The following is a 122,030-nucleotide window of genomic DNA, read 5'->3' as shown; positions in this document are numbered from 1 at the left end:
CACTTCAAATACTTAGGAATTGATCCTAAAATATATATACAATTAGAATTCATCAGATTCGTACCTATACGCATATGAAGAATGGCTCGACTCTTACCTTAAGATTTTTGGGGTGTTACAATAGATATATTATAATGGTATTATGGAGGATTGAAGAGTGTCACATTGAAGAATTTGTTAGTATGTTTTGAGATGAAAAAACTCAGACAACTCGATCTTCTTCTTGACTTGGAGGTTGATCATAATGAAGAAAAAATTTGTTTGCATTAGCAAAAATATTCCAAAGATCTGTTGAAGAAGTTTGGGATAGTCAATTGAACCAATCTTAATAATGTTAAGGTCAAATGCTAAGATGTATACTAATGAAGGAAAAGTCTTGAGATATGCAATATTATATTAACAATTGCACTTCCACTTAAGGTCTTGAACAAGGTGATCCACTTTCTCCCTCCCTTTTTATTATTGGAGCGGAGGTTCTATCTAGGTCTTTCAATATCCTCAATTATAATGGACATTTTAGATCTTTCACAATGGATATGAGGGGGCCTATTATTAACCATCTTGCTTATGTTGACGATATAATTATATTTTGTGGAGGCAATAACAAATTCATCAAACTCATTAAGTATCAAATGAGTAGATATAACAAAGCTCCGGGGACAGAAAGTTATTGATAATAAAAGCTTTTTCATCGCAGCCCTTTAGACCTCATCTTACAAGATCAACAAATTGAGGAAGGTCTCTGGCTATATAGATAAAAAAAATCCTTTTTACCAACCTTGAATGTCCTATCTACTATAAGAGAAAAAATGGAGTCCTCTTTGACGGGATATTGGCCTATATTGTGAAGAAGCTGAATGGTTGGCATAGCAATATGCTCTCTTATGGTGGTAAATTGATTCGTATAAAACATGTTTTGCAATCTCTTTCGATTTACAACATGTCGACTATGAGACTGCCTTAGGGAGTTTTTGTAAGGTCCCAAGTGTTTTGAAGGTTGGAATCTATTATAATAAGGTAAAATAGGGGGGAAATGGCTTCGGAGAATTTTTCTAACTCATTTTTTCCAAGATCAATTTTTCAAGAATCTCCCAAAACAAAGAGGTCCGAGACCTAGGCACGTTGTGCCTCTGTTCCATGGTAATGCAATTTTTTCTAAACTCAAGCCAAGCTCAAATATGGGGAAAAATTGAACTTCGCAAAAAAATGACTTGTGAGGGAACGCCTCCGCGTCTCATACTTTTTCCCAGACAGTTCAATTTTTTGCGAAAATTTCTAGTTTTAAGTAAGGGTATCTTGGACAATTCCTTGAATGTATATAGTCGGGCTTGGATGTATTTTGGGGTTATTTTCCATTCTTTTGGCTACCCAAAACCCTAGATTTCATCCCCCTCTTTCTCAAAATCATCTCCAACAAAATTTCTCTCAAACTAAAGGGTTTCAAGGCTCCCCATTGAAGACCAAGCATCAAGATTACTTCAAGTTTCTCAGGACTTCTTCAATTTCTCTCCAAGATTTACAATAAGGTATGCGGGTCTTTATTAATGGGTTCTTCTACCCATGCAGTCCAAAACTCTTTCAAATAATCTCTTATTTTCAAGTAAGATTTCCATACGGGTCATTCAAATTTCTATTAATACCATGAATCATGATGAAGCTAATGATTACTAGTCTACTTTGATTCAAAATGATTACAAATGCATGGCTTGATAGTTTGCAATTATTTTCTCTACTTAGCTTCTTAAGGTTCTTGAAATTCATGGTGGGTTTTTTAAAGCATGATTTTAATTGATGAATTTCATAGTATATATGCATAATTTTATTTACATACATATTTCAAAGTTGAAATTACTTGAACCCACCTAGTTTTACTCTATTTTCACTAAAGCATGACTTGAAGGTTATGGGGCTCCAATTAAATATTTATGAAAGCTAATGACTATGATTATGGGAGTCTTTTCAATGAAATAATGAATGTTTGTGGAAATTTTTCTCATCTAAGCTAATGGATTTTCTATGAGATAAGGAAAATTCTTGCATATTTGAATTATCAAAGGTTTTCAGGAGCTATTCTATCGAATGATGATTTGAAATCTCAAAATTAGATGTATGTTTATGTTACTATGATATACTATTCTGTGGAATTTGATTTAGCACCGAATGGGGATAGAGGTGGGGTTCGATAAGGGAATCCTAGTAGCAACCTCCTACTTCATTAACTATGTGCCACCATAAGAGTCCTTGTAGACTAGGCTAGTATATCCACAAGTAGCCATTAAATATTAAATAAATAAATATTGATGGAGTTCTACCTTGAAAAGTAGTTCCCCCTTTCTAATGTAGGGGGTTGCGTTGGATTCCATATTATAGTTTACATGGTCTTATTGTCAATTATAATCATCTTCGCACATATGTATGATTTAAATGTTATCTACTTTATTACTTATGCATAAATCATTTATGTACTTTACCTTATAAATATCCTAAATGTTCTTTATTGTATTGCATGCCTACATACTTAGTACATTCAAAGTATTAATGCATACTCTTTTGCCTACATGATATCACCATGTAAGGACCGGTACTCCTCCTCGTTCTCCTTCATATGGATAGTTGGGATTGCTTGAAGACTACCTTTGGTGAATTCCTATGTTCCAGCAATAATACCTCTTTTCCTATCTAGCTTATGCTATGTTGAGACATTTAAACATCTATTATGGTACTTCATTATTACTTTATTTAAGGGTGAGCTCGGTACATGTCTTAGTCCCCATCAAGTCTAAGATTAGAAGTATTTTTGGACATATGTATGATGGTCCTTGACTAGTATGGTGCTTGTTTATGATGTTCTCCCCATAGTCCCTTTTCCCCCTTATTTCCGCTTGTTATTGATTGTCATTATTTATGAAAGGCTAAATGAATGCTAAGAGGCTTGTTTGAGGTATCTTCAGGTTGCTTATTCACCGTGTCACGTCTAGGTCTTAGGCTTAGATCGTGATAAACTTGGTATAAGAGACTGAGGTTTTGAATGATCCTTAGAGTCCAACATACCATATTAAATTAGATCTTCTTCATGGTTGTGAAGCGCACCATAATTATGAATAGGAGACTATGAGGCATTTAGGGAACTTTTCCTTCTTTTTATAATTCATGTCGTTCCTTAGAATTGTTCTAAGACTTTCTCTATCTAACGAATTGTTTCATATTTTCTAGATAATGCCTCCAAGAAGAGTACCTCCACCTAGAGAAATGGATGATGACGAGGACCAAGATCCTCTAATTCTTGAGGCTCCACATGATGAGGGAGTTACACATATGTAGTTTCAAAATCTTATCACTTTGTTAGCCCAAGCCGTAGCTAACCAAGATAATCAAGGTGCTACTCCTCCTCCACCTTAGGTGCCTACTCCGGCTACTAGGATTTGGGACTTCAAGAGAATGAATCCACCTGAATTTGATGGTTCTAAGGTAGATGAGTACCCAATGGAGTTTATTGAGAAATCTTATCGGATTGTGGCAATTATGGGAGTACCTCCAAATGAAAAGGCTGAGCTAGTGGCCTATCAACTCAAGGGCATAGCAATGATTTGGTATAAGCAATGAGTGGTTGAAAGGGGTGAAGGTATGGGACCCATAGAGTTAAAAGAGTTTAAGGGTGCCTTCTTAGATCGTTTTTTCCTTTAGAACTAAGGGAGGGAAAGATTCAAGAGTTCATCAATCTTCGCCAAGAGAGCATAAGTGTGAGGGAGTATACCCTCAAATTCACCAAATTTTCTAAGTATGATCCATTCATGGTTTCCGACCCAAGGGCAAAAATGAGCAAATTTATCTTAATATTTCTAGTTTGGTGTCCAAAGAATATAAGATGTCCATGTTGGTCAAAGAGATAAACATCTCCCAACTCATGACACATGCAGAACAAATCGAAGATGAAAATTTGAGAGAGAGATAAAGAGAGTTCAAAAAGTCTAGGGTTGATGGTGGAGGGTTCACTTACCAAAATACTGGTTATAGTGGTGGTGGAAAGGGCCAAGGTAGGCAAATATTCATGGGGAAAGGTCCCATCAATTCTCCTCCTCCAAGGTTCAATAAAGATAACGATGCCAATCTTATGGTTCCAAGGAATAATGTGGGTGCTCAATTTTTACCCGCTTGCAAGAAGTATAAGAGGACTCACAAAGGGGAATTCTTAGCCAGATCCAATGCATACTTCAATTGTGGTAAGATGGGTCACCAAGGTAGAGATAGTAGAAGTGGTGGTGGTAGGCCTCAAGTCCAAGTTTCTCATGGTGGACAAGCTCAAGGGAGTAGCTAATGCACCAACTAATTTTATGCTTTGCATGGAAGACAAGAAGTTGAGAAAGCACCCGATGTCGTCATTGATATGTTAAAGGTATTTGACTTTCATGTGTATGCATTATTAGATTCGGGTGCCAATTTGTCTTTTATCACTCTATTTCTTGCAGTAGGTTTGATGCATTTCCCGAAATGTTATTAGAACCCTTTTTGGTGTCTACCCCCGTTGGTGAGTTGGTTGTTACTAGAAAAGTCTGTAAGGGTTGTCCCGTGTCTATCTTACACAAAGTTATTCCTTGTGACCTTATTAAGCAGGACATGGTAGATTTTGATGTTATACTCGAGATGGATTGGTTGTATGCTTCATATGCTTCTATAGATTGTAGAACTCGTATAGTCAAGTTTTAATTCACAAATGAGCCTATTCTTGAGTGGAAAAGCCATGATTCGGTAGTTAAGGGTAGGTTCATTTCTTGTCTTAAGGCCCGAAGATTGATTTTTAAATGTTGCATTTATCATATTGTAAGGGTTAGGGATATCAACTTCAAAAGTCCTTCTCTTGAGTTAGTCCCCGTGGATAATGAGTTTTTTGATATCTTTCTCGATGACCTACCTGGTCTCCCTCATGAAAGAGAACTCAATTTTGGTATCGATCTTCTCTCCAATACCTAAGTCATTTCTATTCCTCCCTACCAAATGGCCCCGGTGGAATTAAATGAGTTAAAGGGGCAATTAAAGGACTTGTTGGAGAAGCGATTCATAAGGTCAAGTATTTCACCATGGGTTGCCACTGTGTTGTTTGTGAGAAAGAAGAATGGGTCGCTTTGAATGTGAATAGACTATCTCATTAATTGAACAAGGTGACCATTAAGAACAAGTATCCAATTTCTAGGATAGATGATTTATTTGACCAATTGCAAGGGACAAGTCATTTCTCAAAGATTGATCTCTGGTCCGACTATCATCAATTAAGAGTAAGAGAGTGTGACATTCCCAAGACGGCATTTCGAATAAGGTATGGCCACTTTGAGTTTTTAGTGATGTCGTTTGGATTAACAAATGCCCCAGCGGTATTTATAGATCTTATGAATAGGGTATTCAAGCCCTACCTTGATATGTTTATGGTGGTCTTCATAGACGATATCTTAATTTAATATTAAAGTAAGGAAGAACACATAGGCCATTTAAGAATTGTGATTCAAACCTTGAAGGATAGGCAATTGTTTGCCAAGTTTAGCAAGGGTGAATTTTGGTTGAAAGAGGTGGCATTTCTTGGTCATGTGGTGTCCGGTGAAAGAATCAAGGTTGATCCTAAGAAGATGGAGGCGGTAAGGAATTGTCCTAGACCATTGTCTCATTTGGACATTGGGAGCTTTTAGGGTCTAGCTAGGTATTATAGAAGGTTCGTCAAAGGGTTCTCTTCCATTTCATCTCTTTTGATGAAATTGACCCAAAAGAAGGCAAAATTCCTATGGATGGATGAGTGTGAAAGGAGTTTCCAAACCTTAAAATATTGACTTACCTCCGCTCCTAATTGGAAGGGTTTGTTGTATATTATGATGCTTCAAGGGTCGGTTTAGGTTGTGTCTTGATGCAAAATGGCAAACTTATAGCATATGCTTCTATGCAATTGAAGATGCACGTGTCTAACTACCCTACCGATGATCTTGAGTTAGCGGGCGTTGTGTTTGCTCTAAATATTTGCTAGCATTACCTTAATGGAGTACATGTACATGTATTTACCAATCACAAAAGTCTCTAATAAGTGTTCAATTAAAAAGATCTCAACCTAAGGCAAAAGAGGTGGCAAGAACTCCTCAAGGATTATGACATGGGTGTGCATTATCATCTTGGTAAGGCAAATATTATTGCCGATGCACTTGATAGGGTGTTTATGGGGAGTGTGACTTATGTTGATGAAGGGAAGAGGGAGTTGGTAAGGTATGCTCACCGATTGGCTAGATTGGGAGTGAAGTTGAGTGGTTTTGATGATGGTGGCGTGTTTGTGCAAAATGGGTCCAAACCGTCTTTGGTGGTGGATGTTAAGTCAAAACAATACCTTGATCCATTATTAATGCAGTTGAAGAAGTTGGTGGGAGAGAAGAAAGTAGAAGTCTTTTCCCAAGGGGGAGATGAGGTACTTCTTTACCAAGGCCGATTATGTGTTCTCGATGTGGATGGCCTAAGGGGTTTGATCTTGAAGAAGGCTTATAATTCTTCATATTCTATTCATCATGGTTTGACCAAAATGTATAGGGATTTTGAAGGAGGTATATTGGTGGGGTAGCATGAAAAGGGACTTAACAAGGTCCGTGGTCGAATGCCCAAATTGTCAACAAGTCAAGGCCGAACACCAAAGACCAGGTGACCTAGCCTAAGACATTGAGATCCCCACTTGGAAGTGGAAGGATGTGAGCATGGACTTTGTAGTAGGTTTGCCTCGTACTTGGAAACATCAAGATTAATTTGGGTGGTTGTTGATAAGATGACGAAGTCGGCTCACTTTCTACCGGTCAAGACTTCTTATAGTACCGAGGATTATGTTAAGTTGTATATTCAGGAGTTGGTAAAGTTGCATGGTGTGCCGTTGTCAATTATTTTGGATCGTGGTACCCAATTCACTTCTCGTTTCTTGAAAATTGTTTCAAAGAGGCGTTGGTACTAAAGTGAAGCTAAGTACCACGTTCTATCCTCAAACTGATGGGCAAGCCGAATGGATAATTCAAACACTAGAGGACATGTTGAGTGCTTGTGTATTGGAATTCAAGAAAAGTTAGAATGACTATCTACCTCTTATTGAGTTTGCTTACAACAATAGCTACCACTCAATTATCGAGATGGAATCATTTGAGGCTTTGTATGGGAGACAATGTAGGTCTCTGATGGCTTGGTTTGAAGTGGGTGAGATAGCCTAGTTGGGTCCCGACATGGTACTTGACGCTTTGGAGAAGGTGAGGATCATTAGAGAAAGGTTGAAGACAGCTCAAAGTCGCCAAAATTCCTATTTTGATACTAGGAGAAGGGACCTTGAATTTAGTGTGGATGATTGGGTATACTTGAAGGTTTCACCCATGAAGGGTGTATTTTGGTTTGGCAAAAAGGGAAAGTTGAGCCCTAGGTATGTAGGGCCTCATAGGATCTTGAGATGGGTTGGCAAGGTTGTTTATGAGTTGAAATTGCCATTGGAAATGGCTATGGTTCATTCGGTATTCCATGTGTCTATATTGAGGAAGTGTATAGGTGATCCAAGTTCCATTGTGCCTTTGAAAGTAGTGAATGTTAAAGAAAACTTTACCTATGAGGAGGTCCCGATTGAGATTTTGGACCGGCAAGTCAAGAGGCTGAGGAACAAGGAAGTTACATCCGTTAAAGTCCTTCGGAGGAATCAACAAGTCGAAAGTTCAACATGGGAAGCGGAAGCAGATATGATGAAGCTATACCCTCATCTTTTTCACTCTAGTCAAGCCTAAGGTATTAAGTGTTCCATGTTCCTTGCTCAATTACTTGAAATCCTTGCATTTTAATTTTTCTTGTCATATGCATGCATAATCATGAAATGTGTTTTGAACGATGTTTTAAATTGCACTAATGCATTCATGCTGGGTTATTGGTTTACACTCTACTCTACTCAAGCTAAGTCTTTTCTTATTCGAGGATGAATATTCCCAAGGGGGAGATATTGTAAGGTCTCGGGTGTTTTGAAGGTTGGAATGTGTTATAATAAGGTAAAATAGGGAGGAAATGGCTTGGGAGGATTTTTCGAACTCATTTTTTGCAAGATGAATTTTTCAAGAATTTCCCAAAACAGTGAGGTCCGTGACCTAGGAACGTCACACCTCTGTTCCCTGGCAATGAAAATTTGCCTGAACTCAAGACAAGCTCAAATCTGGGGAAAATTTGAACTTTGCAAAAAAATGACCTGACGGGGAACGCTTTCGCATCGCGGACTTATTCCCAAACAGTTCATTTTGTTGCAAAAATTTCCAGTTTTAAGTAAGGGTATCTTAGATAATTCTCTGAACGTATATAGTCAGGCTTGGACATACTTTGGGGTTACTTTCCACTATTTTAGCTACCTCAAACCCTAGATTTCATCCCCCTCTTTTCCAAATCATCTCCTATAAAATTTATGTCAAACTAAAGGGTTTCAAGGTTCCTCATTGAAGACCAAGCATCAAGATTACTTCAAGTTTCTCAGGACTTCTTCAATTTCTATTCAAGCTTTACTATAAGGTATGTGGGTCTTTATCCACGGGTTCTTTCAACCATGGAGTCCAAAACCCTTTTAAATAATATCTTATTTTCAAGTAATATTTCCTTATGGGTCATTCAAATTTCTACTTAATAGCATGAATCATAATGAAGCTAATGATTATTGGTCTACTTTGATTCAAAATGATTTCAAATGCATGGATTAATGGTTTGCACGTATTTTCTCTACTTAGCTTCTTGAAGGTTCTTGGAATTAATGGAGGGTTATTTAAAGTATGATTTTAATTGATGAATTTCATAGTGTTTATGCATAATTTCATTTACCTACATATTTGAAAGTTGAAGTTACTTGAATCCACCTAGTTTTACTCTATTTTCACTAAAGCATGACTTGAAGCTTATGGGCTCCAATTAAATATTTATGAAAGCTAATGACTATGATTATGAGAGACTTTTTAATGAAAGAAATATTGGTGTGAAGTTTTATCACCTAAGCTAATGGATTCTCTATGCGATAAGGAAAATTCTTGCATATTTGAATCACCAAATATTTTAAGGAGCTATTCTACCGAATGATGATTTGAAGTCTCAAAATATATGTATGGTTATGTTACTATGATATATTATTCTGTGGGATTTGACTTAGCATCGAATAGGGATTGAGGTGGGGTTCGGTAATAGAATTCTAGTAGCAACCGCCTACTTTATTAACTATGTGCCACCATAAGAGCCTTTGTAAGCTAGGCTAGTGGATCCACAAATGGACATTAAATGTTAAAGAAATGAATATTGACGGAGTTCTACCTTGGCAAGTAGTCTCTCATTTCCAATGTAGAGGGTTGTTTTGGATTCCATGTTATAGCTCACATGATCTTATTGTTGTTATAGTCATCTTTCCACATATGTATGATTTAAATACTATCTTCTTGATTACTAATACATGCACTCATTAGTGTACTTTACCTTATAAATGTCCTAAATATTTTACATTGTATTGCATGACTACATACTTAGTACATTCAAAGTACTAATGCATACTTTTTTTTCTTAATGATATTACCATGTAGGGACCGGTGCTCGTCATCGTACTCCTCCGCGTGGCTAGTTGGGGATGCTTGAAAACTACCTTTGGTGAGTTCCCATGTTTTGGGAATAATACCCCTCTTCCTATCTATCTTATGCTATGTTGAGACATTAAAACATCTATTATGGTACTTCATTATCACTTTATTTGAGGGTGAGCTAAGGACATGTCTTATTCCTCGTCAAGTCTAAGATTAAAGGTATTATTGGACATATGTATGATGATCCTTGACTAGTATGGTGCTTGTTTATGATGTTCTTCCCATAGTCCCTATTTCCCCTTATTTTCGCTTGTTATTGATTGTCATTACCTATGAAAGGCTAAATGAATGCTAAGAGACTTGTTTGAGGTTTTTTGGGTTCTTCATTCGCCGTGTCACGTCTAGGCCCTAGGCTTGGGTCGCGACAGTTTTGAACCTTATGAAAAAGTATTTTACAAACTTTCTTTGGGGATCTTCTAGAGGTAAGAATAAATACCATTGGATATCTTGGAAAACTGTGTTTACCTAAAGAAGAGGATGGTATATATATTCGAAAAATGAAAGAAATTTCTGATTCTCACATGGTGAAAAGATGGTGGAGTTTTAGAACACACCCTTCTCTCTGGGCTAAGTACTTTCAAAATAAATATTGTAAAAGAGCTCACTGTGTCACAAAAGTTCATATTTCGATTGACTCTCATACTTGGAAAAGTCTCATGAAAATTAGGAGTAAGATTGAGCATCATATCCTCTGAAAAGTTCAAGCGGGTAATTCTAATTTCTAGTGGGATAATTGGACATGTAAAGAAATTTTAGCCAAAATATTCTCCGGTACAGGAAGATCAGCTAAGCTCAATATTAGTGCTTTCTTTAATTATAATGATTGGAATTTTACTAAACTTCTCATTGTTCTTCCTTTACAGATGGCTCAATATATTGCTCAACTTGAAGTTGGTGATCAAAATGAACAAGACTTCTCAATTTGGCAACTCACAGATGATGGTGTTTACTCCAATAAAAGTGTCTAGGAAACAATTAGATCCTCTGAAATTAAAATTCCTTTCTTCAATAATCTTTGGCACAACAAAATTTCTTTTAATATTTTTTTTCTTAGTTGGAGAATTTTCAAGAAAATAGTCTCTTTTGATGACACAATCAGTAGAATTGGAACTGACAGAAGATCTATGTGTATTTGCTGCAGGAAAGCTACATATGAAACTATTTAATATTTTTTTGTTAAAAGTGAAACTACTCATCAAATATGGAATTATTTCAACAATGTCCCATGAATTCAAAATATTGATTATCTAATGCCTGAAATTTTCAGAAGATGATAAAAAGAGAAGTGCACTAATAATGTCCATAAACTTATTTTGCAGGTTACACCGATCATCATCTGTTGGGAGCTTTGGAGATAAAGATGCTTATGCAAATATAACAATCAAAGAAAGCTTTTTGTGGGGAGAATGTTATTGCAAGGAATTTGGACCATCATAGAGATAGTAAACAAACTTCAGCCTCAATTAGAGACATTGATTAGTAGACAACAATCTATAGCACTGTAGAGAGATTGTTATCTACTACAAAAAGAATACAAGTCAAATGGGAAAGGCCTCCCGTTGGAATGCTAAAAGTTAACATAAATGGAAATTACCTCGTTAATAGCGGCAAAGCAGAAATTAGAGGTATGTTGAGGGATCAGGGAGAATTAATCATTGCCTTTTTCATCTCAATTCAATGCAACAACAATAATAGCGCAAAGGCCCTTACAATCGAGTTTACGGTGAAATGTTATTATCACCAAGGATACACTGAATTCATCTTTGAACTCAACTCAATGGTGATTGTTAATATGATTACTAACCATGAATTCAACAATAGAAAGCTGAAACATATCATTGATAATATGTTAAAAATTAGGAATACGATAAACTTTGAAGTGAGCATTGCCACCGGGAGTACAATCAAGTAGCCGATAGCTTGACCAAACTAGCCTCGATCACGACTAAAATCAAGTTGTATATTCCTATTTTGATTTGCACAGAACCTCTAAAGTCCCCTTTCAACTTGATAAGTGGCAAAATTTCTTATATTTGATTCAAATTTGACAAGGCCAACTTCTATGTTAGTTAGATGGTATTTTTCTAGAAGCTTGGCTATTTTCAGCCTCTTCTAGCCTTTTCAATGGAGATGGCATTTCCATATAATGTGTTGTATTTTAATTCATACCTAGCCCTCCTCTGTATCTTTTTGCTTAATACAACACCATCCAGATATAAGATTAGGTAATTTATTTTTTAAAAAAAGATATATATATTAACAATTAGTGGGTAATTTGATCTACTTAATGAATCAACATATACGAAATTCAGATTAATCTCATTTGATATTTAACAATTTTATGATGTGTTAATGATACACTTGGATGTATTATATACAAGAAAGGTGGAGATTGTAAGTTAGTTGGTTATTGTAAAACTGACAATGCATAAGATCATGATATTACATGCTTACCTATTAGATATGTATTTATGCTTGCATCAGTAGTAGGCTAATGATATAGAAAAGTTATGTCTTTATCAACAAAAAAGGCAGAGTACTGAGCGACAACAATGACAACTCAAAAGAGAACACTTGGATAATGTAGTTACTAACAAATCTAAATCAACCACTGTGTTTTGGTTTTTCACTATATTGTGATTATTAGTCGACTCGACAATATATCTTATAGGTAATTTATTTTTTTATGCAAGAACAAAATACGTGAAGGTGCATGTAAGACCTCGAAGTTCAAAGATTGAAACAAGGAAAAATTTGGAAAAATTCTTGACTGAACCAGTTCCCATGAGTCGAAGGTTAATTCATAAAAGATTCTACAGATTGTAGGATGGGCTCGTAGGATCCGTATTTAAGGATGAAAGATTGATTGAGTCTGAAACTGAGTTTACGAGTCAAATTGATAACTCGTAGAGTTGATCTCTGATTTTGTAGAATTGACAAGTATCAGAACTTTTGAAATGACTCAACAGGGTGAGTCATAGAGTATTTGATGAATCATAAAATGGACTCTAGGATGAGTCCTGAGGCCTGATATTTTTGACCAAGTATTAGTGGTGGTTGATGAGTCATTTGTACGGCTCTTATGAGAGTCGACAACTCATAAGGATAAGTCATAAGAAGTCAAAGGTGACTTCTAGTAGTTACTATTTCATGCACTTGGGTTTGACAAATTGGTTCTACGACCGGTAGAGTTGGTGACAATTCATTGAGGATACTCGGAGGGTCCTCAGGCCAAGATTAATGAAGGATATTTTCATCTTTTTCCATTTTTGGTTCTATGTACCTAGATGTTTTGGGGGTATGATGCAAAGCTTATAACTACTTAGGTCCTTCAAATTATAACCATTCTCTCTTATTTTCTCAAAATCACTCTAAGGCTGCAAGGATTCTCTCCCAAAAGGTTCTTCTTCTTTATCAAGCTAAGGATTCTAGGGTTCCAAGCTTTTCTTCAAAATTGTAGGTTGATCTTTATCAAGGTATGTGGGACTTCATCAATGGGTACCTTTCACCCATGGAATCCTAAGTTTTTCTCTCCAAATTCTCTTATGATTTCTTATTCAAAAAGTCCTAATTTCATGATTTGTATTGGGTCTTCTTAATTATGATATATCTCAATGTTATTAGCCTAATTATGTATAATTCGCATCATATTGCATGATTTTAAGATGAATTTCAATAACACATTCTATATGCTAGTTTTCAAGATTATTTATGGATTATGATCATGATTTCCAAGTTAATTGATCATATGTTCGTATTTTCACTTTATTTTCAAGTATAACTCTTGATCATGAATTTCAAGGAATTTTCAATGAATGATTATGAATTTCTCATGAAAGGTTTTTAATGGTGTTCAATGATTTTTCAAGTAACATTAATGAAAGGGTGACTTAAGATCCTTAAGAGGAAGGTGACTTAAGAACCAAATGATATTTTATAAAAAAGGATTCATAATGATAGAATACCTATACCCACATTACATGAACCACATGAGAATAAACTATTCATATGACAAGATTATGAAGTATGATTATGAAAAGCTTATGACTTACGACAAGTATGAACCATGATTTATGACAAGCTTATGATATACTATGTATGATATTTCATTGAGAGTTTACTTAGAACTGAGTGGACTTTGGGATTGAGGCTCTCTCCCGTAGTTGAGGCAAGAGGGCCCGTATTAAGACTCTCATTGTCTCATAAGTACATGCCACAGTAGGATAAAGGATCACTCGTAGGAGAGGCTCGATTCTTTAAGAGTCACCCGTAGAAGAGGCTTGATCTTTCATTTAGCTTAGTGGATCTACTTAGACATGTAAAAGTCTACCTTGACAAGTAGTCTCCTCCTTCCTCTGATGTATGGGTAAACACTGGGACTCCATGTTATAGATCACATAGTTTATGTCGGTTAACAGTCACTCTCACAAAGTAAAGTATGTTCTATTACAAAGAATTATGGCTCTCAAAATGACTTTTATCTCCCACATATGTATGGTTCCTATGATGATGATATTTTGATGCATTGACCAATGAGTTGAATATTTTAATATTTTTCACAGTTTTACTCATGTTTTAAAGATATTGGTCTGGCATCCATGATTCATATTGACTATGTCCTATATTTATTGTTCATGCATCTTCTCACATACTTAGTATAATCCATGTACTAACGCATATTTTTGCCTACATTATATCATAATGTAGGGACCGACGATCATACCATGCATCCTATTCGTGGCTAGAGCTTGTTATTACTTCAAAGTTATTTGGTGAGTCCTCATGCTCTGAGGATGAGACTTTACTTTCATGACACTTATGACTTTTTCTTATGCTTCGGGTGAGCTAGGAACTTATCCTAAGCCCCATCAAGTCTAGTATGTAGAGGCATATTTAGACATAGAGTTGATGTAGTCCATTCTTGGACATATGATTTGAGTTTTTATTTTCATTGCTAGACTTCTATGATTGAGATTGTTCTTCCACTTTATTTCATTATATTTTACTTGACCTTATGAATGAAATATATACGAAAAGACTTGGTTGGAGTCCTTCAGAATTCTAATCACCATGTCACAACTTGACCCTACTTCGGATCGTGACAATGCATTATCATTTTATCAAAAAAAAGTTTTATAAAAGGAAATTAGACTAAAGTACATCAACACAAAGAATTAAATTGTAGATTTATTCAAGAATAACTTGAGCATCCACAAGTTTGAAAGGATTTATATGTAGCTTGATAAGTCAGAAATGAAAATTGATGTTAAGAGAGAGTGTTAAAAATATTATTAGTCATATTAGATCTTTGTATAGGATTGATCTTGGTCGTTTAGCTTTATCAAGTCGATAGCTTTTTGGTTATCTTTTAATTATTATTGTAGACTTGTGCAGCAAAAAGTGAAAAAATTATTGCTACTATGATGCTTATAAAAGGCATAAATAGAGCAAGTATTTGTTATAACTTTCTTTTTTACTTTTCTTAAAATATATTGAGTGTTCTCTTTTTTAAAAACAGAAAAGTGTTTTTTTTTCTTTCCCGTAAAAGCAGTAGAGACTGCTCATTATTTGTCTAATGAATTTTATGATGCAAGCTTCCTCCTTTTGTTTTAAGGTTATTATGTTGTATGGATTTTTTTCAACAATCCACCTCACCATAATATCAGTGCCACATAGAGTGTCATAATGGTTGAAATCTGAACAATACTCTAGAGTAGAAATGAATTGCTATCTCATCATAACTTCTTCTGAAAAATGCATCACCATTTGATTCACAAGACTTGATTTGGTACTTCTCCCTATCATCCCCCCTTAATTCAAGGACGACATTCCAAGTCGGCGGGCCTATTACATACCCTATCAACTCGGTGATAATATACACATGAATGCTTAACTTACCTAGATAAATTATATTTGGAGGATATTACCTTCATTCTATAATATTTCTTTTAGATATACCACTCTTAAGTTCTTCTAGCTTCTATAATCATCATATAACTTAAGATCTTAGGGGCCGTTTGGTTACATGTTAGAGTTATGTAGGTATTAGTTATGTAGGGTTTAGTTATGCAGGTATTAGTTATCTAAAGTTTAGTTATGCAGGTATTAGTTATGAAGGGTTTAGTTATGTAGAGTTTTAAAAAACTTTAGTGAGCTAATTCTTATTTCTTAATATCAAAATATTTAGTGAGCTAATATTTATTATACTTATTAAAATAAATAACTATCTAAATAACATATTAAAATTTAAATAAATACCAATAGCTAAAACAATAAAGTAAATAACAAAAAACTAAAAGCAATTGAGTATTTGTATTGAATAGGATTAAGCAATCAAGACAAAAAAGGGGTAAATATGTAATTTATTATTTTAATACATATATAACTAATATCCATAAAACTTATTTCACCTTCTATCCCGCATAACTTATACATAGATTCCCTCATAAGTTATGTAAGTATTAATTATGTAGGATTACAAAAAATGCAATCAAATATTGTATAAAAGTAATACGTGAATAAATTTTATCCTATTTACAAACCAAACATGGTATAAAATTAACACATGAATAATCAAAGTTATTCATGCATTAGCTTTGTGTTTATTCCATAACCAAACGGTCTCTTACTTGCAAACATAATCAATTCCTTACTAGCAAACATAATCAATTCTAGCACCTCATAATCTAATCATTCTTGTTATCCTACTGAAATCACACCTCTAAGTTCATATCAACATACTATACTTGGACTTCCCCATGCTGATATTCAAACATATTAATTAGGAACACATAACACTTAATAATCTTAGAATATCATGCAACCACATATTACCTTGAGTTCACTTTTATCTTTTTAATGCTTAAGGATCTCCTTTATCTATTAACTTACTCACGATTCATTGTCTCACCTACAGATCACATCTATATCATACTCACACCATCACACTTATTGAAAATTCATTAACTTTAATTTTTACCTATGCTATTTCAAGCCTACTGATCAATTTCATAAAACTAGTATCACTAATCCCAAACTATCATTTATTTTCACCTTGGTGATCATTCACATTTGAAACTTATCATCTAGCACCAATCATGCATAACAACCCAACTTCACATACTGTTTTGGCTTAGCAGCTACTAGATAAAAAGTGAGAAACACTAGTAAACTAAAACCTCATACTAATAATAGTCGATCTTAATCTTACAGTCTATCTAATTATAATATATTAGCATATCATTCTTTCACACATCACCAATACATATCCATTCATACGTCTAAACTATATTTATAGTTCTATAAGCATCAAGTCATTTCTTTTCATAATCACAAAGTAAAGCCTAGATTTAACAATCCTTAACCACTTTATACTTTCATTAATGACCTGCATCATAAACTCCCTTCCTAGTTCAATCATAATCTAAGTCATCTTAACCAATGACTTCTTATCTACCTTCTACCGTGAGATATACATCAACTTACTACCCCTTAGTTAACACCTGAAAAAATATCACTTCAATTCTAACTTAATGGATACATAACTTCTAAATATATTTATATATATACACAACACTTTGACAATTCATTATTCCTACCTTTTGGCTACTATAAATCTAGATTCACCCTCCTAATTTTGGGTCATCCTACTACTTATAAATCATAAAATCCCAAATCACATTATCTTTCATGTGTCAATATTATCTAAGAATCTAGATATATGATTTTTTTCTTTCATGGATATTCTATGTAATGAAGGATTATAGAAAATTTTGAATTCATATCATATTTTGGCTATAACAAAATGAATCACACAAATAAGAATGTAAAATTTTGAATTTAAGGGATAAAGCACATTAATAGGCTCCTGTCCAGCCCTTTGTGCGATCTTTGAATGCTAATAGTTCTATTTAAGAACATCTTATCAATAGGAATTAAACTTTACTATTTCTATCTCCTCCAAGATGAAGAATAGGTAGAGAAATTAGAACAACGCATGGATTTGCATATGTTTATGAAAGGGCAACTCTATTACATGATCTAGATATGAAAGAAAGAAAACGTATCTTAAATGTGCATAGTCCCTTATTTATAGAAATAGGGCCCCCACAATCATAAACAAGATCTGAGCAAAAGTTTGAAATAGAACTGAAACTATCAATATTTATGACTCATAATTGTGTCTATTGAAATCTCTAAAACAATTGAGATAGGTAAGTCTACTGGGATAAGACTCCGAGCTGCTTGAAATCTAACACAATAAAAGTAAATAAAATGTGTTGGATCATAAATGAAATTCTCTGAATGCAAGGAGAACTAACCACAAGCTGAAAGTGCAGAAACTTAGTGGAACGTTTGTCCCCAAATATGAATTAGAGCGCTGAAATATACATCATAAAACAATGTAGCGCAAGTAGCATCAATACATAGAATATATTGGTATGTATGGTAAGGACTGAAATCAACAATTATAAAATGACTGAAAGAACTATAAATTTGATCATGATTAATAGATAAACGATAACTGAAGTACTGTGAGTCAAAACAGTGACATGTGACATAATATTTCAGAAATGAAAATATATATCTGAGACCATAAATTCAAAATCATATCTGAAAGGATGTATATCTGAAAATCATGTTGTCTGAAATCATACTATCTAAAGGGATGCATATCTGAAAACTATGTTAATTGAAATCATACTATCTAAATGGATGCATATTTGAAATCATACTATCCAGAAGGATACCTATCTGAAAATCATGCAATCTGAAATTATATTATTTGAAAGGATGCATATCTTAAAATCATGTTCTCTGAAATCATACTATCTAAAATTCTATAATGATTATATCAAGAAAAATATATTTAAAAATGAAGTTGAATCTTTTAGGTCAGAGTTTCTCGTAATTGACATACACCATGTGAGCTCATAATGCACCAACTTACAATTTCAATTGGGAAAGGGTTGCTTTATACCCTACCAGGGTATAGAACCTATCTATCTAATGTGGATCCACCAAATTGTGCTTCTCAGGGACATATGGAGTTGTCTGACTAAGCAGTATACTCGAACCTAAGATGGCAGATAGTTATGAAGTTTGGATTTTCTAAACATGTATCCTCTCGGTGCTAAATAGTCCTCCCAAAAAATATACATATATATTATTGCTCATAAACATAAATGTGGCTATTTATTTGGACCATATATGAGATTAAACTCAAAGGTCATATCTAAAATAACATGTATTGAGGTTGAAATCCATATCATGATAGTTTTCATGCTTAAAAGTCATAAATTATAATGACTCTCAAGGTCATTTTCATCTTTTCCAATCTTTCAAGTGTTTAGAGCTTTTCTATAGTGACTGCAAGCCATTTATGACTTACTGGCACTGACAGTTCGATTGCATGATCGTTCATTTAGGTTTATGCTTGATTTTCTATTTTGGAGCTCTTGAAGTTTATATGGTTAATTCGATTAAAACTCTAGGAAAATGACTTGAGAATAAAATTTCGATGGTTCCATCAGCTTTGAAATGGTCATTTTAGGCTAGTAGCATGGTCGGCATGAGTATTGAGTCAATCAGTTTGAGTTTGAGGTCATTTGGCGCTTTAGTCTTTGAAATTTAGTCTAAGGTTGACTTTGGTCAACATTCTTGGTAAATGCGCATGAATTGAAATTTTGTCAGCGTGGTTATCTCCAAAATATCAAGTTTATTATAGAATGACCTTTTATTTATGTCCCGAGGCTTTTGGTGACATATCGAGCCTCCTTGTAGAATTAATAGAAATTATGCTGGGTGTGGGACTCATATTTAATCAAGACGACCTCGAATGAAAATTTCGATTGGGCTGTTGATTTTGGAGCATCGAATTTATTAGGGTACCATAGTTTGTTTGTGCGCACGGGATTTTGAATGAATCCCAAGCACCCCATCGTAGGCTTGACCTTTTCCAAAACTCAGCTGGTATGGCTGAGTTTGGTGCCATCGCTAAAGCGGCCCTTGGTCGCTAAAGCGATAGCTGGACCTTGGCGGTTGTTGCTTAAGCGACATGGCCTTCTCTAAAGTGACTTATCACTTTAGCAACATGGGTCTCACTTTACCAAAGCCCGCCTTTTGTGAGGCTTGCTTAAGCGACCTTCGGGTTCGCTTTTGTGATACTTGAGGATCATTTTAAGACCCGTTGTCAGCCTTGTTTCTCAAACTTAAAAACACGATTTTGGGAACTAGGGAACTCCAATTTGGGAGATTCTAAGTTCATTGAGTTCTTGGGAGTTGTGGCTACATGTTGGTAGGTTCGAGAAAGTGTGCAAGGCAATGATTTGAGGTAAATTCTATCCCAAAAGACCTACCCAAGCTTAGTTAGGGCTTTAATGGTGAAATTATTTGTTGGATTGTTTTGTCACATTTTGAGCATCGATTTGTACCCCATTTTGGATTACAAGCTCAATAAAACATTCAGAATATTTTTACGAAGTTGTTTTTGAAATTCCCATTGTGGGTTCCATAATTCCATTTTAGATCCAATTTTGGGCCTATCTTTGAAAAATGCAATTTTAGTGTCAAAAAATTTATATTGATGAGGTGATAAACATTTTGATAGCGGGGAGGCATTTGGAGTCATTTTTGGAGCAAAAAGCTATCGAGAATTGGACTTAAAACGCGCATATTCGGCTTCGAGGTAGGCTACGGTCTCTTTTTTTTTGATTGAGCTTCATGAGGTATTATTGAGAAGAAATTACTTATGGTTTGGATTATATGTGGCGGGTTAGTTTTATTCCTAGATTTTTGGTTCCTTGTCCCGGTGTGATCCTTAGGCTAGTTGCCTTTATGAGATTTCCAGTATAGTTGGTGAGATTGTTAATGATGCCTTAGTTTGGTCTTGATTAGCCTATTTGAGGTAACTTATTCGATGTTTATGATGGTTGGCGGAATTGTGTCGTAGACTTGAGATGTGGTTTGATTCTTAGTTATTGTAGCCATTGTTAGCGGGAACTTATGAGACTTAGTGTTCTTCATTATTGTAACACACTTATTTTGGAGCCCTGGTGTAGTGGTTTTCACCCAGTTAGGCTTGTAAATTACTTTCAGAACCCATTTCTGGATTTAGAGCTAAAATTTTCTATGCTTTCTTGTTGTCGTTTGGCGGGGCTAACTGTGGTTGTATTCTCTCGGATAAATTCCCAATTAGATCTAGAGGTTTTGATTGACTAGACTTGTTACCCAGTTAGGGTTGAGTTCCCTTTTGGGCTTTGTTGTTGAGTTAGAGGAGTAGATTTGAGCCATATGCCTTGGTTAGAGGTCGGTTGCATGTGCTAGTCCTGTTTCTATGCTTTAGAGGGTAAGGTGTTTGTGGCGTTCATTATTGTATGTGATTGTGCGTATTGTTTAGGTGATGGTGATGGCATGCATTGCATTAGTTTATTATTTTCTCACGGATGTAGTCAACTCTGGTGCATGTATTAGTTCTTGCATTGATTTGAGAAGACTGGGTTGCAATCCAAACTATTTTATACTGATTTTTGAATGGGGGGTCGTACTACCTTTATTAATACTATTTTTAGTCTAGAGGTATCGAGGATGCGCTCATTTTATTATATAGATTCAAGGCATCGAGGATGCGCTCATTTTTATGATATTGGCCCCATCGTTGATATTTTCGATCCTTTCTATACTGATTTGACTTTTATCTCTGATCATCGAGATGGACTGGACTTTGATAATCAGACATACAGATCAATATCTATATTGATATAAGACCTAAATCGAGACCAAGAAGGTATATAAGGGCATTTTCGAGCCCCCTATAGCGATCCTAGAAAGGCGCATGGGTCCCTACTTCCTAGTTGGGACCGGAAGTAGGTGTATATATATTGGTATGAGGCACTTGGCACATATGGTATTATTGGTTTTATTGTATGACTTTCATTCATATATGCATTACCAATCACCAACATAGTTATTTGTACATATAAGTAGTATAAGATGTCGTGCAGGTTTACCTGTTTGTGAGTGAACTTCCTGGGCACATAGTGGCTCGAAGGTATTATCTTACTAGTTGCGAACTTGTCGCAGTATAAAGGGTGGTCTCTTATTTGTAGGTAGTCACTGCCCTTGTTCTTATTTATCTAACTTTTGTGCAGGGATTTAGTTAATACGGTCCTTTGAGCCTTTATGTGATATCTATGTTTACTTCGGTTAGTAGGTTGTCACTTAGTGGTTCCCCTTTTGTAGTGTGTCATCATTTTTAGGTGTTGGGTTGGCGCCACCAGGTACGTTCTTGGTTTCATTGCTTGTTTCCTAACTCTCTCTTTCTTATATCTGATACTTCTTATTGTAGGCTTTCATATTATTCTTGTTAGTTACCTTTGATATATACTCCTTGCTTACATGTTCTTTATACTTGCTTTATCTTTGGAGCTCAATTAACCGATGCTTACCAAGTGCCACTTATTGGTACTCATACTATAATTTTGCACCCTACAGATCATAGTAAGGGTTTTCTTTGCTAATTTGGATATCGTGTGGAACAATTCTTGGATTTTGTAGACTTGGTGAGCTCTTGGCATTCGGAGTTGCCTATCTCCCTCTATTTCAGCTTGGACTAGTAATTACTTTGCACTCAGAGATAGTTATGCTATTATTGTCTCTATATAAACCTTGTACTCTTTTATTTAGCTTAGTGGCTCGACTACCGACTAATACCAGGTCTTTGTGGTTATCTTGTTGTATTGTTCTTATTCTTCTTTCCTTATTATTATTATTATTATTTGCCTCTTTCTTTCCACTTATAATAGTCTATTGCCTATGATTCCGAACTGTGGGGTTAGGCTTACCTACCGGTGGGATGATAGTAGGTGTCATCATAACTTGAGAAATTGGGTCTTAATAGAATGGTATCAGAGTTTAGGTTCGCTAGTACCATCGGTACAAGGGCAAGTTTCTAGCAGAGTCCTGCGAATCGGTGTAGAGACATCCACATCGTATTTTTGGAAGGCTATGGGGCGTTTTAGGAAAAAACTCTATTCTTAATTTTTTTATCGTATGAAATTTCTTTGATCAACCTCTAAATACTTTTTTGGAATTCATTCCTCCTTAGATTGAGAGTACAAACTTTTAGACGGGCGTGGTCAAACCATCAATATATATTACCTAGGCGTTGATAGTATCTATGACCACCTCAGTTCCTATGGGTCCAACATTGGAGATTCAGCAATTTGATAGGCATACACCATAGGAAAGAGTAGTTTTGGGTACGCTAAGTGGTTTACAGACTAGGGTTGGACTTATAGGTCCTTAGTAGGGTTTTTCGTTGGTCTCTGAGTATGTGATGGAGTCCTAGAATGGACAGGGCATGCTCTTATATTGTTTCCTATGGAGCGAGACATGACTTAGTGATTTATTGATGGGTTGATTTTGCCTCTCCGCCTAGCATCACAATACTTGATAGCTTTTAGGTCTACTTTTCCCCTGGTGTTCAGCTATGTAAGGTCTATGGAGTAGTCATGTATAGAGACTTACAGAGGTGGAGGTAGGAGATCTTATCGTCAGCATAGTAGAGGTAGCATCTTACCCTGAGGTAGGCATCATCCTAGTAAGGGTCAACTTCAGACTAGACCTACCAGACCTATGGCGGAGAACCTCAGATTCTAGGCGGTCTTATAACAGGGTATGGTACCACAGTGGATAAAGTTCATGACAGACTTCTCAGGGTTTGCAATCCGGGCATTTAGGTTTTGGGGCTCATACTAATTTGGCTTGTTTATCTCAGTGGGCTGTGTTTTGTGGAAAGTGTTATATGTGCAGTGAGTTTGTGCATCTGGTTAGAGAATGTCCTACAGTCACACACCATAGGTGACAAGCTCAATGGGATCGGGTTCGTAGGGCTCAGCGTCAGTTAGTTAGAGGTGGTACCCCAAGTATTGAAGTTAGTGGTATGGATGTTCAGTTCGAGGTCAGACGCATTTTATCCCATACTTCTACAAGTCAGACAGAAGATGAGATTCAAGGTATCGATCGTATTTATGTGAAATTGTTTCTAGGACCTTTCTTGCTTGTAGTGCTTGGGTGTTGGGGTCTTCATACCCACCGGTGATTACTTGGATTTTTAGATTCATCTTGTGATTCTAGTAATTATTTTACTTGGATTTATATGAGCGTACTTATTTAGCCTAATTACTTGCCTATTGTTTGCTATGACAGCTTTGCCTGAAACTATGTGTATATGTTTATCTCCCTTAGGTGATTTTTGTTAGTAGTGGATCATATTGGTGTTATTGTATGTGGCAGTAGTGGTAGAGTTATACCTTGTGGATGTTGAGCTTAGTTGATTGCTCTGGTGGGCTTTGTTTATCTATGCTAGAATTCTCTTAGGTTGTCCCTTTCCCCTTTTTAGTTTGTCCACTAGTCTGCTTAGATAATGTGAAGTTGTTGCCGAGAGAAGGGTGTGTTGGTAGTTGTCTCCCTTGTGGTCTACTATAGATCTTGTTCCTAATTTTTTGCTTGTTCGATTGGTGTTCTTAGTTCCTAAGGTGGCAAAGTTAAGGTTTGACCTTCAAATTTGGCTGGGTTGTCTTTTCATCATAAGTTTGATGGTTCAGTTATCAGTCCAACTGGTTGGGTGTTGTGGTGTCAGATGGCAATGTTGAGTTGGAAAGGCTGAAAATGAAATTTTTTCCTTGTTCATTCTAAGTATGGTAATGTTTTAGCTTGAAGCATCATGTAAAAAAGATTCTATCGGATTCATGGAAATGGTGATCTTCTTATGCTTGTGACTGACCAATAAGTAGTGGGAAATGATGATTATGGAGCGAGAGTGTTTATATTGATGAGCCGTGGCTTATCAGAATTGCCTTGGTATGCCCTTGTGACTATTGGACTTGTAGGTGGTTAATCACTATGTCTCAAAAATTTCAGTTACAGGCTTGCTTTACCTTACAACCTGGACTATCTTCAATCTCGATAATTTTATGTTGTGCCTTGGTTCTGCCGGTAAACTACAACGGGTGTGTCAATGGTCCAAAGAGTCATATAGTTGGTTTGGGTCTTCTGTAGTGGTGTACTTTGATTAATTCAGACCATGGCTTCCAAGGGCGAATGGAATTTCTTGAATGACTCTCCTTTAGGATGAAGTTAAAGTAATTCGTGGGATCATCTCTTGGTTTCTTATTTAGGGTGCGAGGTTCGCATGTGTCATTATGGTTAGCTGGCAGTGTTCTTTGTGGTATGCCTTGCCATGGTTCATCTTTTTTTGGGTCGCTTTTCATGGGTTGATCTATTTACTCACTACCTGCCGGCTTAGCTTTTCTTGAGTTTTGAGTGGTTAGCTCAGACTTGCACTACCGGATCAACTTGTGGTATTTGCTGCGATGGTGCGATTTTATTGGGTCACTTTTGGCAGGTTTAATATGCTAATAAATTGCTATTGGGTTAGTTTTTCTCCTGGATTGGTAGTTTACTCAGATTTGCACTCATGGAGTGGTATATGAACTCATGGCATTAGTTTCAATTGCTCTTGGGGTTAGATTCTCTTATTGGTTTAGTTTACTAGAAGTTTCGTTAGCAATAGAGCGATATTGGAGTTGATCTAAATGCGATATTTCTACCCGTGGATTGGTGGTCCCTTGGAGTAGCCATTTCAATTTTGAAAGATAGATTTCAGAATCAAGTTATTAGTTTTGGGAATTATTGGGTTAGAACTTTGGGCTTGTGCTCTCGGCTGAGTGCTTACTTTGATTTCTTACCGCTTTTTGATGTTCAGACGGTACTTGCATGTCTTTCATGGTTATTTTGACAAAGTTTAGATGGTGTTGGGAATTATTATTGTGGTTGGGATGGGTATGATACCCATGATGACTAAAGAGCCTTGAGTTTGGAGTATAAAGAAAAGAATTCGACTTGGGAGTTATTTAGAATCTTCTTTTGTCTGTTGGTCGCTTAATTCTGAGGTACCTCTATGAATTGGTTTATCTCGGGTGAGTCTGTTGCGCTCAGCTGAGTTTGTTTTTGTTGAGTGGAAGTCAGTATCAAAAAAGATAAATTAGAAGTTTTTTTGAGTCATGAAGAAGAAGAGTGAATTTGGGAGTTTTCCCTTAGCTTGAGTTCTGGGTTGGCATTGCCTTAACTGAGAAGGTACCTGTAGGTCTAGCGGAGCTTGTGGGCCTAGCTTTCTAATCTTTTGGTACCCTTGGATTCTTTTTTATCCTTTGACTTTTGAGTATAAAAGTCCTTTTAGTAGTTGATGTTGTAATGATCCTCAAGGGTCATTTTCATCTTTTTTGATCTTTTTAGTGTTTAAAACTTTCTTATAGCGACCCCAAGCCATTTATGACTTACTAGCACTCACAGTTCTGTTGCTTGGTCGTTCGTTTGGGTTTTATGCCTGATTCCCTATTTTGGAGCTCTTGGAGTTTAAATGGTTAAATTCGGTCAAAACTCTAGGAAGACGACCTTAGAATGACATTCTGATAGTTCCTTCAGCTCCGAAATGGTCATTTTAGGCTAGTAAAATAGTCGACACGAGTGTCGAGGCAATCAGTGCAAGTTTGAGGCCATTTAGTGTTTTGGCCTTTGAAATTAGCCTATGGTTCACTTTGGTCAACATTCTATGTAAACGAGCTGGAATTGAAATTTTGTCAGCGCGATTAGCTCCAAAATATCAAGTTTGGTCTAGAATGACCTTTCGTTCTTGTCCTGAGGCTTCCAGTCTCATTTCGAGCCTTCTTGTAGAATTTGCAAAAATTATGCTTGGTTGTAGGACTCACATTTTATCGAGATGACCTCATATGGAAATTTCAACTACATTGTTGAGTTTAGAACATCAAATTTGGTAGAGTAGCATAGTCTGTTATGAATCTTGAGCACCCCATCGGAGGGTTGGCCTTATCCAAAACTCAGCTGGTTTTGCTGAGTCTGGTGCCGTCTCTAAAGCGGCCCTTAGTCGCTAAAGCGACCAAGGCATCACTAAAGCAATGGCTGGCCCTAGGCGGTTGTCTCTTAAGCGACATGGCCTTCGCTAAAGCGACCTGTCGCTTTAGCAACATGGGTAATGCTTTAGCGAAGCCCGCCTTTTATGAGGCTCTCTTAAGCGACCTTCAGGTTCGCTTTTGCGATACCTGAGGGTCATTTTAAGACCCGTTTTTAGCCTTATTTCTCAAACTTTAAAACATGATTTTGGGATCTAGGGAACTTTGATTTGGTAGATTCCAAGTGCATTGAGTTTATGGGAGTAGTGTCTATGTGTTGGTAGGTTCGGAGAAGCGTGCAAGGCGATGATTTGAGGTAAAATTTTCCCCAAAAGGGCTACTCAAGCTTAGTTAGGTCTTTAATGGTGAAATTATTTGTTGGGTTGTTTTCTCACGTTTTGAGCATCGATTTGTGCCTCATTTTGGGGTACAAGCTCAATAATAGTTTAGAATATTTTCACGAAGTCATTTTTGATAATCCCATAGTGGGTCCCACAATCCCATTTTAGACCCAATTTTGGGTTCGTATCCAAAAAATATGATTTTAGTGTCAAATTAACATTTTGATAGTGAGGAGGCATTTGTAGTTGTTTTTGGAGCAAAAAGATATCGGAAAGCGGACTTGAAGCACGTGTGTTCGGCTTTGAGGTAGGTTACGGTCTCCTTTCTTTTGATTGAGCTTCATAAGGTATTATTGAGAAGAAATTACTTGTGGTTTGGATTGTATGAGGCAGGTTAGGTTTGATTCCTAGATTTTTTGTTCTTTGTCCTGGTGTGATCCTTAGACTAGGTTGCCTTTATGAGATTTCTAGTCTAGTTGGTAAGATTGTTGATGATGTCTTAGTTTGGCCTTGATTATCCTATTTAAGGTGACTTATTCGATGTTTATGATGGTTGGCGGATTTGTGCCTTAGACTTGAGATGTGCTCTGATCCTTAGTTGTTGTAGACATTATTGGTGGGAGCTTACGAGACTTAGTGTTCTTTATTATTGTAGCACACTTATGTTAGAGTCCTGGTGTAATGGTTTTCACCCAGTTATGCTTGTAAATTACTGTCGGAACCCATTTCTGAATTTAGAGCTAGAATTTTCTATGCTTTCTTGTTATAGTTTAGCGAGGTTAGATGTGGTTGTATTCCCAGTTCGATTTGAAGGTTTTGATTGACTAGCTGAGCACCGTTTCCTCACTTTCTTCCTCCTTTTTACCCAGTTAGGGTTGAGTTCCCTTTTGGTCCTTGTTGTTGAGTTAGAAGAGTATATTTGAGCCATAGGCCTTGGTTAGAGGCCGGTTGCATATACTAATCCTGTTTCTATGCTCTAGAGGGTAAGGTACTTGTGGCATCATTATTGTATGTGATTATACGTGTTGTTAGGGTGCTGGTGATGGCATTCATTGCATTGGATCATTGTTTTCTCACGGATATAGTCAATCGCTGTGCATGCATTGGTTCTTGACATTGATTTGAGAAGGTTAGGTTGTAACCTGAACTATTTTACACTGGTTTTCGAATAGAGGGTCGTACTACCTTTAATACTACTATTTTTAGTCTACTAAAGGTATCGAGGATGCGCTCATTTTATTATATAGATTCGAGGCATCGAGAATGCACTTATTTTTATGATATTGGCCCCATTATTGATATTTTTGATCCTTTCTATACTGATTTGACTTTTGTCTTCGAGCCCCCTATGGCGATCCCAGAGAGGCGTATGGGTCCTACTTCCTGGCTGGGACCGGAAGTAGGTGTATATATCTTGGTTTGAGGCACTTGGCACAGATGGTATTATTGGTTTTATTACATGACTTTATTCATATATGCATTACCAATCACCAGCATAGTTGTTTGTACATGTCGGTAGTATGGGATGTCGTGCAGGTTTACCTATTTATGAGTGAACTTCTTGAGTACATAAGAGCTCAGAAGGTATTGTCTTACTAGTTGCGAACTTGTCGCGGTATAAAGGGTGATTTTCCCAGCTCTCCTCTTAGCAATGATCTGTCTAGGGCTACTTTCAAAACTGCATTTCTTATTTGTAGGTAGTTACTGCCCTTGTTTTTATTTATCTAACTTTTGTGTAGGGATTTAGTTGACACGTTCCGTTGAGCCTTTATGTGATATCTGTGTTTACTTCGGTTAGTAGGTAGTCACTTAGTGGGTCCTCTTTTGTAGTATGTCGTCATTTTTAGGTGTTGGGCTGGCGCCACTAGGTACGTTCTTGGTTTCCTTACTTGTTTCCTAACTCTCTCTTTCTTATATCTGATCCTTCTTATTGTAGGCTTCCGTATTATTCTTGTTAGTTAATTTTGATATATACTCCTTGGTCACATATTCTTTATACTTGCTTTATCTTTGGAGCTTAGTCGGTCGATGCCTACTGAGTGTTACTTGTTGGTACTCATACAACAATTCTGCACTCTGCAAATCATAGTACGGGTTTTCTTTGCTGATTTGGATATCGTGCAGAGCATCTCTTGGATTTTGGAGACTGGGTGAGATCTTGGCGTTCGGAGTTGCCTATCCTTTATTTCAGCTTGGAGTAGTCTTTATTTTGCACTCGAAGACAGTTATGCTATTATTGTATCTGTATAAACCTTGTACTCCTTTATTTAGCTTAGTGGCTCAACTACCGACTGATACCAGGTCTCTCGGGTTATCTTGTTGTATTGTTCTTATTCTTCTTTTCTTCTTCTTCTTATTATTCTCTTCTTTCCTTCCACTTTTGATGGTCTGTTGCCTATGATTCCAAACTATGGGGTTAGACTTACATACTGGTGGGTTGATAGTAGGTGACATTATGACTTGAAAAATTGGGTCGTGACATAAATGTTCAAGAAACCACATAAATTATGCTAAATCAGTATAATGAATTTTTAAAACCAAAGTGAAACCATGAAAACATGAGTTAATGAAGAAAAATCATAATTTCATAAAAAGCACTAGTTTTGCTTCTAACAATCTTGTAGAATTCTTGAGAATCAAAATATTTTAGAAATGAGAGTGAAAAGATACTATCATTGAAGCCTTACATATCTTAGTGAAGGAGCTTGATGAAGAATCTTTGAACATGAACCCTACCCTTTGTATTTTCATGACGTTCTTGAGCGTAGAATTTAGGAGTGAATGAGATGATTTAATTATGAAAAAATTGATTTTCTATATATTTAAGGTCATTTAGATGACTCCCCAAATAGTTTTAGAAAAAAAATACCCTAAAAAAATCAGAGTTGGTAGACGAAATTTTATTCAAGTGGGTAGTGAGGTCTGTTTTCATTCTGGGTCGCGAAGTCATTGCGGAGCAATTTCCAGGTTAAAATATCTCTATTAAATCAGCCATAAATTTTTACTCCAAATTCAAATTGATGCAAACTTGATAACATTGAAAAGAAGACTCATAGACCTATAATTTGATAAGTCACGGGTCACCTAACTCCTCATATTCTAAGAGATATGGTCTTTTGAATTTTGACCCTTGTATGGACTCATGCAAAAGAATTTGGTTTGGTGTTAGAGATCCCTTATGGCCTTAAACCACATCTAATACACTTCAAATACTTAGAAATTGATCCTAACACATATAGACAATTAGAAGTCATTGAGTTCGAACTTATATCCATATGAGGAATGGCTCGAGTCATGGTTTAAATTTTTTTGGGGTATAACAACTTTTGAGGAAAAAAGAGTAAATTGTGTATTAACTCCCCCTAATGAGATTATCAATTCAAAGAATTGAATCTTCGCATTCCAAGATTATGCACCATCTTCTCGAAAGTTATAATTGATAGAGACTCGATGAATAAATCAACCATAATATCACACGAATGAATCTGTTGGATATTGATATCTCCATTCTTTGGAGCTCATGTATGTAAAAAAACTTTGGCATTCGTTCTATCTCCTTTAATAAATCTTCCCTTTAATGATATGGTACTTCAAACCAAAGAATTTTAGAGATTCCTCATTATAACTTCTTTAAGCAAATGATTTATTTTCTTTTGAAAATCCTTCAAGAGTTCAATTCGGGTTATTAGCTTGCATAACAATGCGAAAGATTCTTGATTGATTTTATCCATATGAGGACTATAAATAAGTTTTTCAAGAATTTGTATATGCTGCATGTATTTTGAATCCTTCAGATATTTTCATATCAATTTTGTCAGGTGACAATATCCTATATAAAATGCATGTCAGCTTTTAGTGTCTAGATTGCAAGTCAAATAAGTTTAATGCTTATCGGGATGCATTATTAGACTTTTCACTTGATAAACATTTTTACATCAGCATGCTTTAATAGACTGTGGAATTTAGATCCTCATAATCTTTTACAATATTGTGTTATATTGTATCAAAGATATCATCAATGGTATATCATTTGAATCGGTTCACAATGGGACATAACTTATTGAGATCTCATCACTTCATTATTTTCATGTACTTACCCCTCTCATGAGATTTCATAAAGTGTTATATCGTAGGCTCTTCAAGAGCACATTACCTTCTAATCATGATCATTTTAATTATTTGCTTCTCCCTCTTTTCAAGGATTATTTTATTTAGAATCAATTGGTCTATCATGCTTCATGCACATCGTAGACTTGTCCTTCAAGCACATTCAATATGAGCATTTGCAACTCCTAATTGCTTCTTATATCCCCCTTATGTTAGACAAACTAACATATATCCCAATCTATTTTGGAGAATCTATGTTTGTGTGAATCATGGTATATTCATTAATCATATACCGCATATTAAAATTATTAGATTGAAAATATGTGGTCCTTGACCCTAAACCAATCAAGAGGAAAATTGATCATAATTTTTAGTTTGATGCATACAAGTACTTTTGTATGCAGTATATCATATTTCAGATCAACACATCAAGCTTTGTTCTCATAAACAATGGTTCAGATATTTTTTGTGGCATTTAATATCGAACTAACTTATATATGGAAGTTGTGCTTTTAATTTAATTATTCTGCGCAAGTAATTTTGTTATAGTCAAACTACAGGTTCATAATAAACGCACATGTGATTATATTATAGATGCAACTATTTTACGTGCCACATTCACCTTTTATACTTTCCAGAATTTGGGGACTTAGTCCCAACATTAGTTGATCCATCAATATATCATCAGATCAATCAACAAACAAAATTCTTGAAGAATTTTTTAATATTTAATAAGCACATCTTCGGATGGTCAAATCATCATGTCAGCTGATAAATTATTTGTACTAGTAAACTCTAAATTTATCATGACATGTGCAATTTGCTTTAGTAAATTTCTAATTTACTATGATATGAACAAATTTCAGATTTACTATGATATGAACGAATTTCAGATTTACCATTTCGCTTTCAAGTTTATTTCTTCTCAATTACTCTACTTCTTCTGGAGGTGAGTCGTAATTTCATCATGATAAATGCACATACGTAATGATAAGCTTTATTTTACACCAACAAATTCACTTCAATATTGAAATTATTCAATCTCAATCGATAAACAATAATTATTAAATGCTTTGAATGAAAACAATTATCAAGGCGAATGGACTTAATCTGATTATCAAAAAATTATGCCCGTAATCATATTATTTGTGCAATCAATTTTGCAAACGCCAAGTTGCGAGATGAAAATAAGCATAAATGAGACCATCTAGAAGAACCATCTATTAAGACCATGAAGTATCTAAACAACCGGCTATGTGGGTGAATAGTTCCACATATATCCCCATGTATACATTTCAGGAACGCAGGAGACTCAATTTCAACTTTCATTGGTGATGGTCTCACAATTAACTTGTCTTGATAACAAGTAGTATAAGAAAATTCACCATTTAAAAAAATCTTTAGGTTCTGTAATGAATGTGCATTTGAATTTTCTATAACTTCTATCATTATCATAAGTCCTCATTCGTCATGAATGAAACACAATCATCTAAGTATATCAAATTATGATAACTTAGTGTGTCATTCCACATTCATGTGCATTATCCAATTACTTTTATTCTTTCAGATATATTATGCATTGCTATCACATTCATTTTTTTCCAGATACATTATGCATTGCTATCACATTCATTTTTTTCCAGATATATTATGCATTGCTATCACATTCACTCTTAGGGAATGAATATGTGGTTGTGACATTTATCAAAAGTTCTCATTCTTCATGAATGAAACATAATCGTGTCTCATTCCATGTTCATGTTCATTATTCAACAATTTATTTTCTTTCAAACATATTATGCACTGCTACTATATTCACTTAAGAGAATGGAGCAAATCAATTGAGTGAGTTTCATGGTTTCTCATCAAGAGCACATTATTTTTTTTTTGATAAATGAATAATTTATTACCAAAATGATAGTTACAAAACCAGGCAGAGCCAACCCCTCCATAGAATTAGAAGACTACATAATCATCCCTCCTACCATCTAAATAGCAAAAATAGAAAACAGGACTTATACAATACAATGTCAAAGAAACTAAACTACTATAGCTAGCTAAAAAACTGCAGATCAACATTGTTGTATATAATCACCTCCTAAGGCCATGATTGCAATTAAACTAGTACTGAATGCCACTTCTTCATCATTTGACCTCTGGTATGTACATGAATAGCAATCTCTTTAGTGAGTCTTTCCACACTACAGTGGCCAATCCGAAATCTGGTCATTTTCCTCTCCCTCCAAATGAGATAGACCGTTATAGCCAGCACACAACAAAGGATGACACTCCTACTGAACTTTTTCTTGCCCCACTCAGACATGCATTGGGATTCAGCTTGCCAGTCCCCCACTATTCTTTAGATACCCAACCAATTCAACATCCGTTGCCATAGGTCATTAATTTGCTCAATCATCAATATAGTGTATTAAGATTTGAACCTAATGTTTTACTTATATAAAAACATCTTAGGTCAAAAATCGATGAGATTTCAATCCAATATTTATCATTGTGATGCGTCAGGATTCAATCCCGATATTTTATCCTTTTAATAAGATGAAACTTAAATCTGTTATTTACCCTTAACCAATGAAGGCAATATGCCAAAGTACACCCAAATTCAACGCGATGCTTAACAAGTTAATCACACTAACAGTGGAAAAATATTATTAAAGATATGATTTATAAGCATAAAAGAAAGTATGACTTAATTAGAAATCAGCCATGATGGTCATATGTCATTGCCATAAATTTACTTATTGTATTATACTTATCTTGTGATAGTCCATCGTTTGTATGACCAACGTTCTTCTCTGCTTTGCTACTTTAATAACTAAATTGGTCTAATTTTAATAGCAACTAGATCGATGTCAAGCTTCAGATGGACAGAACTCTGAGACTTATCAATCAAACCACTTCGTAATATAGAAATTAATTATTAAACAAATATCACAAAATTGATTTGACACAGTGAATAATTTTTAATTGAAATACTTATGTTGTATTTGTGTCACTTATGGCAGAGATAACTAACATGTTAAGAAATTATATAAAATAATAAAAAGAATAAAGTAGAAAGAAGAAAAACACATTTTATTTTTTTCGAAACGATATTCAAAGATTGAGGATATTCATATTCCTTTATTTATTTATAGAAGAAAACTAATTTGATCTCTAAATAAATTCCTAACTTTTCTCATTTGGAATTTACTAATAAACATTCATTGAAATATGTAGATTAACAACTGTACCTAATCAAAATTATCACCTTTATTAATTTGAAGACTGTTTGATACCGTTTCCTCAATTTTCTCAAAAAACGAAAAGATAGAATTTTAATCATCCAAAATCTGGAAGAAAGAAGCTGAATAGGTCGTCTTTTGTGTCAACTCCGGAAAGAGTAGAAAAGACGGCAGTTGTTTGTGTGCGCTTGGATCGATTATCAACTGCTTCTTCTACAATCCTATAAAGTAGTATATGATGGTGTTGTCACAGCTTCACGGAGCATTCAAGGGTACCGTGGAGAGAATCACTAGTCCTCGTACCGTTTCCGCTTTCAAAGAAAAAGGCGTTCTCAGCGTCACCGAATTCGTCATAGCTGGTGATAATCTTGTCTCCAAATGCCCTACCTGGTCTTGGTAAATCTCTCTCACACAATTTTGCTTTTGCTCAAATTGCGATCTGATTTCAAAGAGCTAAATTGGATGTTTCTTAGATGGAATATTGATTTTTCCTAGGGTTTGGTTGTTGAACCAAGTCATATATTCCTCTCTCAGCATGAATCCTTAATATCTGTTCTGATCTTTCAGGACCTGTATGTTGAAGGTACAACTAGTAATAGTAACACTGGATTTTATATGTATACAGCCTAATTATTATGTTGTATTTCTTTCCGGATTGACATATGATCCAACTTGTTGGTCAATGATGCATTATCTCATATAATACATTAAGAGTTTGTTTTGATGCTAAACAGCTAAAGTGAAAATTGATTGATGGGACTAATGATTTGTCAAATTGTTGAAGTTTTACGCACTTTCGCTATTTGAGTTGTTGATCAATTTTGATTTTCTCTTGTTATTCTGTCATCTTGTGCAGCTATTTATTTTTCTTTGAAGATGAAAAATTTGTTAGCTGGAGCTCTTAGAACATGAAAAGAAAAAAGAGTTTGTTCTCCAGGATTTTATTTATGCAGTGGCCAACCTAATGTTATGTTTTTCATCTTCTTTTAAAGTTCTGATTAGATTTGTTGCTGTTGCATCTAATTCTTATGTCATGGTTCATTGTTCATTAACAGGGAATCAGGTGAGCCTAGCAAGAGGAAGTCTTATTTACCAGCCGACAAGCAATTCTTGATAACTAGAAATGGTACGTATCAACAACTATCATCGTGCTAGTAGTTTTCATAGAATTCAATGTGTTTGGGGCATATATGAGGTAGCCAAGTTATGTGTGCATGATGAATTCATTCTTTAACTTAATTGACGATAAATTTACACTTTTTATTAGAATAACTCGATTAATTTAAGCTAAACTAATATTGCAAGACTTAATTTAAGCTAAACTAATCTTGAAAATAAATAAAAAAACTAAGAAGTTCTGGTCAATAGTTGAATGTTGATAGTCTTAACACAGTTGATGTATCTATGTAACTTTTGGGGATGTTATCCCGATGTCAGAAATTCATCATCATCATCAGAATCCAGAACTGATAATCTGTAATACTAACTCGTTAAACCTCTCTATGCAATTTCAAGAGCCTACTGAGAAAGAGAGGTTTGATAATCTAATAGGAAGAACAATATTGATGCGTATGGATATAGCCATGAGGTAAGGGAACAAGACTCATAACTTTGTTGTCCAACTCATGATATGCTCAGTGTCTTTTTCTAGTGATATCATGATGACCTTGAGAAGTAACTATGAGGTTAGGAAATATTATTAAGAACTGTATTTTCTAAGATATGTTATGCACTGAATCTATGTGTTTCAATCTGCTCCTTGTACATCAATTTAAGCATCTTGCTAAGGATACTTTTGTTGCCTAGTGCTATATCCTCTTCCTCCCTAGCTCACTAACCTTCTCTTTGGACTTGGTAATTTTTATTTTATTTTGAGTTTTCCAATCTTCAACAACTTCTTAAGAATTTTAGCACCCAATACGACTGAAAGAACTTTTGTTGTCTCTTGACCATTCTTTCAGATATTTCTTTATTCATAGGTGTTCTCTACTTGTCTCATTAAAAAAAAGCAGCCCGGTGCACAAAGCATCCTCGTTAGCTGGATTGCACTCCAAGGGGTGTGATGTAGAAAGCCTACCCTATGCAAACATTAGTGGCTACTTCCACGACTCAAACCCGTGACCTATAGGTCCCACGGAGACAACTTTACCGTTGCTCCAACTCTTTTGTTATGCGCCAGTATAGGTCATGTGCCACTTTAACTTTGTACACAGTTCCTTGTCTGAGAAGAGCTACATCAATAGAGGAAGAATATGAGGCTGCTGGAGGTGAAGTTCTTCTGGATAATGAGGACAATGATGGTTGGTTGGCAACTCATGGCAAACCAAAAGGTATCTATTATATCAATACTTTCCAGTAGCAAATTGAGTTTTATCCATTTTGCCTTGTGACAATTTATCCCATTTATTTCTTAGAAAACCATGGTGTTGAGGATGATAACTTGCCATCTATAGATGCATCAGAAATCAACAAAAAGAACACTATCCAGTCGATCCCATCATACTTTGGAGGAGAGGAAGAGGAGGACATACCTGACATGGGAGAGTATGAGGAAGCTGACAATCTTATAGAAACAGATCCTGTAAGAACAGTCTCTGCATGCATTATTGTTTTAAATCTGTGTAATTCATGACTAATCTTAACAGCCTACTGTTTCACCTTGTATTTGATCTTAAAAGTCCTACCACAATGGTTTCGTGCAGAGTCATGATCCAATCTGTTGGCTACTTGTCTCTAGCGGTTCATGCTCATAATCTAACACTCCTGATGCTATTTCTTCATGATCTTTGATGATGATTTTCCTGGTGCTCTGATTGATAGTTTATATAAAAAAAAAATTCATTTCATTTGGTGAGTTGTTCCTACAAGTGTCACAATGAATACTTGTATAATCAACTTACCAACCAAATGGCTCTCCTTATATTGTCCATGATGTTTAAAGTTAAATGTGTATCTGTTCTACAAATAATGTATTTTCAAAAAAGAGCTGTTTAAAGCTGACCGGTTGGTATTGGATTTAAACAGCTAAGGGTAAATACTGAATAGTTTAGAAGTGTAATGACTGTTCACGCGATTCCTCATTAGTGAGAAATTGTTAGCATCTCATTGCCCGTACATGGACCTGAGCAGGTGCACAAGATTTTAAAATAAGTTTATGGCTTGAGGGATCCATTTTGGAATCTTTCTTGATAAACAAGAAAAAGAATCCTCATTTCTTGTCTTTTTTTGTACCCAATAGTTGCCTTCAATTTGACTTTTTCCTGGATAATTTATATTAGAAAATTCTATTTGATACTGTTATATGCAAGGAAACTCTTTTCAAAACTTTCTGGAAGCTGTCTTACAGTTCAACGACTACTGGTTACATGCACATTCTTTTCCAAAATAAAAGAGAAAGAATGCTGCTTTGATCTTTGTTTGGGCACAAAATTCAGTTCGTCGGATATTTGTAAATTATCAGCTTTGAGATTATTCCATGTAGTACCAAAATGGTTAACTTCTCGTGGTTTACTGCAGGCTACCCTTCAAACTACATATCTTGTGGCCAATGAGCCTGATGATGACAACATTCTAAGAACACGAACCTATGATGTCAGCATCACGTAAGTCTATTTCATTCATTAGATTTTGTAATGTTGGCGATTTCATACTTCCAATTAAAGAGAAGTGCTAATAACTGTTATGCCAACTGTCATCTGAACTTTTTTAGGTATGACAAATATTATCAAACACCTCGTGTGTGGCTCACTGGATATGATGAGGTCAGTCAAAATAAAACTTTTAATTGCCTTGAAGACTACATTTTTCACTTCTTTCTTATAATGGAAAGAGTTGCAAGATGGTCCGACACATTCATGAAATAAATAAGTTAGTAACCATACATTTGGAGAAATGGATGATACAATGAGAGCTCACCTGGATTTATGGGTGTCTTTTTTTTTTTGGGTTTGGCTGGGTGGGTGGGTGGGGGGGTAGTGGAAACTGTTTTTTTTCCTGTTACCTCAGGTGGATCTCTATCAGCTCGAATAACTTAGGAGTGCTATTTTATGTTTTCTTTCTGATATCACTTTCTTTATATGCTCAGTAAACATAGACCTTCTCATTATGCTATATTATACATTATTTGTTAAGTCTTATCCAAATATGAGAATGCAATATTTTGTCAACGGAAGTAAATGTGATACTTAACATGAGGTTATTTTTCTTCTTTATGTTGCACAATATAATTTGTGCTCATTTCTGCAGAATTTCTATGCAAAGCATGGTTCACTCTTCTTAGTCCTAATTCTATTTACACTATACAAGATCTGCACAAAGATGAAATTTTGTACCAATGTGGTTCTCCTTGTTGAAATTCACTGAAGTTTCTATTCCTAATATACTTGAAAATATCCTTGTACTATGTATTATATCCATTAAATGTTGCTTTCAGAAAAAGATCCTCTTTTGTTCAGACATGCATCATGGTCTTTTGGGGAACTTCATGTCTGATTGCATTACAGTGAACTATCAGTTTTTGCAACTGTGTGGGTGATCTTTTTCCGTAGTAATATTCATCATGTGTAGTAAGCACTATTCTTGATTTTATGTGACAGTCAAGGATGCTTTTGCAACCAGAGCTTGTACTTGAAGATGTCAGTCAAGACCATGCACGCAAGACGGTGAGATACATCTTTTAAGTCTTGATATATTTTGGGACAAGCTTAAATTGGTTTCTCCATGCTGTTGCTTGTTTCTTAATGAAATTGCAGTAGTTCGGTCCAAGCAATGTTAGAACATTGCTCTTCTTGAGAATTTGTAACCTAGATGGTCTTGTTGTTTGCTTAAATAAAATGATAAACCAAATTAGGAAGAGGGAAGAGAGAGCAAGTAAATAATCTATATGTTTTCTTCTCTTTTCTATGTTTTTACATTACTATCAATTCCCTTTTATAGGCATTAAGATTCGGAGTAATATGTCATCCATGACATCCATCACATAATGAGGTTATCCATGACACCCACCAAATATATTTACAACACTTCCCCTTGGATGTCCATATATATACAAAAATATATAAATAAAATGATAAACCAAATTAGGAAGAGGGAAGAGAGAGCAAGTGAGTAGTCTATATGTTTTCTTTCTCTTTTCTATGTTTTTACATTACTATCAATGCCCTTTTTTAGGCATTAAGACTTGGAGTTTGTCATCCATGACATCCACCACATAATAGGTGAGGTCATCCATGCCATCCACCAAATATATTTACAACACTCTCCCTTGGATGTCTATTTATACAAAAATATATAAATAGTTATTCGTAATACGCATTTGTTTGCCGAGGGTCTCTCGGAAACAGCCGTCCTACCTTGGTAGGAGTAAGGTCTGTGTACACTCTACCCTCTCCAGACCCCACGTTGTGGGAATTCACTGGGTTGTTGTTGTTGTTGTATTTGTTTGCTGCCTCATTAAAAACCTTACCAAAAAACCAAGTAGGACAAAACCTTGGTTAATGGAAAAAGAATGCAACGCGTATTTTTACTCCCCCTGATGAAGACGTTAGTTAATATCTCGAAGATGACACATTTCAATCTTGTATCTCAATTTCTCAAAAGTTGACGTTGGCAATGCTTTGGTGAACATATCTGCTAAATTGTCACTTGAACGAACTTGTTGAACATCTATTTCACTCTTCTTTTGAATATCATGGGTAAAAAAGAATTCTGGTGAAATATGTTTTGTTCTGTCTCCTTTGATGTATCCTTCCTTCAGTTGAGCTATACATGCAATATTGTCTTCAAACAATATTGTTGGAATGTCTTTTTTCAAAGAAAGACCACATGTTTCTTGAATGTGTTGAGTTATTGATCTTAACCAAATGCATTCTCGACTTTCTTCATGGATGACTATTATCTCTGCATAATTTGAAAAAGTTGCAACCATAGTTTGTTTTGTTGAACGACATGTTATAATTGTACCACCACATGTAAATAAGTAGCCTATCTGCGATCGACCTTTATGGGAATCAAACAAATATCCTGCATCTGCATAACCAATCAATTGTGATGTGAATTCATTTGAGTAAAACAATTCCATACTAATGGTCCCTCAGAGGTATCTGAATATATATTTAATTCCATTCCAGTGTCTTCATGTTGGAGAAGAACTAAATCTTGCTAACAAATTTACAGAGAAATCTATATCTGGTCTAGAATTGTTGGCAAGATACATTAATGCACAATTGCACTAAGATATGATATTTTAGCACCAACAAGTTCTTCATCATTTTCATGAGGTCGAAATAGATCTTTATTAATATCAAGAGATCTCACAACCATTGGGGTACTCAATGGATGTATTTTATCCATGTAGAATCTCTTTAAAATATTTTCAGTATATGTTGATTGATGGACAAATATTTCATTTGCGAAATGTTTAATTTGTAGACCAAGAGACAAAATTGTCTTTTCAAGATCTTTCATTTCAAATTCCTTTTTCAGACATTTTACTGTATTTGAAAGTTCTTCAGGGGTTTTAATGATATTCAAATCATCAACATATACAACTATTATGACAAATTCAAATTCAGACCTTTTCATAAAGACACAAGGGTAAATTGGATCATTTTTAAATCATTCTTTTAACAAATATTCCGCTAAGACGATTGTACCACATTCGCCCTGATTGTTTTAACCCGTATAATGATTTTTGAAGCTTTATTGAACAAGTTTCTTGAGAATTCTTGTATGCTTCAGGAACTTCAAATCCTTCGGAAATTTTCATAAAAATGCCGTGATACAATGAGCCATATAAATAGGCAGTGACCACGTCTATTAGGTGCATTTCAAGCTTTTCATGAACTGCCAAATTCATTAGATATTTGAAGGTAATTGCATCCACTACAAGGGAATATATTTCCATATAGTCAATGCTAGACCTTTGTGAAAATCCTTGGGATACAAGCCATGCTTTATATCTTACGATTTTATTTTTTTCATTTCGTCTAAGCACAAAAATCCATTTGTACTCCATTGGCTTGACACCTTCAGGTGTTCGGATTATTGATCCGAAAACTTCACGTTTTTCAAGTGAAGTTAACTCTGCTTGAATTGCATCCTTTCATTTTGGCCAATAATTTCTCTGTCTACATTCATCGACAGATTTTGGTTTAAGATCCTCATCTTGTTGCATTATTTCAATGGCAACATTATAAGCAAAAATATTATCGACTACAATATCATTTCGGTTTCACCTTTTTCCCGTCGATACATAACTTATTGAGATCTCTTCATTCTAATTATTTTTAGGTATCTGGACCTCTTTTGTAGTCTCGTGATTTGTTATGTCTCGAGGCTCTCTTTGAGCAATCTCTTTTGTATTATGATCATTTTCTCATTTTTTTTTCCGAGGACTTTTATCCTTAGAACCAATTGGTTTACCACGTTTTAGACGTGGTTTAGACTCATTTGCATTAAGCACTTGTTCTATTGGAGCATCAACTCAAATTGGAGCATTTACATATGGAACATGAGATTTAGTAACCCTTGGAAGGTTAGTAAATGCATCCGACAGTTGATTTGTAATATTTTGCAAATAAATCATCCTTTGAACCTCTTGTTCACATTGATTTGTTCGAGGATCTAAATGAGATAGTGATAATGCATTCCAATCTATCTCCATTTTCAACTGCTTATATTTTTCCCCTAATGTTGGGTATTCTGATTCATCAAAATGACAAATCAGCAAATCTTGCCGGAAATAAATCTCCAGTCATAGGCTTCAAATATTTTATAATAGAACATATATTTCCAACCTTCTTTGGGGACCCATCTTTGTGCAGTGCGGTGGAACAATTGGAACATATACCGCACACCCAAAAATTTTAAGATGGAAAATATTTGGCTCCTTCCCAAAAGCCAACTGTAAAAGGGAGAATTCATGAAAATTGGTTGACCTTATGCGCACAATTATTGCCGCATGCAAAATAGCATGTCCTATACCAAAAGAGGAAGCTTTGTCCTTATTAGTAATGGTCTAGCTATCAACTGGAGGTGTTTAATCAATGATTCTGTTAGATCATTTTGAGTATGAACATGAGCGATCGGATGCTCAACTTTTATTCCAACCGACATACAATAATCATTAAAGGACTGAGATGTAAATTCACCAGCATTATCAAGACGAATTGTCTTTATTGCATAATCTGAAAATTGTGCCCTTAATCTTATAATTTGAGCTAACAATCTCGCAAAAACCATATTGCGAGTTGATAATAAGCACACATGTGACCATCTTATAGATGCATCAACCAAAAACATAAAATATTTAAATGGTCCCACATGAAGGGTGAATTGACCCACACTGTATACGTTCAAGAAATGCAGGGGATTCAATCCCAACCTTCGTTGCTGATGGTTTAATAATCAGTTTTCCTTGGGAACAAGCAACACAAGACAAATCTTTAGATTGAAGAATTTTCTGATTCTTCAAAGTATGCCCATGTGAATTCTCAATAATTCTTCGCATCATATTATAATTGGGATGGCCCAACCGGTCATGCCAAATGATAAATTCATTATGGTCAATAATATTTTTTAACCATGGCATGTGATTCAACCACGTCAATATTTTGTGGTATAACCCAGAAGAAAGTGCGGGTAATTTTTCATGCACAAAACTTTTTCCCGCTTTTATTGTAGTAATATAAATGTACTAAACCTTTCCTTCATTAGCAGTCTCAATATGATAGCCATTTTGGCGAATATCCTTGAGACTTAATAAGTTTCTGTGAGACTTACTACAATACAAAGTATTATTAATGGTCAATATTGTTCCCCAGCTAGTGATAAGACTGCTCTTCCAAAACCCTCAATTATTTTTGCACTACTAGATATTATATTAACATTGACCCCTTTCATAACCAAATGAGAGAAATATTTCTTCTCTTAATATAGTGTGAGTTGTAGCACTATCCAAAAGACACATATCTCCATTACTCATCTTCGATCCAATTGAAAACTGAAAAATTATTTATCTTCATAACATTAGAGTACATTATAAGAGATAAGATAAGTAATAAAATTACAAGAAAACTTAAGTCCTTTTTTTTAATAGATAAAAGTAAAAAAAAATGATAATCTAAAGTACATAAAAACAACAACATAGTGTAAATCATAAAATAAAATTAAACATCAATTACGATCCCCAAAGAAGGCTTCAACCTCCAAATGAGTAATATCATTGAGGTCATTAAAATCGTCATCCTTCCAAGCCAAATTCGCTGTAATATTATCATTATATATTTGCGAAGGTCTTAACTCAACATTATTTTCAAACGTCAAGTATGACTCTATCCGGGCATTAGAAGAAGAGGCACCACTTTTATTTGCCTTTCTTTTGAAGCAATTTTGATAAAGCCTGACAAAATGCTCTAGCGTCCGGCATTCATTTTTTCAGTTGCCTTTTATGCCACAACAATGACAGTTACTTCTTGAAGGACTACTTTGAGAACTCATGTTATTCTCCCTTTTATGTTGACCACCACCACGACGATTTTATATTGTCTTCTGCCATTGCAACGTCCACGCACATTATTTTGGCCTCAATTTTTGTTTTGTCTTCTTTCAGACTGGTTATGTGCTTATACCACATTTGCTTCAGGTAATGGAGCAGTTTCAGTAGGCCGGGCTTCATGATTTCTCATTAAAAGAGCACTATGTTGTTCAGCCACAAGAAGACATGAGATCAATTCAGAGTATTTCTGAAAATCTTTTTCATGGTATTTTTGGTGTAATATCACATTAGAGACATGGAAAGTAGTTTGTGTCTTTTTCAACATGTCTTCATCATTTACAGCTTTTCCACATAATTTCAATTGGGAAGTTATTCTAAATACAACATAATTATACTCAATTACAGTTTTAAAATCTTGAAATCGTAAGTGCATCTACTCATAACGAGCCCTTGGCAATACCGTTACCCTAAGGTGGTCATACCTTCCTTTCAAACCTTTCCACAATTCAAGTGGATCTTTCACTGTCAAGTATTCAATTTTTAGGCTTTCATTCAGATGATGACAAAGAAAAATCATAGCATTCGCTTTATCTTGACTTGTTGTTTTATTTTTTTCGATTATAGCATCAACATAACCTTTAGCAGTAAGGTGAATTTCAGCATCAAGTACCCATGACAAATAATTTTTGCCAGCAATACCAAGTGCCACAAACTCTAATTTTGACAAGTTTGACATGATGAAAACCATCATACAAATATCTAAATTAGATTAAGCTAATAAAATTTTCACCATTGAAAATTAAGAACAACGTATACGGTATTTTAATAAGAAAATTTATTTTCATTAATTAATAAAGTCTACTACCACCTTATATTATTTAGATAACTTAAAAACTGCAAAATATTCAAATTTGTAGTTGTGTTTAAGATCTAAAAATAGAAACAATTATATCATTGAAACATGCCTTATAAGAGATTTCGTGTTGATAACGTGTTATAAATAAAATGATAAACCAAATTAGGAAGAGGGAAGAGAGAGCAAGTGAGTAATCTGTATGTTTTCTTTTCTTTTCTATGTTTTTACATTACTATCAATGCTCTTTTATAGGCATTAAGACTTGGAGTACTATGTCATCCATGACATCCACCACGTAATAGGTGAGGTCATCCATGACATCCACCAAATATATTTACAACACTTTCCCTTGGATGTGTCCATATATACAAAAATGTTATAAATAGTTATTCGTACTTGATGCTGAAATTCACCTTATCGCTAAATGTCTTGTTGATGCTATAATCGAAGAAAATAAAGCAACAAGTCAAGATAAAGCGAATGCTATGATTTTTCTTCGTCATCATTTGAATGAAAGCCTAAAGATTGAATACTTGACAGTGAAAGATCCACTTGAATTGTGGAAATGTTTGAAAGGAAGGTATGACCACCTTAGGGTAACGATATTGCCAAGGGCTCGTTATGAGTGGATGCACTTACGATTTTAAGATTTTAAAACTGTAATTGAGTATAATTATGTTGTATTTAGAATAACTTCCCAATTGAAATTATGTGGAAAAGCTGTAAATGATGAGGACATGTTGGAAAAGACACAAACTACTTTCCATGTCTCTAATGTGATATTACACCAAAAATACCGTGAATTTTTTTTCCAGAAATACTCTGAATTGATCTCATGTCTTCTTGTGGCTGAGCAACATAGTGCTCTTTTAATGAGAAATCATGAAGTCCTCCCCACTGGAACTGCTCCATTACCTGAAGCAAATGTGGTATAAGCACATGACCAGTCTGAAAGAAGACAAAACAAAAATTGAGGCCAAAACAATGTGCATGGACGTTGCAATGGCAGAAGACAATATAAAATTGTCGTGGTGGTGGTTAACATAAAAGGGGGAACAATATGAGTTCTCAAAGCAGTCCTTCAATGGTTAAAATTAATATATTTATGTATATATGGACATCCAATGGAGAGTTGTAAATATATTTGGTGGATGTCATGGATGACCTCACCTATTATGTGGTGGATGTTATGGATGACATATTACTCCAAGTCTTAATGCCTATAAAAGGGCATTGATAGTAATGTAAAAACATAGAAAAGAGAAGAAAACATATAGATTACTCACTTGCTCTCTCTTCTCTCTTCCTAATGGTGCGGCGAAGGTTTTTGGAAGTTATCCACGAACTATATGAAAAAGTGATGAGTATAATATCCTGCAAACTTATGTCAAACATCATCTAGTAGTTTGGTCATAGGTGGTTGGATTCTTTCTTGCTAATTGGCATCTGGAAATCAAGTCCAAGTGCATGCATTCAACTTATCAACTTTTCCCCTTGTTATTTTCTTTATACTTGTTGTTCTTTTATTTAAATTTACAATTTGAAGTGAAAACTAAATGTGGCATAGTTTGTCAAAAGTTTGTTGCTTATACCTTCACTTCCTTCCCCACTACAACCACTTGCCTCCTCTGATCTCAGATCATTGCCGTCTAATTGGATTGGCAATCAAACATTCCTACAGACACTCTCTATCCCTCCCTTCTCTCTCTCTTCTCTCCTTCAAGCTTCCAATTGAGCCATATTCTAAAAAATTCAACCAAATGAGGCAATTTTTTGTTTTACACATTTGACCACTATAACTCTTTTCAAGGCTCCCTTGTTCCTTATACATAATAGACCTTGAATGCTTGCTTTGAGTTGATATAGCTTATGTGTGAACAACATTCAGACTTCTGCTTGTGGTTTTCTAATCTGAACCGTAGCTTTTACTTGATTTATGAGAAATGCCAAATCTGATTTGCAAAACAGAAATTGCCACATCCATTCAGTCAAAACCAAACCCACCAAGGACTATTTTGGTTGACCACCAATATCCATTTTAGCTGACCAAAACTTTTGTTCATGAACCAAATTGTAGATGGCAACTAAGCAACTGAATGAACCATCACACTGATTATCAACTTCCTTTCCTTTATAGCCCTTTCTCTTATTTAACTACTACGACTTTTCTGTCGATGAATTCATTTTAATCTTTCGTTCTCAACATTGTTAACTCAGGTGACCATTGAAGACCATCCACATCTTCCTGGGAAACATGCTTCTGTGCATCCTTGCCGACACGGGGCTGTGATGAAGAAAATTATTGATGTTTTGATGTTGAGAGGAGTTGAACCCGAAGTTGACAAGTACACTCTAATTTCTTTTCTAGTATCCTTGTGTTTTCCATTAAGAATTATACATAATCGCACTTACATAAGACCCATATGATTTGGTTACGTGGGGATACTTGCAACTCGTAGATGTATGTATGTTTGATAAAGCATGGCTAGGGAACATTTAATTCTGTTAGTATGTTGCATTAAAAGAGCTATACTATAGAGCGACAAACCAGAGGGGAGGTTCTGTTCATTGTGGCATTTGTTTTTCAAGAAAGTTGATGCTTTGACATTCAAATTTTTAGGGATTCACTGGTGTCTCCCCTGATAGGTGTTTACCTACCTTGCATATTGTTCTTCACATCTGTCTACCATGAGAAGGTTTCCCGCAGCTGCAGGAGCATATTTTAGCAGTGGTAGACGTGGTAGCAGTATCAATAATAATGACTGAGGCATTATTTCAATCCTACCCTCCTCCATCTAGCTTTTACCAATGACCTCAAGTTATTAATTTTACTAATGGAGGAGTATACCTTTGGCATCAATAGAATATCTGGGAACAAGAATTTTTGTTGATACTTATACTCAAGTCAATTTAATTCCAGTACTAATTTTAAGACAAGTCAGGATTTCTCTAAAGCTAAGTTACCTCTGTGTGGTTAATTGATTCAATCTCAACTAGTTTGTAACTTTGTATCGCCTACATGGATACTTTGTTTTATTGCGTTATGTTTTTGTTAAGTCTTTATTGATGCAAAGTGATCTTTTATCTTTCTCTTCCCTTTTATGAGCTTAAATCATCATTTGTCACACCTACTAATGGTGCATTGGGAGGTTCACTTAGGACACGAGCAAACTATCTAAGCCGGACTCTCATTTTATCCTCTATGTTTGCTACTTGCATCATCTTTCTGATGTAATTATTTCAAATGCTGTCATATTTTGTATGGTCGTTGAGACATCCAATTTAATATTCACATTCTACAACAGTCATCTTATGGATCTATTGGGACTTGAAGGGCAAGTCTCCCATATAACATTACAGGTCTCACAAAAACTTTCTTTCCATCTTGTTAGGTATCTTTTTATAGTGTTACACTTTGTGACACTCCTATATCATTTTTTGATTATTGAGGATCTCCTTGTGGTTTAGATGGCCCAGCGACAGTTGGCTGTATAGGTTCGAAACTCAGGGGAGTATGGGCAGCTCCTCTATCATCCTCCCATTTAAATACCGGGCTTTGGTCCTCATGGGTTCAAATTTGTGATGTGTGTTTAACCACAACCCCTAATATACAGACTTCACTGTTGAGCCAAAGCCCTGGGGATGTAACTAGAGGTGTCAAAATGAGCTCAAATATAGATAACCCGTCCAACCCGCCCAAACTTTTATGGGTTGGGCTCAAGATAATTTGTATTGGGTTCAATCTCAACCCATTCAAGCCTTAACCCATTTTAAAAGAATCTTCAATTGAGCCCAACTTAATCTCCAATTTCAACCCGTTTTGAGCCTTTTTATTTTCATTGGTGTAATGTATATTCTCATATTAAAGGTATGAATTACTATCTATTTTATATCTTTTAAGATTAATCTATCCATTTGTAAATTTTTATTTTTATTTTCTTGATTTGAAATTCAAATTATGGTTATAAAAGATAAATAATAATATGTTATAATTAGGTGTGTTCATGGTCCGGTTTGACTCGGTTTTTGGCTAAAACTAAACCAAACCAATTAAGACGGTTTTTTTTAATATTCAAACCAAACCAAACCATTATAGAATATAAATTCTATCGGTTTCAGTTTTATCAATTTTGTCGGTTTTATCGGTTTGGTTCGTTTTTTACGGATTGAAATAATATATTTTATAATGCAAAAAAATTGACAAACTTATTTACTACCTTCATATTGCAAATCAATAGAATTTCAAAACAACTGTCATTAATCTTCAAAGATACCTGAACTCATTCAGAGATAGTGAGAAAAAAAGAAAAATATATAAGCTAAATAAATTACCATCTAAAGTCCAAGCTAGATATATAAGAGAGAAGCAAATATGGTTCCAATAATAACAAACTTGAATATGTCCTGACTGGAACTATGTCTGATGTTCTTGTAAAGTATATAAGCTAAAATGATAAGCTCTAAAAAGGGCAAAATATCAGCAACATAAATCCATAAGTTGGTGGATTGTTCAACTCCTACGGTCCATGAAGGAAATGACTTCAAAAATAAAGAATTGACAGCCTGGTTTGACTGTCCAAGTTCGATACCAAATCTGAGAAGAGTAACCACCAGAACAAAAAGAAGTCCTTCAAGAAGCATCATTTTTTTCACTATTGCATGAAGTAATTGAAGCATTCCAGCCATGGCCAATAGAAAACTTGCTACTTTACCTTTCTCCAAGATGAAACTATTTGAAAGAAAACTGAAAGCACGGATCAGCACAGCAGCATATACAAAAATAGCCTCGAAAGAAATTACAAAATTTTCACCACGAGGAAGGTATCAACTACTGCATAGTAGTACAACCTCCACAACAACAAAATTAAGAAGGCTAGCCCATAAAAGGTTAATTATATACATTACTTTTTCATTAATTAAGTGGAAAAAAATAACAAGGTCTTTAAACAGTCCTCCGAATGATCAACTTTCAACACAAAAGAACTATATACCCAACTGTCACCAGAGAAAAATCACTTAATTGCTTGCATAAAAGTGTGATTAAATACAAAAATAAGTCAATAGCATAATCCAAAAGTACTTCAGGTGAAGCAGCAGCAAAAACCTAAAAATTAACTACCAAAGAGCAAAACAATTGCACTACGAATTTCTATTGCAACATCCAAACTAATCAATGCTCAAGGTTGTGCCAACATATTCTGAAAAAAGAAAGAAGAAAGTTTAACAAAGTAGGTGTTAAAACTTTTTAAAACATAAAAGACATATTCATAAAGAGTTAAATGTGTAAATTTACCTTTTTCAACTATCTCAAGTTTCTGAATTTCTTCTAAAAGATCTTTAAGCTTGCATTCTTTGGAAGTTGATCTTAACCATTGTTGAGTGCAAATAAGAGCTTCTACTGTCTTTGGAGATAAAGAACTTCGATAAGAGTCAAGAATCCTACCACCAGTGCTAAAAGCTGATTCAGAAGCAACAGTAGAAATAGGAATAGAAAGAACATCTCTTGCCATCCTAGAAATAATTGGATATCTAGCCGAAGAAACTTTCCACCAAGCCAAAATATATCTCTTTGGTCTTTTCCAAATCATCTACCAAGTACTTCTCAAGTTCTGATTTATTTTCAGTATTGTCTTCATCTGCCAAATATTTCTCCCATTGTGATTGCCATATCTCGTCACTATGCATGGTATCAATTTCATCATTCAAGCTTGTTTGACCACCAATTTTATCGGTATGAGTCCCACAAAAAAGTACTCATGTAGTAATACAAGCGACTCAAATTATCCATCACCTTTTTTGATTTTTCGGCTCCCACCAAACAACCATAAGAGTTTTTTAAAAAATATTCCACATATTTCAACTTGTATCGAGGATCCAAAACAACAACAATGAATAATAACTTGTTCATACTTTCAAAAGTACCCCAGTATTTGTTAAATTTAAGCTCCATCTTTTTAGCCATGCCACTCAAAATAGAATCTTCACTACGAACATATTTGCAAATTATCTTTTGAAGATTAAAGATCTCATGGAAGAAAGAATTGGAAGTAACATATGAAGTTCCTGAGAATTTCAAAGTTACCTGGTAGAAAATCTCAAGGAACTTAAAGAAAACTTTAACATTCTTCCAATCATCTATCGATGGATGCCCTCCCACATTATTTGTTTCTAAACAATACTTGAGGTACTTGTGATCATCATCATACATTCTTGAAAATGCCCTTTCAAATTTTACAGCTATATCTAGCATCATATATGTGGAGTTCAACTTAGTCTCAATATCTAAAGTCAAAAGACCATGAGTGTCAATCTTAACCTTCTCGACAAATGACTTAAAGGAATCAAACCTTCCAGCTGAGGACTTAACATATTTGATAGCATTTCTTACCTGAGAAATAGACTCATTTTATTCACCGAGTCCTTCTTTCACGATCAAATTTAAAATATGAGCATTACATCTAACATGTAAGAAATCATTTCTAAGATGCCTCCTTTCCAATCCCCAATTCTTCTCTTCAAGTGTTTAATTGCAGAATCATTAGAGCATTATCTAAGGTCACCGTGAATATGTTATCACTTTCAAATAAGCATGCCTCAATCCTCTTAGCAATTGTTTCACCCTTATGATCTGATGTTTGGAAAAAGTTGAGAATTTTCTTTTTTAGATTCCACTCATCATCGATCCAATGAGCAGTGACAAACATATAAGTTAGATTTTGAAGTGATGTCCACGTATCACTAGTAACACATACACGTTGATTATGAATAAGCTTTTTAAGCTTTTCTTTCTCTTCTTGATATATTTTCAAACATTGTCTGACAATAGTCAAGCGAGAAGGTAATTGAAAATTAGGCAAAGCAACTGCCATTAATCTCCTAAAACCTTCCCCTTCAACAACTTTAAAAGGTGGTTTGTCAATAATGACAAACTCAGCAATGGCTCTCCTAATCTCATTGACGTTAATCACAACCTTTTCTACAGTACATGTACTATATGCTTGTTCCCCTTTTTTAACTACCTTGATTCTTGATTGATTTCTGTCAATAATTCTAAGAGGGGAAATAGGAAAAACCTCATTTAAATGTCTCCATAGCGTTGAGGTCCCATTCGTATTTTCAGAAGCAAAGTTACTAGTACAGTAGTTACATTTCGCCCTTTTCTTACCCCATTTATCAAGATATTAAGTATAGTGTTTCCAAGCGCCTAATGTTTTCATGTCACTACTCTCAAGGCTACGATCAGGGTCGCAAAGAGTTGTTTGTTTCCGCTTTTTAGCATGATTGGGAGTAATATCATGAGTTTTATCACCGTCAAGTTTAGGTTCCAGCAAAGTAGTTGGAGATACTTTGTTGGTTACCTCCACTGGCTCCACCTCTTTTTGGGTAGTTGTAGTTTTCATCTAAAAAAAAATATCCGAAAATCTAAATAAATAGAGAAATCCAAAATCATTAGATAAAAACTAAATCAACAGAAAAAACCCAAATCAGTGAAGAAAATCTAAAATATCAGAGAAATAAAATAAAAAACACATACAAGATGAAAGACTAGAGAAACAATTCATTCAAGTAAAACTTCAAAGACACAAAAATAATTACACAAACAAAGAGTAGGGAACATACAAAAAGTAACCAAAAAAGTAAAAGGAAGAAAAAGTTACAGATTTAAAGGGATTAAAGCTTCTTGCACTCAATTGTTATCGTGAGAGACTGAGAGCAGAATAGAGGTCTACAGGGTTTGGGAGGAAATAAGAGGAAACTGAAAATCTAACAAGGGAAAAAATTATTTATGCTAACTATTCAGTAAGGTTTTTTTTTTTTTACTTTAAACGTAAATGGGCTTGAGGAACATGGGCTAGACTTTTTTCTTGGAATGGTCCTAAATTATGAAGAAGTTAAAAAATAGATAAAGTTTAATAAACATAAAAAAAAAAAGGACAGCCCGGTGCACTAAAGCTCCCGCTATGCGCGGGGTCCGGGGAAGGGCCTGACCACAAGGGTCTATTGTACGCAGCCTTGCCTTGCATTTCTGTACATATTTATCGGTTCGGTTCCGTTTAGTTCGGTTTTCTTTATGGGTAACACCAAACCAAATCAAATGTTATCGGTTTTTAAAAATCTGAAACCAAACCGAGCCGGTTTTCGGTTTATTAAATCGGTTTGACTTGATTTATCGGTTTGGATCGGTTTTTCGGTCTCGTTCGAACACCCCTAGTTATAATTATTGTGATTAAGAGGGTCAAATTGGGTGGGTCATGACCCAACCCGAATTATAGTCCAATTGAGCCCAACACATTTGAGCCCAAAGTAAATTTGAGCGGGTCATGACCCAACCTGATTTATATTCTACCCATTTAATATTCTTAATTTCAACCCAACCCGCCCATTTGACACCCCTAGATGTAACACTCCTCTATTTGTGCTATCATGTTTTACTTATGTGTTACATTTTTATCTACCATATCATTCTGCTCTAAGATGAAGATATTACACATTATTAAAATTGGTTGGTTAAAATGGAGAAGTGCTCTGGGTATTATGTAATAGCTAACAATGTGATAGGTAAGTTCTATAAAAGTGGGAGATGGGAGAAAAACAAGTTTTGGGTAGATGTTTGGAACAATCAGAACCCACTGAAGGATACCTTTTCCTGACTTATTTGTCATATGCAACAATCCTGAAGCAACTGTCAAAGAATGTTGGACTGATCGTGGATGAGATCTTTCTTTTAGAAGATTATTGAATGATTGGGAGGTGGACAGGGTGGTCAACATGCTTCTTCTACTAGAGGACTTCTTAGGCACTACCTCAAATTCAGATTCTATGAGATGGAAGCACGAAAATGATGGAAAATTCTCTGTTAAGAGGGCTTATGAGATAAGTAATGCACATCAAAACAAAAGACAACAATTTTTGTGGAACAATGTCTGGAAAAACATAGCTCCAACTAAAGTAAAATGTTTTACCTGGTTGGTAGTAAGAAAGGCTTGACTAACACAGAGGTTTTGAAGAGAAAGAGGTGCATTATAGTCTCCAGATGCCAACTTTGTGGCGAAACAGAAGAGACAAATAATCACCTCTTTTTGCATTGTAAATTCACTGCACAGTTATGGGCCTTATTTCTTACCCTCACTAATACAAGATGGACCATGCCTGAACACACTGCAGATCTGCTGAGTTGTTGGGTTAGAAGAGGAGGGAGCAAAAGCTAGAAGAGATGGTGGAAAATCATCCCACACTGCATATGGTGGAATGTTTGGAAAGAGAGAAATAGCTGAAGCTTTGAAGATAGGTCCAATTCCATTCATAAAGTTAAATGGAATTGTATTGTATTTTTTTATTATTGGTGTAAAAAGATAGAAATAGATGAACTAGAACTAGTAGATTTGTTAGGTTCTCTGTAAGTAGCTTCCTCCTACTCTTTGTCTGCCTCTTTTTGAAGGTCTCCAGCATATCCTTAATGCTGAGGAATACAATGCTACCAATTTCAAAAAAAAAGAAGAAAGTAAGTTCTATAGAACTATTGTAAGACTAGCAATGTTGAGTGAATATTGGACTGTTCAACACATCCTCAAGATGAGTGTTGCAGAGATGCAAATGGTTAGATGGATGTGTGCAGTATATGAGATTAGAAAAGATAAAAAATGACTACATTGGCCTGAAGGTGCACGTACCACACATTGAGGGTAAAATGAGAGGTTGCTTGAGATGGTTTGGTCACGTCCTGAGTCGACCTCCAGATGCACGGTCTGTAGGTGTGAAGTCATGTAAAGTGAAGATGCTTGGGTAGATCTAAAATCACATGCAAGGAGGTTGTCTTGAAAGACTTACCATCTCTTGAAATCAATGCAGACTTAACAAAAAATAGATCATAAATAGAAGGAAAGGATTTCTATATGCAAATACTAATTAGATGAGAATATATTTTAGTCATATGCAAGTAGCACACATTTAGGTCTTATGCTTTCTTGGAGTCTCTTAGCACTATTAGAGATTATTATGCCAATAGGAAATATAGGAACTTATAGTATTTTTCATTTTTTTTTAAATTTCCGTATAATGTTGGTCTGAGATGAATTTAAATGGAAAATATGGTCGGTGAGAATTCATATAGCCAATGCGAACTTGTTTGGGACTAAAGTGTAGTGTTGTTGTATATCAAATCATTCTGTTAAAAACCCAAGTCTATATCTCTGATTATTGCAGTTAGGCACCGCAGTCCCTCTAATCTCTCTTTATTTTCATTATTATGGGAAGTACACTTGGAGTGATATGCTCAATTTTATTTCTACTTATTCTAAGAAGTAGATGCAGTGTTTCTCGACAGTTTCAAGTCCTGGTTGACTTTCCTGCTATAGTCATATGTTGTAGCCAATAAAAGAAAGAAAATAAGAGGGTTTGTACCCAATGGTAATGATTACAATGATTCTTACGGTAGCCACTGATTCTTTCACTATCATAAAGGTAATTCGAGAAGGTTTTTCCTGGAGTAAAATGTGCTTGTTTTAGACTTAAGATTTGAGACATGTGTCCCAACAACTGAAATGCACGAACTTCCTAAATTTGGATTTCCTTTTAGTTTCTCTACTTGCATCAGGTTTGTCTCCTCTTGAGTGTTGATCTCAATCACCATTTGCAGGTATCTTTTCCTGTTCTTGAAGTTTGTGGCTTCGGTCATTCCAACAATTGAATATGATTATACCATGGACTTTGATCTTGGTAGCAGTAGCACCTGATTTGCAGTCAACTTCCTTCGGTCAGTAACAATGGTGTTTAGTTTTTTTTCTTTTTTTACCCTAACTAGCAACATGATTAGTATGGACGTTGTATTTTTTTCCAGATAGATGCTGCACATAACATGTCAAGTCAGTCAAATACTCTGATGATGATGCCTATGTTGGTGTGACGAGCAATAATTGTACAGTGTTTATAGACGTTGTTCTAGAAATGTGAAGCATGCATGATGAATTATCAGCATGCCTTGTTTATTTTGTATATTAACAAGAATTTAGGTCATTCAAGTTAGCACGATCCACTTGAAGGCTGAAATTGTGTATTAATGAAAGTTAACCGGATGAAAGCTACAAAAATGATAAGTGATGGTGTTTTGTTTTCTGTATCAAATGTCTAGGGTTTGCACTAAATCTCCATTTTACTATTCCTCTTCATGTTTCAACAAGGTTGTTTTAATAAAATTAGTGTCTGAAATTAGATACTTAGGTGAAAGCCATTGCAAATTCTATATCAGTGTCCCTTTTAGTTTTATGTTGATTGGATGCCCCCTTCTTTTTTTTTCCTTCTAACAGAGTGCACAATATTTTGTTTCAACTGTCGCTAATTCAATTTAAGAATTGATACACCTAATAAAATGTTTGAAAGTATGCTTAGGGCTTTAAAATTTGAGAGAACAAAACTTGAATCAGTGGTAGGGGAGGCAATAACTCTCAATCTGTGAAAAGAAAATTATATTGGTAACGACTACTATAAGCTTATTATTTCTTACCTTCATTTTCCTCCAATCTAGGAAAAATAGCAAACTCTAGAAGATAGGACTTGCGTTTGGGAAGGTAGCCATTGAGCTGAGACGTGCATATTTAGCTTTTAAACCTAAAAGTGTTTTTTTTTGAAATTACGGCCTATTTATTTTATATTTATACATACAATGTCTTGTTCTTATAGTTCAACTGTATTTGATGATTAACGGACAAGGACATTGGCAACAGGGTATGATTCTCTTTTATAAAACCCACTTTAGTTTATGTTGCCATAATATTGTATTTGAAAGGTTTAGAATGATTTCTTCCTCGAAAAACTATGGGGCGTCTAGAATTAGTGACAATCAGAAGATATATTGATTTACATTTAATATTTAATTGCTTATTTACTTTTCAAATTGGTCATTTTTAAATTATTCCTTTTGATACCTTTTTCTTGCAACATCCTAGAGGTCAGTAAATACAGTAGTACACAAAAATATTGTACAACTTATCTTCTTCAATATGGCCTCTTAGGCTCCAATATGATCTTGAAATAATTTTGTTTTTGATGACTAATATAAGTTATATGCATATACTTGTGATTGTTATTTTTTGGTATACATTTATAATTATGGTTCATCACATTTTTTGATTGATTGCTAAATCAATGGCTAGCATTTTTTGCTGTTGAGTAACAAGATACTAATTTTTCCCAGCTTATGCATCCTTTGAGTGGTAAACAATGATGAATCATTGGAATAACATCATGTGCTAGACGAAGAGTTAAAACGTTGCTTAGTAAATTGTCCTCCCCCTTTTCTTGTTCAATTCTAATTAGTAGGAAGGTTGATATATATTCAATTGCTAATATCGGGTGTACATGGACCGGGTTGGTTCGGATTTTTTACAAACCAAACCAAACCATTTGTGTCAAGTTATTAAATCTATAAACCAAACCAAATCAATAAAAGTCGGATTTTTCGATATCAATTTTTCTCGGGTTTTCCGGGTTTCTCGAGTTTTTCATAGTATCTAATAAAAAACACAAATCAGTGCTTCTTAAAAAGAGTTCTAGTACAAAATATCAACATATAAGATGGAGGCAGAACACTGTTTGAAGTTTTAACTTTATAATATAACTTTATAAGATGAGCTTTTTTTGTATATTATTTAGATGGACTTTTCAAGTCCAAATCTAAAGGAAAAATTACTTGATTGAGTGCTTTTTAAAAATTAATTACTGATTTTAGCAATATTTTTTATTTATTACCATTTATAGCAATATATAGCAATATTATGATAAATCTACACTTGTATTAAAAGTGAATTATGCATACAATATAAATGTATTATAAGTGTTTTAAAATATATATTATATTTGTGTAGTAAGAAACTAACATAATGTATTATAAGTCTATTAAAATATGTGATAAATGTATTATTCATCTATAAAACTTGTATTATATATGTTTTATAAATAGTTCTCTGCAATATGTATTAAAACTGTATTATAAATGTATTATAAGTGTTCAGTAAAATTATTTTTTTATTGCTATAAATGGTAAATATTTTCTTAATATTGTATATTTATGTAAGTTTCTCAAATCTAAATGTAAGAAAGAAAACAAAAATTATGAAAAATTTTTAAAAAATATTTATAAATTACATTTTAATAAATATTTTTATGTATAATATAATTTTAAAGTAGTATATCTATAATCGGGTCGGTTTGGGTTCGATTTGACTTTTTTTAGTTAAAACCAAACCAACCCTATAGTGGTCGGTTTTTTTTTTCCAAACACCAAACCAAGTCAAACCAAACCACTAGTCGGGTTTTTTTTCCGATTTGGTTAGGTTTGTCGGTTTGGTGCGATTTATCGGTTTGTCCCGTACAACCCTAGCTAATAGGATAGGATAAAATTAGTTGTAATATTAAAGCTTAAATGCAATATTAAGTTTATGCATTCAATTGTGATAATTGTTTTACCCTAGCAAAATATACTATATAAACCATCAGCATATTGCGAACGCCAGCACGGACAATACCCATCTAGTATATATATATATATATACATATATATATATATATATATACACACATGTATGGGGGTATTTGGATGGACTTTTTTTTAAAGTTGCTTATAAGCTAAACGCTAAAGTCATAAGTTAGGGACAATCCAACTTTTATATTATCCAAACACTCACAAAATTTTTTAAAAAAAACTTAAAAGTCAAAAGTTACTTAAAATAAGTGAATCCAAACGCCCACTTAATGTAAACTTTAAAAATGTCTGATAATATAAAAGTTATTTATACTAATGATATATACTAACTTTATATTATATAGCATCTGAATTTCATGTACATATTATACATATTATGTTCAAATGATGGAAGAAGCATGGGAGGTAATTCCATATAGGTGAGGGCCTATGTCTCTCTCCATTTCATGTGCGTTTGTCTTGTCCTCAAGTAGAAAAACATCAATATTATTGCGTCTTTACATGCTCTTAATATTCCTCTATTTGCTACCAGACACTATGTTTCTCTCCCCACCGGCCACCACATTTGCCCTGAAATCCCAACACAAGTCCTAATTTTGCTTGCCGAAATGGCTACAATACCCTCTTGGACTTTGCTTTTTTGTATCGACGCGCAAAAATATTTCTCTAGAATCTCCGGTGCTTTTGGGTAGAGATGTCAAATTGACTAGTTGATTCAATTAATTGGGCGACTCCAAAGTGATCCGTCCAAAAGTCACTTGGGTTGAAGTTGGATTGAAATCAATTATAGTACATAAAATAACTCAATTCACTCAATTTTTATTAAGTTTTAATTAATTTATTTTTTCTTTTCTAATATTTTAATATGTCTAATAAAATTATTATTTTCTTTATTATGGTTATATAAAACATATAAAAAATTAAAAATATTTTGACAAGATTTTTCATTGATCGATTCAAAATACATATCAGCCCAATTTTCCGTAGATTGAAATAATCGAACTGACTCAAATATAAACGGGTTGAACAAGTTGTGTTTTCATAAACTACTTTTGTCACAACTGAATCTCATCAACTTGTTTGATTTAAAAAAAGGAGCACCAACATATGAATTGAGATAGAAAAAATAATATTTTTAAATCATATTTATATTATATGTATTATATTGAATCTACTCTGAGAAGCTTTTAACATTGTAACAAAATTGATTTTTGGTTCAAGAAATCCTTTAGATCCTAAGTTATATTCTACATGTAATTATTTTGTATATTTATTTTTTGGGATAATCTATCGGTGGCCCCTTAAAGTTGACACGAACTTTCACTTAGATATCTAAATCAGGATATGTTCATTTTAGACATCTTATGTAAGGGTCTGATGTGTCATGTTGACACTTTTTACACAGTTGGCACCTCGCGTGTTTTTCACCTATTTGAGGCGCGTAGAAGCTGTTTTTTAATATGATGTGGCAACACACTTGGCTTATAACGGTAATATCTCTCCCATCTATGTATTTATACCCTTTCTTCTTCAATTTTGCCCTAATTCTTAGCTTCTTTCTCTGATTTAAAAAAATCAGTTTTCTCTCTTCTTCTTTGTTTTTCTCTCTTTCATGTCAAGCTTCTCATACACTTCCATGACGAGCTTCTCCAACTCTTCCATGACCTCTTTGGATGAATGTGGATATTGTAAATGTGGTAATGAAGCATAATTAAAGACTTCTTGGACCCAACTAAATCTAGATCGTAGATTTTTTACTTGTAAACTTTCAAAGGTAAAGTAATTATTTATTTTTCTTAAAGTTAATTATATAGTTAATGGTGGGCTTCTAATTTATTTTTTCTGATTGATTTTGTAGAAAATGGGTGGCTATGATTTTTTTATTGGTATGAAGATCTACATCCTCCTCAAGCAAATAAGGTGATCTGGGGTTTGTTGAAGAAAGTCAAGGCTTTTGATGAAAAAATAAATCGAGCAAGAAATATATTTATTGTTGGTGTCATCGCTACTAGGTTGGTAATGTTTGGAATATGGACATTGAAGTCTAATTGTTAAAATGTGTTGTGTTGTTCAGGTATAGGTGGTGTTCTATCCTTAGGTATAGGTGGTGGTCTAGTATTATTTTGATGTTGTTGTTGCTGTAAAGTTATTTATGTTTTGGATGAAATGAAACTTCATGTTGTTGTTGTTGCTGTAAATTTCTAGCAAGGCTATATTTGTATGTATTTTGATGTTATTGTTGTATACAATTCACAATTCACATCTTGTTGAAGTGAATACATATTTCACTTATTAAAAATTCCTAACAAATTGTTTGGTTTATACATGAAAAGTTCAAAAATCCTACAAATTGTTGGATATTGTGATAGCTTTTCATTGCCTTCATCAATGGTATTCTGCAAGATATTTGAGAAACAAGGCGACAATTGCATTATGTGACATGACAATTTAATACCAAAAATATTTAACAATATCACAATGTAACTCAAAAACATAATCCACAATGAACTCAAAGTTAACATTATGCTAAATACCAAGATCAGTGAATCGGTTTAATAAGGTTACAATCCTCAAAAGTGTTTAATAGTACTAGAATAAAGCAAAAACAATAATTGTTTGGTTATTACGTTACATAGCAAAAAGTATTCAAAGCTGGTGCTGCTGTTACTTCTTCTTTTTGTTTGCCATTTGCTGCAATTGGGAGGTAGTGGCAGCATCTCTATTTTTCCATCTCAAGCCACTTGTTTACCTATGACCTCATACCTATAATGTCGACGCATTTAGCACCCATAACATAATACGAACAGGTATATACATCAATAGATCATAATCCACAAGTCTCAAGATCTCCTAACAACCCAACAATAGTCTACATTTAATCCTGAAAGGGTTATTGGCCTTCTAAACAGTTTTCACCATAATTAAATTCAAAGATTGGACCTTTATCACTAGTCAAATAATAATCATGACCCACATCATATATTTCCTCTCTAAACAATAATTGACAATCATTGCTTAATATAATGTAGATTAACGGGAGAATTCATGCCTAGGCCTTCAGATACGGAGTCTGGATGGTTAAGTCTCCTATCCTAAGTTTCTTTCTCTGCATGAATCAAGTTCTTCGACAAGATTTCCTTGCATTAGGAATCTCTTCTTCCCTTCTCTCCAAGCCTAGAGCAGCCTTTCGGGGGTTTCTAGGGTAATCCTCTTATATTTTGGCAGCTAAGGGAATAATGAGATAATAAAAATACGCCATCTTTTCATTCTATCCCTCAAATCCTGCCACATCGGCCTAATTCCCGCCACAACGGCCCACATAGGAAATGCTCAGTAAAATGGACATAACTTTTTACTCTGGACTCCAAATAAGGTAAATTCAGTGGCGTTGGAAAGAAGACTCATAGATCTTTAATTTTATAGGTCATGAGCCACCTAATTCATTATATACTGAGAGATATGGTTGTTTGAAATTGACCCTAGTTTAAACTCAAGTGTGAAACTAAATCGGAATGACACTTTCAACTTAACTTTGAGATAGGGACATTGTACGTCCTTAATTCACAACTAATGCACTCACATACCAAGGAATTGATCCTAGTCTTATAATGAATGGGATTCGTATACCCTTACCGCAAATATTTTAGTAACGACAGGCTAGGTCGTTACACATGCATTATGGTAAACTGATGAAAATTTTATCATTTAAACTTATATGAAGTGAAAGGATCTCTAGCTTTTGCTATGTGATGAATTTAAAATAACTTGTATATAATCTTAAAAGTGTAATATTTTTATTAGAAAGAACCTAAAGGTTAAATCCATGAAATTTAAATGTTGGATCCTCCTCTTCAGCTTGAATGTGAGGGCAATTGCTTAATCAATTTTTTTAGTGCATATATAACTCAAGCGTGGAGGTTACTTTTTACTAGGTGGATACTGAGAGTTTTTGTAGGCCTTTTCCTGGATTGGTGTCGTATATATGAGATATGACAAAGTGAACTTTCAAAACTTCGTATTGGAAGATCATTGCTTTTCCAAGTGTGATTCCATCTGTACTACTAGTTAGCAAACAGTTAGAAAATGAAAAAAGAAGAGTTTTACCATCAATGTACTTCATAAATCTTCTGTATATGCCCTTTTGATGTTTATTCTCTACTGAAAATTTTAGTAAAGAGTCGATTTTTAGTACTATGTCGTGTTGTTGAATGACTTAACTTCTCCTTTGAATTACTAATATAGTAGTTTTACATAATTGTGTTTACTTTTTTGTAGTATTCAACTTTTTTGTTTGGATGGTATCCGATCTTCTTATGCCCCCGACTTTTAATCTCAGGTGACCTCCCACAGATGATAGTTGCCCTTTGTTGAACAGTGGTGCTTGAGGATTATTTGTCAATATTTCATGCAGGAAGACTTTTAGATTTTGTTAATGGAGTCGTACTTTTAATCTGCTTAATTTTTCATTTTTCAGGGACTTATACTTCAATATGTTGTGAGTTCAGTCTTTAAAACTCCAGGAAAGTTGATCTACTTTTTTTCTAATTGTTAAAACAACAGTTTTGTAAGTTCACACTATATCATGACTCCTATACAATGATTGATTTCAACTCTATCGCAGGCCTATGAACCACAAGGGAGGATAATTTTACAAGCTGCATCTAAGATCCTTCAAGATCGAATGAACAATTTTATTACTCATTTTTTGGGTTATTTTGTTCCAATGAATGTATTCTTAAGGGTAAACTTTTATGCATTTATTTGGCATATTTGTACATCAATATATCTTTAGAGGCTTATATCTGTGTTGTTGTAACTGCATCATAAAAATACAAAATGTTGGGCCCGTGCTAAGCGCGGGCACTGCCTATCTAGTATATAGAAATGTGAAGAGGAGGACGACCAAAGATAGTTTGGTCATTTCATAGTCAGTTGATACAGCTAATAATTGTGTCGAGACCAACGATGCCAAGGTCTAAATCTCCAGCTACCAACTTCCGCACAACGTCTTTTTGCCGTTGAAACCACAATTCCAGATTGGGTATCTACAACAAGGAGAGAAATTTCTCATGTAACCCAAGTAAATCGTGGGTTTTCCTGAAATATAAGCTCTAGGTTCCAAAGAGTTAATCAGAAAAATCCAATGCTCAAATGCACAGAGAAGGCGTGCCCTACATTCTTCCTAATTACTAAGTGTAAAAATGTCAACAAAAATCATAATTAGAGGGGAAAAAACATTAATAATGCATGTCAAAGAAATGGAACCTGGATACGTTCTAAACTTGTAGTCACCAAAAAGCTTATGAGTTAAGAGTTCAACTAAAGACATATCTATTAGCTAATATATCTATGTACATAAGGAAGGCAGCACCTACATTCTTCCTAATAGCTAACCTATCCAAATAGCTAATTCAAAATCTACATTCTTCTCATTTAAAATTGAGAATTTGACAAAAAATAAGCAAAAGTCAAACCGATTTTTTATGGATGCTCTCAGTACATTTTCTTCATATATGGTAACTTTGTTTCTCAATTTGATCTTCATCAAGTTTTTCGACTTCGCTGCTGGTAGACAAAGTACTTATAATTTTTCTTTTCTTGATGATGTTGCTATTTCAAACTTGGGGAAGATTTTGCATGCGAATAGGATCATGTAGATGCTTAGATCTGCTCTCTTCACCCATTTTAACCGCAGAGCCTACATTTTTTAGGACTCCTTGAGTAATGCATAAATCAAAAGAGAAAAATTAATCGCTAAAAAGTTGATGATTATATGGGATACCTCTTGTACTCCTCTTTGACTCAAACATTAGAGTGGAATCTTTGAAGTTTTTCATAGCTAGAACTCAAACTGAAAATGGAGAAATTACTAATCAACTAAACACAAAGATAAAGAAAGATTCAAACAAATACAAAGAATGCAAAAACAATTTAATATAAATAGAAGAATACAACTACAAAATCCAAACTATAAATCAAATCCCTAAAAAGGAGATCAAATCGCAAAAGATACATATAAAAAATGTGATACCTAAATCAATGAGATTGTTGTATAAATCCTTTTAGAGATTATTTCAATTTCTAGAAAGAAAAGAAAACAAAATCTGAAATCCTTGATGAGAGAAAATCAGGATTGTTGAAGATTGAAGATTAAACAAGGAGAGAATTGAAGGAGAGAGAAATTTTTTTAAATTTGAAATATTTTAAAATTTGGAGAGAGAACGTATGTGAGAAAAACATGTCATTCATATGAGTTAATTTAGGACCTAAGAATACCATTAATTTGCTATATAAAAAATATTGTTCTTTTTTATAATTTTTTTTAACTGTTGTTGTTTTCAATAAATAAGTTACAAATTTTGTCTAGTTACATAATTTTCCCTATATTTATACTAGATATGATAAGGCCCGTTAACAGGTTCAACATTACAATCTTAATTTATGTTTATACGTGGTCAATTATATTTTTAAAAAATAAATTAATTTTAATAGTTTAGGTAAACACAGAGAATTAGAATTTACATAACACTTTGCAAGTAAGTTGTCTTTTTCTATTTCTATAAAATTAAGCAATATCTTATAACTTATTTATGTTACCACAACTAACATTAAAAACTTATGTAATTTAATCGCTACGGCAGACACAAATATTGAATTAAATAACGAACATATGTTAAATATAAAATATGCCACATTCTTTAATCATATGCATTAATCTCATATTAAAACTTCAGGCATGTTTCGAACTAGGTGGATGTGCATAATTATAAATTTTATTTAACACGCATAACCAATGTTACTGCTTAGTGATTCATACAAATTTAGTTAATAAAAAAAAAGTGAATGAAAAAATAAAATAAACGGTTGAATTGAAAATTAGGAAGAATTCTAGAATATATTTATACTCCACTGAAAAGATGAAAATAGTAGTTAAAGGTCACTATATGATGGCTTTTTTTTTAGGAAAAGAATGATTCTAGATCCTTTTTTTTTCCTTCTAAATTTATTAATAATAACTCCTATGAAGAGAGTCTGAAATTACAATTTGATCCTTCATTATCCTTTTCTATACTAATAGATAGATATGAAAAGACCTGTTTATGGACCCAATATTAATAAATTAAATTATGTTTATAATTTCTTAATTATTATTTTTTCATTAATATTTACATCTAAACATGACTGAAAATAATAATGAAGATCACATTTTACGATTAATCATCTTTTCTATTTCTAAATTGTATTAACATAAGCTTATTTTCTCTAAGTTATATATGAGCTAACATTTTTAAAATTCAAAGCTTATATGTATAAAAAAAAATTCTAATGCACATAATTAAGAATAATAATATGAATAGATCAAAGAAAGAGCAGACTAAACAATGTGTAATGATCCTCCGGGTCATTTTCTTCGTTTTTTGATTTTTCCAGCATTAGAGTTTTTCTGTAGCGACCCCAAGTCATTTATGACTTACTGCCTTATGCCCGTTTTTCTGTTTTTAAGCTCTTGGAGTTTGAACGGTTGACTTTGGTCAAAACTCCCGAAATACGATCTCGGAACGGAGTTTTGACTGTTCCATCAGCTTTGGAATGACCAAATTAGGCTAGTACCATGGTCGGCGCGAGTATCGTTTGGCGCGAGTTTGAGGTCGTTTAGCGCTTTAGCTTTTGAAATTTGACTCAAGGTTGACCTTGGTCAATATTCTTAGAAAGCGCGCTTGGATCAAAATTTTGTAAGTGCGGTTAGCTTCTGAATGTCGATTTGGGTCTAGAACGACCTTTCGTGCGGTTCCCCAGACTTCCGATCTCATTTCAAGCCTTCTTGTGGATTTTGGCTCAAAACGGTGTTGGATGTGGGACCCACTTTTTGTCGAGATGAACTCGGATGAAAATTCTGAGTGTTCCTTTGAGTCCGAAACGTCGAACTTAGTGGGTTAGCATATCTGATTTATTTTTATCGGGTTCTGAATGAATCTCAAGGGTCCGTTTAGAGACTTTAAAATATAGCAAAACTGAAATCTGGTGCAGCCCTTTTAGGGACCAGATTTTGAACTTTTAGTTACCAGATTTAGATTTTTTGCGACCAGATCCGTTTTTATTTAAAGCCAAAAATCAGCATTCAACCTTCACTTTCAAAACACGATTTTTTGAGCATTTGAAGTCCAAATTGAGAGATTCAAAAGCCCATTTCACGTGGAATTTCGAGGAGAACACCGTGGTAGTGTCAAAATTGATTGTGGATACTCCATTCGAGGTAAAGTTTGAGTTTTTGCTGCTGGTTCGAATGGTTTTTGAGATGATCTTTTTGAAAACTTAGGATGTTGATTACTAGGGCATTTCACGTCCGAATTGAGTGGTTCTTGAGTCTAAATTGTGGAAATTTTCGCGAGGAACGCGTTGTTAGGATCGAAAAGTGACTTATGAGCTTCGTTAGGGGTGGGTTTTTCAATTCTAGTTGTTGTATTGTCCATTTTCAGATTGGAATTTGAGGGATCTTTGGAAAATTATATCTTGGTCAATATAGGTCTGAATTGGGTGATTCAAAGCTCCAAACTGTGGGGGTTTTCGTGAGGATCGTCATTGTATAGTTGGTTTCAACTATAGGACCTTCATTTGAGGTAATTTCTCAGTTTTTAGCTGTTGTCCCTCTTTCCTGATTTTTTTCCTGTTATTGAAGAACTCTTTTGCATGCGCCAATTGCTTCCATTCCGAGCTTTGAATTGTGCCCCATTTTGGGGTACAAGTTTCTTGTTATGCTTATAACCTTTTTACGAAGTTAATTTCGGGATTCCCATCACGGGTCCCACAATCCCGTTTTAGATCCGATTTTGGGTCCATCTCTAAAAAATGTGATATTGGTGCCAAAACGTCCGTATTGATGAGGTGATCAATATTTTGTTAGCGTGGCGGCGATTGGAGGTGATTCGGAGGTCGAGAACTTCATTCTAGTGAATTCGGAGCGCTCGTGTTCGGCTTCGAGGTAGGCTACAGTCTCCCCCTTTTGACTGGACTTTGGTAGATATCGTTTAGCATTTTTACATGTGACTTAAGTGAGTATTTGCAGAGAATAGCATTTTCCTCATCCTATTCCATTTTCTTGTTTTCCGGGTGAGCTTTAGGCTAGAATAATCCCGTGAAATCCTTAGATTAGGCTATGGGCCTTGGTTGTGGTGTTGACTTAGCATTATTATCCTATTAGAATTGTTATTGATGGCCTTAGGCTAGGTTTGAGCCTTAGGTGCTTTAGCAGGTATTTTATTTCCCTTATCGCTAGGTGTAGCTTCCGATAGGGTTTGTTATGGATATCTTACCTTAGTGCTAGTGCTGGAGACCTCTGTGGATCGTTGTAGCCGTAGGTTTGACTTAGCTGTGCTCGTTGGGAGCTGAGATAGCATATTTTGGGGTAAGACGTCGATCCTAGAGATATTTCTCCCCCTATCTAATTTTGAGTCATGTCTCAATTGTTTCGCTTTTGTTTGGCGATAGGCTTATGATGCCTTCTTATCTATTATTCATTGTTGGGCCCGAAACCGTATTCGAGGAGCGATTGAACCCCAGGTTAGTTCCTTTGCCTTGTCCATGCTGTATAATGCATTAACACGTATATGACTTAGCTTAGACAATAGTCAATTGGTCCTAACCAATTTGTAATAATCACTGACAGTCATTGCCATTGTCTCCGCAATAAGCCTATCCCAACCTTCACCTCTAGATGACAGAACAAATACATTAGCAGCCTTATGAATCCTAGGCATATCGACTAGAGTTGTGTTCGTCGATTACATATACTCGAGTCCAACCATCTTTCTGTTCATCCAAATTCAATTTTTTCTCCACATATTGAAAATTATTGTTACCAAAAATCCCTATCAGAATGATACAGATTCATTAACAGATACAAACATCATCACCTCCAGAAAACTCCTTCCTATATTCCCACTTAAGAACATACTCAAGAACACAAACTTTTTACCCAGATTTAATCCATTTTTAAAAAGTAATAATAAAAAATTAATATCAACAGGCTAAACAATCTTGATAATTTTCAATGGATCAACCCCACTTTCAGTTAAAGTTATCACATGAGAATCAGTAGGAACCCAAACAAAATTCAAAAGATTACATTTTTCACATGTTCATCATTAACTCTCCATGACGTGGCGCTGATGTGGTGCTCACTTTGAACCATAAGACGTGTGATAGCTTCTTTCATTTGAGAGATTCTGTAGTCCTTACAAAAACCGGAGAAACCTCTACTATCAATACAAGTCAAATTTCGGTTAGTTTTTTCACCAACTCTTACGGCAAAGAAACTGTAATGTATTATGTACCTTATATGACAAGCTAATGTTATGCCAATAAAATATTTGTCTATACTTGAAGAGAATGAGTAGTTATCTTATTCAAGAACCATACTACTTAATAACTTCCATTATACTCTATAATGAAGAGTACTACATTCGAGGATTAAGTGATAAACTCGGATACTCATGCCAAACAAACGAAACGTTTGACTAATTTGAGATATATTGCAATAGACTAACTTTACAGGTAAGTGAGCAATAAGAAAACAAGGAATGTAGGAGATTAACAATTTTAGAAGAAGCTTACATGGAAATCTTGGTTCAATAAGCAGAATTCCTTCAACTTAATGGACAGATACGCCTCAAATAGCATTCCTGTTAAACAGTACAACATTTATGAGAAATTCATTGTTCCACAACAATAATTATTTTTCGATTATTATTGTTTTGCATAATGAGTTGTTAGGTTTAGGATGATTTGAATTTTATTTTTTTTATTAGAATTTGTTTAGTTTGTTTAGATATATTAGTTATCTTGAATTTCAAATTATGCAGATTATCGTTTTAAGTTGGCTACTTAAAAGACTTTCTATGCTTAATAATAATATAGAGAGACATTACTTTCAACCTTTTTGCTGCACATCATTTTAAAAAAAAACAAATAGTTTCACTTAATAATTGTTAGTAAACCCCATTATGAAGAGTAAAATGTTGACAGATTATGTTGTCTTTACTAAATTTCTTCAACAAAATAAATGTGGTGGTTGAACATAACCAACCCCGTTTAAACAGTAAAAGTTGTGTCATGAGAAAAAAAGGAGTGCAAAAATTCGTATCTCTAACAAGTTTAAATGAAAATTTACCTAGTGTAATTGCCAGCCGCTCATGGATTATGTAAGTCTTGAATTACGCTTCTACCTACTTTAATTCTTGGAATATGGGAAATGTTGGACCACTAGGAGTTTGGGCCACTCCGATTGGTGCAACTTTCTTCTAACTGTGGGCACCCTTTAATTTTTAGGTTCGATAATATTGTGAGGCGTCGCATGGCATCTCTGGATGGCAGATGCTCTAGTTTTTCACAGTTACATAAACTTAACTCTTTCAATGAAACAAGGTTGCCAAGCCCATCCAACAGAGCTTCTAACAATGGACAATCACTGATCTCCACATACCGTAATTTGGGCATGGCATCTGAGAAGTCCAGATGTTGTAGCCGTTTGCACCTCACTAGATGTAATGTTTCAAGAGAAGTAAGGTTGTCAAGTCTATGAGGAAGAGCCTCAATTCCGAAATCCGATATATGGATATGTGTTAGGGCAGATAGTTGCATAAACTGATAGGGCAGAGAATCCCAGTGCCCACGTCCGCTCACCCCCAGATTACGAAGGGACAACAGCTGCTGAATGCCATTAAAAATCAATTGAAATGCCTCAAAATCCATCTTCTCTGAGAAAGGACCAATTTCCAATGCCCTTAACCCGGTGAGACGGTGAAGGCCCCCTGCGGGTAAACTAATCAATTTGGGACATTTTAATAAACCCAAATACGAAAGTGAAGGCATTTCCCACACATGTAAAGGCAAGGAAACTAAGTTGTTACAGCAGATGACCATCAAAAATCTCAGAGACCAACAATGCTCTAGCATTACACTTGGTAAACTGTCCAATCCATCACAATTCCATAACGTAAGACTTTGGAGGGAAGTCAAATAATTCTCTCCACTGGGAACAGGAAAAGAACTGAAATTGGGGCAGTACTGTATTTCTAATCTCTTAAGAGAATGGAGATTGTACAAGCTTTGTGGCAATTCACAAAACTCTCTGCAGCCTGAGACCGATAGGTTTTGAAGAGAAACATTGTTGCGTAGCATCTCATCTGGAAAACAAGTGAGCTCTTTCACATCATCGACACTAAGCCCTACGAGAGATGTCAAGTTGCTGCACAAGTTCAACAATGGAATTTCACTGTCAACTCTTTCAATTTCTAATTCACGGAGGATTTCAAATTGATTTGGAGTACTTTTTAACAGTGGACACTCTTTAATCGTCAACTTCTCAAGCCTAGGAAACATTCTTACTCCAATTTCATCTCCCTTCCACTCAATAAGGCTAGACATATCCTCCAATACTAGTTCTTTCAATGACGGGAACACTTGGATATTGCGGCTTGATCCAATATTCTTACCATCAATACCATAAAATGTAGGTCCGATGCATTCCACCTTATGTAACTTTAACAGCTCAAGATGCCGAAGCAATTTCAGTTGGCCAAGCGATGGAATTTCTTTGCATCTTTTGCAACCACTTAATTTCAACATGACCAAATTTGGTAGCAAATCTTCACAGAACCATGAAGGAAATTTAGTCCCTAAATAGTCCACTATTGCTAAGGTTTTCAAGTTAGGATGGGGTTGAAGACCATCCAAGACATATTCATCATTGATCTCACTTCCTTCTAGTTCGTCATGGAACCACACATATGCCAGCTTGTAGATATTCGATTTCTCTTGTAAATGTGCTGTTCGAGCTTCTTCTCTATTACAGACCAATTGGAGACCATTGATCGTCAATTCACCTCTTAGGTTTTTCAAATGACCTAATTCTTCTATTTGACGACCTTTCTCTAAACCTACCTTGAAAAACTGTAGGGTTTGAAGACAAGTCAATTGTCGCATCTTAAGTGGCATCTGAAAATGTTTTTTATCACACTGAAAACTGTAATAAATGTGCCTCAAACTTATCATATTTCCCATCTCATGTGGAAGTTCCTCGAGTGAATGGCAGTCGTTGACTCTAATTGTTTGCAAATTATAGAGCTCGCAAATGGAGTTAGGCAAGGCTGTGATCTTAGTGTTGGAGAGATCAAGATATCTCAAGTATATTAGCTTCCTGATTTTGGCTGACAACTCCTTGATTCCTGAACTGGACAAATTTAAAACTCTTAAGAACTTAAAGCTCAACAGCATATCTTCCGATATATAATTGCTTCTCCAAAACAGTGTGCACAAACGTTCTGGATCATTTATCTTATCTATTTGATCCCTTGGTGACTCCCATCCAAAATAACGAACTTGAGAAAGTTTTTCTCCATCGTCGCTCTTCGGATCAAATAGTTTAGATTTTAAGATATCTCCAGCCAAATCGTGCACAAGATCGTGCATCTTACAGTGTGTTATACTGTTGTGCTCATCTAACTTAACATCTTGCAGCAAAGAATTTTGCAACAAGATTTGAAAAAACCTGTGCCCAACGTCTTCCATCATAGTGGTCTCTTGACATGGATGGAGAAAGCCTTCTGCCATCCAGAGTTGGACAAGTTGGTCCTTTTCAAACTCAAAATCTTTTGGAAACATTGCAAAGTAAGCAAAGCATTTTTTAAGTTGTGGAGATGGTAGATAACCATAGCTGAGTGTTAGGATTTTCTTTATGCTATTTTCCCCAGCATCATCTTTACGTGCAACAAGGGGGTTGCCATCAAGAATTGCTTGCCATTCATGTTTTTCCTTACTGCGTAGGAGGCCTCCCAACACACTTGCAGCCAACGGTAGACCTTGATACATTTTAACAATCTTGTTGCCCATGCTCGCTAATTCTTCTGGAACCCTCCCATCAACAAATGCTTTTTGTTTGAAAATAGCCCAACAATGATCTTCTGTTAATTTTCCCAACATATGAAGATTTGCTGCTACTATGGATGCCACCCGCTTCATACGAGTAGTCACGAGAATGCAATTTCCTCCGGATGTATTTATTCCTCTCAATGTGTCCACGAACTCATGCCACAATGTAGAGTCAACACGCCACAAATCATCCAGGACTAGCAAGTAGTTTTTTCCTCCCAATTCATCTTGTAACTTCTTGACTATTATATCTCTCCTTCGAACCTCAACTTTCCGTCAGCTCTTAATTTCTGACATCTCAGGTAGACACAACCAAGCTCTCTTTTCAAAGATTTGCTTGATGTGTTCATCATTGTAAATTATCTTAGCCACAGTAGTTTTCCCTAAACCCCCCATACCCACTATGGGAATGGTGCACAGAAGAGCATTCTCCTCTCTCAGGTTCAAAATCTTCTCCTTTATCTCAGCAACATCCAAGTCTCTACCAATAACATCTGAAGCAACCACTAAGGAATCTGTTTCTCTAATTGGTAATATTTGCCGAGAAGGAACCATTAGTGATTGGAGACCGAGGTCTTTGGCTAACTTATTGATATCAGTCAACTCTTTATTGCTGTTGTTGATTTTTCGAGACATTTTTCTCTTAAAAGCATTATGAGAAAAGAAACCACTGACCTTTTTCATTGGGCTGTTTCGGATCTTCATCAATTGTGCTTTGAGAGATTCATATCTGAATCGATCAAACACATTTTCAGCATTTTGAGCAACTCCCTCAAGCCTGTTGAGCCATTGTTCCACAGACTGTTGTTTCTCAATTTGTGGTCTTTCAACGTCATGAATGAAAGCTTGGATTAAGGATACATTTTGTGTAAGCATTTCCAGATCTTTGTTGAAATCCCTTGAGCTGTTGATCTCCTCAATTGTTAGAGAAAGCAGTTTCTCAAGCAAAACTTGAACAGTAGTACCAATTACAAGATCGGCCATTGTTGTGTTTGCTTCTTCACAAAATCTTCTTTCTCTGTAACACAGTCTTCTCAAAGTAATAAGTCTTCTATTGCTAGTTGTTTGCACGCCACTAAAAGGAAGACAATCATTCAAACAGTGATAAAAAATAAAAAAGGCTGCTAAATACCTGTGGATGAGAACCAAGTTTTGAGCGTGTCAAAATGGATCCTTTTTCCTCTTATATTCACTTGCTTGATGGTCGCATAGAGAGACTTAAATTGATTAATTTCGACTTAGACAATTAATAAAATAAACTAACAAAAAATATTGTTTTTTGATTGTGACAGACATAATATTATACTTCATTCGTCCATCTTTACTCGTCCATTATTAAGTTTACATAGTTTTTAAGAAATTATAAATAAAAGGTTAATTTTATCATATCACCCTTTGAATATAATAAATACAATGTCTTAAAAAATAATTATTAATTAATAATAAGAGTAAATTAGAAATTAAGTATAAATTATATCTTAATTTCATAAATTGAACAAATATTATTTTACATCTATTTTTAGTATCGTGGAAGGAATATTTACGTAACAAAAGTGTCAACGGAGGATACATTGGACACCAAAGTAGTACATGAAGCAGGAACATTAGTCAAGGAAGTTAAATAAATTGTTTCTACTATAATTATATTATATATAAATTGAATGTCACAAAATCGAATAGATCCTAAAAATTACCCAAGACAAATAAATTCCTAAGACATGGATGCCTGAATGTTATATTATCATGTATTTAATTTGTTTAATGTGCATTACAAAATTTTATAGCACTTGCTACATCAAATTAAAAAAAAACAAAAAAACTGAAGCTCTCAACAAAAATCACAAACAATCACCGTTTCTACGTGCTTAAACATTAGATATGCACGAAAGAAAGACAATAGCCTGATAAGGCTTCAAAGACCATTGGGGCATGGACTGATACCAATGACATGTGCTATTGGAGTTGAAAGTACACTTCTCTTGATATGACATATATTAGAAAAACCTCTTTTATATATCTTTTATTTTCTGAATCAAGACATTTCTTCTTCACATTCCTCATCATTATTTACTTACAACCTACATCAATAAACCAAAAAAATGAAAAACGTTTAGACTCATGTTGAGATAATTCAAGAAAGGATGTATTTATCTTGGTATAGTTCACAATGTTTTTTGCTCCATTACCCTCATGGCGTAAGGCATGATGAACACCACATGCAGGCTCAATGGCACTTGCCTTCCTGCAATTCCACTTGCCTTCCCGCAATTTATCCGATCTTAAATTTTTAACCACTGTATCCTATTTGCAAGGATAAAAATGCACAATCTGATTGTAGATAACCTTTGAGTGGACAAACTTTGAAAATATAAGTTCGAAAGTTGCTGAAAATATTGTATAGCATATTACTCAAAATTGAAAAAGACCAAACCCACATAAAAACAGAACAGTCATCAAAATGACAAATTAATGTATGGAACAAGATTATAACCCACATAGAAAACAAAACAGAAAGAATCAGCAGAAAATAACAAAATGAGACTAAGCTATCGGTTCTTGAAAACAATTTGATTAGTAAAAATAATTAAAATGCATAGTTGAAAATGAGAATGCACAATGGTTTCCAGATCAATCATCAAAATAATGTTTGGCAAAATAATTTACTAATTAGTACTTAGTGTCAATCATACCATTCATCTTGTGCAAAAATAACATGAGTTTTAGAATGTATGCTTCCACCAGAACAGTTGGGATCGGGTCCCTTATCAGAAATTAGTGCAGAAACTTAAAGAACAGAAAGATAAAAATAGACTTAAGATTTTACGTGGAAACTCCTTGCTCAAAGAAGAAAAACCACGACCTGTCCCACAGGATTTCAGCTCAAAACTTCACTATGAAAATTGAGCCAAAAATTCAGATTACAAGCTATTGCAATCTAGGAATTGTACTCACAATCCCTCTTTTCTCCTTGTAATAACTCTGTTACAGATTTGAAGCAATAACTCTACTGCTTCCTAAATCACTAAACTCCTAGTTGATATAGACTTCAGGTGGTCTCCATAACTAGCTCTAGTTACTTCGACAAGATGAACAATAGAAATGAAAACAATGAACTGGTCTAGCCTCCTTTACAGATTAGGAGTAGACCTTACAAGATTAAGACTAGGAAATTACAACTCTAAAACAAGAACAAAACAACTGATAACTTTATCAGATCCTTGATCTTCTTCAAGAGCAAATTCCAGATTCTTGAGAGCATGAGCTTCAATGGATATTTCCTTTTTAGTGATTCCAAAAAGCCAAGAGAGACTTGGTTGTAAAGAATGTATATATCAATGATATACAATGCGTTGGACGATTTGTATTGGTTAAACAACTGGCCTCCTGTGTAGGGACTCGGCCGCGTACACACAGACCTGCAGACTTGGCAGGATCTGTTTTGTACTATTTGTCTGTTGTCGTTATCAGCTAAGTATCTTCAAAGGGACCAGGTCCTCCTCATGTTCTTTGAGTTTGTTAAATCATCAAAATCAACTAACACTGAACATTATCAATTTCCCCCTTTTTGATGATGACAAACTCTTTTACAACATTCTCCCTTTACAAACTGAGAACAGAATCAGAAGCAAATCTCCTTAGTCAAATAGTCAATGTTCCCCCTTTCACCAATATCCCAGAAACAAGAAATGAGTTTTCCCCCCAATTTCCCCCTTTCACCAAACTTTCTTATCATATCATCAACTCACAATATTTTCCTTTTTGACATCATTAAAAAGGAAAATAGTAAACTAAAATCGGAGCATGCAATATTATAGAAAATTCAGAGCCACAAAGGGCAACACAAGCACAAGACAAAAAGCAATAAATCAGGAGATTAACTAGAGAAACAGAAATATTCATTCATCACAACTAAAGGACATATTCAAAACATTACAAACTAACTGAAAAGTAAACCATTGTGATCAATTCAAGAAAGGGACATGACAATTGAGGATGTCACTAGGTGGATGGGGGTTTTTGGGTGAGGAATTTGAGGAGAAGAGACATCTGATCAGCATGAATTTCATGATGTAGAAGCAATTTGTCTTTGAGACTGGAGAATTGTGCTGCAAGGCTAGCATTTTCTTCTTTTAGTGCTTTCAATTCAGAAGAACCTGGTCCCTCTGATTGTGTTGTAGCTAACTGTCCCTTAAGGCTCGTAATCTCAACATCTTTAGCACTTAAAAGTGCTGTCATATCTTCCAACTCATGTTTCAACTGCTCCTACTCGAACAATAATTCAGACATCATGCTTACTTGCCCAGTTTTTTCCTCAACACATTCACACTCAACCAAAGTGTTCATGGAGAATGTTTGCTTAACAGTTCCTCTTACACTAGCACCAAGAGGAACTTTAAAATTGTTGAACACTTTAGTAAGAAAATATCCATACCCCATTTCATGCTTACCATCCTTGGCAAAAACAATCTTATGAATATGCTCTAAAATGATGGCTGGTAAGTTGATAGTGTCAAACTTGCTCAAAGCTTCCATGATAAACAAGTCACAAGCAGAAGCCACTATTTTTTTTCTCTCATCTCGGAAGCATTACCTTGTTCACAAATTCAAAATACAATTGATACACTCCTTTGAGAAACTTCTTGGGAATGCCCGTTGTATTCAATTTTTGGAGTTTTTCACACATCCGAACAACTGAATGAACCATCACACTGATTATCAACTTCCTTTCCTTTATAGCCCTTTCTCTTATTTAACTACTACGACTTTTCTGTCGATGAATTCATTTTAATCTTTCGTTCTCAACATTGTTAACTCAGGTGACCATTGAAGACCATCCACATCTTCCTGGGAAACATGCTTCTGTGCATCCTTGCCGACACGGGGCTGTGATGAAGAAAATTATTGATGTTTTGATGTTGAGAGGAGTTGAACCCGAAGTTGACAAGTACACTCTAATTTCTTTTCTAGTATCCTTGTGTTTTCCATTAAGAATTATACATAATCGCACTTACATAAGACCCATATGATTTGGTTACGTGGGGATACTTGCAACTCGTAGATGTATGTATGTTTGACAAAGCATGGCTAGGGAACATTTAATTCTGTTAGTATGTTGCATTAAAAGAGCTATACTATATAGCGACAAACCAGAGGGGAGGTTCTGTTCATTGTGGCATTTGTTTTTCAAGAAAGTTGATGCTTTGACATTCAAATTTTTAGGGATTCACTGGTGTCTCCCCTGATAGGTGTTTACCTACCTTGCATATTGTTCTTCACATCTGTCTACCATGAGAAGGTTTCCCGCAGCTGCAGGAGCATATTTTAGCAGTGGTAGACGTGGTAGCAGTATCAATAATAATGACTGAGGCATTATTTCAATCCTACCCTCCTCCATCTAGCTTTTACCAATGACCTCAAGTTATTAATTTTACTAATGGAGGAGTATACCTTTGGCATCAATAGAATATCTGGGAACAAGAATTTTTGTTGATACTTGGAAACAGCCTCTGGCAGAAATGCAAGGCAAGGCTGCGTACAATAGACCCTTGTGGTCAGACCCTTCCCCGGACCCCGCGCATAGCGGGAGCTTTAGTGCACCGGGCTGCCCTTTTTTACTTATACTCAAGTCAATTTAATTCCAGTACTAATTTTAAGACAAGTCAGGATTTCTCTAAAGCTAAGTTCCCTCTGTGTGGTTAATTGATTCAATCTCAACTAGTTTGTAACTTTGTATCGCCTACATGGATACTTTATTTTATTGCGTTATGTTTTTGTTAAGTCTTTATTGATGCAAAGTGATCTTTTATCTTTCTCTTCCCTTTTATGAGCTTAAATCATCATTTGTCACACCTACTAATGGTGCATTGGGAGGTTCACTTAGGACACGAGCAAACTATCTAAGCCGGACTCTCATTTTATCCTCTATGTTTGCTACTTGCATCATCTTTCTGATGTAATTATTTCAAATGCTGTCATATTTTGTATGGTCGTTGAGACATCCAATTTAATATTCACATTCTACAACAGTCATCTTATGGATCTATTGGGACTTGAAGGGCAAGTCTCCCATATAACATTACAGGTCTCACAAAAACTTTCTTTCCATCTTGTTAGGTATCTTTTTATAGTGTTACACTTTGTGACACTCCTATATCATTTTTTGATTATTGAGGATCTCCTTGTGGTTTAGATGGCCCAGCGACAGTTGGCTGTATAGGTTCGAAACTCAGGGGAGTATGGGCAGCTCCTCTATCATCCTCCCATTTAAATACCGGGCTTTGGTCCTCATGGGTTCAAATTTGTGATGTGTGTTTAACCACAACCCCTAATATACAGACTTCACTGTTGAGCCAAAGCCCTGGGGATGTAACTAGAGGTGTCAAAATGAGCTCAAATATAGATAACCCGTCCAACCCGCCCAAACTTTTATGGGTTGGGCTCAAGATAATTTGTATTGGGTTCAATCTCAACCCATTCAAGCCTTAACCCATTTTAAAAGAATCTTCAATTGAGCCCAACTTAATCTCCAATTTCAACCCGTTTTGAGCCTTTTTATTTTCATTGGTGTAATGTATATTCTCATATTAAAGGTATGAATTACTATCTATTTTATATCTTTTAAGATTAATCTATCCATTTGTAAATTTTTATTTTTATTTTCTTGATTTGAAATTCAAATTATGGTTATAAAAGATAAATAATAATATGTTATAATTAGGTGTGTTCATGGTCCGGTTTGACTCGGTTTTTGGCTAAAACTAAACCAAACCAATTAAGACGGTTTTTTTTAATATTCAAACCAAACCAAACCATTATAGAATATAAATTCTATCGGTTTCAGTTTTATCAATTTTGTCGGTTTTATCGGTTTGGTTCGTTTTTTACGGATTGAAATAATATATTTTATAATGCAAAAAAATTGACAAACTTATTTACTACCTTCATATTGCAAATCAATAGAATTTCAAAACAACTGTCATTAATCTTCAAAGATACCTGAACTCATTCAGAGATAGTGAGAAAAAAAGAAAAATATATAAGCTAAATAAATTACCATCTAAAGTCCAAGCTAGATATATAAGAGAGAAGCAAATATGGTTCCAATAATAACAAACTTGAATATGTCCTGACTGGAACTATGTCTGATGTTCTTGTAAAGTATATAAGCTAAAATGATAAGCTCTAAAAAGGGCAAAATATCAGCAACATAAATCCATAAGTTGGTGGATTGTTCAACTCCTACGGTCCATGAAGGAAATGACTTCAAAAATAAAGAATTGACAGCCTGGTTTGACTGTCCAAGTTCGATACCAAATCTGAGAAGAGTAACCACCAGAACAAAAAGAAGTCCTTCAAGAAGCATCATTTTTTTCACTATTGCATGAAGTAATTGAAGCATTCCAGCCATGGCCAATAGAAAACTTGCTACTTTACCTTTCTCCAAGATGAAACTATTTGAAAGAAAACTGAAAGCACGGATCAGCACAGCAGCATATACAAAAATAGCCTCGAAAGAAATTACAAAATTTTCACCACGAGGAAGGTATCAACTACTGCATAGTAGTACAACCTCCACAACAACAAAATTAAGAAGGCTAGCCCATAAAAGGTTAATTATATACATTACTTTTTCATTAATTAAGTGGAAAAAAATAACAAGGTCTTTAAACAGTCCTCCGAATGATCAACTTTCAACACAAAAGAACTATATACCCAACTGTCACCAGAGAAAAATCACTTAATTGCTTGCATAAAAGTGTGATTAAATACAAAAATAAGTCAATAGCATAATCCAAAAGTACTTCAGGTGAAGCAGCAGCAAAAACCTAAAAATTAACTACCAAAGAGCAAAACAATTGCACTACGAATTTCTATTGCAACATCCAAACTAATCAATGCTCAAGGTTGTGCCAACATATTCTGAAAAAAGAAAGAAGAAAGTTTAACAAAGTAGGTGTTAAAACTTTTTAAAACATAAAAGACATATTCATAAAGAGTTAAATGTGTAAATTTACCTTTTTCAACTATCTCAAGTTTCTGAATTTCTTCTAAAAGATCTTTAAGCTTGCATTCTTTGGAAGTTGATCTTAACCATTGTTGAGTGCAAATAAGAGCTTCTACTGTCTTTGGAGATAAAGAACTTCGATAAGAGTCAAGAATCCTACCACCAGTGCTAAAAGCTGATTCAGAAGCAACAGTAGAAATAGGAATAGAAAGAACATCTCTTGCCATCCTAGAAATAATTGGATATCTAGCCGAAGAAACTTTCCACCAAGCCAAAATATATAACTCTTTGGTCTTTTCCAAATCATCTACCAAGTACTTCTCAAGTTCTGATTTATTTTCAGTATTGTCTTCATCTGCCAAATATTTCTCCCATTGTGATTGCCATATCTCGTCACTATGCATGGTATCAATTTCATCATTCAAGCTTGTTTGACCACCAATTTTATCGGTATGAGTCCCACAAAAAAGTACTCATGTAGTAATACAAGCGACTCAAATTATCCATCACCTTTTTTGATTTTTCGGCTCCCACCAAACAACCATAAGAGTTTTTTAAAAAATATTCCACATATTTCAACTTGTATCGAGGATCCAAAACAACAACAATGAATAATAACTTGTTCATACTTTCAAAAGTACCCCAGTATTTGTTAAATTTAAGCTCCATCTTTTTAGCCATGCCACTCAAAATAGAATCTTCACTACGAACATATTTGCAAATTATCTTTTGAAGATTAAAGATCTCATGGAAGAAAGAATTGGAAGTAACATATGAAGTTCCTGAGAATTTCAAAGTTACCTGGTAGAAAATCTCAAGGAACTTAAAGAAAACTTTAACATTCTTCCAATCATCTATCGATGGATGCCCTCCCACATTATTTGTTTCTAAACAATACTTGAGGTACTTGTGATCATCATCATACATTCTTGAAAATGCCCTTTCAAATTTTACAGCTATATCTAGCATCATATATGTGGAGTTCAACTTAGTCTCAATATCTAAAGTCAAAAGACCATGAGTGTCAATCTTAACCTTCTCGACAAATGACTTAAAGGAATCAAACCTTCCAGCTGAGGACTTAACATATTTGATAGCATTTCTTACCTGAGAAATAGACTCATTTTATTCACCGAGTCCTTCTTTCACGATCAAATTTAAAATATGAGCATTACATCTAACATGTAAGAAATCATTTCTAAGATGCCTCCTTTCCAATCCCCAATTCTTCTCTTCAAGTGTTTAATTGCAGAATCATTAGAGCATTATCTAAGGTCACCGTGAATATGTTATCACTTTCAAATAAGCATGCCTCAATCCTCTTAGCAATTGTTTCACCCTTATGATCTGATGTTTGGAAAAAGTTGAGAATTTTCTTTTTTAGATTCCACTCATCATCGATCCAATGAGCAGTGACAAACATATAAGTTAGATTTTGAAGTGATGTCCACGTATCACTAGTAACACATACACGTTGATTATGAATAAGCTTTTTAAGCTTTTCTTTCTCTTCTTGATATATTTTCAAACATTGTCTGACAATAGTCAAGCGAGAAGGTAATTGAAAATTAGGCAAAGCAACTGCCATTAATCTCCTAAAACCTTCCCCTTCAACAACTTTAAAAGGTGGTTTGTCAATAATGACAAACTCAGCAATGGCTCTCCTAATCTCATTGACGTTAATCACAACCTTTTCTACAGTACATGTACTATATGCTTGTTCCCCTTTTTTAACTACCTTGATTCTTGATTGATTTCTGTCAATAATTCTAAGAGGGGAAATAGGAAAAACCTCATTTAAATGTCTCCATAGCGTTGAGGTCCCATTCGTATTTTCAGAAGCAAAGTTACTAGTACAGTAGTTACATTTCGCCCTTTTCTTACCCCATTTATCAAGATATTAAGTATAGTGTTTCCAAGCGCCTAATGTTTTCATGTCACTACTCTCAAGGCTACGATCAGGGTCGCAAAGAGTTGTTTGTTTCCGCTTTTTAGCATGATTGGGAGTAATATCATGAGTTTTATCACCGTCAAGTTTAGGTTCCAGCAAAGTAGTTGGAGATACTTTGTTGGTTACCTCCACTGGCTCCACCTCTTTTTGGGTAGTTGTAGTTTTCATCTAAAAAAAAATATCCGAAAATCTAAATAAATAGAGAAATCCAAAATCATTAGATAAAAACTAAATCAACAGAAAAAACCCAAATCAGTGAAGAAAATCTAAAATATCAGAGAAATAAAATAAAAAACACATACAAGATGAAAGACTAGAGAAACAATTCATTCAAGTAAAACTTCAAAGACACAAAAATAATTACACAAACAAAGAGTAGGGAACATACAAAAAGTAACCAAAAAAGTAAAAGGAAGAAAAAGTTACAGATTTAAAGGGATTAAAGCTTCTTGCACTCAATTGTTATCGTGAGAGACTGAGAGCAGAATAGAGGTCTACAGGGTTTGGGAGGAAATAAGAGGAAACTGAAAATCTAACAAGGGAAAAAATTATTTATGCTAACTATTCAGTAAGGTTTTTTTTTTTTACTTTAAACGTAAATGGGCTTGGGGAACATGGGCTAGACTTTTTTCTTGGAATGGTCCTAAATTATGAAGAAGTTAAAAAATAGATAAAGTTTAATAAACATAAAAAAAAAAAGGACAGCCCGGTGCACTAAAGCTCCCGCTATGCGCGGGGTCCGGGGAAGGGCCTGACCACAAGGGTCTATTGTACGCAGCCTTGCCTTGCATTTCTGTACATATTTATCGGTTCGGTTCCGTTTAGTTCGGTTTTCTTTATGGGTAACACCAAACCAAATCAAATGTTATCGGTTTTTAAAAATCTGAAACCAAACCGAGCCGGTTTTCGGTTTATTAAATCGGTTTGACTTGATTTATCGGTTTGGATCGGTTTTTCGGACTCGTTCGAACACCCCTAGTTATAATTATTGTGATTAAGAGGGTCAAATTGGGTGGGTCATGACCCAACCCGAATTATAGTCCAATTGAGCCCAACACATTTGAGCCCAAAGTAAATTTGAGCGGGTCATGACCCAACCTGATTTATATTCTACCCATTTAATATTCTTAATTTCAACCCAACCCGCCCATTTGACACCCCTAGATGTAACACTCCTCTATTTGTGCTATCATGTTTTACTTATGTGTTACATTTTTATCTACCATATCATTCTGCTCTAAGATGAAGATATTACACATTATTAAAATTGGTTGGTTAAAATGGAGAAGTGCTCTGGGTATTATGTAATAGCTAACAATGTGATAGGTAAGTTCTATAAAAGTGGGAGATGGGAGAAAAACAAGTTTTGGGTAGATGTTTGGAACAATCAGAACCCACTGAAGGATACCTTTTCCTGACTTATTTGTCATATGCAACAATCCTGAAGCAACTGTCAAAGAATGTTGGACTGATCGTGGATGAGATCTTTCTTTTAGAAGATTATTGAATGATTGGGAGGTGGACAGGGTGGTCAACATGCTTCTTCTACAAGAGGACTTCTTAGGCACTACCTCAAATTCAGATTCTATGAGATGGAAGCACGAAAATGATGGAAAATTCTCTGTTAAGAGGGCTTATGAGATAAGTAATGCACATCAAAACAAAAGACAACAATTTTTGTGGAACAATGTCTGGAAAAACATAGCTCCAACTAAAGTAAAATGTTTTACCTGGTTGGTAGTAAGAAAGGCTTGACTAACACAGAGGTTTTGAAGAGAAAGAGGTGCATTATAGTCTCCAGATGCCAACTTTGTGGCGAAACAGAAGAGACAAATAATCACCTCTTTTTGCATTGTAAATTCACTGCACAGTTATGGGCCTTATTTCTTACCCTCACTAATACAAGATGGACCATGCCTGAACACACTGCAGATCTGCTGAGTTGTTGGGTTAGAAGAGGAGGGAGCAAAAGCTAGAAGAGATGGTGGAAAATCATCCCACACTGCATATGGTGGAATGTTTGGAAAGAGAGAAATAGCTGAAGCTTTGAAGATAGGTCCAATTCCATTCATAAAGTTAAATGGAATTGTATTGTATCTTTTTATTATTGGTGTAAAAAGATAGAAATAGATGAACTAGAACTAGTAGATTTGTTAGGTTCTCTGTAAGTAGCTTCCTCCTACTCTTTGTCTGCCTCTTTTTGAAGGTCTCCAGCATATCCTTAATGCTGAGGAATACAATGCTACCAATTTCAAAAAAAAAGAAGAAAGTAAGTTCTATAGAACTATTGTAAGACTAGCAATGTTGAGTGAATATTGGACTGTTCAACACATCCTCAAGATGAGTGTTGCAGAGATGCAAATGGTTAGATGGATGTGTGCAGTATATGAGATTAGAAAAGATAAAAAATGACTACATTGGCCTGAAGGTGCACGTACCACACATTGAGGGTAAAATGAGAGGTTGCTTGAGATGGTTTGGTCACGTCCTGAGTCGACCTCCAGATGCACGGTCTGTAGGTGTGAAGTCATGTAAAGTGAAGATGCTTGGGTAGATCTAAAATCACATGCAAGGAGGTTGTCTTGAAAGACTTACCATCTCTTGAAATCAATGCAGACTTAACAAAAAATAGATCATAAATAGAAGGAAAGGATTTCTATATGCAAATACTAATTAGATGAGAATATATTTTAGTCATATGCAAGTAGCACACATTTAGGTCTTATGCTTTCTTGGAGTCTCTTAGCACTATTAGAGATTATTATGCCAATAGGAAATATAGGAACTTATAGTATTTTTCATTTTTTTTTAAATTTCCGTATAATGTTGGTCTGAGATGAATTTAAATGGAAAATATGGTCGGTGAGAATTCATATAGCCAATGCGAACTTGTTTGGGACTAAAGTGTAGTGTTGTTGTATATCAAATCATTCTGTTAAAAACCCAAGTCTATATCTCTGATTATTGCAGTTAGGCACCGCAGTCCCTCTAATCTCTCTTTATTTTCATTATTATGGGAAGTACACTTGGAGTGATATGCTCAATTTTATTTCTACTTATTCTAAGAAGTAGATGCAGTGTTTCTCGACAGTTTCAAGTCCTGGTTGACTTTCCTGCTATAGTCATATGTTGTAGCCAATAAAAGAAAGAAAATAAGAGGGTTTGTACCCAATGGTAATGATTACAATGATTCTTACGGTAGCCACTGATTCTTTCACTATCATAAAGGTAATTCGAGAAGGTTTTTCCTGGAGTAAAATGTGCTTGTTTTAGACTTAAGATTTGAGACATGTGTCCCAACAACTGAAATGCACGAACTTCCTAAATTTGGATTTCCTTTTAGTTTCTCTACTTGCATCAGGTTTGTCTCCTCTTGAGTGTTGATCTCAATCACCATTTGCAGGTATCTTTTCCTGTTCTTGAAGTTTGTGGCTTCGGTCATTCCAACAATTGAATATGATTATACCATGGACTTTGATCTTGGTAGCAGTAGCACCTGATTTGCAGTCAACTTCCTTCGGTCAGTAACAATGGTGTTTAGTTTTTTTTCTTTTTTTACCCTAACTAGCAACATGATTAGTATGGACGTTGTATTTTTTTCCAGATAGATGCTGCACATAACATGTCAAGTCAGTCAAATACTCTGATGATGATGCCTATGTTGGTGTGACGAGCAATAATTGTACAGTGTTTATAGACGTTGTTCTAGAAATGTGAAGCATGCATGATGAATTATCAGCATGCCTTGTTTATTTTGTATATTAACAAGAATTTAGGTCATTCAAGTTAGCACGATCCACTTGAAGGCTGAAATTGTGTATTAATGAAAGTTAACCGGATGAAAGCTACAAAAATGATAAGTGATGGTGTTTTGTTTTCTGTATCAAATGTCTAGGGTTTGCACTAAATCTCCATTTTACTATTCCTCTTCATGTTTCAACAAGGTTGTTTTAATAAAATTAGTGTCTGAAATTAGATACTTAGGTGAAAGCCATTGCAAATTCTATATCAGTGTCCCTTTTAGTTTTATGTTGATTGGATGCCCCCTTCTTTTTTTTTCCTTCTAACAGAGTGCACAATATTTTGTTTCAACTGTCGCTAATTCAATTTAAGAATTGATACACCTAATAAAATGTTTGAAAGTATGCTTAGGGCTTTAAAATTTGAGAGAACAAAACTTGAATCAGTGGTAGGGGAGGCAATAACTCTCAATCTGTGAAAAGAAAATTATATTGGTAACGACTACTATAAGCTTATTATTTCTTACCTTCATTTTCCTCCAATCTAGGAAAAATAGCAAACTCTAGAAGATAGGACTTGCGTTTGGGAAGGTAGCCATTGAGCTGAGACGTGCATATTTAGCTTTTAAACCTAAAAGTGTTTTTTTTTGAAATTACGGCCTATTTATTTTATATTTATACATACAATGTCTTGTTCTTATAGTTCAACTGTATTTGATGATTAACGGACAAGGACATTGGCAACAGGGTATGATTCTCTTTTATAAAACCCACTTTAGTTTATGTTGCCATAATATTGTATTTGAAAGGTTTAGAATGATTTCTTCCTCGAAAAACTATGGGGCGTCTAGAATTAGTGACAATCAGAAGATATATTGATTTACATTTAATATTTAATTGCTTATTTACTTTTCAAATTGGTCATTTTTAAATTATTCCTTTTGATACCTTTTTCTTGCAACATCCTAGAGGTCAGTAAATACAGTAGTACACAAAAATATTGTACAACTTATCTTCTTCAATATGGCCTCTTAGGCTCCAATATGATCTTGAAATAATTTTGTTTTTGATGACTAATATAAGTTATATGCATATACTTGTGATTGTTATTTTTTGGTATACATTTATAATTATGGTTCATCACATTTTTTGATTGATTGCTAAATCAATGGCTAGCATTTTTTGCTGTTGAGTAACAAGATACTAATTTTTCCCAGCTTATGCATCCTTTGAGTGGTAAACAATGATGAATCATTGGAATAACATCATGTGCTAGACGAAGAGTTAAAACGTTGCTTAGTAAATTGTCCTCCCCCTTTTCTTGTTCAATTCTAATTAGTAGGAAGGTTGATATATATTCAATTGCTAATATCGGGTGTACATGGACCGGGTTGGTTCGGATTTTTTACAAACCAAACCAAACCATTTGTGTCAAGTTATTAAATCTATAAACCAAACCAAATCAATAAAAGTCGGATTTTTCGATATCAATTTTTCTCGGGTTTTCCGGGTTTCTCGAGTTTTTCATAGTATCTAATAAAAAACACAAATCAGTGCTTCTTAAAAAGAGTTCTAGTACAAAATATCAACATATAAGATGGAGGCAGAACACTGTTTGAAGTTTTAACTTTATAATATAACTTTATAAGATGAGCTTTTTTTGTATATTATTTAGATGGACTTTTCAAGTCCAAATCTAAAGGAAAAATTACTTGATTGAGTGCTTTTTAAAAATTAATTACTGATTTTAGCAATATTTTTTATTTATTACCATTTATAGCAATATATAGCAATATTATGATAAATCTACACTTGTATTAAAAGTGAATTATGCATACAATATAAATGTATTATAAGTGTTTTAAAATATATATTATATTTGTGTAGTAAGAAACTAACATAATGTATTATAAGTCTATTAAAATATGTGATAAATGTATTATTCATCTATAAAACTTGTATTATATATGTTTTATAAATAGTTCTCTGCAATATGTATTAAAACTGTATTATAAATGTATTATAAGTGTTCAGTGAAATTATTTTTTTATTGCTATAAATGGTAAATATTTTCTTAATATTGTATATTTATGTAAGTTTCCCAAATTTAAATGTAAGAAAGAAAACAAAAATTATGAAAAAATTTTAAAAAATATTTATAAATTACATTTTAATAAATATTTTTATGTATAATATAATTTTAAAGTAGTATATCTATAATCGGGTCGGTTTGGGTTCGGTTTGACTTTTTTTAGTTAAAACCAAACCAATCCTATAGTGGTCGGTTTTTTTTTTTCCAAACACCAAACCAAGTCAAACCAAACCACTAGTCGGTTTTTTTTTCTGATTTGGTTAGGTTTGTCGGTTTGGTGCGATTTATCGGTTTGTCCCGTACAACCCTAGCTAATAGGATAGGATAAAATTAGTTGTAATATTAAAGCTTAAATGCAATATTAAGTTTATGCATTCAATTGTGATAATTGTTTTACCCTAGCAAAATATACTATATAAACCATCAGCATATTGCGAACGCCAGCACGGACAATACCCATCTAGTATATATATATATATATACATATATATATATATATATATACACACATGTATGGGGGTATTTGGATGGACTTTTTTTTAAAGTTGCTTATAAGCTAAACGCTAAAGTCATAAGTTAGGGACAATCCAACTTTTATATTATCCAAACACTCACAAAATTTTTTAAAAAAAACTTAAAAGTCAAAAGTTACTTAAAATAAGTGAATCCAAACGCCCACTTAATGTAAACTTTAAAAATGTCTGATAATATAAAAGTTATTTATACTAATGATATATACTAACTTTATATTATATAGCATCTGAATTTCATGTACATATTATACATATTATGTTCAAATGATGGAAGAAGCATGGGAGGTAATTCCATATAGGTGAGGGCCTATGTCTCTCTCCATTTCATGTGCGTTTGTCTTGTCCTCAAGTAGAAAAACATCAATATTATTGCGTCTTTACATGCTCTTAATATTCCTCTATTTGCTACCAGACACTATGTTTCTCTCCCCACCGGCCACCACATTTGCCCTGAAATCCCAACACAAGTCCTAATTTTGCTTGCCGAAATGGCTACAATACCCTCTTGGACTTTGCTTTTTTGTATCGACGCGCAAAAATATTTCTCTAGAATCTCCGGTGCTTTTGGGTAGAGATGTCAAATTGACTAGTTGATTCAATTAATTGGGCGACTCCAAAGTGATCCGTCCAAAAGTCACTTGGGTTGAAGTTTGATTGAAATCAATTATAGTACATAAAATAACTCAATTCACTCAATTTTTATTAAGTTTTAATTAATTTATTTTTTCTTTTCTAATATTTTAATATGTCTAATAAAATTATTATTTTCTTTATTATGGTTATATAAAACATATAAAAAATTAAAAATATTTTGACAAGATTTTTCATTGATCGATTCAAAATACATATCAGCCCAATTTTCCGTAGATTGAAATAATCGAACTGACTCAAATATAAACGGGTTGAACAAGTTGTGTTTTCATAAACTACTTTTGTCACAACTGAATCTCATCAACTTGTTTGATTTAAAAAAAGGAGCACCAACATATGAATTGAGATAGAAAAAATAATATTTTTAAATCATATTTATATTATATGTATTATATTGAATCTACTCTGAGAAGCTTTTAACATTGTAACAAAATTGATTTTTGGTTCAAGAAATCCTTTAGATCCTAAGTTATATTCTACATGTAATTATTTTGTATATTTATTTTTTGGGATAATCTATCGGTGGCCCCTTAAAGTTGACACGAACTTTCACTTAGATATCTAAATCAGGATATGTTCATTTTAGACATCTTATGTAAGGGTCTGATGTGTCATGTTGACACTTTTTACACAGTTGGCACCTCGCGTGTTTTTCACCTATTTGAGGCGCGTAGAAGCTGTTTTTTAATATGATGTGGCAACACACTTGGCTTATAACGGTAATATCTCTCCCATCTATGTATTTATACCCTTTCTTCTTCAATTTTGCCCTAATTCTTAGCTTCTTTCTCTGATTTAAAAAAATCAGTTTTCTCTCTTCTTCTTTGTTTTTCTCTCTTTCATGTCAAGCTTCTCATACACTTCCATGACGAGCTTCTCCAACTCTTCCATGACCTCTTTGGATGAATGTGGATATTGTAAATGTGGTAATGAAGCATAATTAAAGACTTCTTGGACCCAACTAAATCCAGATCGTAGATTTTTTACTTGTAAACTTTCAAAGGTAAAGTAATTATTTATTTTTCTTAAAGTTAATTATATAGTTAATGGTGGGCTTCTAATTTATTTTTTCTGATTGATTTTGTAGAAAATGGGTGGCTATGATTTTTTTATTGGTATGAAGATCTACATCCTCCTCAAGCAAATAAGGTGATCTGGGGTTTGTTGAAGAAAGTCAAGGCTTTTGATGAAAAAATAAATCGAGCAAGAAATATATTTATTGTTGGTGTCATCGCTACTAGGTTGGTAATGTTTGGAATATGGACATTGAAGTCTAATTGTTAAAATGTGTTGTGTTGTTCAGGTATAGGTGGTGTTCTATCCTTAGGTATAGGTGGTGGTCTAGTATTATTTTGATGTTGTTGTTGCTGTAAAGTTATTTATGTTTTGGATGAAATGAAACTTCATGTTGTTGTTGTTGCTGTAAATTTCTAGCAAGGCTATATTTGTATGTATTTTGATGTTATTGTTGTATACAATTCACAATTCACATCTTGTTGAAGTGAATACATATTTCACTTATTAAAAATTCCTAACAAATTGTTTGGTTTATACATGAAAAGTTCAAAAATCCTACAAATTGTTGGATATTGTGATAGCTTTTCATTGCCTTCATCAATGGTATTCTGCAAGATATTTGAGAAACAAGGCGACAATTGCATTATGTGACATGACAATTTAATACCAAAAATATTTAACAATATCACAATGTAACTCAAAAACATAATCCACAATGAACTCAAAGTTAACATTATGCTAAATACCAAGATCAGTGAATCGGTTTAATAAGGTTACAATCCTCAAAAGTGTTTAATAGTACTAGAATAAAGCAAAAACAATAATTGTTTGGTTATTACGTTACATAGCAAAAAGTATTCAAAGCTGGTGCTGCTGTTACTTCTTCTTTTTGTTTGCCATTTGCTGCAATTGGGAGGTAGTGGCAGCATCTCTATTTTTCCATCTCAAGCCACTTGTTTACCTATGACCTCATACCTATAATGTCGACGCATTTAGCACCCATAACATAATACGAACAGGTATATACATCAATAGATCATAATCCACAAGTCTCAAGATCTCCTAACAACCCAACAATAGTCTACATTTAATCCTGAAAGGGTTATTGGCCTTCTAAACAGTTTTCACCATAATTAAATTCAAAGATTGGACCTTTATCACTAGTCAAATAATAATCATGACCCACATCATATATTTCCTCTCTAAACAATAATTGACAATCATTGCTTAATATAATGTAGATTAACGGGAGAATTCATGCCTAGGCCTTCAGATACGGAGTCTGGATGGTTAAGTCTCCTATCCTAAGTTTCTTTCTCTGCATGAATCAAGTTCTTCGACAAGATTTCCTTGCATTAGGAATCTCTTCTTCCCTTCTCTCCAAGCCTAGAGCAGCCTTTCGGGGGTTTCTAGGGTAATCCTCTTATATTTTGGCAGCTAAGGGAATAATGAGATAATAAAAATACGCCATCTTTTCATTCTATCCCTCAAATCCTGCCACATCGGCCTAATTCCCGCCACAACGGCCCACATAGGAAATGCTCAGTAAAATGGACATAACTTTTTACTCTGGACTCCAAATAAGGTAAATTCAGTGGCGTTGGAAAGAAGACTCATAGATCTTTAATTTTATAGGTCATGAGCCACCTAATTCATTATATACTGAGAGATATGGTTGTTTGAAATTGACCCTAGTTTAAACTCAAGTGTGAAACTAAATCGGAATGACACTTTCAACTTAACTTTGAGATAGGGACATTGTACGTCCTTAATTCACAACTAATGCACTCACATACCAAGGAATTGATCCTAGTCTTATAATGAATGGGATTCGTATACCCTTACCGCAAATATTTTAGTAACGACAGGCTAGGTCGTTACACATGCATTATGGTAAACTGATGAAAATTTTATCATTTAAACTTATATGAAGTGAAAGGATCTCTAGCTTTTGCTATGTGATGAATTTAAAATAACTTGTATATAATCTTAAAAGTGTAATATTTTTATTAGAAAGAACCTAAAGGTTAAATCCATGAAATTTAAATGTTGGATCCTCCTCTTCAGCTTGAATGTGAGGGCAATTGCTTAATCAATTTTTTTAGTGCATATATAACTCAAGCGTGGAGGTTACTTTTTACTAGGTGGATACTGAGAGTTTTTGTAGGCCTTTTCCTGGATTGGTGTCGTATATATGAGATATGACAAAGTGAACTTTCAAAACTTCGTATTGGAAGATCATTGCTTTTCCAAGTGTGATTCCATCTGTACTACTAGTTAGCAAACAGTTAGAAAATGAAAAAAGAAGAGTTTTACCATCAATGTACTTCATAAATCTTCTGTATATGCCCTTTTGATGTTTATTCTCTACTGAAAATTTTAGTAAAGAGTCGATTTTTAGTACTATGTCGTGTTGTTGAATGACTTAACTTCTCCTTTGAATTACTAATATAGTAGTTTTACATAATTGTGTTTACTTTTTTGTAGTATTCAACTTTTTTGTTTGGATGGTATCCGATCTTCTTATGCCCCCGACTTTTAATCTCAGGTGACCTCCCACAGATGATAGTTGCCCTTTGTTGAACAGTGGTGCTTGAGGATTATTTGTCAATATTTCATGCAGGAAGACTTTTAGATTTTGTTAATGGAGTCGTACTTTTAATCTGCTTAATTTTTCATTTTTCAGGGACTTATGCTTCAATATGTTGTGAGTTCAGTCTTTAAAACTCCAGGAAAGTTGATCTACTTTTTTTCTAATTGTTAAAACAACAGTTTTGTAAGTTCACACTATATCATGACTCCTATACAATGATTGATTTCAACTCTATCGCAGGCCTATGAACCACAAGGGAGGATAATTTTACAAGCTGCATCTAAGATCCTTCAAGATCGAATGAACAATTTTATTACTCATTTTTTGGGTTATTTTGTTCCAATGAATGTATTCTTAAGGGTAAACTTTTATGCATTTATTTGGCATATTTGTACATCAATATATCTTTAGAGGCTTATATCTGTGTTGTTGTAACTGCATCATAAAAATACAAAATGTTGGGCCCGTGCTAAGCGCGGACACTGCCTATCTAGTATATAGAAATGTGAAGAGGAGGACGACCAAAGATAGTTTGGTCATTTCATAGTCAGTTGATACAGCTAATAATTGTGTCGAGACCAACGATGCCAAGGTCTAAATCTCCAGCTACCAACTTCCGCACAACGTCTTTTTGCCGTTGAAACCACAATTCCAGATTGGGTATCTACAACAAGGAGAGAAATTTCTCATGTAACCCAAGTAAATCGTGGGTTTTCCTGAAATATAAGCTCTAGGTTCCAAAGAGTTAATCAGAAAAATCCAATGCTCAAATGCACAGAGAAGGCGTGCCCTACATTCTTCCTAATTACTAAGTGTAAAAATGTCAACAAAAATCATAATTAGAGGGGAAAAAACATTAATAATGCATGTCAAAGAAATGGAACCTGGATACGTTCTAAACTTGTAGTCACCAAAAAGCTTATGAGTTAAGAGTTCAACTAAAGACATATCTATTAGCTAATATATCTATGTACATAAGGAAGGCAGCACCTACATTCTTCCTAATAGCTAACCTATCCAAATAGCTAATTCAAAATCTACATTCTTCTCATTTAAAATTGAGAATTTGACAAAAAATAAGCAAAAGTCAAACCGATTTTTTATGGATGCTCTCAGTACATTTTCTTCATATATGGTAACTTTGTTTCTCAATTTGATCTTCATCAAGTTTTTCGACTTCGCTGCTGGTAGACAAAGTACTTATAATTTTTCTTTTCTTGATGATGTTGCTATTTCAAACTTGGGGAAGATTTTGCATGCGAATAGGATCATGTAGATGCTTAGATCTGCTCTCTTCACCCATTTTAACCGCAGAGCCTACATTTTTTAGGACTCCTTGAGTAATGCATAAATCAAAAGAGAAAAATTAATCGCTAAAAAGTTGATGATTATATGGGATACCTCTTGTACTCCTCTTTGACTCAAACATTAGAGTGGAATCTTTGAAGTTTTTCATAGCTAGAACTCAAACTGAAAATGGAGAAATTACTAATCAACTAAACACAAAGATAAAGAAAGATTCAAACAAATACAAAGAATGCAAAAACAATTTAATATAAATAGAAGAATACAACTACAAAATCCAAACTATAAATCAAATCCCTAAAAAGGAGATCAAATCGCAAAAGATACATATAAAAAATGTGATACCTAAATCAATGAGATTGTTGTATAAATCCTTTTAGAGATTATTTCAATTTCTAGAAAGAAAAGAAAACAAAATCTGAAATCCTTGATGAGAGAAAATCAGGATTGTTGAAGATTGAAGATTAAACAAGGAGAGAATTGAAGGAGAGAGAAATTTTTTTAAATTTGAAATATTTTAAAATTTGGAGAGAGAACGTATGTGAGAAAAACATGTCATTCATATGAGTTAATTTAGGACCTAAGAATACCATTAATTTGCTATATAAAAAATATTGTTCTTTTTTATAATTTTTTTTAACTGTTGTTGTTTTCAATAAATAAGTTACAAATTTTGTCTAGTTACATAATTTTCCCTATATTTATACTAGATATGATAAGGCCCGTTAACAGGTTCAACATTACAATCTTAATTTATGTTTATACGTGGTCAATTATATTTTTAAAAAATAAATTAATTTTAATAGTTTAGGTAAACACAGAGAATTAGAATTTACATAACACTTTGCAAGTAAGTTGTCTTTTTCTATTTCTATAAAATTAAGCAATATCTTATAACTTATTTATGTTACCACAACTAACATTAAAAACTTATGTAATTTAATCGCTACGGCAGACACAAATATTGAATTAAATAACGAACATATGTTAAATATAAAATATGCCACATTCTTTAATCATATGCATTAATCTCATATTAAAACTTCAGGCATGTTTCGAACTAGGTGGATGTGCATAATTATAAATTTTATTTAACACGCATAACCAATGTTACTGCTTAGTGATTCATACAAATTTAGTTAATAAAAAAAAAGTGAATGAAAAAATAAAATAAACGGTTGAATTGAAAATTAGGAAGAATTCTAGAATATATTTATACTCCACTGAAAAGATGAAAATAGTAGTTAAAGGTCACTATATGATGGCTTTTTTTTTAGGAAAAGAATGATTCTAGATCCTTTTTTTTTCCTTCTAAATTTATTAATAATAACTCCTATGAAGAGAGTCTGAAATTACAATTTGATCCTTCATTATCCTTTTCTATACTAATAGATAGATATGAAAAGACCTGTTTATGGACCCAATATTAATAAATTAAATTATGTTTATAATTTCTTAATTATTATTTTTTCATTAATATTTACATCTAAACATGACTGAAAATAATAATGAAGATCACATTTTACGATTAATCATCTTTTCTATTTCTAAATTGTATTAACATAAGCTTATTTTCTCTAAGTTATATATGAGCTAACATTTTTAAAATTCAAAGCTTATATGTATAAAAAAAAATGCTAATGCACATAATTAAGAATAATAATATGAATAGATCAAAGAAAGAGCAGACTAAACAATGTGTAATGATCCTCCGGGTCATTTTCTTCGTTTTTTGATTTTTCCAGCATTAGAGTTTTTCTGTAGCGACCCCAAGTCATTTATGACTTACTGCCTTATGCCCGTTTTTCTGTTTTTAAGCTCTTGGAGTTTGAACGGTTGACTTTGGTCAAAACTCCCGAAATACGATCTCGGAACGGAGTTTTGACTGTTCCATCAGCTTTGGAATGACCAAATTAGGCTAGTACCATGATCGGCGCGAGTATCGTTTGGCGCGAGTTTGAGGTCGTTTAGCGCTTTAGCTTTTGAAATTTGACTCAAGGTTGACCTTGGTCAATATTCTTAGAAAGCGCGCTTGGATCAAAATTTTGTAAGTGCGGTTAGCTTCTGAATGTCGATTTGGGTCTAGAACGACCTTTCGTGCGGTTCCCCAGACTTCCGATCTCATTTCAAGCCTTCTTGTGGATTTTGGCTCAAAACGGTGTTGGATGTGGGACCCACTTTTTGTCGAGATGAACTCGGATGAAAATTCTGAGTGTTCCTTTGAGTCCGAAACGTCGAACTTAGTGGGTTAGCATATCTGATTTATTTTTATCGGGTTCTGAATGAATCTCAAGGGTCCGTTTAGAGACTTTAAAATATAGCAAAACTGAAATCTGGTGCAGCCCTTTTAGGGACCAGATTTTGAACTTTTAGTGACCAGATTTAGATTTTTTGCGACCAGATCCGTTTTTATTTAAAGCCAAAAATCAGCATTCAACCTTCACTTTCAAAACACGATTTTTTGAGCATTTGAAGTCCAAATTGAGAGATTCAAAAGCCCATTTCACGTGGAATTTCGAGGAGAACACCGTGGTAGTGTCAAAATTGATTGTGGATACTCCATTCGAGGTAAAGTTTGAGTTTTTGCTGCTGGTTCGAATGGTTTTTGAGATGATCTTTTTGAAAACTTAGGATGTTGATTACTAGGGCATTTCACGTCCGAATTGAGTGGTTCTTGAGTCTAAATTGTGGAAATTTTCGCGAGGAACGCGTTGTTAGGATCGAAAAGTGACTTATGAGCTTCGTTAGGGGTGGGTTTTTCAATTCTAGTTGTTGTATTGTCCATTTTCAGATTGGAATTTGAGGGATCTTTGGAAAATTATATCTTGGTCAATATAGGTCTGAATTGGGTGATTCAAAGCTCCAAACTGTGGGGGTTTTCGTGAGGATCGTCATTGTATAGTTGGTTTCAACTATAGGACCTTCATTTGAGGTAATTTCTCAGTTTTTAGCTGTTGTCCCTCTTTCCTGATTTTTTTCCTGTTATTGAAGAACTCTTTTGCATGCGCCAATTGCTTCCATTCCGAGCTTTGAATTGTGCCCCATTTTGGGGTACAAGTTTCTTGTTATGCTTATAACCTTTTTACGAAGTTAATTTCGGGATTCCCATCACGGGTCCCACAATCCCGTTTTAGATCCGATTTTGGGTCCATCTCTAAAAAATGTGATATTGGTGCCAAAACGTCCGTATTGATGAGGTGATCAATATTTTGTTAGCGTGGCGGCGATTGGAGGTGATTCGGAGGTCGAGAACTTCATTCTAGTGAATTCGGAGCGCTCGTGTTCGGCTTCGAGGTAGGCTACAGTCTCCCCCTTTTGACTGGACTTTGGTAGATATCGTTTAGCATTTTTACATGTGACTTAAGTGAGTATTTGCAGAGAATAGCATTTTCCTCATCCTATTCCATTTTCTTGTTTTCCGGGTGAGCTTTAGGCTAGAATAATCCCGTGAAATCCTTAGATTAGGCTATGGGCCTTGGTTGTGGTGTTGACTTAGCATTATTATCCTATTAGAATTGTTATTGATGGCCTTAGGCTAGGTTTGAGCCTTAGGTGCTTTAGCAGGTATTTTATTTCCCTTATCGCTAGGTGTAGCTTCCGATAGGGTTTGTTATGGATATCTTACCTTAGTGCTAGTGCTGGAGACCTCTGTGGATCGTTGTAGCCGTAGGTTTGACTTAGCTGTGCTCGTTGGGAGCTGAGATAGCATATTTTGGGGTAAGACGTCGATCCTAGAGATATTTCTCCCCCTATCTAATTTTGAGTCATGTCTCAATTGTTTCGCTTTTGTTTGGCGATAGGCTTATGATGCCTTCTTATCTATTATTCATTGTTGTGCCCGAAACCGTATTCGAGGAGCGATTGAACCCCAGGTTAGTTCCTTTGCCTTGTCCATGCTGTATAATGCATTAACACGTATATGACTTAGCTTAGACAATAGTCAATTGGTCCTAACCAATTTGTAATAATCACTGACAGTCATTGCCATTGTCTCCGCAATAAGCCTATCCCAACCTTCACCTCTAGATGACAGAACAAATACATTAGCAGCCTTATGAATCCTAGGCATATCGACTAGAGTTGTGTTCGTCGATTACATATACTCGAGTCCAACCATCTTTCTGTTCATCCAAATTCAATTTTTTCTCCACATATTGAAAATTATTGTTACCAAAAATCCCTATCAGAATGATACAGATTCATTAACAGATACAAACATCATCACCTCCAGAAAACTCCTTCCTATATTCCCACTTAAGAACATACTCAAGAACACAAACTTTTTACCCAGATTTAATCCATTTTTAAAAAGTAATAATAAAAAATTAATATCAACAGGCTAAACAATCTTGATAATTTTCAATGGATCAACCCCACTTTCAGTTAAAGTTATCACATGAGAATCAGTAGGAACCCAAACAAAATTCAAAAGATTACATTTTTCACATGTTCATCATTAACTCTCCATGACGTGGCGCTGATGTGGTGCTCACTTTGAACCATAAGACGTGTGATAGCTTCTTTCATTTGAGAGATTCTGTAGTCCTTACAAAAACCGGAGAAACCTCTACTATCAATACAAGTCAAATTTCGGTTAGTTTTTTCACCAACTCTTACGGCAAAGAAACTGTAATGTATTATGTACCTTATATGACAAGCTAATGTTATGCCAATAAAATATTTGTCTATACTTGAAGAGAATGAGTAGTTATCTTATTCAAGAACCATACTACTTAATAACTTCCATTATACTCTATAATGAAGAGTACTACATTCGAGGATTAAGTGATAAACTCGGATACTCATGCCAAACAAACGAAACGTTTGACTAATTTGAGATATATTGCAATAGACTAACTTTACAGGTAAGTGAGCAATAAGAAAACAAGGAATGTAGGAGATTAACAATTTTAGAAGAAGCTTACATGGAAATCTTGGTTCAATAAGCAGAATTCCTTCAACTTAATGGACAGATACGCCTCAAATAGCATTCCTGTTAAACAGTACAACATTTATGAGAAATTCATTGTTCCACAACAATAATTATTTTTCGATTATTATTGTTTTGCATAATGAGTTGTTAGGTTTAGGATGATTTGAATTTTATTTTTTTTATTAGAATTTGTTTAGTTTGTTTAGATATATTAGTTATCTTGAATTTCAAATTATGCAGATTATCGTTTTAAGTTGGCTACTTAAAAGACTTTCTATGCTTAATAATAATATAGAGAGACATTACTTTCAACCTTTTTGCTGCACATCATTTTAAAAAAAAACAAATAGTTTCACTTAATAATTGTTAGTAAACCCCATTATGAAGAGTAAAATGTTGACAGATTATGTTGTCTTTACTAAATTTCTTCAACAAAATAAATGTGGTGGTTGAACATAACCAACCCCGTTTAAACAGTAAAAGTTGTGTCATGAGAAAAAAAGGAGTGCAAAAATTCGTATCTCTAACAAGTTTAAATGAAAATTTACCTAGTGTAATTGCCAGCCGCTCATGGATTATGTAAGTCTTGAATTACGCTTCTACCTACTTTAATTCTTGGAATATGGGAAATGTTGGACCACTAGGAGTTTGGGCCACTCCGATTGGTGCAACTTTCTTCTAACTGTGGGCACCCTTTAATTTTTAGGTTCGATAATATTGTGAGGCGTCGCATGGCATCTCTGGATGGCAGATGCTCTAGTTTTTCACAGTTACATAAACTTAACTCTTTCAATGAAACAAGGTTGCCAAGCCCATCCAACAGAGCTTCTAACAATGGACAATCACTGATCTCCACATACCGTAATTTGGGCATGGCATCTGAGAAGTCCAGATGTTGTAGCCGTTTGCACCTCACTAGATGTAATGTTTCAAGAGAAGTAAGGTTGTCAAGTCTATGAGGAAGAGCCTCAATTCCGAAATCCGATATATGGATATGTGTTAGGGCAGAGAGTTGCATAAACTGATAGGGCAGAGAATCCCAGTGCCCACGTCCGCTCACCCCCAGATTACGAAGGGACAACAGCTGCTGAATGCCATTAAAAATCAATTGAAATGCCTCAAAATCCATCTTCTCTGAGAAAGGACCAATTTCCAATGCCCTTAACCCGGTGAGACGGTGAAGGCCCCCTGCGGGTAAACTAATCAATTTGGGACATTTTAATAAACCCAAATACGAAAGTGAAGGCATTTCCCACACATGTAAAGGCAAGGAAACTAAGTTGTTACAGCAGATGACCATCAAAAATCTCAGAGACCAACAATGCTCTAGCATTACACTTGGTAAACTGTCCAATCCATCACAATTCCATAACGTAAGACTTTGGAGGGAAGTCAAATAATTCTCTCCACTGGGAACAGGAAAAGAACTGAAATTGGGGCAGTACTGTATTTCTAATCTCTTAAGAGAATGGAGATTGTACAAGCTTTGTGGCAATTCACAAAACTCTCTGCAGCCTGAGACCGATAGGTTTTGAAGAGAAACATTGTTGCGTAGCATCTCATCTGGAAAACAAGTGAGCTCTTTCACATCATCGACACTAAGCCCTACGAGAGATGTCAAGTTGCTGCACAAGTTCAACAATGGAATTTCACTGTCAACTCTTTCAATTTCTAATTCACGGAGGATTTCAAATTGATTTGGAGTACTTTTTAACAGTACAACATTTATGAGAAATTCATTGTTCCACAACAATAATTATTTTTCGATTATTATTGTTTTGCATAATGAGTTGTTAGGTTTAGGATGATTTGAATTTTATTTTTTTTATTAGAATTTGTTTAGTTTGTTTAGATATATTAGTTATCTTGAATTTCAAATTATGCAGATTATCGTTTTAAGTTGGCTACTTAAAAGACTTTCTATGCTTAATAATAATATAGAGAGACATTACTTTCAACCTTTTTGCTGCACATCATTTTAAAAAAAAACAAATAGTTTCACTTAATAATTGTTAGTAAACCCCATTATGAAGAGTAAAATGTTGACAGATTATGTTGTCTTTACTAAATTTCTTCAACAAAATAAATGTGGTGGTTGAACATAACCAACCCCGTTTAAACAGTAAAAGTTGTGTCATGAGAAAAAAAGGAGTGCAAAAATTCGTATCTCTAACAAGTTTAAATGAAAATTTACCTAGTGTAATTGCCAGCCGCTCATGGATTATGTAAGTCTTGAATTACGCTTCTACCTACTTTAATTCTTGGAATATGGGAAATGTTGGACCACTAGGAGTTTGGGCCACTCCGATTGGTGCAACTTTCTTCTAACTGTGGGCACCCTTTAATTTTTAGGTTCGATAATATTGTGAGGCGTCGCATGGCATCTCTGGATGGCAGATGCTCTAGTTTTTCACAGTTACATAAACTTAACTCTTTCAATGAAACAAGGTTGCCAAGCCCATCCAACAGAGCTTCTAACAATGGACAATCACTGATCTCCACATACCGTAATTTGGGCATGGCATCTGAGAAGTCCAGATGTTGTAGCCGTTTGCACCTCACTAGATGTAATGTTTCAAGAGAAGTAAGGTTGTCAAGTCTATGAGGAAGAGCCTCAATTCCGAAATCCGATATATGGATATGTGTTAGGGCAGAGAGTTGCATAAACTGATAGGGCAGAGAATCCCAGTGCCCACGTCCGCTCACCCCCAGATTACGAAGGGACAACAGCTGCTGAATGCCATTAAAAATCAATTGAAATGCCTCAAAATCCATCTTCTCTGAGAAAGGACCAATTTCCAATGCCCTTAACCCGGTGAGACGGTGAAGGCCCCCTGCGGGTAAACTAATCAATTTGGGACATTTTAATAAACCCAAATACGAAAGTGAAGGCATTTCCCACACATGTAAAGGCAAGGAAACTAAGTTGTTACAGCAGATGACCATCAAAAATCTCAGAGACCAACAATGCTCTAGCATTACACTTGGTAAACTGTCCAATCCATCACAATTCCATAACGTAAGACTTTGGAGGGAAGTCAAATAATTCTCTCCACTGGGAACAGGAAAAGAACTGAAATTGGGGCAGTACTGTATTTCTAATCTCTTAAGAGAATGGAGATTGTACAAGCTTTGTGGCAATTCACAAAACTCTCTGCAGCCTGAGACCGATAGGTTTTGAAGAGAAACATTGTTGCGTAGCATCTCATCTGGAAAACAAGTGAGCTCTTTCACATCATCGACACTAAGCCCTACGAGAGATGTCAAGTTGCTGCACAAGTTCAACAATGGAATTTCACTGTCAACTCTTTCAATTTCTAATTCACGGAGGATTTCAAATTGATTTGGAGTACTTTTTAACAGTGGACACTCTTTAATCGTCAACTTCTCAAGCCTAGGAAACATTCTTACTCCAATTTCATCTCCCTTCCACTCAATAAGGCTAGACATATCCTCCAATACTAGTTCTTTCAATGACGGGAACACTTGGATATTGCGGCTTGATCCAATATTCTTACCATCAATACCATAAAATGTAGGTCCGATGCATTCCACCTTATGTAACTTTAACAGCTCAAGATGCCGAAGCAATTTCAGTTGGCCAAGCGATGGAATTTCTTTGCATCTTTTGCAACCACTTAATTTCAACATGACCAAATTTGGTAGCAAATCTTCACAGAACCATGAAGGAAATTTAGTCCCTAAATAGTCCACTATTGCTAAGGTTTTCAAGTTAGGATGGGGTTGAAGACCATCCAAGACATATTCATCATTGATCTCACTTCCTTCTAGTTCGTCATGGAACCACACATATGCCAGCTTGTAGATATTCGATTTCTCTTGTAAATGTGCTGTTCGAGCTTCTTCTCTATTACAGACCAATTGGAGACCATTGATCGTCAATTCACCTCTTAGGTTTTTCAAATGACCTAATTCTTCTATTTGACGACCTTTCTCTAAACCTACCTTGAAAAACTGTAGGGTTTGAAGACAAGTCAATTGTCGCATCTTAAGTGGCATCTGAAAATGTTTTTTATCACACTGAAAACTGTAATAAATGTGCCTCAAACTTATCATATTTCCCATCTCATGTGGAAGTTCCTCGAGTGAATGGCAGTCGTTGACTCTAATTGTTTGCAAATTATAGAGCTCGCAAATGGAGTTAGGCAAGGCTGTGATCTTAGTGTTGGAGAGATCAAGATATCTCAAGTATATTAGCTTCCTGATTTTGGCTGACAACTCCTTGATTCCTGAACTGGACAAATTTAAAACTCTTAAGAACTTAAAGCTCAACAGCATATCTTCCGATATATAATTGCTTCTCCAAAACAGTGTGCACAAACGTTCTGGATCATTTATCTTATCTATTTGATCCCTTGGTGACTCCCATCCAAAATAACGAACTTGAGAAAGTTTTTCTCCATCGTCGCTCTTCGGATCAAATAGTTTAGATTTTAAGATATCTCCAGCCAAATCGTGCACAAGATCGTGCATCTTACAGTGTGTTATACTGTTGTGCTCATCTAACTTAACATCTTGCAGCAAAGAATTTTGCAACAAGATTTGAAAAAACCTGTGCCCAACGTCTTCCATCATAGTGGTCTCTTGACATGGATGGAGAAAGCCTTCTGCCATCCAGAGTTGGACAAGTTGGTCCTTTTCAAACTCAAAATCTTTTGGAAACATTGCAAAGTAAGCAAAGCATTTTTTAAGTTGTGGAGATGGTAGATAACCATAGCTGAGTGTTAGGATTTTCTTTATGCTATTTTCCCCAGCATCATCTTTACGTGCAACAAGGGGGTTGCCATCAAGAATTGCTTGCCATTCATGTTTTTCCTTACTGCGTAGGAGGCCTCCCAACACACTTGCAGCCAACGGTAGACCTTGATACATTTTAACAATCTTGTTGCCCATGCTCGCTAATTCTTCTGGAACCCTCCCATCAACAAATGCTTTTTGTTTGAAAATAGCCCAACAATGATCTTCTGTTAATTTTCCCAACATATGAAGATTTGCTGCTACTATGGATGCCACCCGCTTCATACGAGTAGTCACGAGAATGCAATTTCCTCCGGATGTATTTATTCCTCTCAATGTGTCCACGAACTCATGCCACAATGTAGAGTCAACACGCCACAAATCATCCAGGACTAGCAAGTAGTTTTTTCCTCCCAATTCATCTTGTAACTTCTTGACTATTATATCTCTCCTTCGAACCTCAACTTTCCGTCAGCTCTTAATTTCTGACATCTCAGGTAGACACAACCAAGCTCTCTTTTCAAAGATTTGCTTGATGTGTTCATCATTGTAAATTATCTTAGCCACAGTAGTTTTCCCTAAACCCCCCATACCCACTATGGGAATGGTGCACAGAAGAGCATTCTCCTCTCTCAGGTTCAAAATCTTCTCCTTTATCTCAGCAACATCCAAGTCTCTACCAATAACATCTGAAGCAACCACTAAGGAATCTGTTTCTCTAATTGGTAATATTTGCCGAGAAGGAACCATTAGTGATTGGAGACCGAGGTCTTTGGCTAACTTATTGATATCAGTCAACTCTTTATTGCTGTTGTTGATTTTTCGAGACATTTTTCTCTTAAAAGCATTATGAGAAAAGAAACCACTGACCTTTTTCATTGGGCTGTTTCGGATCTTCATCAATTGTGCTTTGAGAGATTCATATCTGAATCGATCAAACACATTTTCAGCATTTTGAGCAACTCCCTCAAGCCTGTTGAGCCATTGTTCCACAGACTGTTGTTTCTCAATTTGTGGTCTTTCAACGTCATGAATGAAAGCTTGGATTAAGGATACATTTTGTGTAAGCATTTCCAGATCTTTGTTGAAATCCCTTGAGCTGTTGATCTCCTCAATTGTTAGAGAAAGCAGTTTCTCAAGCAAAACTTGAACAGTAGTACCAATTACAAGATCGGCCATTGTTGTGTTTGCTTCTTCACAAAATCTTCTTTCTCTGTAACACAGTCTTCTCAAAGTAATAAGTCTTCTATTGCTAGTTGTTTGCACGCCACTAAAAGGAAGACAATCATTCAAACAGTGATAAAAAATAAAAAAGGCTGCTAAATACCTGTGGATGAGAACCAAGTTTTGAGCGTGTCAAAATGGATCCTTTTTCCTCTTATATTCACTTGCTTGATGGTCGCATAGAGAGACTTAAATTGATTAATTTCGACTTAGACAATTAATAAAATAAACTAACAAAAAATATTGTTTTTTGATTGTGACAGACATAATATTATACTTCATTCGTCCATCTTTACTCGTCCATTATTAAGTTTACATAGTTTTTAAGAAATTATAAATAAAAGGTTAATTTTATCATATCACCCTTTGAATATAATAAATACAATGTCTTAAAAAATAATTATTAATTAATAATAAGAGTAAATTAGAAATTAAGTATAAATTATATCTTAATTTCATAAATTGAACAAATATTATTTTACATCTATTTTTAGTATCGTGGAAGGAATATTTACGTAACAAAAGTGTCAACGGAGGATACATTGGACACCAAAGTAGTACATGAAGCAGGAACATTAGTCAAGGAAGTTAAATAAATTGTTTCTACTATAATTATATTATATATAAATTGAATGTCACAAAATCGAATAGATCCTAAAAATTACCCAAGACAAATAAATTCCTAAGACATGGATGCCTGAATGTTATATTATCATGTATTTAATTTGTTTAATGTGCATTACAAAATTTTATAGCACTTGCTACATCAAATTAAAAAAAAACAAAAAAACTGAAGCTCTCAACAAAAATCACAAACAATCACCGTTTCTACGTGCTTAAACATTAGATATGCACGAAAGAAAGACAATAGCCTGATAAGGCTTCAAAGACCATTGGGGCATGGACTGATACCAATGACATGTGCTATTGGAGTTGAAAGTACACTTCTCTTGATATGACATATATTAGAAAAACCTCTTTTATATATCTTTTATTTTCTGAATCAAGACATTTCTTCTTCACATTCCTCATCATTATTTACTTACAACCTACATCAATAAACCAAAAAAATGAAAAACGTTTAGACTCATGTTGAGATAATTCAAGAAAGGATGTATTTATCTTGGTATAGTTCACAATGTTTTTTGCTCCATTACCCTCATGGCGTAAGGCATGATGAACACCACATGCAGGCTCAATGGCACTTGCCTTCCTGCAATTCCACTTGCCTTCCCGCAATTTATCCGATCTTAAATTTTTAACCACTGTATCCTATTTGCAAGGATAAAAATGCACAATCTGATTGTAGATAACCTTTGAGTGGACAAACTTTGAAAATATAAGTTCGAAAGTTGCTGAAAATATTGTATAGCATATTACTCAAAATTGAAAAAGACCAAACCCACATAAAAACAGAACAGTCATCAAAATGACAAATTAATGTATGGAACAAGATTATAACCCACATAGAAAACAAAACAGAAAGAATCAGCAGAAAATAACAAAATGAGACTAAGCTATCGGTTCTTGAAAACAATTTGATTAGTAAAAATAATTAAAATGCATAGTTGAAAATGAGAATGCACAATGGTTTCCAGATCAATCATCAAAATAATGTTTGGCAAAATAATTTACTAATTAGTACTTAGTGTCAATCATACCATTCATCTTGTGCAAAAATAACATGAGTTTTAGAATGTATGCTTCCACCAGAACAGTTGGGATCGAGTCCCTTATCAGAAATTAGTGCAGAAACTTAAAGAACAGAAAGATAAAAATAGACTTAAGATTTTACGTGGAAACTCCTTGCTCAAAGAAGAAAAACCACGACCTGTCCCACAGGATTTCAGCTCAAAACTTCACTATGAAAATTGAGCCAAAAATTCAGATTACAAGCTATTGCAATCTAGGAATTGTACTCACAATCCCTCTTTTCTCCTTGTAATAACTCTGTTACAGATTTGAAGCAATAACTCTACTGCTTCCTAAATCACTAAACTCCTAGTTGATATAGACTTCAGGTGGTCTCCATAACTAGCTCTAGTTACTTCGACAAGATGAACAATAGAAATGAAAACAATGAACTGGTCTAGCCTCCTTTACAGATTAGGAGTAGACCTTACAAGATTAAGACTAGGAAATTACAACTCTAAAACAAGAACAAAACAACTGATAACTTTATCAGATCCTTGATCTTCTTCAAGAGCAAATTCCAGATTCTTGAGAGCATGAGCTTCAATGGATATTTCCTTTTTAGTGATTCCAAAAAGCCAAGAGAGAATTGGTTGTAAAGAATGTATATATCAATGATATACAATGCGTTGGACGATTTGTATTGGTTAAACAACTGGCCTCCTGTGTAGGGACTCGGCCGCGTACACACAGACCTGCAGACTCGGCAGGATCTGTTTTGTACTATTTGTCTGTTGTCGTTATCAGCTAAGTATCTTCAAAGGGACCAGGTCCTCCTCATGTTCTTTGAGTTTGTTAAATCATCAAAATCAACTAACACTGAACATTATCAATTTCCCCCTTTTTGATGATGACAAACTCTTTTACAACATTCTCCCTTTACAAACTGAGAACAGAATCAGAAGCAAATCTCCTTAGTCAAATAGTCAATGTTCCCCCTTTCACCAATATCCCAGAAACAAGAAATGAGTTTTCCCCCCAATTTCCCCCTTTCACCAAGCTTTCTTATCATATCATCAACTCACAATATTTTCCTTTTTGACATCATTAAAAAGGAAAATAGTAAACTAAAATCGGAGCATGCAATATTATAGAAAATTCAGAGCCACAAAGGGCAACACAAGCACAAGACAAAAAGCAATAAATCAGGAGATTAACTAGAGAAACAGAAATATTCATTCATCACAACTAAAGGACATATTCAAAACATTACAAACTAACTGAAAAGTAAACCATTGTGATCAATTCAAGAAAGGGACATGACAATTGAGGATGTCACTAGGTGGATGGGGGTTTTTGGGTGAGGAATTTGAGGAGAAGAGACATCTGATCAGCATGAATTTCATGATGTAGAAGCAATTTGTCTTTGAGACTGGAGAATTGTGCTGCAAGGCTAGTATTTTCTTCTTTTAGTGCTTTCAATTCAGAAGAACCTGGTCCCTCTGATTGTGTTGTAGCTAACTGTCCCTTAAGGCTCGTAATCTCAACATCTTTAGCACTTAAAAGTGCTGTCATATCTTCCAACTCATGTTTCAACTGCTCCTACTCGAACAATAATTCAGACATCATGCTTACTTGCCCAGTTTTTTCCTCAACACATTCACACTCAACCAAAGTGTTCATGGAGAATGTTTGCTTAACAGTTCCTCTTACACTAGCACCAAGAGGAACTTTAAAATTGTTGAACACTTTAGTAAGAAAATATCCATACCCCATTTCATGCTTACCATCCTTGGCAAAAACAATCTTATGAATATGCTCTAAAATGATGGCTGGTAAGTTGATAGTGTCAAACTTGCTCAAAGCTTCCATGATAAACAAGTCACAAGCAGAAGCCACTATTTTTTTTCTCTCATCTCGGAAGCATTACCTTGTTCACAAATTCAAAATACAATTGATACACTCCTTTGAGAAACTTCTTGGAAATGCCCGTTGTATTCAATTTTTGGAGTTTTTCACACATCCGAACAAATTTCTTAGAACACCCCATCCCTAAAAAGGATCTGATCCCTTTAGTTTTTACATTCGATATTTTATCAAGCACAAATTCATCCAAACAAACATCTACTCCTCCAACATTGGTGTATAAACAACCATCATTTCTAAACTCAGCATTATAATAAAAGTCATGAACCTATTGTTCATACAGCATAGGAATATGATCTCTGAACAAATGCGACTAATCTTAAACCTCCACAGCATCAGCCAAATCGCACATTCCTGGCTTATCCAAGATATTAGTGTCAAATATCCTTCCATTTAGAACCTTTTGAGTTCTCATAGTTTCAACTTTTCTTCTTTGGACAATTCCTTATCAACCTTCATTCTTTTACTACTTGAACCTGGTCCCTTTTCAAGTTCAGGATCAGATGCAACAAATAATTCATCAGTATCTATTTCTTTAGTGTTTGGAGAGGTTTTCCTTCTTGCTGGAGAATTTGAGCATATCTTGAGTTGTCGAACTTGGATTAGACATCTTGGAAATAGAAGACAAAAAAGAAAAAATAAAAGTTTTGTGAGAAAGGAATGAATTTCTTATGACAAGTTAGGATTTGATTTGAAGAAGGAAAGGTTATATAAAAGGAGAGAAAATGGTGTATCATGTCCCTTCAAAAGAGTCACGATGTTTGAATTTTAACTAATGGGACAACGGTCAGAAGATAGATAATTGACACGTGGAAATCACAACGGTTCACACAGTAAGTTAATAAGCAAAGTAAGGAATACTAACCTTGAAGCAAGACCAAGTCCCTCTCGAGTGTTTTATGAACGAATTTTCCAACCTTCCAGTTCTCTTTTTATTCAAGCTTAATTCATGAGTGTATACCTGCATCGGTACTTAATTGAATTTTCATAAATAAGACAATGCAAAGATTAGAGATACCTGCATCCTGATCATAGTCAAGCAGAGTCGCAAGCGAATGAAACACTCTCTTCTTAAAGTGCCTTGAGTGAGATGAAGTCTTCACTTTCCATGTACTTTGTTCAAATCTTCAACATAAAGCAAATACTGGCTTACATTTCATTCACTTCCCTGCAATATAATTTAATTATTAAGCTTGGAAATCCATTTCAAATGGATTCCCCAGTAATCAGATAATGGCATAATCAAAGAATTTTTGGTCTAGTGTGACCAGATATCCTTTCTCGTGCTACTCGTATGTGCAGAGTTTGGACCAGGTCTTGCTTTGTTTCGCCTTTTTTTTAAAGTAGTCTGAGAAATTTTCTTGAGATCTTTTTCGAGCAGAACACTCATTCTTCAGATAGTCATTCCTTCCACAATGGAGACACAAAAGATTATCAGATATACAATTTGCTGGGACGATTGTAAGGAGGATTGATGTTCAGGCATCCTAATCCCCTTCCATCATTATACTCCTGACTTGTCATATTTTGAAGCATCTTTGATGAAGCCTTCCATTTCAGAGATTTTCTCAGCTCTTCTTTTGCTTGGATGAGATCTCCTTCTAGTTGAGTATTTCTTTCAAGTGCCATGACTAACTTCACATCAGTTTCATTCAACTTATCTTCAAGTTCCAACTGCAAATTATCAGCTTCACCTTTTCTCTTTAAGCATTTCTTGTTGAATATTTGAAGCTCATGTTTGAGCTTTGCATTGTCAGCTATTAACACCATAATCTTCTCCTCCAGATCAAATAGCTTCATTCAACTTCTCTTCAAGCTCAGCCTCTTTATTCTTAACTTCATTGTTGCAGCTTTTACTGCTCCTATTTAGCTTCTTGAATTCAATATCAAGCTTTACATTTTCAGCCACTAAGACCATTATTTGTTCTTCCAGATCATACATTTTCATCTCAGCCATTTTTAACTTTTCTTCAAGCTCAGCTTGTACACTCCTAGCATCATTCTTGCAATTTTCACTACTTTTGTTCAAATTCTTGAGCTTTAGATCAAGCTCAATATTGTTGCTTATCAGGACCATAATTTTCTCTTCCAAATCAGTGATTTAAGATACTAGAGCAAGCTTTTCATTTTGAAAAATATCAATAGTGTTATTCATCATGTCCTTCTTATTTGTCAACTCAGTGACTGAGTCAATCAATACTGCTGCTAAGCTTCTTAATTTTTTTAGTAGAGTAGGTGTGTAAATTTTGTCTAAGATCAGCAAGAGTTACTATTTCATCATCAGCATCATCTTCCTCATCATCTGACTGCACCATGAACGCAAATAGCGTAGTGAAAAACTTTTTCATAATCTTTTACGGTCACCATGGAGGCATTTTCTGGATGAGTAGACTTCTCAGAGTCTCTTGAGGAGTTTCCCCATAGAGCAAGAACCCCTTTTATGACGTAATCAGCTTCAGGTTTCCTCCCCTTCTTATCAGGAACCAGGTCCCTTCTTTTTTTCTACTCTATTCTTGAAATATTCTACCTTATGCAGACAATCTCTGATGAAGTGCCCTAGTTTGCCACATTTGTGACACAGATCTATGACATTTGCAAGTCGACTGAAGTTACCTTTTTTGACGAAACCTCCGTGCTTTCTTACAATCTTATGAAATCTCTTAGTCAAATATGCCATATCTTCATCCTTAGTTGAGAGTTCACTTAAAGCAACTTTAAGAGCAAGTGTTCTCTCCTACTTTGTCTCCTTTTTCAGACCATCCTGATCTTGATTTAGTTCACGTATTTGCAGACTCCCAACCAGTGCATCCATTGTAAGAACCTTCAAGTCCTTTGCTTCAGTTATTACATCCACTTTGCTAGCCCATAACTTGGGAAGAATCCTCAGAATCTTCCATATTTATTTACTAGGATGAACAGGTTCACCAAACTTCAAAGTTCATTGGTGATGGAAGAGAACCTAGTGTGCATGTCATAGATATACTCTCCTTCTTTCATTATGAAATTTTCATAGTGAGTGGACAAAATATCCACTTTTAATTCTTTAACTTGCTCAGTTCCTTCATGAGCAGTCCTCAGACAGTCCCAAATTTCTTTTGCAGACTCACAAGAAGAAATTTTGTTATATTCTTCAGCTCCAATGACATATACCAGCAGTTTATTAGCCTTATAATTCTTCTCAATCTTTTTTCTGTCAGCCTCAGTATACTGCCTATGAGTTTTAGGAACGATCCTTGTAATCTCTTTTTCTTTCTCTTCAATGATGAGAACATAGGGACTATCAAGAATAATGTCCCAAAGTTCACTATCCTCAACCATGAGAAAATTAGGCATACGAGTTTTCCACCAGCTATAGAACTGACCATTGAATCGGGGAGGCCTGATTGACGACTGACCTTCCTCCAAATTTAGTGAAGCAGCCATTCTGGTAAGAGCGTCTCTTGGTGTTAACCAGATAGAGAAAACCCGCTATGATACCAATTGTTAAAATGTATGCTTCCACCAGAACAGTTGAGATCGGGTCCCTTATCAGAAATTAGTGTAGAAACTTAAAGAACAGAAAGATAAAAATAGACTTAAGATTTTACGTGGAAACTCCTTGCTCAAAGAAGAAAAACCACGACCTGTCCCACAGGATTTCAGCTCAAAACTTCACTAAAAATTGAGCCAAAAATTCAGATTACAAGCTATTGCAATCTAGAAATTGTACTCACAATCCCTCTTTTCTCCTTGTAATAACTCTATTACAGATTTGAAGCAATAACTCTACTGCTTCCTAAATCACTAAACTCCTAGTTGATATAGACTTCAGGTGGTCTCCATAACTAGCTCTAGTTACTTCGACAAGATGAACAATAGAAATGAAAACAATGAACTGGTCTAGCCTCCTTTATAGATTAGGAGTAGACCTTACAAGATTAAGACTAGGAAATTACAACTCTAAAACAAGAACAAAACAACTGATAACTTTATCAGATCCTTGATCTTCTTTAAGAGCAAATTCCAAATTCTTGAGAGCATGAGCTTCAATGGATATTTCCTTTTTAGTGATTCTAAAAAGCCAAGAGAGAATTGGTTGTAAAAAATGTATATATCAATGATATATAATGCGTTGGATGATTTGTATTGGTTAAACAACTGGCCTCCTGTGCAGGGACTCGGCCGCGTACACACAGACCTGCAGATTCGGTAGGATCTGTTTTGTACTATTTGTCTGCTGTCGTTATCAACAAAGTGTCCTCAAAAGGACCAAGTCTTCTTCCCTAAGTTTGTTAAATCATCAAAACCAACTAACACTCAGCATTATCAAGGAGCATAATCCTCCTAGTGGTATTGATGTTAAGCTCCCATGTTATCCTCATCTTTGACGTGGAGTCTTCAGAAAGTATTAGATCAACTCTAATGTGAGAAGGGAAACAATTCATACCGCCATAGACCATCAACAACAGTCATACATATTGATTTGTTTCAAATCTCAACAATGGTTAAAGATGCTCGATTGAGTGTTTATGTTTATAGTTGAATTGATGACATTGACTGATTTGGAAGAACAGTGAAGGAAACTTGAATCTGGGTTAAGAATTCGAAAAACTCCATTTAAGGGCAATGAACCTATGACCCAGGTTTGAACTTTTTTGTGGATAAATTCGAGTGGGTGTTTCAAGGTGTTATTGATGTACTCTTTGAAAAACTCCTCGCTGATGGAACCGGTTTGGAAAACTTGGAGGGATACATAGAGACGAATATGAAGAATGATCGAGAAGCCAACATATTATCATTTACCTTTGCATAATTAATAACACAACTACAGATTTACCATTGGTCGTCCCAAATTTGAATCTTCTATATAATAGAAAAATCTAGAGATGAACTCGAGCAACAGATAAGATCTGAGTGGGACCAAACAAAATAAAGATCAAGAATGAATGAACTTCCAGGTAGAGAGGGAAATAAGAAGACTCTTCTTCTTCTGTGTGGTAGCTGCGCCTCAAGGGCAGAATTAGAGAAAAATGATATGAGAGTTATATGTTTGCCCGGGATGAATCCCAAGGACACTATGCATATGTGGATAAGAGTATTTTTGAAGGAGCAGAAAGCATACGAGTCTAGACTATCTCTAAATGGAGGACAGAAAACTCATCACAGAACCAACATGCCCTCTAAAAACAACAACAAGGTTATTGTGCAGACAGAGGATGAGGATCCAGCAGAGCAGAAGGTTCAAAACGGTAGAAATACAAAAAGGGATAGCATGCAACCGCGGGTTTTCCACTTCTATTGAAACTGAAAGAGATGAGGAGGACGAAAAGAGCAGAAAGCAACGTGGGAAAGGAGATGTTGAAAATGACATTAATGCTTTTGACAACTGTTCAATTTGTTCTTCCTCTTGGGCAATATAACGTTTCGATTTTTTATGTTTTATTTGATTTTCTTCGCTTATTTTTTATTTTCGTACGACATTAACTTACTTTGAATACAAAGCACTTGAAATTAAATTTGAAACCAAACTAAAAAAAAGAGCAAAGAACAAAAATAAAAAGAACGAAAAAAGGCTAAATATACTTTCGAACTTCCGAAAATGGTATGTTATATCTGTTATACTTTAGGATTGTATATACCCTTACCGTCATACTTTTGAGTCATATATATCCTTTCACCAAACCAAAAAACACATGGCGCCATCTCATAAATTTTTCCAATTTGTTTTAATCCAAAATTAAAAATATTCACCGAATTTTCCATTTATTTTATCCATCTGGATTAAAACAACCCTGACCCAATCCTCACGAAAAAATAATGAACGAAGGTACAAAAAATGAAGAAAAAAAGTTTAAATACAAGTCAATTTTTTTTATTTTAAAAAAACTATGTGTATTAACAATTTAAATACAAAATAAAGAAAATAAGAAGATTTTTAAAAGAATTTTAAAAGCATTTAAAAGAAATATATATATATATATATATATATATATATATATATATATATATAAAAGATTAAAAAAATTAAAAAATATTATTTACACACGTGGCACTTGTGTGATGTACAAACGCAACCAACTTACCTAGTTGAATTTGACACATCAGAACAAAAGGTACACAGAAATACAGAAAAAAATGAGTTCAAGGGGGTAAAAAGACCCTAGTTAAGTTATGATATGTCGCTGGAATTTCGATCATAGTTTAGGGGATACTTATGCATTATTCCTTATTTAATTTAAAATTTTAAAATATTTCTAGTAAGAAGAAATTATATATATATAATTTTTGTACTTCTTTATTTTATTTTACAATCTTTAATATTGTTTTAAGTGAAATATAAATTCAATTGTAATTTTTTTGAGGGCCTAAAGCAATATTAATAAGCTTTGCTAGCCTCACCCTCGAGTTATTCCAATATTTCAAAAGGAATATATGTGCTTTGAAATGGTAATATACGTTAAAACTCCCATGTTATTATAATTGAATCACGAATTATGTCATTTTAAAAATAGCTAGCTACACATAAATATATCATAACATGTGGAATTTGTAACTTGATAAGATATGGAATCTAAAATTATAGTGATATTATAGAAGTTGTGAATGAATTTAAGTTGAATTCTTGCTTAATATGACACCATTTTGTTTAGGGTAATCTCCCTTAGATTTCCTACCAAATTCCACTTTTCCAATGCATGCCTGTAATCCCTTTTATTAGGATTGATTTAGGATAAAAGTCAGATCATGATGTGGAATTTGACAAAACAAACTGATATGATCCTTAATTTAGTTTCAAGTGACAATTATAATCTCTGACTTTATTATTGTACAAGTAGGCACCTAACTATTCAAAACTTAAACAAATAAATACACGCATCCTACATAACATCTTATATGTCAATTTTGTACAAGTTTAAATGCGTACTTGTACACACCCAAAATTGAAATGCATAGATGTCAGTTGAATCTAAATTAAAGAACATACTTATATATTATGCCAAACAAACTTACATTTGCTTGGGAAGGAGAAGTTATGTATTATATCCATATATACAAAATATCTTAATTAGAAACTTAATAACTACAGTGAGATACTTATTACTTCATCGAGTTTTCATTTAAAACCAACTCATCTGTGAGTGACCTAAAGACCGGTTATATACAATTTTATTTTCTTATTTATTGTTATATTTTAGACTATTATATTTTTGACCTGCTATTTGTATTCATCTTATGTTATTTTCTGAAACCTAGATATAATTACATAAGATGGAATTACAAAATTTATGGTCTGATTAATTAGTTGTTGGTATACTTAAGATCACTTGAGTTCAATCAATGTAACAGAACTCTGCTGCACAGATTTATTAACAAAGCAAAATTAGGCCAAATATTATTGTTTTAGTTCTTAAAATTTAAAAATCCATCTTTACTCTTTGATCAATTTCTTCTCTCTACTGTCAAATCATAACACTATCAACTAATTGTTTTAACTTGATACTCAAGGTTAACATTCAAATAATAAATAAATAAATAAAATAGCAAACAAATATTTGTAATGTCAAGGTTTGTTAAAAAAAATCTCATATAACTTGACGATAAGAAAATGTTCAATAAGGCAGCAAGCAATATATATTTATATATATATATATATATTTGCTTAAACTATTCGATATGCCATAGTGGTAGAATTTAAGCATCGATTCTTGACAATCTAAACGAATAGTTGTAATGGATGATTCACGCTCACCAAATATAAGTTTGTAAATAACACTCCATTATGCCCGATTAATTGGATGCTTTACTCTTTTTTTTTTGTTGTGCATTAATTGAAGAACGTTATTTTAACGTTTCTTATTAATTAGTTCGACAGGGATTTTGACGCTAAAGATTAAGATATTTTGTAAGTAACTAATTGAGCACAAATCATGAAACAACAAGCCTAAAACGAAGCATAACATTCTATTACCTAAAGGAAGGCCTACCTATATCCTCCTGCCAGCACCAAATGGTAAGAACTCAAAACATTGTCCTTTGAAATCAGTCTTCGAGTTAAAGAACCTTTCGGGCTTGAAATCCAAAGGATCGTCCTAGCATTTAGGTCTCTTCCAATTATCGAAACATTAACCAAAACTTGAGTGTCTACTAGTATATCATACCCTATGAAGTTAGTGTTGTGCATCGCTCTTCTTGGCAATAAGAAAGGAAGAGGAGGATGTTATCTTAGTGCTTCTTTAACCACAACTTGCATATAACAGATTGTCAATGTCACTTTCTTCAAACTTCTTGTGTTGTGCTACTATTTCAAAGATCTCTCCTTTTACTCTTGCGATTGCTTCAGGGTGGCGTAGGAGCTATATCAATGTCCATTCCACGTTGTTGCCAGTAGTCTCTGATCTGGTTAAAAACATCTCCTGCATTTCATTTCTAATCAAGATTTATCTCAATTAACAAAGAAGTACTACGTACATATAGCATTAGTTCTTGATTTCAATATGTGCAATAAGGAACGGATGAAGTTGTGAGAAGACATGGTGAAAAAATGAAAGATTTTTTTGGATGTGTTGCTTGAATTTGAGGGTAGTGGAAAAGATGAACCATCTAAGTTATCAGAACATCAAATCATATTGGTAAGTTATAGAAAACTGGTTAAACTCTTTCTATTGTTCATATTGAAATCAAGAATGCTAATGAAAACAATAACAACAACAACTACGCCTCAATCTCAAACAAGCTAAGTCTGCACTGATATAGTCCATGTTTCAAGATTGGTCATCATAGTTCGTAGAAGTGTTTTCCATTTTTCATTCAATGGTGTATGCATTGTAGAATTATTAACCTTAGAGTTAAGAATGTACAGGAAAATTCATTCATGAGGCATAGTTATTCGAAAGACTAAGACAACATTAACAGTGTTAGGGGCGTTCAGACACTCAGGTTGCACTATATTTATGAATGTTTAGTCTAATATGTTGAATATTTAGTGTGGGTGTTGGACCCTGGGCCATATGTAGAGTGTTGATGAAAGTAAAAAGTCAATACTAATAATAAATATCACTTTCTCCCCACATTTAAACTTTCAATATTCATTTCAAAGGTTCCAGCGACATCCAGCCATTTTGATCTTCAAAAATAAGTCACCTTATGATAATCTACATTGATCATTCACAAATATTTGTAATTTATTCTTTCAACTATAACTATTTTTTAAAGAGCTTTATTTTAGTAATAGAGTAGTAATTTAATTTTTTGACATCGTATACTACAAGATTTGGCACATATAACTAGAGATGATAAGACTTTCATGAGGAATTTGTCCATTTTTCGGGGTCTCAAAGCGGCGTTATAGTTATGAGTCTGGGTTTATATGTCGAAAAATTCTTGGCGGCCGAGGCGTTAGCGCCTCAAGTATAGTATTTGTATTTTCTGGTAATCCTTTTCCTTTTAAAGTATAGGTCTAGGTGTATATGTCGAATAATGCTTGGCATCCGAGGCGTTAACGCCTCAATTATAGTGTTTGCGGTATTTTCTGGTAATCCTTTTCCTTTTAAAGCCCCTTCCTCAGGTTGCTAATTATGTATACTCTCCTGATTTGAAAAAAATTGGACCACCCTAAAAACATAAACCTTGGATTCAAAATCATTTTGGCTATTGCAGATCACTTGTTATTACACTATTTATTACAACAGCATACATCTAAGGCTACTATGTCATCTATTTTTTTCTTTGTAGTGAATTCACGAGAAATTATTCTTCTAGAACTCTGTCCAAATGGACAATAAATGTGCAGTGGACAGTCAAGTCATAATATCAAGTATATTCTTAACCTCTTCTCTGTATTCCTTGGTAATGGTTATTACATGATTAGATAACAACATCAGTACTCAAGTTTAAAGTTGAAAAAGAATAAATTTGAGCAAAAAGATGTAAATTGTAAATAAAAAGGAGAAGCAAACAGGTAGGATGGAACTTACAACTCTTGAACGGTGGCGAGCAATCTCACCAAAGCCTATTTCAATATTTGATTGCGTTTAGCGGGAGGAGGAACAATGATGGCTTGAAAATATTGGGCATTAAGGAAAATTGAATGAAATAGTGTTGAAGAAGACTTAATTATTTAAGGTTGTACGCTTGGCTAAGCATATGTAGCAGGGCATACCTGTTTGTTTATTGTAGAAATAAAATATTGGAGGGGAGATTGCGTTCTATGTTTAATGGTTTTGAAGAGAGAAAAGTGAGAATTTGCATCTGTTGGGGAGGGACGTTGGTGGCTGTCCAAGATGTCGTAGTTGGAAGTGAAGACTCTTGCGAAAGTGTGTGTAGCGCAGCGAAGGAATTGGTAGTGCGGCAGTTTTTTTTGTTAGGTTTTATTTTTAAGTTAAGGATATTTACCTAATTTAATTTTTAAGTTTTTGAGTTCATGCTTTGACCAGGATTATCATTTTTTTTGTTAATATTTTTATTTTTTTTATTCCTTTTGATCTCTAAAATCTGCAAAAAGAAGAAAAAAAATATTTAAAATATCATATGTATCTCTCCTCATAATTACTACAATTTATTTGTTTCATCTCTCTTCATCATTACTATAATTAATTACTTTTTCTTAAATTTCTCTTTTTACCTTCTATTTTTTTTTTTTATCACTTTCTAATGTTTTTATTTATCTCTCCTTTTTATAATTATCATAATTAAATATTACACCTTTTATTTCTACAATTTTCCAGAAATAAAAATATCTTATTTATCTCTCTTACTTTAAACATTTCTTTTTCCCATTAATTTTTGTCTCAATTAATCTCATTTAATTTGTTGCCATAAAAATTAGCAGAAAATTATCAACATTTTTATTTCATCATTACTATTATTAATTAATTAATTTACCTAAGACCCTTCTTCCTCATTCTCTCATATTTCTTTCATTTATTTAAAGAAATAAAATACTTCTAAAATTCTGATAAATTTCATCACATTTATTTATTTTCTATTAATTGAGTTTTACTAATTAATCATTATAATTTCAAATACGTTAAAACCGATTTTACCTTTCATTCTTTTTTATATTTTCATAAAACTCTCATAATTTTGTAGTTTTTCATTTCTACCAGAAACTCATTTATAAAGCTTATTATTTTTAATTTTACACTTGTTTTCTTTTGAGTTGCAGAAGCTTGAATTTTCTTGCCACAAAAAATGGAGAAAAATGGCGTGCTAAATTTTTTAAGAAAGCCAAAGGTGTATTAGTAACTTATTTTTCTTTTGTTATCATATTATTTATGCTCTCTCATTTTTTTTTTGGGATAATGCATGAGTACCCATGATCTGTGACCAAAATTTCAGCTACACACTTAATTTAACTAAGGTTCTATTACCACCCAAAATTATTTTATAATGAAATAAATACACCTTAAAAGCTGGCGTGACATAGAGAGCGTGCACACTCTCTTAAAGGCAAGTGATGAGTGAAAAAATTGAACACATGTCCTTTTTTAATTAGTAACTTTATAATTAATTAGTACACATAATTATTGATATTAAAACTTATATATATTTCATTATTTTCATTCTTTTCTATGTAAAAATGTTTATTTTAATTTCTTCCTCACTTAAATTTTTTTTCTTTCATTAATTTCTTATCGTTTCACTTTTCATTATTTTTAAAAAAGTGTTTATTTTTTTAAAAATAATTAAAAAGTATCCTTTAATTTTAACTATTTAATTTTTTAATATTTTATTTAATTTTTTTCACTTATTTTTATATCCATTCAAAATTAACTTATTTTAAATAAAAAGAATTTGGAATTAAATCTGAAATCAAATTAAAAGGAAAGACAAAGAAACAAAATAGAGTAATTAAAATCAATAGAAAAAATAAAAGAGAAAAGAATGAATGAAGGTAAAAGATTAAAAAAAGTTTATATACAAGGATTTTTTTTTAAAAAAGTTTATGTGTATTAAATTAATTTAAATATAAGATAAAGAAAATAAGAAGATTTCAAAAGAATTTAAAACTTAAAAAATTTAAAAAATTAAAAATAAATATGGCAGGCGAGTGTGTATACACACAATCAACTTATTTGTTTGAAAGTGCCACGTCAGTACAAAATGTGCATGAAAATGTAAACAAAAAAAGAGTTTAGGAGGTAATAGGACCCTAGCTAAATTAAGATGTGTCACTGTGATTTCGGTTATAGTTCAAGAAGGTCCCTATGCATTATCTCTTTTTTCCCTTGATTTATTGTGATTTTAACCTTTTGAAGACTTCATTTATTTTATTAGAATATTTTAATATGAATCAAGACCAAGAATTTGGAATACTTGAAAAAATTCATTAGGTATTCAATTTCATTTCTCAAAATGAGGCGTATATGGTGATGAATTTTCACTATTCGAAAAATAAGAATAGCATGTTATACTTCTGATTTAGCTTCCTATAACTAATAAATTTATATATATCTTTTTTCTTCTTTATTTGATTTTTTTTCCAATTTTAATTATAATTTATTATTGCAATGAAAAAAGGCAATGAAAAATTATGAAGGCAACGAAAAGATGTAAGGGAAAATGAATATTCACATTTGTTTAATTTGTTAATCAGTAGTCACAACTCACAATATGAAAGACTTCATTTTATCTTTCCTATAATTAATTTTCAATTTTAAGAAATAGTCTTAACTTATTTTGATATTACTTCTAATCTAATAAATTAGCCTACTAAACAAAATTAATTAGTTTCTCCAATTTCAAAAATTCCTTACGATGCAGAATGATACTCTTACAAATGCTTTTTAGTTTCTTCAGAAATTTGTATTTCTCCCATCCGCAAAACATGTCTTTCGAGAGTTCAATATTCATCTTAACTCATTTTAAAGTATGCCCAATAATATCCAGAACTGACTTACAACTGAAAAAAAAACAAATATTTTCAAATGCAAACGTCTCACAACAAACAAAATTATAGCACTCACTTGCTCTCTCTTCTCTCTTCCTAATGGTGCGGCGAAGGTTTTTGGAAGTTATCCACGAACTATATGAAAAAGTGATGAGTATAATATCCTGCAAACTTATGTCAAACATCATCTAGTAGTTTGGTCATAGGTGGTTGGATTCTTTCTTGCTAATTGGCATCTGGAAATCAAGTCCAAGTGCATGCATTCAACTTATCAACTTTTCCCCTTGTTATTTTCTTTATACTTGTTGTTCTTTTATTTAAATTTACAATTTGAAGTGAAAACTAAATGTGGCATAGTTTGTCAAAAGTTTGTTGCTTATACCTTCACTTCCTTCCCCACTACAACCACTTGCCTCCTCTGATCTCAGATCATTGCCGTCTAATTGGATTGGCAATCAAACATTCCTACAGACACTCTCTATCCCTCCCTTCTCTCTCTCTTCTCTCCTTCAAGCTTCCAATTGAGCCATATTCTAAAAAATTCAACCAAATGAGGCAATTTTTTGTTTTACACATTTGACCACTATAACTCTTTTCAAGGCTCCCTTGTTCCTTATACATAATAGACCTTGAATGCTTGCTTTGAGTTGATATAGCTTATGTGTGAACAACATTCAGACTTCTGCTTGTGGTTTTCTAATCTGAACCGTAGCTTTTACTTGATTTATGAGAAATGCCAAATCTGATTTGCAAAA

The 122,030-nt window shown here is 34.3% G+C and overlaps 4 protein-coding genes and 4 long non-coding RNA genes across 11 annotated transcripts; 2 read left to right on the top strand and 6 right to left on the bottom strand.

Annotated features, from left to right (window-relative positions):
- The first annotated feature begins 34,333 nt into the window (after positions 1 to 34,333).
- Positions 34,334 to 55,883, top strand: LOC129899059 (autophagy-related protein 3). 2 transcript variants are annotated; one of them, XM_055973838.1, is made up of 10 exons: positions 34,334 to 34,688; positions 35,348 to 35,418; positions 36,506 to 36,622; positions 36,707 to 36,873; positions 37,809 to 37,894; positions 38,002 to 38,053; positions 38,888 to 38,953; positions 46,862 to 46,989; positions 55,281 to 55,397; positions 55,486 to 55,883. In XM_055973838.1, the coding sequence occupies exons 1-9, from the start codon at positions 34,528 to 34,530 to the stop codon at positions 55,375 to 55,377; spliced, it is 945 nt and encodes a 314-aa protein (XP_055829813.1). In that variant the 5' UTR covers positions 34,334 to 34,527; the 3' UTR covers positions 55,378 to 55,397; positions 55,486 to 55,883. The 2 variants fall into 2 exon arrangements, with proteins under 2 accessions (XP_055829813.1, XP_055829814.1); XM_055973839.1 differs by having other exon boundaries at positions 34,336 to 34,688; positions 55,482 to 55,883.
- Positions 55,884 to 63,367: 7,484 nt separating this feature from the next.
- Positions 63,368 to 64,034, bottom strand: LOC129901405 (uncharacterized). Its single transcript, XR_008769833.1, has 2 exons — positions 63,904 to 64,034; positions 63,368 to 63,819 (listed from the first exon to the last, which is right to left on the bottom strand). It is a non-coding gene; the product is annotated as an uncharacterized LOC129901405 (long non-coding RNA).
- A 4,104-nt stretch (positions 64,035 to 68,138) lies between these two features.
- LOC129901361 (uncharacterized) lies at positions 68,139 to 69,741 on the bottom strand. 2 transcript variants are annotated; one of them, XR_008769824.1, is made up of 3 exons: positions 69,289 to 69,741; positions 68,733 to 68,800; positions 68,139 to 68,377 (listed from the first exon to the last, which is right to left on the bottom strand). It is a non-coding gene; the product is annotated as an uncharacterized LOC129901361 (long non-coding RNA). The 2 variants fall into 2 exon arrangements; XR_008769825.1 differs by having other exon boundaries at positions 68,139 to 68,374.
- A 117-nt stretch (positions 69,742 to 69,858) lies between these two features.
- Positions 69,859 to 72,137, bottom strand: LOC129899935 (putative disease resistance protein RGA3). The gene is made up of 2 exons (XM_055974932.1): positions 70,077 to 72,137; positions 69,859 to 69,939 (listed from the first exon to the last, which is right to left on the bottom strand). Exons 1-2 carry the CDS (start codon positions 72,135 to 72,137, stop codon positions 69,859 to 69,861), a joined length of 2,142 nt encoding a protein of 713 aa, XP_055830907.1.
- Positions 72,138 to 72,323: 186 nt separating this feature from the next.
- Positions 72,324 to 73,031, bottom strand: LOC129899934 (disease resistance protein RGA2-like). Its single transcript, XM_055974931.1, has one exon. It carries the CDS (start codon positions 73,029 to 73,031, stop codon positions 72,324 to 72,326), a length of 708 nt encoding a protein of 235 aa, XP_055830906.1.
- Positions 73,032 to 76,838: 3,807 nt separating this feature from the next.
- On the top strand, positions 76,839 to 86,009 carry LOC129901253 (uncharacterized). The gene is made up of 3 exons (XR_008769798.1): positions 76,839 to 76,992; positions 85,407 to 85,523; positions 85,608 to 86,009. It is a non-coding gene; the product is annotated as an uncharacterized LOC129901253 (long non-coding RNA).
- Positions 86,010 to 93,494: 7,485 nt separating this feature from the next.
- On the bottom strand, positions 93,495 to 94,161 carry LOC129901239 (uncharacterized). The gene is made up of 2 exons (XR_008769795.1): positions 94,031 to 94,161; positions 93,495 to 93,946 (listed from the first exon to the last, which is right to left on the bottom strand). It is a non-coding gene; the product is annotated as an uncharacterized LOC129901239 (long non-coding RNA).
- A 4,104-nt stretch (positions 94,162 to 98,265) lies between these two features.
- LOC129900938 (uncharacterized) lies at positions 98,266 to 104,929 on the bottom strand. 2 transcript variants are annotated; one of them, XM_055976028.1, is made up of 3 exons: positions 104,496 to 104,929; positions 98,860 to 98,927; positions 98,266 to 98,504 (listed from the first exon to the last, which is right to left on the bottom strand). In XM_055976028.1, exons 1-2 carry the CDS (start codon positions 104,802 to 104,804, stop codon positions 98,892 to 98,894), a joined length of 345 nt encoding a protein of 114 aa, XP_055832003.1. In that variant the 5' UTR covers positions 104,805 to 104,929; the 3' UTR covers positions 98,266 to 98,504; positions 98,860 to 98,891. The 2 variants fall into 2 exon arrangements, with proteins under 2 accessions (XP_055832003.1, XP_055832004.1); XM_055976029.1 differs by having other exon boundaries at positions 98,266 to 98,501.
- Between the last annotated feature and the right edge of the window lie 17,101 nt (positions 104,930 to 122,030).

Source organism: Solanum dulcamara, chromosome 8 (assembly GCF_947179165.1).
Source record: "Solanum dulcamara chromosome 8, daSolDulc1.2, whole genome shotgun sequence".
Taxonomy (NCBI): domain Eukaryota; kingdom Viridiplantae; phylum Streptophyta; class Magnoliopsida; order Solanales; family Solanaceae; genus Solanum; species Solanum dulcamara.
This window is presented reverse-complemented; position numbering and strand designations above follow the sequence as displayed.

What these genes read in the sequence shown, in the direction of transcription:
- LOC129899059 (XM_055973838.1), top strand. Translation starts at nt 34,528, where the DNA reads ATGATGGTGTTGTCACAGCTTCACGGAGCATTCAAGGGTACCGTGGAG. An exon ending in ATCTTATAGAAACAGATCCT is followed by an intron (nt 36,874 to 37,808) that starts GTAAGAACAGTC and finishes GGTTTACTGCAG; the next exon opens with GCTACCCTTCAAACTACATA. An exon ending in GGCTCACTGGATATGATGAG is followed by an intron (nt 38,054 to 38,887) that starts GTCAGTCAAAAT and finishes TTTATGTGACAG; the next exon opens with TCAAGGATGCTTTTGCAACC.
- LOC129899935 (XM_055974932.1), bottom strand. Translation starts at nt 72,137, where the DNA reads ATGAAGCGGGTGGCATCCATAGTAGCAGCAAATCTTCATATGTTGGGA. An exon ending in GATTGGACAGTTTACCAAGT is followed by an intron (nt 69,940 to 70,076) that starts GTAATGCTAGAG and finishes CAAATTGATTAG; the next exon opens with TTTACCCGCAGGGGGCCTTC.
- LOC129899934 (XM_055974931.1), bottom strand. Translation starts at nt 73,031, where the DNA reads ATGGCCGATCTTGTAATTGGTACTACTGTTCAAGTTTTGCTTGAGAAA.
- LOC129900938 (XM_055976028.1), bottom strand. Translation starts at nt 104,804, where the DNA reads ATGGCCGATCTTGTAATTGGTACTACTGTTCAAGTTTTGCTTGAGAAA. An exon ending in GAAACAGCCCAATGAAAAAG is followed by an intron (nt 98,928 to 104,495) that starts GTCAGTGGTTTC and finishes ACTGTTTAACAG; the next exon opens with GAATGCTATTTGAGGCGTAT.